Here is a 144179-nt window from a genome sequence, read left to right as displayed (position 1 = left end):
TCCTATGGAATATTCCAGGGTTTTCCCCCTAACGCCTACAGCAACGGAACTGTGCAGGACAGCTGGTTACCATGGAGATTCCAACTCCGCCACTGTATGCTGACTAATGTGTAAACTCTGATGGGTCAGAACAGCACCTGACCGCTGCCGTCGTCCTCCCCCAGCACGGGTCCCTCAGGGCGTATCTAGAGCAGAAGCGGACAGTTTAGAGGGATCCACGCTGCAGTCATTGGCGTGGAAATCTACACATTTTTTTCTCATCTGATCATAAGAACATAAGAGCATATGATGACGTGAACAGGCCATTCGGCCCAGCCAAGCTCGCCATTTCTTAAGGTCGTATCCCGCTCTTCAGAATTCAGTTTTCAGCACAGGTGAGGGGGAACTCTGCAGCCAATGGAATCCTGGCACTGTAAGCTGCAGGCAGGAAGTGCTGGTATTCACAGGAAGTGCAGGGGCTGGAGGAGTGCAACTGGGCCTGGTTTAACATTTACTGGCTCTGGCCACCGGCTCCTCTGGTTTCCTCATCACATAGTCCGGAGCAGCGCAGTGAGAGTCATGTGCTGCACTGTGGCCCCAGGTGTGCCTCCCTCCGGCTCTCTTTAGCCGGAATCCTGCCAGACAACTGCACATTTCTCTGGTCCGTTGATGAAACGTCAACCTTTAAACAGAGCGCGTTATGGAACTGGTCTCTTAACTCTCCCCGATAAGGCACTTAATACTTGAGCCTTCAGCAACTTATATGCTTTGAAGGACAGCTTTAACAGACACTGGTGTGCTAAAGACTCGTGTACACACAAACTGGCAGGGTTTTGACTCAGACATTTTTAGCTGTTATTCCTGTAGTGGTGGATGTCTCATGCCTGTTTACCCGCCCAGCTGTTCACAGATTACCTGGAGATTAGACTCATCACATTCTAATCAAATATGCCATCCTGGCAAGAACAAACACCAGTGCAGACATGGCCACGCCTTTACCATGTCACCGTGCCCAAATAACAAACCCAGTGTCACTGCAGGTTCAGAGTGTCTGAGATAAGGGACTCATTGTGAGTGCACATTATTCAGTGCGTCTCAGTCCTGCTTGGAAGGTGTCCAGTGGAAGTGTAGCACCTGCCTGCCTCTCGCCATTCCCAGCACTCTACCCACGACCCCCGGCAAAGCAGCGTGTCACCAAGTGGCTTTTGGCACTTCGGACATAGTGATGTGCTGGCCGATACGATATGAGCGAGCAGATTTAAGTCTGAGTGGCATTACAGCAAGGCGTGCCGCCTGCCTGTGCCGTGTGCTGCTTTGGAGTGGACATAGTTCTGTGGTTCATTTGGGAAATAAACAACTGATGATGAATCTTTACAAGGAGATCTGCATGAGGCAGCGTTCCTTTATGTTTTCCAGATGCAGGGCCACTCGATCGAAAAACTGAGATTACGCTTAATGAAATAATAAAGTCTCTATAGCACAAGATTATCTGGATGGCTCCACTCTTAAGCCTGTGAGCTCATGGCAAACTGAAATCCATATAAGGACCGATACGGCCACTCAGAAGTCACCGGGAGATGGATTGTGCAGGCCCCATTGGGTACAGAGCAGAGCTGTGCTCTTATTTCGGGGCTGTGACGGAGAGAGGTTACTGTGTGGGTTGCCTGCTGTGTGGATTCTGTCCTCTGAGGATCCTAATGAATTTGACTAACCACGAGATTCATCATGTATATTTTAACAGTCTCCAGCAGTCGAGGCTAGGCAGATACAGTAACAGTCCAACGCTGTTTTTCTGGGTCACACAACCTGAGATTTTGGTGGGACTGTCCTTTTTTTAACCTTTGCCATTTGCCCGTTGGTTCACTAATGTACCCAGCAGTGTTTTAAAGTTAAGCAGCCCCACAGCAGATGCCGCTACTCCTATACTGCAGTTGTTTTCATTGTAATATTTGTCCACTTTATTTTACCTGGTTACACTTAACAAATATGTTAGCTAGTGAGAGACATGAAAGACAATCCGTGCTGTCCTGTATCAGCTATTCCTCTTTTGTAGACTGGACTCGGGGTGTTTGTGTGTATGCATGTGTACACATGTGAAATGACCTTCTACAAGAAATGCTTAGCACAGCAAGTCTGGCTGCCTTTGGCCTCCCTTTCCCGCACCTTATGCCATTTCTGTGACAGCCCCGCGTTGCCAGGGTTTCCATCGACAATGGCAGGAAGCATCAGGACAGGGCCTCCTTCCTGAGAGGGGAGGGGCAGTATTGCTCGGTGGCCCCTCCCTCCTAGAGGTGGCTCTTACTTATGGTGTGAGCCATTAATCTGACTCAACCCATCAGTGTGTGTGGCAACACCCAAGGGGGGAGGAGTTACCCTCCCTTTTCTGTTATTGGACACTGTAATGGAAAGAGGAACTGCTTATATTTTTAATGAATAAAAATGTTTGTCTCGGTTTCACTTGTCCTTGGTAATGGGTTTTATTTTGTCACAAGGCATGATAAACTGCTTTGTGGCCATACCAAAATAGAGAGAAATAAAGTTTCTATGAGAACGACTTCAAATTGATTGCGTGTCAAATGAGAATCCAATATAGGTCTCGGGCTGAACATTAATCTTGTGCCAGATTGCGTGAGAGCAGATCTGGGACTGTTTTTTGGCTGTCAGGTGACGTAGAACAGAGGAGGGAAAGTACTCATGGACGAAGGTCAGAACTTCCTGGGGAAAACTCCAGAGAGAGCAAGCGATAGAGAGAGAGAGAGAGGTGACAATTCAGACTGATGTTCACTCTTCAGTCATTGGGAGACCTACAGAAGAATAAAGACCAGTGGAGTTTGTTTCATAAACATTGTGCTGCACCTGGTGATGACACTCCTCTCCTGTACAGAGCCTTTTCGTTAAGCGGTGAGTCTTACTTTACATTACAGTTGCTTAGCAGACACTGTTATCCAGAGCATAGCTTACTACATGTTGTCCATTTATACATGTATTGTGGTCGTTCAGGTGAAGTACCATGTCCAGGGGTACAATGGCAGTGCCCCACTTGGGGGAAGTGAACCAGCAACTTTTGGGTTGTAAGCCATGTTCCTTACCGCTACACCACACTGCTGCTAAAAGAAAGTGTTATTTTAATTAATTTTTGCTGTGTGATAGATGTTGGATTTTATTCCTTCCACCCTGTGCACGCTGCACGTGAATGTCCTGTGACAAATTGGCTGCATTAGTTAAACCCCGGTCTACAGGGTGTGGAGGGACAGCAGTTTGCGAACTGTCTGTGTGTACACGCCTACCCTGAGCACCCTCGCAGTATACCGATGACTTTACAGGATGTGAAGTAACCATGTGATTGAGTTGCGCGCCTGGAATACAGAGAATGGCTGTGAGAGGCCGGACAGGGTGTGGCTGTTTCCAGGAGGACTGCTGCCCAGCCAGGGAGATATCAACAGTCACCTGACTCATTACTGCCCTCTTTCCAGTGGAATATCACCACACAATGCGCCACGCATAGGGGGGGCTGGATTTCATCAAGTGTCCGTACAGCACCAGACAGCGGTCTTGGATAATGCTGCTCCCTCATGCTAACTGACTGGCGGATGTGAGACACTGCTTCAGAATGTGATTTCAGTGTGGGGAGACATCAGGTCTTGTCTCACTCTCACTGGCACCAGCTGCCTAAGTTTGTGATTACTGCTGTTGTGCATCTGTTTTTCCCGTGACCATCTTCGGTCTCTGACCTGGTATGTGTATGTGAGTCCATGTGTGTGAGTGTATTTTAGTTTGAGTTCTGTGCCTTTCGTCCACAGTGATACAGAGGAAGAGATGGGACATTACTTAGCACTACACCTGGCTTCACTTGGCATACATAATATAGCTTCACAGTTACCGTTTAAAACAAAGCAAGGCAAATCCAAGAGCCGAGAATGTCTGAACTTGTTAAGTCCAAGACCACTATGCTTTTAATTTTGGTCAACCAGTCAGAATCTTCCTGGACTGACAGAACCTTTCAGCATATTTCAGATCTGTACCACATGTACAGTACCAGGGGAGCAGTATAGGGAGATCTTCAGTGCTGCTGTGAGAGGTGAGACATGAGCTTTACTTTCCCCATGATTGTCTCACTCTGTGCTGCACCTAAATGACTTGTGCACATGTCTAATGGAGATGCTTGATGAGCAGTCTTCATAAAGATGGAGGGAGGGTCAGTCAGAGCATTTTTCAGGCTCCTGTTTTCCTGCTGCCCCCCGCGCTCCACCTCGCTGCCCTGGTCTAATGGAGTGATGGATGGTATTGGCCCCTAGGGATGGTGCAGTCCTATTGAGCCCCAGACTAGTTCCATTCATAAAGAGGCTACAGCAGTGTGATGGTATTGATCTGTCCTTTCACAGTGTGTGAGAGTGTGTGTGTGTGTGTGTGTGTGTGTGTGTGTGTGTGTGGGTGTGTGGGGGGGGGGGGGGGCTTCCCAGTGACCGGGGCCCTGTTAAAGGGATGCGTTCAATACCTTTGGCTCACACACTCTCTGTTCACCTTTCAGATTCTGGCTCTGCTCCGTCTATGGGAGTACAGCCAGCCTCTGTATGGTCAGTCCAGGCAGGCAGTACTGCTGAGGTTGCACCACTGTATCGGCTGCTCCCCATTTCAGCCCTTTTCATTCCCTGTTGGCTTAATTGGCCTAAATTGACTGGATATTTTTAGCATCTAGCCAACAGCTTAATGTATTTTTTTTTCTTGGTCACGTTCTAAATTGTGACCCCTCTGAATGTCAACAGATCCCTTGTGGAAATTCTATGAATGTGAGAGAGTATGATCCTGTCAGTTAAGAAACTGAGAGGAGGAGAGGGGGGAGGGGGTTCCCACACACGCTAGTATTAATACTTCGTCTAGTGTTTCAGGACTTTGCACGTGTTGGGAGTTCTCAGTATGCCTACAAGGGGTGTCAGCCAGTGTCTTTGGGCGTGCACATTGGCCGCTGGTCTGAGATCTGTGTGCGTGTCCACAGGAGGAGCCAGTCAGTCTGCTTGGGGAGAGTGAGCATACGGCTGTGGAAGGAGTCCAGCAATGGCAGCCAATAAGAGCAAGAACCAGAGCTCCCTGGCCCTGCACAAGGTCATCATGGTGGGCAGTGGCGGCGTGGGCAAGTCGGCGCTCACCCTGCAGTTCATGTACGACGAGGTGAGGCTCTCTGTCCCTCTCGGCCCCACTCGTCCCCTCTTCAGAATCAGAGGCACAAAACACTTCAATGTACAGTTACACAGTGGAACAATCTGACTGCCAGTGCTGGGAAATGCAACTAAAGGGAAATCCTGATTCTGGAAATAAGCCAGACGTAACTCCCCTGTAGTTGCTCAGCTCAGCTGACTCGTGTCAGTGTTCCCTGGTTTTGAGTGCAGGATAAAATAAACACGAATACGAATGTTTAGGTCCTCTGGGAACTGGTGTACAACATCATCATCTCCCCTGTGGTTCTGCAGTATTTTCACACTTGTTCAGAGGTGATGGCCATTTAAAAATCTATCCAGAATACTCTGGTACCTGCTTTTGGACACAAAGCTTGATAGAGCCACGCTAACCAGTAACGCTCTATGTGGCTGGAGTGTGGGAAAATGTTTCATGCTTTTCTTGGTGTCTTGCATATTCCCTCAGTTTGTGGAGGACTATGAGCCCACGAAGGCAGACAGCTACAGGAAGAAGGTGGTTCTGGATGGGGAGGAGGTCCAGATCGACATCCTGGACACGGCTGGACAGGAGGATTACGCTGCTATCCGGGACAATTACTTCCGCTCCGGAGAGGGCTTCCTGCTGGTGTTCTCCATCACTGAGCATGAGTCCTTCACCGCCACGGCCGAGTTCAGGTCTGTCCCACACCATACCGCACCAACACGCTCCTGTGCTGAGCTAATCCTCACTCCACACTGACAGATAGGTCAGGTCAGGACTCTACTGTTGAGAGGGCTGCACAGTGTAGTGTTACTGCTCCAAAGAAACCACTGAGATCCACAAATCTGTGACAATGTGTGAAAGTCACATATCAGATGCAGGAATATATTCATTTTGTTAGTCTGTACTTACTTGCCACTTTCCTGGATTTAGCAGTCAGACAGAGAAGGCATGCTGATTTTGCCCCAGCTCTGCCAACATTATGTAAAACATCTACTAGTATTAATTAATGTTAATTAACAGAGATATGACTCTATACAATGGGCAGTATTAACGGTAATATGAATATGAATGTGGGTGATTGGAAGCATTAATTATAAATGATGAAAGGAGACATGATTGGCAGTAACCTCTATTCCCCAGTCTTACTGCTGTGTGCGTGTCTCTTTGTGTCAGGGAGCAGATTCTACGTGTGAAGGCAGAGGAGGATAAGATCCCCCTGCTGTTGGTGGGGAACAAGTCAGACCTGGAGGAGCGCAGGCAGGTGATGGTGGACGAGGCCCGGGGCAAAGCTGAGGAGTGGGGGGTGCAGTACGTGGAGACCTCCGCCAAAACGAGAGCCAACGTGGACAAGGTACGCTCCAACGCTGAGTGCTGTTTCACGCTACCTGCTTACCCACTGACCTTTTATCAGTGAAGACCCTTAGTTTCAGCCTCCTCATCTCTATTATAACCAATGTAATGTTCATTGAACATGGTGCAATAGTTTATACAGTAGAGTGTAAAGACACTATAATTAATTCACCTGAGAGTACCTCAAAGCTACAGTTGATTTTAAATAATTATCCCTTGAAAAATCAGTTAAAGACCATGTCCTGCTATGCCTGAAATGTTTTAAAAGCATGAAAGAGGGGAAATTAGGTGGAAACCATTTGCCATGGAAAAAGGGGGAAACCATCTTATTCACACCAAATTGCCTATTGATTCCTCCATGCCATTCACATCAGCCTTGTTTAAAGGAGGCTCTGCGCAGATCCACAAATGTTTACATCTTATCGATGTGCTAATCTAACCATCTGCGCTTGTCCAAATGGTGTAAAGATCAGTACACCAGCTCTGAATTGTTTACACGCAATCTTTCCAATGCAGTCTCACCTAAAATCACCTAAAATGTCTGTGCATTAGTGGTGAAATTTTACATGTAATTTACATAATGTATGTATGAACATTTTAAAACAGCAAGAGGTGATATATTTATGCCTTCACTGTAGGTGATCTGACTTATCTTACATGCCGGCATTGAAAGGAACGTGATCATTATGCATTGCTAGAAAGACAGGAAGTGATGTTGGTACCAACAGTCTTTCATCTTTTTATTCAGGTGTTCTTTGACCTGATGCGTGAGGTGCGAGCAAAAAAGATGTCAGAAAACAAGGACAGAAACGGCAAGAAGAGCGGCAAGGGCAAGAAGAGCTTCAAAGAGCGTTGCTGTTTACTCTGATCCACACGGGACCTCTCGGCACCAAACCACGATCGCCACTCGAAATCACAGCTCAGAACAACAAAAAATCTGTTTTTGACAGAATCTGATCATGGTGGGTTCGTTATTATCTGAACCATTGTTTCTTTTTTTTGCCTAGAAATACAAAAATATAATCAAATCCATTTTTGCCCCCACCACCCACAGAGCCCACCATGATGTGGCTCACTGAAACTAGTGAGTGAGGATCATGGGAGTTTTTCTTTGCAACATTCAGCTGGCAAATTGTTTCCAACACTAAGCTTTGTTCTGTTATGTAGCTACCGCTTTTGGTTTTCTAAGGTTGTAGGAGCAATGGTAGGATCCACGTAAGCAGTTGTTTTAGAATGGTGCGTGCGCACGTTAGACAAAGTACCCCAGCAGTAGACACAGGAACGTGTGAAGCTCGATGTCCTACCTGTATGAAGCACATGCAATTCTCCTGTAGGTCGTTCGATAACTTAGTTATTGCGGGAACTGTTTGAGTAAACTGCCATTGACCTAAAATATTCTTCTGCTTTGGAGGTCATCACAGCAGGATCCAGGTGGAACTGAGAACTTCTGGTTCTGTTTTTTTTTTTTTTTATCGTCGTTTATGTAAGGCTGTTCGAGAACCTGCACTGTGGAACTACGCTATTGCAGCCCAATAACAAAGCTGGTGCTACTTTTAGACTGTGTAACCACATAACGTCATTGGCAGTATGTACTGCTACAAATATTAGCAGATTAATATAGCTGCTTACCCTGTGTTCAGTTTAGCCAGAACAGCAAAAATGTTTCCCTCAGTGTCTGGAAAAAGTGGAGATAGTTTAAACACTAGCACTGGGGGCAGTCTTATTCTGAAGTCTATAGTAAGCAATACCCATAGTGAAATTCCTAGCAAGCAGCTATTTCACAATTCAAGCAAGCTCATTTTAGCTGGATAATCTCAGGACCAGTCACAAATACTGTTAGCAACCAAAACACAAGTTCTAGTTCCACCTGGTTCTGGTTACAATAGTGTAAAAGGGGCTAAGAGACCCCCAACCCCCCCCCCCCCCCCCCCATCATCAACTGAAGAAGAAAAGAACTGCAACAAAGCAGCCACCTACATCACAGAAGTGAAGTCATTTGATTGGTGGAGGCTTACTGAGGAGCGGTTTAGTGGATATAGACTTGAGTTGACTCCTCCCCTTAGTGCCCCAAAGAAGGCGTGGTCAGGCAGTGCAGCATCACAAAGGGACCGGCAGCTGCCATTGCATACTCTTCACCCTTACGCATGTGCGCACTCTGAGACGTAGACAATCACACCCTCGACCATACACACCATGCTGCAATACTGACTGTGGTCAAATCCCCCTCTCATGGTCATGCAGCATAACCCTTTGTTCTCTCACATGTGTAGCACAGCATTTAGATTTGCAGTAGTTTAAGAAAAAAATACTTGTTTAGAAGTGCACTACATTGCCAACATGGTCCAACAGAAAGTAACAGCATTCCTCATTAGTAACCATCTTTGCATACTGAATATCTTGCCTTGTGGGAAGTGGTGCCAAACTTTTAGGGTGACAAATTGCATTAGAAAACTTTTTCACCACGTCACTTTTATATCTGAATGTTTTTTTTTCTTTTAATTCATTGCCTTGGGAAAGTGACCGATTTATGGTTTAATTTCCTCATTTCTGTCTGTGAAACCGTTTGGTGAGGGACTTGATTCCTTTGCAGTAAGGATTCACTGCTCTGCCCCACAAAAATGCAGTGTTTTCAGCGTTGCCTTGATCATCCTACTCTCGAGACAAAACTATGTCTTTTAAAGCTGAATCACTGTTTGTATGAATAATTCTTCTGTTCACTGGCTGTTTTGTAACATAATGTCAGAATATGTTGCCAAATAAATGCTTCTTCTTTGTAACCTGCCTATACTTTTTACAACAGAATCACCACTAATGTGCAATTTAAAGAGCACATGCCATACTAACTTGAGGCTTAGAAATGCTTGCAGGGATTTAGAACACAAAGAGTAAATGCTCTGTAGTGCATAACTATATTCTAGTAAGATGTTGTATTCACAGAGGTGCAATAATCTGGTGAGGCAGTTGCCATGGTTTTTGCCAAGATGCATTCTAAATACTACTCCACGACTCTGACTAGTTGTTGAGGGCAGGTTACCTTTCCCCCTCACATAAAATTTGATGTAAAATGGAATAATAATCTGCAGGGCACACTGATCTACTGTTACTGCATAGATCTTGGGAAAGCACCTAAAGAATTTTTCCTCACATTGACAGCATTACAACACTGGATCCAACTCTAGAATTAATTATTTATATTTCAACACAGAGTGCAACTCATAAAATGTCAGCATCTGACACTGTCAGGGAATAAAGAGAACTGGCTGTTGCGGCTGATGACTAACTGCGTTAGTGGGAAGGTTAAAAAAAACATATTAGATAACAATCAAGGATATGTAAAATAACGTGTGAAGTCTTAATCCTGGGTTAAACCTATTTGATTTCAGCTCTTTCACTACAGTCTGAAAACAGTCAACCTTCCGTTTGGATTCAACAGACAGAAAAGGAGAAAAAAAGGCCTTCAGATTTATGCACAGTGGACTTCATGCTTACTGTGTTCACTACTGCCCTCTGCAGGATATACGCCAAGTTGCACAGTGTATGGTATCCTCTTCACAATATCGTTGGACTCATGTAAATGATTATTCCTTTGTTAGCACACTGTAAAAGAGATATTGTAACTGAGCCAAAGCAGAAAAACACCACTCACTGAAGTCACAGGGTATAACTAGAACATACTCAATGATGAAACAGCAATTCACCGTAAGGTGCATTTCTAAAAGACATTTTACTAGAAGAAATCCTACATCATACAAAATGCAGCTGCAGCCACACTACTCCACATTCCAAACTCGCGATCAATGTACATACAAAATATAAATCAGTGCTGTGTCCTCTAAAGCAGTCTTTACATCTAGATTACACTTAAATATACAGAGTGAGACAGGGTGCATTTACCAAAAAAAAAAAGAATAATAAATTAGAGAGCTACAGCAAATTGCACTTACATGGTGAAGTTCTACATCCAGAGCTTAAACTGTGCTACTCTTCACTAGGAGAATCTGCAAGTCAGAATACAGAGATTTTAAAAAAACAGGAGTGGTTATCTCAATACACTGACCAGTCAGGTCGTGGTCAAGCACTAGACCTACAGATTTTGATACGTCTTTTCTTTAAATGATGAGGAATATGTTCTTACCAGGCAATTCAGTTTATATATTTTATACAACCAATAAAAAAACTACATACCTCAGGGTAATGACATTAAGTTTTCAGAATGACTGAAAATCAATACACAAAGTACATTATGTAGACCTGACATCAGATAGACACCAGTGTGAAGGTTTCTCCAGTTACATGGTAGACAATGGCTAGCAGTGGCAGCAGGTAGGAGCTTGAGGAAAAGTTCAACGAGCTTGCTAACTGACGGGCACCTCTGAATCACAGGTAGGAACAGTAACGTACAGAAGGACGGCTGTCCACATCGCCGGCTCCACCTCACAGCACAGAGTCGTTCACAGAACTGCTGATTTGGGATCACACCCCTCCATCCTCGGAAAAGAATGCCATATGTCCAGAAGAGTCTGCATTCTGAACAGTCCGTTTGATGGATTTACAAAGATGTGAGGTGACTGGGAACAACTTAGCATCTGATATAATTGTGAGATGGCCTAGTGTTACTGACCTTTCTAAAAAAAAACAAAACAACCGACATCACAACCAACCCATAAAATTCCCAGTCTCAGTTGATTCGAAAAACCTGCATTTCGAAATGGTCAGGCTTGACAATAACCCACACAAATCTATCACCTCAGCTGTCACTCAAGAGCAAGAGGGAAAAAGACCATTCAGGGTCTTCAAGCTCCTTCATGGCCTGGCCAATCATTAGATCAGTTATTCGTCCCCCCCCCCCCCCCAACCACCCAACCCAGACAGTGGTGTGACCCCCTCTTCATTAAAGGAATGGACTGCTCCAAGTGACCGTCTTTGCAAGTCAAGTCTCTCGTACGGCACACACCCACAAAGTGTTCAAGACTATATGGTGACCACGACATACAGTGAGATACTCCATTCATTAGTCAATTTATCTAACAGTGTAAAACTAAGCACAATCTTCTGCTACACAATTATACGAAACACTAAATAAGGCAGATTGTAACTAAATAGCAACAACGCAGATATATATGATTCGGATTGGAAATGTTCACAGCTCAATGTACCCAAACAAGTCTTACACATCATCAGTGTTTTCCTGGTCATTTATGTCTTGGTCCAGTAAAGGGAGAGTGACACAGTAACATGAGTATATAATACTAAATGTTGATGCTTCATCAATGCCTTAAAAACCACATGTCAATCATAGAGGAGGGTGCAACAGAAACAACCAGAAAAAACAACCAGAATAAAATGTCAGTAGAACATTGCTGCATCAGTCCTATAAATTCCAGTGATCTAATCCAGTAATCCAGTAATCCAGTGGTATGAGGTACAGTAGCTCTTTTCACAGTGGTTTCAGGCAGGCTCAGGTTAAAAGGGGCTGTTGTGAAGGGGAAGGGGGGCGGGGTTAGGTAGGGTAGCTGCTTTTGAGGATTGCAGATAGATAGCTTCCCCAGTCACTGAGCCTAGATCAGTTTTAGCATCTTGCTCGGAATGGTCGGGGATGGGATCAGGGCAGGGTTATCTGATGCTGGGTCAGTGCTTTTGAGGAATCATCTACCTGGAGCCTTGCGGACTGCAGCGGAATGCCCGTGGAATGTGGCAGTGTGCAGCTGAAGGGAGCCTCTTCACAGGGGAGGGCTGAGCCTCAGCCTGCTGGAATGTAGTGAAAGGTGGAGACGGGGAATCTCCTGAGAGCGCTACCAGTGGCATCCCGGATTGTGTGCAACGGGCCAGTGACCCCTGCCGCCCTCTCAGAGCTCGGTGGTCAGCAGGTGCTTGGCCCTGGAGCTGTCCTCCTTGGCTGGGGGGGTCACAGTGCTGGGGGAATCACAGGAGTGGAGGTTACTCTGTAGTGTAGTCGTGAGATCTCAGCATCGGCCTTACACTGCTGACTCCCCTCTACCTCACAAAGCTTTCAGAAAGAACAGCAATAAGTGCTGTTGCGTCAGACAAAATTAGTACTAAAATTGTGTTAAATTGAGCCTTATCAATGAATCGTCTCAGACCAACCTTATAAACAATTTTACTTCATGTGTAGTTTAATGTTCAATTCAGCACTACTCCTTTAATATAATTTGATTAACCCGAATGAATTGCATGTGTTGTACTATTTTGCACTATTTTCAGAACCAATTCAAATTCTGAAAGGGGACCAATCCTCAAGCCTCTAAAGATAAATTCTCTAGACATTAAAATGATAAAATAATCTTGTCGTTATACCTCCATTATGGCAGCTATAGAGCTTGTACACCTAGCTAGCCAATAACATCTGTCAGTTACTAAGATGCGACTGAGTGAGGTATATGTATTCTAGGTAACGCAATATGCTTCCTAACAACAAAAACTTTGCTGTTTATTCCCAGTAAGGTGGCATGTCCCATTCCATCCATGTCTTGACCACTGCTGCCTGTTTTGGTTGCCTTCACCTGAGACCCTCCTCTCCGTGCTGCTCAGTGGGAGATATGCCAATCGGCATTATAACATAGCTGAGGGGACAGTCGACTATAGCCAGAGAGAGAACATGTAGAACGGGGATGAACAGATCTCCGAGTCTCTAAAAATGAGATTCACTAACAGAGGGATCAGGCTTGTAACACATATTTAAGGGCTAACCTTTAACTCGCAGGGGTGACCTTGAACAAAAACCCGCTGCTGCAGAAAGACGTGGCATGGACCCCGCTCAGTGGGGCGCTACACTGTGATTAGGTGGGAGAAAGGAAGGGGACACCGGGGATATGAGCTGTTACCTGGTCGCAATCACAGTGTGAGTGTGAGAGAGCTGTGAGTGGCTGGCATGAGCGCCCCCTTCGGCCTGCAGAAGGGGTGGCTTTGCCGTACAGTCATGGTCTAGAAGGCCGTTGGTAAAGACGCTGGCCTGCTCAGACGGAAGAGAGGGGGTACAGGTCAGTGGCTATGAAGTGGGATGGAGTATTACAGAGGAAGGCAAAGACAGAACGCTCTAACCGCCAACCAACGACTCGACTCACCGCGGTTGCTGGGACAATCCATCGTGGAGCAATCACAGGCTTGGGCTGCACCTGTGAAAAAGGCAGCATGAACATTCAGAAGCGTATCTCAGGACCCCAGTGACAGAAATATTGCACTGCCCTTCATGTGCTTCTGCTAAGGAGCTTCTGCCCTATGCGTGGTGTGACAAAGTAACACTGCTTGGAAAGGCAATTGAGGTGTTCGGACAGACTGCAGAGGACCTAAACTTACTACTGGGGTGGGGTCTGTGAAGTCTATCAGATTATCGGTGAGAGACGCGATCAGGGGCTCCAGGTCGTCCGGTTTTGCCTGCATTATGAGAAGCAGTGTTATTTAATAAAAGCATGTGCCACCATGGAAAAGCACACATTATCTGCGCCTGTCCTGCTAAAACCGTGGCGTTACCTTGGCAGACAGGGCCTCACTGGCAGGCTCAGCCGGCATCATGGAGAGAGAGGAGAGGAGGTCTTCTGCCTTCATTTCATCACTGAGGAGAGAGAGCGGCTACAAGTCATTACATGCTCACATTTACACAGAACAGCAGCACAAGAGCTGGCCCAGTCAAAGGGAGACAGCCATGACTGCAAAACAGGACAATTACCATCCATCGTTTGCCAACAGTCACGCTTGAGAAAGTTTCTCCATTCAACAATTCTTTTCTTTTCTACAATTCCAATCTTTTCTAAATATCTGTCGTGACCCCCATGTCATTCATAGCACTGAGTGGGCAGACATTTCATGACTGGGGCACTGTATGAAATCTCTCCGAAAGTGATCCCAATGACACCAATCATCATTCAAGGTCATTTTTATAGCTACCATTTATATCAATCACTTTCATACTATCACTGTGTAACCAGCTTCATTCATCTCAACTTGAGTGATGTACATATTTTCATCCTGACTGCTACAGTTCCTTCTCAGTGTGATGTGGGCTTCGTCAGAATCATTTTCTTTTGAAAGCTTCCTCACACCATCCACAGTCTAAGGAAGAAAACTGCACAAGCAATACCGTTAAAAGCAGACTCCTCCCAGGATCTATTGGTCTGCAGCTCACTAAAAAGACACCAAAAGGCCAAATAGACAAGGGCCTGTCACTCCCCCACTCGCGGTTCACGCAGTTAAACCGACGACAATTTCCTGTGTCACAGGCTTTGCTCTGTGGGTTTTACTATGTCTGTTCTGGACAGCACCCCCACGGGTCGTCAGCGGCGCCTGGTTTTAAAGTTTCGGCATGATGGCAGTCACATCTGGCACCCGCAACAAAGCGTCATGGCCCCATAACGCTGTTACACACCGGACAGGTGGTGGTGCTGCAGGGTGCTGCCCAGGTCAGACCCCTCCTCCCGTGCAATGACGCCACCTGATTGGATAGCTCGGCCGGTGGACACAGTGGTTCAGAGGGAAATGACAGAGCTGAGGAAATGAAAGCTCTCACTTTCCTGCATGTGGTATAAAACTCTGCTCTGAGTGCAGGGACCTTCAGGAGAAAGCCGGAATAATTAAGGCTCACAGCCGCCAATCAATCAGACGGAAATTGCAGGGTTAAAAAAAGGGGGAGACTCCTCAGGTGTTTTCCCACAGAACTGCAGGGCTGCGGTCCTGGCGAGGCCTTTGATGTCAGAGAATGACGGCACCAAAACGGGCTTTATGGGACCAATAAACGCTTTTCACCTTGACTTTGAATGGAGGGGTGTCCGATGGGCATTGGGGAGGCCTGTTAGCACACAACTGTGAGACGTCCTGATCCGGACAGCACATACATGGCACATTCTAGGGTGCACTAACCCCCCGCCCCACTACAGTCCTGGCCTGACCTGTTGCGCCAATGGTCAATGCCGATGCCTTCTTCTGGTTTTGGAACCAATTTCATTATCTGTGTAAGGTGTTATGTATCATAATAGAAATAGGGGCAGCCCTATTTGTTTACAGTATTAAAGCCCCCCGCCCAACAACTAGCAAAGCGTAGTACGTGTTAGAAGAACTGACTTTACATTGTCTGCTTAACAGCTTATAAATACAGAAGAGTGGACCATCACTAAGGCTCCTATGGGTCCAGTGATCCTGTCTATGTTAGAAGCTTTCAACAAGCTATAAAGAATAACACAAAGTCATAACTCTGTTAAGGTCAAGTCTTAACTGGTGCCTCTGACTCATGCCAACTCCTGGCAGCACAGGCTCCATGTGGAAATGTTGCTGTTAAACAACTTCCTGTTCACTCTGAGCCAAATTCCACTCCAGGGCACACAGAGCAGGAACCCAGCTCACTTACCAACCCACAACTACCTCTTTATAACGCTCCAGATTCAAGCATGGAGCAGTCAGAGACTGGACGATAGAGAATCCGCCATCAAAAAGGCCACTTGTGTGTCAGTTGTTATCACTGTCTATTTGCAGGAGGGAGGTGCCCCCTACTGACCACAGCGGAAACGTGCCGCTTGAAGGGCAGGTGAGGACACCGACTCCAGCAGCAACATGTGAATGTGTGTGCCACGTTTTCCTCCATCCTCAGAGTGAATACAAAGACACGTTTCATTCCTTTTAAGGTGAAAGACAATGCTGGATGGATAATTCTGAGTATCATATTATTTCACTTGACACGCATAACCAGGGTGTATCTCAGAAGATTTTGAAGCCTGACACGCTGTAATCAGTTTTTCACAAGAGCGTAACTGGGCTGCAGTTTGCTGGCAGAACAGCATCACCTTAACCCTTAAGTCTTCATTCCAGTGCTGTAGCTACTATTTCACAATGCACAATTAGCAATGTTATTACTGTAGATGCAGTGAAAAGAGGAGTATTGAGGAAAAACCTGACGACCCACATTTTCACTTATATTCAACGCCCTTTTCACATCATCACATATATACCTGTGATGGATTTCATTCCGCTCCTGATCTGTACAGAGCAGCTGAAAATGAGATAGCCCATCCAGTTTTTTTGGTTTAATTAACTAGCCCTAAAAACAAAAAACCTTATTCTCCATCCCTCTGAAGAGCCATCAATATTTCCCCTCATATTTCTAATCCTTTCAATCTCAAAGCTTCACTCTGGTCACCTTCTGCACTAAATTCTGCTCAAGTGAGACTAACGTGTTATTTATTGTCTGAATGCAAAATGTGTTTTTTAGGGCTTATGGGTTACCAGGCAGAAACAGGTCATGTGACATATACATGGCTGCAGTTCAACACCACCACCAGATGGCAGCAAAGAGCCATGTGCCTTGGATCTACAATGCACAGCTGCTTTGTCTCCGGCCATAGAAAGGACACACAAGAGCTCACACTCTCCTCCAGCATAGCCACACACTCTACAGTGTAACTTGGCTTGCCACACCTGTTTGAAAGACACCGTTAGTATCAAAAACTCTCCGTTACAAAGCTACGGAAGCCATCCCACGCAGTCTGGTGGCTAACAATGGAAGGGACAGGTGGCCCCTTTAATCTGGGCGTGCCCCAGTTTCTTGCCTTAGACGCAGGCCCGGGGGGATTACAGTCCCAGCGCCTCCTTCAGTGGCTCTTCACTCCTTCCCATAATCCACTCAGCGCCAGAAACACACACGCTGTTCCCTTCCTGCCGCTCTGAGACTCACCTGAGCCCGACGCAGGGCAGCAGGCCCGGTTTCAGCAGGTCCCGGGAGTCCTGGCGCTCCGTCCACCCGCTCACACACAGAGAGGAGCTGCTGCCCAGCCAGCCGCCGCGCGCCTTGTTCCTGTCGTGGTGGGGGACGACGCACACACACCCACAGGATCAGGCACCTTAGACTGGCATGGGCTTACACACACTGTTCACTGATATGAGTGACTCACAGCATCCTCTGGTGTGCCCAACAGCATGGTTAACACACACCACATACCAATGTGCTCAAACAGCATGCAGTGATGACTAGCATCATTGCATGAACAAATGATTCTTGTCATACAGCCCTGTAGAGAAGCTTTTTCCACTAGATTACAAATGCACAAATTGTGTGCACCTGTACCTCTACAAACGTACATATCTATGTTAGAATGTGTTGAACAACATACATTGATTACCATCAGAAAAAAAAAACCACCAGCTTCAGACTGATTGACACACCCCTCTATAGCAGACAGACAGACACAGACACACACAAAGGGTTCCTTGAGTATCTCATCTTTGTGAGTGGAATGGGCGGTGCCTGGGAGTGTGGTGGCTATTCATAGATGATGTCATGAAGGCCCTGCTGAATATTCATAAAGCTAATCAGCTTTGCAAAGGGATACTCTGATTGGCCAGGGACTGGCTGTGCAGTGCTGGAAAGCCTGTTAGATTCAGGGTTTGGTTAAAAGACTCCACTGTTCTGGGTGGTGAACTGTACCTGGATGCTGCTTCCTGGAGGTTACAGTTCTTCTCCCCTGCCACTATGTGCTCCTCCTTTGTGCCCTAAACACGGACACAAAGAGAGGATGGACATTACGTCCTTTATTAGCCTGCTGAGCAACTTCATCCTGGCTTGACTTGCAATGATGACAATTTACACCTTTCCTGGTCCAGTGTCTAGTACTAAAACAAGTAAATCGCATACTGCCTTAAATTATACCTGGGGTTTATAAGGTTGAGAAAAGCAGAGATAACCTCTCACGCTGTATTAGTTGACAGACATTAAAAATGCTTAGTCATAATGCGCTTCATTCCTCATTCATCCCCTGGCTGAATTGCATTAAGTTGATAATTATTATGATGTATTTGCTTGGCAGGCGCTCTCACCGAGCACGACTTGCATTGTGTACGCTTTCACATATTATCCCCTTCCACAGGGGAATATTTACCAAATCCAATCAGGTTAAGTACCGACCTACACTGATGGCATCTGACCTGAGAGCTGAGAGCTGCAACCTTCTGTCCAACAGCCCTGTTCTTTACACCTGTTGTTTCTGGCTGACTAAAACAAAGCCGGTGCCATGAAACGCTGTACCTTGAGGGCAGCCTCTGCCTGGGCCTTAAGGATGTTACTCTTGAGGTCCTCCGGGGGGCGCAGTGGAGTAAGCACAGGGCTGCCACTCACACTGCCCAGACACTTCTCTGTCAGCTTCACCACGTCCTCCTAAGGGGATCAATGCCGCTTCCTGTCAGTCACTTCCTGTATTCCCTAGCAATAGGGCAGCGTCCAAACTACAATCTTGCCTTAACTCAGGGGTGTCCAAACCTCTCCTGGAGGGCCACTTGCCCTGCATGTTTTAGATCTCTCCCTCCCAAATGATCAACTCATTATGAACCCCTGAAGCTGCTGAATAACAAACTGATCATTTGAATCAGCTGTGTTGGAGCAGGGAGAGATCTAAAACATGCAGGACAAGTGGCCCTCCAGGAGAGGTTTGGACACCCCTGCCTTAACTGGTCACAGAAACACCATTTTTCTATATACTTGCACTCCCAGACTAGTGCAATTACAGTTCAATAGAAGCTACTTTACAACAGCGATAGAACAGACAATAGATAAAACTGAACATTTGCTACACATGCTAAGCTTTTTACATGACGGAGGTTGTGCTTTTAGAAATGGTGTACTGTAGCTTTAACAGAAGCACCACTCCTTTTGTTTACATGCTTTTGTGTGGCCATAGTAACCTACTGTCTGCAGCTCCCTAATCTGCTTAAAAAGCCCCATAAGCTGCAGGGCAGAGAGCTCCTGACAGCTCTGACCAGGCCAGCACAGGTAACACATACTGCCACAAAAAATAACCATGGGCTTCAATATGGCTACCTGTAAATTCACCTCAGGGCGCGACAAACAACAACATGCAAAGCAATAATAATTTTCCTGCTTAATGCTGAAGAGGTGAAAGAGTGCTGTGACTGGAATTGGGACACGGTGGTTACGCCCCCTCCAGATGCCGTGTGTGCACGCTGCGGGGCAGGCCGACTGGCGGCGCCGACCTGGTTGTTCATGTTGAGGTTGATGTTGGGTCTGGAAGGGGCAGAGACCGGCACGCTCTCCAGCTCCAGCTGTTTCAGCCTCGCCGCCACCTCTGCAGCAGAGGGAGGGAGAGGGAGAGAGAGAGAGAGAGGGAGAGGGAGAGGGAGAGGGAGAGGGAGAGGGAGAGGGAGAGGGAGAGGGAGAGGGAGAGGGAGAGGGAGAGGGAGAGGGAGAGGGAGAGGGAGAGGGAGAGGGAGAGGGAGAGGGAGAGGGAGAGAGAGAGAGAGAGAGAGAGAGAGAGAGAGAGAGAGAGAGAGAGATGCACGGGTTACGCGCTCACCAAACACACAAGAGCCACCTCAACTCTGGAGAAAATGCACGCTTATTACAAAATGCATTTATATGCGACTACAATATGAGGGGAAAAAAAAAAAAAAAAAAACTTCATGAGATTCGGGGGAAGTGACAAAAGCATTTATACTGATATACTGTGTGCAGTCGAGAAACAGTTCGAAATAAATGGCGAAAGGCTTAAAAATGAATGATTTCATGATGTTCTGTTGAATATGGAGTACAATGTTGGGATTTTCCAGTGTGTGGTGTGTTCTCTTGGCTCACCAGTCAGAGACACACTCTCCTCCACGGTGGCACCGAAGACAGAGGGAACTGCGGTAGGGCCTACTTCCTCCGGCAGGCCCGCCGTTGCCATGGGAACTGGCACTCTGATGACCTCATCGATGCACGTCTCCAACAGGTCCTTAGTGTCCAGCAAATCTGTCACGAGGGGTAGGCTATGGAGCAGAGGGGAGCATGTTAACACCCCACGACTTCCCTCAGGAAAAAAAAACACCTTCATTTAGGAAAGGAATGGCTAATTACTTACCAGCAGTCTGGTGAACTGTGGCCAGCTCAGCTGAGAATGAACAATCCTTGACTGACTTGACTTGAACCAAACAGTACATTGTTCTTTCTCTCAATATGGCACTAATTATAGACCCCTGCCAACAACGGAGGCCTGACTAAATGAAACAGTTCATTTAAATAACAGAGGTGTCCTGGAAAAATCTTGCCTGGAAAGAGTTTCCTTTTTGAATGGGACCCATGTAAATGTTAAGGTTGAATATTCAAAAGATCAGAGATGGATTATAAACTATCAAGATGACATGTTGTAAAGAAAAATGGGGTGAACTAAAATAACGAAACCAGTCACATAGTTTTACAAGGGCACCCCAGTCCCCCAAGATGTTTCTCTTAGATCTCTGGATCCCAGTCCTGGTGCTGTCTATTGCAGTTTTACTAGAGCAATTGCTGTGATTAAAGTGATAAATGAATGGAGATGTTGATTTGACATAGACTGACAGCTATCTACAGTAAATCTGAGTAAATCTGTAGTCACAGGCGCTTTAAAAACATACCCTCAATGGTAATTATTCTACTTTTTTACATGTTTCTTAAACCCGAGGCTTCATTTAAGCCTAATTTGGTGTTCAAATAAATTGATTAAAGCCCTCTAGCAATTAATTGAAATATTGAACCCAACAAATTAACCTTAAATCAAACACTTACCTGTATTTCCAATGTCTTTCAAAAATAACCAAGCAAGTTGAAAAAGTACCTTAACTTTCACAAATCCCGAACAACCTAAAGCATATATACAGTGAACTCCAAAAGTATTTGGACAGTGATATTTTTTGATTTGAAATGAAACTGTGACTATGGGGATAAAATGCAGACAGTTGGCTTTAATTTGAGGGTATTCACAGCCATATCATATGAAGAAATTACATCACATTTTGTACATATTCCTCCCATTTAGGGTACCTCCGCATTTTAGCGTAGTTTTATATATAAAACCCCTTCAGGCAGAAAATGGTCAGAGATGTCAAATCTAGAGAAATCCTAACTTCTGCATCCAACCTTATTACTGAAATTCAGTTAAAGTGAATGCGACGTGACCAATACTGGGAAACGCTGCCCTAAACCGCCCCGGTGCTGGTCTCCAGGCACACACTCCGCATAGAAAGGAACTCGTACTGCTCTGAATGGGACAGGGCAGTAAAACACTTTCAGACTACAGCACACTGTGTGCTCCACTCTCTGCCATTCAGCCAAAGCGCATCTTCCTCCATCTTCTGTGTACACCACAGGCTAACACCAGCACACTCTCACTGCACTTAGGAATTCACAAAGTTTTAAAGCCACCCTCCAGTCAATCTCCAGAAGCACAGACTCAAATGAAACGAAAGACGACACTCAAGCTTTTATCTCTACGATGAGCGAAGTGCTCTCTGAATCATCTTCCATAAACACAAAGAATGTTAAGGAGCTAAACAGAAAATGGCACGATGTGATCATTTCATCTTAAGAGAAAGGAATATGCAGATTCAACAGGAGAAACACTGCCGTTCCCAAAGCACCACTAAAAAAAAAAGCACTGTTCAAGACTAAAAGTAAAGAGACCTCCAAGCACTCTTCCCTTCTTGAATAGGTTGGGACGTAAATGAACACACACACACACACACACACACACACACACACACACACACACACAATACAAGGTCAGCTCTGATCCTGTTATAGTCACAAAGACTACTAAGCATATACGTTGTAAAATAAGGGATGTCACCATTATCCTTAGATCAGAAGCACTCCCCCAACACACTGAAGCTTCCTTGAAAGAGACCCCAAAATAACTAAGTCTGGCTGTCCCCTAATCCTGACTTCTGTCCATATCTCCATACTCAATGTGTACAGATTAGCACATCTACCTCCTCACACAGTTGAGCTTTCCTGGATCAGTGAACCAGGCCAATGCGTCTGTGTGTGTGTGTGAGAACCACAGCCAGGCTCCTCTGGGCCATCCCTCTGCAGAGGATCATTACCTTATCACCACCTCCAGGAGGCGCTGATTAACACCCAAAAGCCGAGAGCCTTTTGGCATATCTGATGCGACGTGGGATTGCTGCAGACATGATTAGGCCATCATTACTGGGAGCTGGTGTGTGAGAGGGCCACATTCCTCACATGGCTGAGGCGAGATTACAGCCCATAAGAGGCTTAAATACAACTGGTTTCAGTTTTAATAGAAAAACCCGCTACACGGTAAATGCAGAGTGCTGTAAAGGCAAACACAGAGCCGCTGGTCTGTTTTCCCTAATGACTGGGAAAGCACGTCCTGTCCTTCTGTAAAAACAATCATATCTTCAGGTAAGTGGAGTAATGCTTTCTTTTTATTGCAAATGATCGTCTAAAATTTGAAATATGAAATACAGATAACCTTTGGTCAAATGTGTAATCTCGTTTGTAAACAATGTGTTAATCGATTAAATCGGAAGAACAGCATATGGTCCAGGTGAATCAAAGCATAAAACAAAGTAACATTAATCAATCCACTAGGTGTTTATGAGAGTACTAATTAAGGAGATAGTTTAAGATTCTCTCTTGTGGTGTGGACACACCCTATTGGACAGAGCCACATTGAAATGAAAGGAAATACATTTAATGTACCCAAAAAAAAGGAATCACAGAATGCGGTTCAATTTTGAAATTATATGATGATGATAGAGGGCAACACAACATAAAACTGAAGTAAATAAAAATCCATGGTAAAGGCCCTTAAAAGCCAGGTGCAGGGAGACCGTAGGGAGGAGTGCTGTGAAGCTGGGATATCCTCGGCTGTGTACAGGAGCTCTCTGGGTTTCTTCAGCGAGGTCTCGGACAGGGAGCTGCTGCCCCCCTCTCCTCCTGGCATCTCTCAGTGGACTCCTCCCCTCTAATGCTGCCCCTCCCCTCCCCCCCGGCCGATACGGCAGCTCCTCCAGCACGCTCCGGCTCAGGCGGTTTCACCTGGCTGCCATCACAGAGAACGCATTGTCTCTCTCTCTCACGGCACTGTCCGTGTGTTGAGAGGGATGGAGTTGGAGGGGCTGTTGAGGGGGGGGGTTAAGGGCAGCATCCAGTCTGGTGGAGGAGTGGAGGGGCAGTGGGGCGTGTGTTAGGGTCAGCGATGGTATGGGGGATGGAGGCCTGAACACAGGAAGAGGGGTGGGGGGGGGGGGGTGACATTAACACTAGATGGAAGGAATGCAGGACTGTTAGAGGAGAGTTGGACAGAGGAAAAGAAAGACTGATAAGACAAGAGAGGGAGAAAGGAAGCTGTAGGAGGAAGGAGGCAGTGAGGAAGGCACAGCCCGGAGGAAGGGAATATGGGGGCAAATTAAATGGTAAATGGTAAATGGACTGCATTTATATAGCGCTTTTCTACTCATTTGAGTACTCAAAGCACTTTACAGTTATATGCCTCACATCTACCTACCAGTGGCAGAGGCTGCTATACAGGCTTACCAACTGGCCACTGGGAGCTGTTGGGGGTTCAGTGTCTTGCTCAAGGACACTTCGACACTCTGCCAGGATGAGCCAGATTCGAACCAGGGATCTTCCAATCCCCAGTCGACTGCGCCTGAGCCACTGTCGCCGCACTGTTACCGCACCTCTCTGGGCTGAGTGATCCAGGCAGTGGAGTACACTGCCGCTTCTAGACTTTAGATACACATCTTCACCTTACTCTTAAGGACTGATCGTTTTTCAGTAGACAAACACAGGAGGACTTAAATCGCATTGTGCTGTATGCAATTTGTTGATACATGCGTCAACACAGCCATGCAGATATTGAAGACATCTTTAAAGTTCACATGGCTTTAAGTATTAAACTTAGACATTGTATAGACAGTGAATGTTTGAGCACACGCCGTCTGTAATCCTTAACAGTATGGTATTCAATGTAACAATAATGGCTTGAAGAGTAATACAATGCTGTTTCTGTGTTCTGGCTGGTGGTGATGACTGAACTGAATGAAGTAAGCCTATCTATTCATGATTTCATCTCAACAGACCTCACTACGTGACACCGACAAGCTCAATAACTACATGTAAGCAGTGAACCTTTCTTCGGTAATAAAGCACGTCTGCAAATACGTATCCATCCAGGGCAAGTGAGGTAGGAACGCTGTGCCAACACTGACGCAATGCTTATTTGGAAAACATGCTGGCATTTTCAGCACAGCTAACGGAAATCTTTATCATGACGTGGAGAGCAGCCGAATTGTTTAAAAGGGATGCATTCCTCACTTGAGAGAGACTTGAAGAATCTGAATGCATTTGGGGGAAAAAAAACAAGGTCAAGAGGAGCAGGAACAGATGGCGCCACAGATGCCAGGCTACACCGCAGGACAGGCTGAAAGACGCAGGACACTTTTTAAGCATGTACAGCAAAGGATGTGAATGAGAGCTACATGGCTGAACGAGCACACAGCCATGTGAACGTTAACATGTGACGGGAGGGAGAGGAGTGTGTGTAATCAGCACGGACAGCAGAGAGCACGGAGGCTGGTGTAGAGCGGTGGAGTAGAGCAGGGGGCGGCCACCCAAGATCAACAGGAGGTTAGTGAAGGCCCACATTCCTGACTCAGAGTTACTCCCTCATGTGTACAGAACACTCATTATCACAGGCTGCTAAAGCAGTCTTAGAAGATGGGTGGTGTTGAGGGGAAGCTAAAGAGGGTATAGTAGACAGCATGGTTGGAGGAGAGGAGGAGAGGGAAAGTATCAAACACCCTCCAGACCCTCGGATCCAGTTACCTCTCTCAGCTATAGCTCCAGCAATGCTCACTGGTAACACTGACCCAGTCCAGCACAAAAGCGCCAATTTTATTCCATAAACATCCACAAAACCATGGCCACTGTCCTGAAGCACCCAAATCCTGCAGATTTCCTAGCTCTCTCACACTCAGAACTGGGAAGGGAAGACAATTTTCTTCAAAAAAAGATAACGATCAGCAAAGTCTGGTGTTTAAGCACCTTCCAAGAAATCACAGTCTGCAGATACTGCCTACCTCTAAGACTATGGTATGTGTGAGTGGATCTGGCTTCCCCTTCTGTTGTAGGTTTTTAAGGAAGTACTGTTCTGAGCTCCAGTTCTGATTCATTTACCCTATGATAAACACATCATCCCTTTATAATCCTATCACTGAAAGGCAGTGTTTAGTTATGTATAGGAAAAACACTGCATGAGTCAACACTTTAATGATTAATACTTCTTCACATGTTCCTCATCTATAGGAATGCATAGATGTCAACTCAGTGACTCAAGGCTCGACTCGGTTCAAACACACTGTGTACTTCCATCTAACCGCCACTGCAGTAAATCAGATTACATCATGCTGGTAGCTAGCTGCTGAAAACAACAAGGTCTTGAAATTAGTTCACTTAGACCATCAAATGTGATCCTTTGAAAGGCTTTCAATTCAACACCGCCAACACAGCACTTAACAAATCTCTTCCCTGCACACTGCCTGAGCTGCGTTTGCCTGGAATTAAGTAAACTTTCATTAAATCATAATTAACAGCTGACTGACAAAAAGTGTTCTGTGGCGGTTGGGCACCATTAAATATGCACAAGTACGCATTAAGCTTTTATAGAGCTGCAATTTACAGCTTCTCAGCTTCAATCATATCTTCGTTTGAGTTTTCAAACCTAGAAATGAGAGTGCTTTATACCATCTATATTTAACCATTTCTGGACATTTTTTTTCTTTGAAACCAAACACGGAGACACCACTAAGCCCTTTCATCTACCTGGGGATAACAGGTCAGGTGACCTGCCTAATACAGCCTTCAGCTGGCTGGTGTCTTCTCAGCGTTCGATCTTAAAAGGGACGGCCCCTAAGAGTCAGACTGGAAAAGGGTTACAGCGGCCAGACAGGAAATGCCAGGCTGACTGATTCAAAGGTTAACTGTGGCAGGTAATTAGTCAATCATGGAGGAGGTGGAGAGGACTGTGGGGCACACCAAGCCAGAAGAGGAAAGAAGAGGCCAGGCCCTTATACCCCAATACCCTCACAACAAAGATGAGGCCACTCCCACCACTGATTCTGATTGGCTTTGGAAAGAAAAATCAATGTAGAGAGCCGTTGAAGAAGCTGATTTACCCAGCTGCCAGAAAGAGCCCTTCAGTCACAGACCCAGCCCCCGAAACTGATTGGTCAAAGCAGCCTGAAGAAAAGGAGCGAGTTATCCGCTCTCTGGTGGGTACATACATACCTCGCCTCAAGATAAAGCTGTTCCGTTTCAGTACATCAAGCTAGAATAAACAATGTGGATTTAAAAAAAATGAAGGCACAGAGAGATTTCATTATGAACAGATGTGAATGAGGCAAAGCTCTCTAAACCAAGACGGGCCTCATGTTGGGAACCTTAAGAGACTTTCCTGTAAATTACATTTGAGAAAAACAGACAAAACTTCTAAATGAACCTCCCAATAGGAGTTATTCCGAAAATAATTACCGATAAGAATACTCAAACACACAATAAGAGTGACACACAGCACATAGCCTGTCCTCAGAATCACCATTGCTACATTATGGCTGGGGATGGTAGACAGGGAAGGCTGTGGAGAACTGGAGTGTGCTTGGATACACCAGAAGTTACTTACTGGCATGTCAGGGTCACCACAAGTTAAGCGGCAGCTGTCTGCTTGCCGTCAGACAGCCACAACAAACACGTCTGCAACCAGTTATACTCAGCCCTCATAATATTTTTATGCCGCGCTGTTCCTTCCTACCCACAAAAATCACCGTGCCCATCCCTTTTTCTCTGCGTCACCTGACACAGAGCAGTGCACTTTTTGACACAGGTACCGTTTCACTGAGACAGGCATCGTCCAAGTGACAGCAGGATAGGAGATTACTCAGGCCTAATGTTCTTATTGTATTAAAAGCATGTGGCCGCTCACCTTCTCTTGTCTGATTGGCTGGCTCCGGGGCTCCTGGGTAGGGTTTCGATTTCAAGCGGGCAGGGGGCAGTGGGCGGGGTGGTGATCACAGGAAGGCCAGACCAAGGGGTGTGGGCCTGGAGGAGGGAAACAGGAAGAGGAAGATGGACGGGGGAACTATTTAAGCTGATGCACACTCAATGCATATGCAGCCGACACCACAGTGCCAATGCTGTCACAACGGCAGTTACACTTAGGTCTGATCCAGGTAAACTGGAGAGATCTGTGAAGATCTACTCCTGTATGTGTCTCCTGTGCATATATCTGTACTAATCTTGACAGGTAGGCCCTGGGGAATGGAGACGGTGCACAGACAGCTGCTGTCTTGATTAATGTGAATTGACTGGCTCTCACTCCCAATCTGAGCGAGGCTCCAGGACGAGTGACACTGTACCTGGGTGTCTTTGCTCTGATTCATCCCGTTGTTCTGAGCACTTGGAAGAAAAAAAGGGGGGGAAAGAGCATTAATGTCCAGCTCACAGGCTTATGGGAAGGGCTGCTCAGAATGTGACCTTTTAACATGTGTTTATAGAAGGGGTGTCCTAGAGGAGCCCAACATACCACCACAAACGTCATAATGAAGGTTCTGTCAGTGGAAGACTAACTAAATTCTGGGAGAAGCATGGGTCATCTGTTGATCATTTTTGTCTTTCTTGACCATTTTTGTCTCTATCTCCAAACAATAATTACCTTCACCCACTGTCACATTGATGGTACAAAATGCCTCTTCATTCATCACTGTACATTATAAAATCAATCCCATCTAACAAGGTCTATCAACCTGCTTGAAAAAATGACATCACTTCCTTTACTTAAACTGATTTTACCTTTACATTTACATTTCCCATGAAATTAATTTGAGTCTCATGCTCCAAGAAAATCTCAGTAAGTATGAAAATGAACCCCAGGGAAAGTATTTAGGCTGGACACACCAAGCACACAGCATATTAGGGGCCCTTGCAAGGATGATTCATGAATGCTTGGTAGGTTCAAGTAAACACTAAACCTGGGGTTCACAGGATAAACCCAAGACAGCTTTCAACTGCTTCTGCAACAAGTGTGATGCTCAGTGGCACTTAGCTGCACTGTACAAGTGGACATGATGGGCACTAAAGTTAAGTTAAAGAGTTAAGCTCACAGGCAGAGCTGTAATCCTTGCCTGGCAGCTCCCATTACTCACATGTCTCTGCATATCTTTACTGTCAAAGCAAATGCCATTCTTTACATGTGCATACTCACGCGCGCACACACGCACACACACACACACGCGCTGGTGGCCTTTCCACCAGCTTTATCAGGAGGCACAGGAAGAGTCCAGGGCTTACTAACGTGTGAGGAATGAGCTGTTGACCTCGCGCGCTGAGGCCCTGCTCGGTATAGGCTGTGCGAGGCTCAGACACACGGAGATGAGGCGGTGACGATGAGCAGGCCTGGGAGGGGGGTGAGGGCGGCAGAGCACGGGCCAGCCGTGTAGGAGAGCCTGCTCTCTGATGTAAGCTGCCAGTACTGCAGAGTGGATGACTCACCCACCCGAGGGGTATGGGCACAACTGCATGTGAGGGTGTGCGTATGTGCGTGTGTGTGTGTGTGTGTGTGTGTGTGTGTGTGTGTGTGTGTGTGTGTGTGTGTGTGTGTGTGTGTGTGTGTGCGTGCGCATATCGCTGGAGGAAAGGGGGGGGGGGCGTTCTCACCAACAGCACATGAGACAAAGGGACATTCTGTTCGTCACAACACATGTGGGGCTGATTGGCTCTGTGACACTGAGGAATACTTACTCTTGGTTTTTGCTGACAGCTGTGGGGATTAGAAAGGAATGCAAGATTACTGATTCCGCATTCATCTCATAAATATTTAATACACTATGTATAAGACATGAATTATGGTTTTTGCAATTATCCTCAAGACTGCATTAAAATTCATTTGACGTATTGCGATTCCAATCTCAACAATAGATACGCGCACATTTACATATGAATGCACTATTCCTTGACTACTGTTTATACACATATTTGAAAAAATGTACATCATCTGCACACCTTGTTCACAGTCTCTCTCCAAAGCCCTGTACACTTAACATAAATACACGTCTCAGACAGAGGTCTACGGTTGCAGTGACACATTTCTGCCTCTGAGGGGCGCTTTGAGGTGCACTCACCCCTGTTCTGCATGGTCCTCCTGGAGTAGCGTCGGCTGGGCCTCCTCTCAAAAGAGGCTGACCTCCGGGCCTTGTTAGCCTTCGTGGTCTGGTACTCAGTCTTTCCACTGTGGGACCAGAAGCAGATTCACATTTACATTTTTGTCATTTTAAACGGTTCTCTTATCCAGAGCTACTGACAACTTGTGAGCCCGTTTATATTAACATTTTTGACATCCAGCAGGCTCTCTTACCCCGAGTGACATATTAAGATGTGAGGACTGACACATTCAAATTTTTTGACACGTTGTTCAGATTCAAAGCCAGGGGTGTCAGCGAATTCAGTGACTTCCTGAAGGGCCACTTCCAGACTGATTTAGTTCAAACTACTCTTAATTTCTCAGCCCAATCATTTACTCAGACACACTTTACACTTTTGTACATGACAAGTCACATCTAAATGAATACTACATATCATAAGATATGTTTTGCTGTAGTGTACATCAAATAATATATTGGGTAAATGTATCCAGCTAATTTAGTAAAGGCACAAAATTAACCAGAAAAAATGGTTGTATAAATAATGACAATTTTGCCCTCATGAAATTGAGCTGGACATCACAGGTTGCTTCCACTATGCATGAAATGGCCAATATGGACCCAGACATATTCTGCAATAATAATTTTTTCACTTTACAGTGAAGGGTAGGACTCATCTCAACCACCACTAATGTGTAGCACCCATGTGGGTGATGCACCAGCAGCCATTTTGTACCAGGATGTTCACCAAGGTGCTACTCTTTGCGAGAAGATCTTTTTTGCCATGAGATTTAACAAGTCAAGTTTAACTTCTCATCCAAAGGACGACATCTCCTACACCACAACGTCCATATCACTGCACTGGGGCACTGGTTCCCTGTTTGGGCCACTACCTTCTGGCCCAACAACACCACTTCCAGTAGAAACTTGACTTTACCTCAGGTCACCTGTGCAAGTACTAATCAAATCCATTCTTATTTAGCTTCAGCCATAAGGCAGGAGAGAGTTGCATTGTGGTATGGCTGCCATCATCTCCAAACAGGCTGCATGACTTCACAGCTCTACAACGGTATCCAAAATGTCAATGGAGTTTCTCTATTTTAGCATGATCTTACATTACACCAATTACTTCACAGAATTACTCATCAATATCTCAAATCAGCGTGCAAAAATATATTCCGTTCACACAACTTAATGTGGCTGTTTATACAGCTGAGACAGACAGAGGTCCTCCACTTTTGCCGGTATTATGGTACTCCTTGTAGCTATGTTTAGTATTACCTGTTTCTAATGACCTTCTAACGCCTTTGAAGGTTTTCATTAGCAAGGAAGCAGGTACCTTTTCAGAAACACAACCTTGAACTTACATCTTCTACATGATGACACTGAGGAACCACTGGGGAAATAATAGTAAGAGGAAATGTCCCTGCACAGTGTCAGAGTGGACAGGCCGGCAGCTCCTGATAAGACTCCATTCCACAGTGGAGACACACACAGCAGACGTGGGCCGGTGCGGAGGTCACCGTTTTTCCACCGGCCACTGCGGTCACCACGTCATTCTGTCCAGCGACCCGTTCTGTTCTGACAAACCGCCTTCCCCCATGAACCGTGCCCCCCGCAAAAATGAGAGCTCTGAGGGGCCCCCCCTCCTGAGCTCCAGGGGTTGTGTGGACACAGAATTGACCCCTAGTGAACCCCCGGCCTCAGCCCCATTCAATGACAACACCCTACAAAAGTAAACAAGATGGTAGGAGAGCCAGAGAGGGCTGAGATAGCACTGCTAGGTCACTGCCAGGGCACTGCGGGAGGCCAGTATATCAGCTCTGTTTGGGACAGAGGACAGGGAATGAGGCAAGAAGACATTCCAAAAATACCTCCTCTCTTTCAGGGCAAATACTTACAGTGCATTCAGGAATGTACGACAGGAAATTATACGATAAACCCCTGTCTATACATGCAAAATTGATTTTTTTAGATGATGACATTGGACGATATTTCTGGGTTCTGCATATTTTCCACAATTATGAATGTCAAGGTTGATCTTCATGTTGTTCATGTCATTTATACATTTTGGCTTTATTGTTTAAAATACTATTTAATAATTATTTAATTACAAATCTCTCCTAAATCAGTCCTATGGTCTCAGTTTATGGTCATACAGTACTAACACTGAGCGAACACCAGTTTTTTACGCTATTACTGATATTATTACTGGATCTATTGCTGAGGGGACCATGAACCTGCTGCTGAGAAATGTCTTCTTGAAGGTCTTCTTGACTGCTGACCACTGCCCACCGAGATTGATATGAAGCAGCCTTAACTTAAACACAGCCTTAACTCATCAAGCCATAATGCAGACAGGTGAACTTACCAGAGTTATGGCATGACAGACTGCTGCCAGGCTACAGTCTGCGCTGAGGACCCACCTGTATCTGAAACGGGAGCCCATGCGGATGAAGCCGGAGCGGGTCGAGCCCTTCTGGACCGGGCCGCGCAGGCGGAAGAAAGCGTGGTGCTCCACCGCACACTTCCACAGGTGCTTGCAGGCCTTGGGGTGGTCCATACGGAACACGAATGTGTGCTCCTGCTCCTTCCCCTGCAAGACAATGGAGGCGGCCTTAGCTGAGGTGGACACAACCTCTACCCACAATGCACCTGGAGGAAACCGGTGCGACAGATGCAGAGGGAACACAAAGCGGGAGTATTCTGAAGAGAGGGACATTCTGTTCCTTCTGTTTATTGTTGGACCCCAACCTCTAAAATCTAAAACGACCAACACTTATGGCACCATCTACCTCAGCCGTTTTCCCCCCAGCTGGTTTCCGGGCTCATGGTGAACGCTCTTATCCCTCTTTTACAGAATTACTCCCATGAAGCAGGAGTGGAGATTGCGCTGCAGTTTCTGGTTTCTCATTAATCTAATTTCCATCAGCTCTCACTGAGGCAATAACATTCCTTCCTGTGCTCTAATCAGCTACGCGGCTTTGTGACTTCCATGGCATTACTCAAGTCTTTCAGGGGTTTAGCCCTCTGATCACATTGTTATTTCATTACATCTGGATATGAAATGACGTGGGCACCATGAAAAAGACTGTAAGGTGGCTCAAGATGTCTCCAGACGAAAACAGTGGAAAAGGAATGTGTTTGCGACAAGTGCAGTCTTGTGTTCTTGTTTACAGTAAGACTGGCTGTTCCCAGTACTACAGTTCTTTCTCAAAACCACCTGAGACACACACACACCCAGGCATGTCCTCACAACCCAAGTATGTGACCTCACAGACTCTCCTATCATGAAACACATTCCACATTTAACTAATCACCTGGCAAATGGGTTCAATGTATCCACAATTTATTCAATTTTATAAAAATGTGCGGTCAGTTCCAAAATATCCAAGCTATCTTCAAGAGAAGCCATGGCACAGACAGCTAATTCATTGAGAGAATTTTAAAGTTTACTTAACTTTTAATATTAAAAAGAAACAAGAAACCATCTACAGGACTTTTGGCTGTATTTACGCTGGCTATTTTAATGGTATCATTATCTTACAGCTGTCTCCGTTTGAAGACCTGGTCAGGGTTAGACCAACCCCTACTCCTATGGTCAACATGGAGAGATTGTGAAAAGTCTTTTGCATACACTTTTGACCCCTGGCAAACCGGACAATCCAAAGCTGTATAATCAGGGAGCTGGCTGCATTTCTTTAGCAGACATACTCATCTCATATCCAAGCATTTACATCAAGCCTAATGTTGTAAACCTCCATATCCCTTTTATTTAAAAAACCCACAAAAAAGGTTCTCATGATCTTTAAGCCATAAATCAGAACAGTCCGGCAAAAACAATCATGATTATACAATTAAAACACACTTTCTTTGCAACTTTGATCCACAGAGTGACAACTTTACAGGCAGCGGCGGCGCCACCACCCTACTCCCTCTACCTCCCTAGTAATGGCCAGCTCTCTTAGCACGTTAACAGCTCCCCTGCTTTATAGAGTGCTAAGTGCTACACATGCCAGGGATGCCTGCAGGAGGGAATGCAGAGACGTGTTTTATTAACTCTGCCTGGAGAGGGGCCAGCAGAATGAACTAGCCAGGAGCCTCAAACCCAGTGCATGCGCTCACATAGGCACACACACGCACACCACCGCTAATGATCAGCTTCCTGGGATGCAAATTACTGCCGTGCTGAATGTTTTCAGGAGCAACGTCCATTGTTGTTGTAGTTATGGGAACACCACACCTTTGTACTCAGTGACCTAGTGTGGACTTGGTGAATCCGTGCAATGAATCTGCATTTGTGAAATAGACATCGCTGGCTGATACTTCGACTTGTAAGCAGAGCGTGTCACTATAAACTAGACACGTTTCACATTGCCTCTCAGTACACCTCAACACAGATGAGCATGAACAACAAGCCACATTGTGACCTAATTGAAGGAGAGGGGCTGGACATTTGGACATGTCGATGCCCTGAGTAATTGGCCCGGGGTGGCAGGAGAGCACACTTTATGCTTTAAGACTGAAATTGCAGGGCAGAGAAGCATTACAGGATGAAACACTGAATGGGAAAAGGAAACATGGAGTAAAAACTGCCACAATTCTGCATGGCAACATCACAACAGAGCATTACAGAGCATGGTACAGAGGCATTGAACACAGCAACATGTTGTGAAGTATGAGAGAAGTATGGCAAGGTCAGGGGAAAAGCAAATACTTCTATAAAGCCTAACCCGCTCCCAGCTCCCATCTGCAACACTGATCTCTGATCAGTGATCAGTTAAAGAGTGCTTTGCAGGACATGCCAGGAACTGATCAGGAACCAGCTGCTGCAGAAAGTAGTATGTCTGAAATGCAAATGCCTGCTTTAGTCCTCAGTGGGACAGACCTGTGGAGTGTTTCCTGCTGGAATGAGACTGTGCGTGAGAGGGAGGCGACAGGGTCAAGCACACAGCATTACCTCTTCTGTCTCCTGCATTACCTGTTCATCATCCTCCACCACTACCAGGGTCAGCTTGTTCTTCTTGAAGTCCAGTCGGGTGATCTTGGGCCTGAGGAGGAAGAGTGAACACACACACACACACAAACACACACACACACACACACACAAAGGTACATGGACAAAGGGGGAGAAAAATATACCTGATTTTTACTTTGTCATACCTCTACACCACCACTATATGACTCATAATTACAAATTCTGAAATTATTCACCTATGTAGACAGCTATTCCATCACTGAGGTTTTCAACCCTGTTCCAAAAGTGAAGAGCTCCAAAAGGCTACAATGTCTGCATGTTTTTGCCTTACCGTGACTTTATTTTTAAATTTTTTTCTCCTTTATCCAGCCAAATTTTGGATTTGCCAGCTGGATGTGTTATCACCTCGCCGTGACAACCACTGTACTCATGCAGGAGTGCCAAGGTGCAGTGAATGCAGTCCTCCCACACACTCACACACCTAACAGTGACTATATTTCACACTGCAAGCTGCCCAATGCGCTAAAGTGAGCCAAGTGCCAAATGAAGGACGGGTTTTGGTTTTGCTGCTGTCATCCAAGCAACCTGCAGAGTCCTGATTCCTTAATACACAGAGGCACGCTGATGCAAACTGCAACTGATAGAGAACTTTGGCCATGGCGAAATGAGAGAGCGATGAAAACAGCAGGAGGGTCCCTTCCACAGGAAGTGCACACAACAGACAAAGCCCCTCACCAGAAGAAGAGGCCGATCTTGGTCTCCCCCTCAAATACCAGCACTCCTGTGGGGGTCAGGCCCAAACTGTACTCGTTCCCATCTCGAGCCTGTGCGGGGAGAAACAGCCCACACTGAACACCCAGCCAACACATACACACATTGCACTGCTGAGGATCAATTATATCGATCTATGCACCATGGTGAGACATGTTTGTTTAATGACCATTAGACATTCAAGCACTACATTACTGAGTACTGGCTTTAATCGATACCCCATACTATGGAGCATCCATTTTTTTACTCCTGTTCTACAGCCAACTTTGGGAATGCACATTCGAAAGCTCCCGTTATAATGAGGAAGAGAGAGACTTGGTCACGTTTATGGATTTTCATTGGATCTCACCAGCCTGACCGAAGCGGGTTCTTGTTCTGATGGGAGTGCAAAACACATCCTAGATATACAATACACTACTGAACAGACTTGCTCCAAACTCCACATTGCAATTCTTCCATTTATTAAGCATCAGGCCCACACACACTCACACCAGAATTACTTATGAAAGGTGGCTCAACTGATCCACAAATTTATATGAAATTTTATCATGGCAGACAATAGCAAGACCCTGTCTCTCACACTGCCCCCACTCTCACCTTAACCTTGTGCATGTCCACCCCGTACATCTCCAGCCACTTGGCCTTGTTCAGGTAGTTTATTTCAGCCTGTGCTGGCATCTGACCCCTGAGGAGACACACAAAACACAATGTTCTCACAATGCAAGTGTAACGTTGTGGAAGCATTAGTGACAGGTGACATTCTGAGAATGTTTGGCAGGCCTGGCGCCTGGAGGAAATACAGAGGGGTGCAGTTGCAATCCATGGGGGGGGCACAAAAGTCATCTCTCAAAAAAACGTAATAAATACTATGTGGACATCAGGATATAAGGAGACAACTGGGGGTGCACTGAGGTCCGTCTGGGGGGTGCACCCCTAAACGCCCCCATAGTGCCGGGCCTGATGTTTGGAATTAGCTGTGCTGAGGTGAGAGCAATCCAGGACTGGACGTAGAGAGGGAAGCTTGTTAAAAGATGAAGAGGTGCAGCTGAGTCTCACAGCAATCTCCCTCTGCAGGAGCGCACCAGGCCTCCTAGTGCAAAGCCAAATGAGAACCCAGTTGAAAAAGATTTATTGGCTTTATACTCCTCTCACTGAGCTGGTTAAAGGTCACCTGATTCAATAGTACAGGGCTGACAGCTGACAAAAGAGGAGTCTTCACAACTCTCCTTTTTATGTCTGAAAGGATCGTTTTTAACAACTTGCACATTTATAAGCCATCCGTCTACCCGGTCCCTGCAGAGGTGGAGTTTACTGAGGGGCTGAAACAGACTACATACGTTTAAAATTTCAAACTGAGACAGGACACCTGTGAGATAAACCCCTGGTCACTTGCCGACTCCACTGGTGTCACAGTCTGGCTTTGGTTTATGCTCTAACTGGGGTGAAAGGTTGACCTGCATACAATCTAAGTTGGCCAGGTATCGTTTGGAGCACCCTCTTGCACGTGTTAGACCTTAGCTTCTGACATTGACTGATGCTTCACTTGACTTCAAGGCCCTACTTTCATGTATTAATATTAGCCTTTTTTTAAATGCTGTAAAATACATCAAGGGAGGACACTCAAAAGGTGGATGTTCTATTGGTTCTGCCCTGAGCACTGATCCAGTATCAGTATCTACTTTTTACACAAACAGTTAGAATTGGGATGAATGTTTGAAAGGTGACCCTAAATCAGCTGTTGGGGACAGAGGGTTGCGTGCATGAAGTTCCCAGACTTTTAAGAATCGCATCTTCACCTGCACTCCTTCCATTTGTTGTAGACAGCTGCCTCCATTTCCTCCGTCTGATCGGGGATAAACCGAAACTCTGATACCAGGTCCAGAGCATGCTCTGCAGGATCGCAGTCACCCAGCTCAGCTGAAACACACAGATGGGCGTGGAGTAAGTCAGCACCAAACGTCCAATGCATTTTCCCAGACACCCAAAATGGTTCAATGTTGAGGACTTTGATGTTCCCAATAAAAGAGCAAAGGTGACATAAGGAACATTTAGGAATCCCCTCAGTGAGTTATGGAGATTCTTGTCTGGTGACCCTTGATCTATCTTTTTTGGTCTGGTCTCTTACAAAGGTCTGGTCTCTTACTACCTTATCTGATCAAAAAAATACAATTAACACGCTAAATCAACGATTCCAACAGGACTGCCATATTCAAATGTCAACCAATATACACATACAGAAAAATGTGGATTAATTTGTCAATTTGTTTACATTTTCATTACAATAACATGAATATCTCCACTCAACAATCCCACACCAACGCCAAAATGTTGTGTAGGGTCCATTTAATAAAACAAACAGGTAAGGAGCAGGATTCATAACCAAAAGGTTGCTGGTTTGATTCCCCACTGGGGTACTGCTATTGCACCCTTGGGCAATGTACTTAATCCAGACTTCCCTCAGTAAATATCCAGCTATATGTAAGTCGCTCTGGATAAGATCACCTGCTAAATGCCAATAATATAATGTAATTTATTGAATTGGAAGACAAATCTATTTCAATAGTGAAGCAGAGGCAGGAAGTCAAACCCTTCCTTTGGTAAAGCAGAGGTAAAAAGTTTCATGTTTATCTTTGGGAAAAGAAAAGCTGCTTTTATTTATCTGCCATGTGGTCCAGTCTGCGTTTTCGGCGAGGGTAAGATGATACTGTGAGCTGGGCCGAGACTGTGGCGAGGAGATGTCAGAGGGTGTCGGTGACTAAGCAGATAAGGCTCACCTCTGGGTCAACAGATCAAATCCTGCCCCGGGGATTATCTAGCCCCCGTCAATCTGCTGGAGGGCTCTACTGAGCGTGCTCCGCTCACTGTCCGCGTCACACACTGTTTCCTGTACTCCCTTTAGACCCCAGCCTAGAGCTGTTCGGAATCACAATAAGGACTGCTGTTCTATCCATTAACCTGACTCTGAAAGTAAAAAAACTGGAGAACCTGAGACCTAAATATGAGCCTACCACATACATGTTTACCTTTAAAATAAATACATGCAAACAGTATGGATGTAACGCTCTCATTCCGAAGAGAAAGTTCTGCCCACTGAAAGCAGTGGTTTGCTGTGAGAGACGGACTGTGTCAGGCCTGCTTCTTGTGGATGATTTAAACAGCGACTCAGAGGGAGGGAGGCAGGGCTGGATTAGGGAGCCTGCCCTGAGGTCTGGGCTCTAATGAGCTGGCATGCACACCAAAGAGAAGCGGAGGATTCTGGGAAATCCTACTCCCTTCTCCATTCAGAATGCGCTGGAAGAGGAGACTGGGCTTTTGTGCAGCCTGCATACGTGAGCTCGTCCTCACAGAGGACACACATTAAGCCTGTCATGACAAGTACTGCAGCATGATGGCACTGGCTGAGGTCATCATTTGCTTACGACATCAGGACTAGTTTCAGTCTGTGTTTGGGGCATTTTGCATTATTTCTCATACTTGTGCCCAAATAAGCCAGGACCCGAAGACATGGGGGCTACTTAGCTGCTGTGCTGGTTGCTACGGATGCTCTCCCCCCCCCCCCATACCCCCCCGCCCCCGAAGTTCCTGACAGCCCAAAATGAGGACAGGGAAATTCAATTCTTCACAGTCTAGGGGATTACTGGGCCCTGGGTGACCCTTTGACAATTCAAAGGGATTATTTACCCTTTTACTGTGTGTGTGTGTGTGTGTGTTTGTGTGTGTGTGTGTGTTTTGGGGGGGGACAGGACTTACCCTGCAACGAGAAGGCTGCCAGTTCCACTGCTGTGTCAAATGGGCATTCCAACCTGTATTAAAGAGAGAGAGACGGCAGTAATTCATGCTGCACTTTAGAGCAGCAGCAACGCTACGCTTCCTCCTGGCCAGCCTGAATCGATTAGTCCACTGACAGAGAGAAATAAGCTGGGAATTATGGGAAATGGGGAGTCTTTACACTCTGGTCTGTGCTTGATAGCTGAGCTCAAAGGCTCTGTGAGAGTATTGCATTCTGTGTAAGTACGATGATAAAGGATGAGGAAACACACTCTGAAAACACAGCTTACAAATTGATGTTGCTTGTATGGAAATGTGATCAAGTCAAATTAGTAAATTCAGTACTTAGGTCATTAGTTATTTACTTAGCAAACAACCCTTAATTAGGGTGATATACAATGCTTATGTTTTTTTTCCAAATTGTCCTTTTAAATGTCTGAATAGTCAATAGTATAAGTGATGTTAAATGCCGCTCTGAGGTAACAACCTATAACCTGATTAAAAGCCCCTATTCTCACACCACTATGATACAGTGCCATCTGGAGGATTGGAGGTACTACTGCATCTCTCTGTGTTTGAGTAAAACATGGTTTCCTGTCCTGCAGTGCACAAGGACAGCTGGAGGACTGGGAAGGTTTCAGTGTATACTTCTGTCATTTGTGCCCGTGCCACGCAACCCTTCCTAGCTGCCCCCAGATTTGCAGATGCTGGTCAACACAGGATTTCACCACCTGAAACAGCATATGCCTCTACCTCCGCACACCACATCCCTCTGATGCCACACCCCTCTGATTGGATTACTTTCCCACGCTAATCCCTAAGCATGGGAAAATTGATAGTAATATTTTTAAAACCTACTTAGGGATGCAAACAAATAATTCCATCCCAGACTTATTAAGTATGGTTAAGCTGCTTAAAAGGACCCTCTTAATTCCATACCTTTGACAATGGAAACTATGGAAACTTCAACCTCTCATATATATATATATATATATATATATAAAAAACAGCAACAGTGTTTTCAGAACTACTAAGTACAGTAAAATATAAACTGCGGTAGAGGACTATAAAGGGTTACTTACTTTCCACTGAGAATATCCTGCTTTAGCTGTAACACGAAAAGATATCTGGAAGGGGAATAAACATTAATTAGTATACATGTCATTGGTATAAACTGTTCATATATGATGCAGGCTGAGAATGTCTCAATTCAATCCAACGCTTCTATCCATTTAATAAGACTACTCCCCGTTTGTTCAACAACAGAAAGAGAATCATAGAGTAGAGCAGTGTGAAAACAGCGAAGGCAAGGTTCTTTCTGCAAGCACATGGCACTCACCTGGTCAGTTCCTCATGCAGATTGTTGGGCTCAGATGAATAGAACTTGACCCTCATGTGGAGGCAGTAGGGGGGGCCAACTGCAGAGAAATATTGAGGAGGATTACTGACCAAGCAGTGGTTCAAGGCATGTAACCAGATGTCTGCAAGTTCCATTCTTAATTGAGCACTGCCATTGTGCCCTTGAGAGAGGTACTTAAACTGAAACTGCATCAAGCCGAACAGACATGGCGTGAAGAAATATCAGCCTGAAGAAGTGTCTCTGGCAGGCAAATAAAGCAAGAAAGTAGCATATGATGTAGGCTGAAAGAGAGCAATGTGTATAGTACAGTTCATCAACCCTCTGGTAGTGTATCAGTCAACCGTAAGGCTGCATCACACACACTGCACACCAGTTAAAAAAACACAATGACAAATGTATACTCTGGCATTCCCCTCAAATACATCAGTAGTGTTTAACCAACAAATGATACAACTGCAAGAAATTAAGAAAAAAAAAACTGACTCAAAGCACTTACTTTTGACTTGCTTTTTGATGCTCTTTGTAATGTCCAGCCAATGCTGCAATCAAAGATTGAGACCAAAATAGAATGTGTTAAAAATACAAAAATGTAACGTTTAAAATTTATATGTAAGGTCCACACAATGACATACATAGCCAAGCAGAGCTTTATGCACTTTGTCTGATCATTTATCAAGACTTTCTGTAACTTCCACAGGGACAATAATTAAATATGGACAGTTAATGTTAAGCCAATTCACCTGACCAAAGAAAACATTTCAGGGAACCTACTGAACCTGTTCTCTGGAAAAAGACCAATCCCAGACTGTGTTCAATCAATGTACATATCAATCTGGATCAATAGCACTCCATGTTCACTCAACACACATATCAAACTGAATCAATACCATACCATGTTCACACAAAATACACACCAAATTGGGTCAATATCGCATTGTGTTCATTCAGCAGACACATTAAACACAGGTTTTTCATCAGTTTTAAGCTACCTGAAGGAAAAAGGTGGAAAGCATTTGACAATTAAACTCAAAAGAAAAGAAAACATCTGGGTGACCACAGTAAGAACACAACATATATGTGGTCTTTGTGAGGCCGACTGATAGATGCTCATAACATACAAACCTTTTTCTGGGGAAAAAACAAAATTCCCGGGTACTCTATAAAGGCACACTGCATTTGTTCTGACTCCAAAAACACAGAACATTACAACTATATGTTGTACACATAACTAAATTCATGGGAAAAAATAAATAGATTTCAGTTGAAGAATCTCTGCTGTCAATACTGTACACTGAGGAAATGACCAAAGCAAAGTGCAAACCAAGTCTCCATCTCGAGTACACACCAGAAAGTTCTTTTCTCTCCATGCTTGGCCGGGAGGCCAGGGTTGGTGAGGCATGAACAATATGGGGGGGGGGGGGGGGGGAGGGGTGCTGCTGCTCCGATAGAGGAGCCTGAATGTTTCAGCTGCAGCCTGTTTTCTCTCCTCTCCCCCACATTCCTCTCTCTGGCCCTCCCTCACTCTTCACCCCATTACATTCGCAGGAGCTTAGCTACAGCGGTGAGAGAGGGCTGCTGCCGGGGCAGGAGCCCTCAGCCCAAACGGGGGCCGGCTCACTCAGCATCACCTGGAGCGGTCGCCTCTGGGGCGCGTTGCCCGGGCGAGAAGCTGTACGTCTGAGGCGCTGACGGCAGATGAAGTTCTGCTTTTAGTCAAGTCATGTTCATATAATATGCAGCTCTGGTCTTCATCTCCCATCAGGACTGTGGCTGTGCATGTGTGCCTGCTGAACTTCCCACCCCCTGGTGAACCAGCCTTTCTGACAGAGTGATCCTGAAGAGGTAGCTCACCACCCTCCTTTGTGGGAACCACCACAGCTGGGAATCTGCTGGCAAATTTCCCCCAACACGCAAGGCCAGATTGGAACCAGGGGCCTCCAGTTGGGTACACATACCGTACCAAAAGGTTTCATTTTTATCTTATTTTTCAAAGTTAATTCTGATGGTCAGCTCTGTGTACAACCTTGCTGATACAGTTCCAATACGCTATCAAAAAGAACATGACGTCAGTAAGCATATGCTGGTATACAGAAGCTATATGCTGGTTTAAACAGACAAGCACACAGAAAGCCTAACAATCCTACTCCCACTCTGAATGATGGTTTAAAGGGCGATTACAGAGTGCTGCTCCTGGTTTTGATGTTCCTCCGGATGTTCTAGCTACTCCCAACCTTGTGAGAGAACGTCCAATCAATCATACCTTAAGTCGCACTGATAAAGATGCTCACCAGCGTGGGATGAGGATACTAGGAATTCACTTGATCTCCCTCCACAACACGACCTCAGCAGAACCAGCTTGGGGAGACCCAATCATAGAGCAAGAGAAAGACCGACACGCAATCCCCATTTTGCTGTTGTAGTAGGCACACAGGATGCGCCACTCATTAGGTCTTACCGGCACTTGCGCAGAGTCCATGAACCTCAGTCCGAAGTAGTCCTTCTCTATGATGTCCAGGTGATACATGATCTGGTCAAAGAGCTCCTCCCCTTTGGCTTTTTTCTGTTTGAGGCACAGGAGAGATGTGCATCAGCTGCAGATACCCCATGGAAGACCCACCTGTATACACGTGCATCAGATGGAGGATAGGTCGTTGCATTGTGGGTTTCAGGATGTTGTACAGATTATTTTCTAAAGGTCTGAACCCTGTGAGGATGCTTACATTAATGACATTAATTGCATACAACAGCCTGTGGCTTGAAGACTGTAGATATAGCTCCAGCCATAGGTTTCAGCCATGCCTGGAAGCCGGGCTTCTCTCCATCTCTCAAAAGCCTGATGCTAATACAGTAAGTTATGACTGTGGAGATTACAAACAAATGAGATGTGTTTTCAGGAATTCACCTATATATGAACTGGCTTCTACTAGACCACCACAGCTTTCCAGACACTGAAGGGAACCAAAAAAAAAAAAAAAAAAAAATCAAAGACAAAAGTTTCCGGTCTGTCTTTGGGTCTCTCTGTCTTTCATAGGTACACCATAAGTGATAGGGAATTCACAGGGAGTCACACCAACACAGAAACACAGTCCACTAAAAAGGTCTCCCTAAACTGGGATGGGCATTGGCTGAGCATTCAAATGCAAAACTCCAGTCCAAATCACCCCCTGCAAAGACGTCTTCATTCACTTGTATTTCCAGACAGGGAAATTAATACAAATGACTTTACCGAAAGTCCATCAACTGATTTTCATGAATATTGATGACATTAAGAGTAATAACAAAAGATTCAATTATAAATTCAACATTAGAGGGGTCTTCAACAAAACCTGTATTAGTTCATGAGAGAGTCTGACATTTTAGGGAAAGGACAACACTTCTGTCATTGCTATTCTCACGTCAGTACAGTATTGTATTCACCAAAATGCAGATACACATTTCAGGAAGCTAAAAAAAAACAAAACCAAAGCTGCAAAACTGCTTTGGCAAAGTTGTTTTTCCGTTTGCATAAAAACCCAGTCTGTTCGGACTGGATATGAGCTTACAGAGATGCGCTAGTACTGTATATGAAATGCATGTAATTACACACGAGAGGACAGTAGGAATGATTAATCTTGTTTCTATCAGAACCCTCTTGAAGTCATGTCTTTTTCTTAATGCTTTTTCCTTCAAACCCACTTGCTACTGATTGGTTTCCAATGTTATATTGATGGGAAAACATGATATGAAAATATCAGAGTTGCCAGTTATGGCTTTGTTTTTACATTTAGGCATGGATTTTCAAAATTAACAGTGTTGTGAAGTAACCCTACATAAAGTAAACTAACAGTGGTCAGCAGGCGTGTCACAACTGCTGAAAAAAAAATGCCTGCTTGTCCACTCAACTCAAAATCAACAATGCACACCTTAGAATAAGGTCATCTTTGAAGGCAGAACTGTGATGACATCTCCAGCAGAATCAGTGACCTAAGCTATCACCACCCAGCAATATGTTCTTGCTAAGATTAGACTGCTGAGGCTACCACTGTCCTGCTGGCTCCATTACTGATTACACTTCCTCAGATTATTCTGGACAATCCAAAGATGGATAAGACAATAAACACACCAATGAACACAGTGGTGAATCAGGTTTGTTTAAATGTATATTACAGCATTGTTTTTATATTCCCAATGCTTAACACATACATGTATATTGGAACACAATAAAAGACAGACCAGAGACCAGTAATTAGTACAAGGCGAGGCTGATGAAAAACTAAGAAGGGAACAGGTCAGATAACAGCTTGCAACACCATCATCACCACACTGTGCGTACCCAGCAAAGCTGGTGCATGCTTAAGAAAATCGCATGAAATAATTTTGAGAACCAATTTTCATGCTACTCTACGCAAAGCAAAATAATCAACAACAAAAAAAAACAAAACGCTGCTCAAACCTCCCTCTCTTGCTTGAGCTACTTTGATTTGAAGCAGACCTTTTTAGAACTAACAACCAAAGCAAATTCTTTTGAGGGTAGCCAAAAGCTCCAAACACACACCCCCTCTCCGCTTCCAAGTGCACTGTACCATCCTGCGTGTGTCTCGGACAAGACCAGCCTCTTACACAACACGCCAACTTTGAGACAGCAGGAAGGACAGCTCCGAGGGTCACCATGGTGACCGAGAGTAGGCCTCAGCAACTCATTCACGTGATTCCTAACACGGCTTGACTTCATTCCGGAGGGCTGCTCTGCCTCGTCGAATATGAGTGTGCACTGGCCTATCAAACAAAGGAATTAACCCCTTCCACCCAAACACATGACAAAGCACACAACAGTTAGGATTACAACCAGATGGGCTGCATGGCTTTGACTGATTGCAAATGTGCATTAGGTGGTTTACAAAGAAAAAAAAACTTCAGTGCAAGTCAACTGTCTAAAAGAGCCACGAAATGACAATGTAAACTGTAAAAAATTGAACACATGGGCCCATTGGCCGCTTTTTGCTGATAATTTTGTACTTCTGTAGTTCATACTATAGTTCAACTGGCTCAGTAACTTTAGATGGCATTGCATCATTGTGTTGGCACCAGCGTTTCCTTTTTTGTAATTCCATATTTTTTTTGTATTCAAGACAGGACTCTTTCTACGGAGGCCTGCGTATCAGCTGGGCCGTTTTCTAGAAAACAAAAGAAGCACGCACACAATGTGTTGCCGACAGTGATATATTGCCTTTGAGAGGCTTTTCATAGAGCAGATGTCAACGTGTTGCCATTTCAAGCTGGGGCATACGTGCCATTAGCATTCCCCTGCAGGACGCCACCACAGAAATATGGAAATAAATGTGGAAACGGAGATTTGCCAAAGTTCACAGGCTGCATGGAACAACAGCCATCTTGGCATTGGTGCACTGGACACATACTACTGCTTTACCACCTGCTGCTAAGACTGGATACCAGTAGCAAGTACAATTTTGCCAAGATTTTGCATTGCAGAGTGCTGAAGGAAATCTTAAAACACTTACCATGCTCCAAGTAAATCATCTTATTTTAGAATACTGTGCATCTACGAGGTATTTTAAGACTCCAAATTATTTTTGCAATAGCTGCATTTACATCTTACGAGTTATATCTTGTTTTCCCCCCTCTGTTCGTGGCAAAGTTTATACTCTGGTGATAAAACTTTTATTCTGAGACGAGTGACCATTAATCAGTCAATGCAACAAAAACACGGCTTCTAAATGACTCCCGTTGTTCCGTGACTGAATTCACACTCACTATCTGCTTCTGTGTGGAAATAAAGCCACGGAAAGCACCAACTCTGAGCAATACGTCATCCCTCTCCACAAGGCAAGGGCTGTAGCGAGGAGCACCATTACCATACCAAAACTGCGACAAACAGAAACATTTATTTTGCGGGGCGAGGACGTGGGGAGAGAGGGGGCGGGCACTGCCCCTCGGCAGCCCCGGAGCGCACGCCGCCGGCCGCTCACGCAGGCCTCTCCAGTTGGCACGGCACAGAGGGGCGTCCGGCTGGGCTGCGAGAATGCACACAAAGGGCCCATTGTGCGCTCCAGTGAACCCCAGCCCTTGGACCCGCATTGTTCACCAGGGGTTTCCAGCCCGGCGGGCCAGCTATCTGCCTTCAGAGCAGTTACATTCCTTCGGCCGCTCCCTGTCTGAAAGTCGTGAGGAGGGGGGGCGAGTAGGAGGTGGGGGGTGAGCAGGAGTGAGGTACAACCCTCGCTGCTCCTGCTGAATGCTAATGTCTCCTTCATATGGACTGGACTGTCCTTGAGTATCAGAGTGTGGGAGCCTGCTTGTGCACAAGGATTCAAGTACCTGCCCCCACAAAGATCTGATTAAAGATCAGCTTACCCACCTGTGATCTTAACCATTACGCCTTTTGTGTAAAAGGTAGACGCTGATCAAAGATCAGTGGTTGGGGACAGAATCTTTCTACACTTTTTGCAGAGCATGTCACAAGTGCAGCCCTTCTGTGGTGACTGGGATTTGAGATCAGCATTTTTCTCACAAGTGAAAGCAGGGGCTGTTTTGTAACATAGCTTTCCAGTCAACACTTGGAACCATGTTGTATGCTTGCTCTGTTCTGGGTAAATGGAGGCTGAGAAGGGAGATGGGAACATTTTCTCTTTCCAACTACAAAAGGACAAGTGGCGTCATAAATTATCAGGAACACAGGGTCTAGCAGACCACATTTACATACTTGAGACTTCTGAACATGAACTATGAAAAAATTCTTCTCTACATGTCATTCACACGTAAATCTTAGCATTAAACTCACATTTGCAATCACGTATTTGGAACAGATACAAACTGGAAGGATACAAACTGTTATGCCCAAAACACACTGATCTTACCCCATGATGAGAACTCCGCTTAGAGCTTAGCGATAATTTTTACCGCGATCCCCATGAAATGAGTTGAAAAAGTCGTGACATCCACTTGGAAAGAAACTGCCCTCCTATGACACCAACAACCCACTATCTAGTTAAAACAAAGCTGTAGGACTGAGGTATGGCTATGGAACAGTCTATTTGGTGGGGCCACAGAAAGTTGAGCTAGAGCTATCAGTGTCATTCATGAGCACCACATATAAACTTTAATCGAAGAAGCGAGCAATTTCGCATATCTAACGATAAATTTGTCCTACCACTTTGATGTTATCAAAGAGAGTTCGCTCAGTCCACCCTGAAATGTTCTGGGAACTATTTGTCAACACACCTTTATCTTGACTTAGCTGGGAGTTCAGCCTGTCCCAAGCGTCAGGGCTTCTCATTTGTGAACTGATCAGACAGAATTTCTAAATAAACGTCCCTTTTACATGAGAACATCCTGTGCCACCCATAAATTCATGTTGATAAGGATCTTAAAACCCTTGAAATTCTGTTACAGTGAAACAAATGTGCACATTGCTTGCATGCAGAGATTGTGCACTTGCTCTAGGATAAACCTGAACCAGCAAATGCCTTAATGGCATATACTGTATATACATTAAAAACAACAACAACAAAAACTCATTTCACTAAAGACTAAATCAGCTCTCGCCAGCTGCCATGGGGCAAGGCAGGTAGGAGGAATTCCACCCTAACATCATACCTGTGGATCATATCCGCTACTTCTAATACATTAGAGACATCTTCAGTTCAACACATAAAACTAATTAAAATGTTGGTTTAGCACCTTCACAAGACAGTGTGTGAATTATAATTATTTATGTGATCAACGTGAGTAAGTGGAGTTTTACTGCACCTCTTTCACATGTTTTCAGTTGTCTTTGCTTGTTAACTAACTAACATTATGCTAGTTATCTACTATGTTAGCTGTTACAGCCCCTCACCTGTTGCTGAAAAGGAGAGTGTTATCAGGCACTCTGTCTCTCAAATGCAATTGCTATAGTTGGCCTTCTGCCACATCAGGGGATGTTTGAGGTGCGATGGAGAAAAAGTTAGCAAAAATATATGTCTCTTCTTGTAAGTCTTGGCAGAGATTGTGACACGCTCCCTGGCTGTTCAGCAAACATGACGAATGCAGAGGTGGGTAATTCATTAAGTGTGTGGGTGTGTGTGTGCATGTAAAAACATTCTTTTGGAGCAGAGTAGAGGGCTGAGTTAAATAATTTCCTTTTTATTCACAATCTATTAGGTTCCGGGGGATTTTTTTGTTGTTGTTGCTAATTTCCTGTACTGAAACATTGCTTTTGTTGGGGCTTTTCGGTTGTTTGTCAAGATAACATTCAAATGCTCCATTTCAAAAATCATAAATTTGTTCCACTTCAGCCTACTGGTCAGTGTGCAAACTCTTCAACAACCTCAGATAATTACTAATACTTTTTAAACTACAAACAAAACATTTACTTTTAAAATAAGCTGGCTTTTTACACAATCTTCAACCAATTCTGTTACTGAAATGAAGCTGAAGACCAGCAAACAAGCTGGAATAGTCTGCAAGGCAACAGAAATCTATCTATTGAGTTTCCACACCAACAAGCCATTTTCACTGGGTTGACTAAAAAAAAGAAAAGAAAAAAAAAAAGATGGTTGCATTCCATTAAAGTCAATGGTGTTTCCCACACTGCCCCTACCACTGCCACGTGGCTCTTCCTTACTACACTCCTACGCTGCACGCTCCCACCCAGGTTTGGGTTGATGATTTCTAAGCTGCTAAATTTAGAGATAGGCCATTAGCTTCATGAATGCAACACTGACCCACCCCCAAACTTACTCACTTTTACATGATTTTGATATGAACACACTATGCAAAAATTACATTACATGCAATGATAACAAATAATAGTTATCATTAACACACAAAACAGGCAAACTAAGGTTTAGGAACAGTGTTACAACCTGTACCAATGAGCTGCCAAAGTGTGAGAGAAAGCCGCTTGTAACCTAGGCGCTGCTGTGGAGGGTGTCCACATCAAAGGGCTCTGCAGCCTGTACTGTCACATGTATCCCCAGAACAGCAACACAGAGCCTTCCTGGCCCTGTAACGCCAAACTGTACGGATGCACACAACATTTATACTTTTATCAGTGAAGAAACATGAAGCATTATGGGACTTTGTGAAAATGGATTATTCACATTCAGCCTGTTTTTACATTGTGACAATTCTTGTTTTGGTGAGCCAAATATGATGTTTAATGCCCTAGATAGTTGCCAGCTTGCTACATATTATTTGAAACCAGCTAGTTAGCCAGTTATAGATAAACTGCTATCTATAACTTTGCCAGCTTCCTTGCTAACAATGCTAGACTCAACAATGCTACACATACACTGTGCATGTGATCTTTGTTCATACACTTAGCAATGCTAGTTTACAGACAGAAACCGCATATTGAGTAAAGTAAAAGCTGATGCACAGTCAAAATAGCTTTTAAAATGGATAAAACATGCTAATGCATGTTTTATTGCATGTCTCAATTACAGACTTGTTCTGCCATATGATTTCCCTTTTTATCTTCCAGTTTTTAATGTTTTGTATATTATCTGATTTTCCCAACATCTCGGGCTTTCAGCAGGTGCGATGGCTGTGTAACATCGATGCTCCAGCGGGAACTGGCCCAGTGTCACAGGCTGATGAAGGGAACGCATTAACATGAGCCTAGACTGAGTCATCCACTATTGGCTCCATTCACAGGTCATGTGATCAGGTGTGCTGCTGAAGGATCATGGTATTACCACTGATCAGCACGGAGCGACAACGCGGCACGAACCTCTCATCTGCCTTGGTCAACACCGCCCTTTTCTTTTGTTGACCGAGGCTAGGGAATTGAGGAAGGCCCACGCTGTTATTCATTAAACAGACGGAACGTACCGGCCTCCTCCTCCGCTAACAAAAACAACAGGGATGGCTCTGTGACCCAGCAACCTCCTGATAAAACCATGCTCAAGACAATGAGTGTGATGTCTCATTAATTACAGGTTGTGTAACTGCTCTGACATAACCTCTGACATGATAACCATTTTAGTGGTGTCCTGGCAGGGGAAAAAAAAATCATCTGACACTTTCCCCTCTCCCTTTTAGCACTGCCAACCAGCTAGGTGTGATACTGACCTTGCTTCGTGGTTTCAACTCTACGAGACAGAAATCCATTCAGATACCTCCATGGCCAGCCCATGAAGCCTTCCTAAAAACTGCATTAGCTACGGAATGTAGCATGGAGAAGATAGGCCAATTACAGCTACTGCAAACACAATGCAGCCAAACCCTTGGTTTGGCCGACATATCGTGCGGCATACCCAGCTCCACTTCAGCACACCCAAACGGCTTGGCTCACGGAGTTACCGAGCATCTGCTCTCTCTGACCTCTTGGACAGAGACGAGGGATCGTATGGTGAACGTATAGACCATAGCAGCAGGGTGACCACTGCACGTTAGCGAGCCTTACCGGTAGGTCCACGCTGACATCGGTGCCGTCCAGCAGGGACACCCGGCAGGTGATGATGGACTTGGCGTCGCCGGCAGCAGGGATGTGTGTGGAGGCTCTCTGGGCTTCCCGGAGGCGGGCCTTCTCCGAGTGCTTGCGCATGGACCGGCGGCCCAGCGTCCGCCGAAGGAAACTCAGCATGGCTGCGGCCTAGCGAGGCCTACCTGCACGAGAGCACGGCAGCACTTCAGGGCACGCTGAGGCTTTAGCCTGCAGCTGACCACCAAACACACAGGCCAACAGTCAACCTGGCCTCAGCTTTACACAGAAGCTAACTAAATATAACACCAGCCAATACATTGAAAACACATTTTCAAAACACCTGGTAAAACCAGTACCTTGTACATGGTGTATCACAAACACATACTTGACACCTGTTCCCTTCATCCCCTTGTTTTTTGTTTAAACTGTCCAGTAATTGTTAGAGGTCCAAAATAACAAAGTTGGCGCTTATTTATGAAGACTAACCTCTAAATAAATATATTTGAAGACTTGTTCATGACAATTACATTTTACTAGCTACTGTTCAAGTGTACGGAACAAAGTTGAAGATTATAACTCATAGACTGAATCTGTGTTATTAGTGTTAAATAGGTCATAAGGCACCCTTAGTTAGGACACTGCCCACTGCCATTCTCCTGCTACAGCTGATCTAGGATTAGTATACTCAACTCTAATCCTAACCTCAACCACTATGTGAAAAAACACAGACTGACCCAGGATCAGTAATGGGGGCCAGACTATCAACACCCAACACTGACGAAAACTCTCGTAGGCTGGATGTGGCCTTAGTAGACTATACGGTGGAGATCCAGTTAAACCAAGACTGAAACTCTTGCAGGCCCCGCAGAGTGAAAAATAGTAACACCAACTCGTATAACCGCAACTGGGCACAATGATGTTCGCTCTAAACGTTCCTAGGCAAAGTCATCTTCAGCAGGTGTTACTGCGCATAACATCTCGCTAGAAATCGTGCGGAGCAAAACAATTTTTAAGTCTTATCTGTTTTCATGATGGGGTTAGCAATATGTTATCCAAATCCACATGATACCATCGTGAGTAGGAAAAGGGAATTTTTACAATGTAATAATCACCATCGTTATCATTTACAAAAATGCTAACTTAAATGTCATAAAATCCCCGTCAGTTGATATAAATCTTTTTGTCCAAATGTTGCTACAAAACGCACCAATGGTATGGTATATTGATTCGGGCTGTTGTTGGGCCACTAAACACAGTTAACTATGCGTGCATTACTTCGTTTTTATCCGTTTTAGACCAATTTATGACATTTTCCTACCTCTTCTATTCACACAATGTTGCTCTGTTTGAGACGTTAACAATTTGTTACTGGTCATTTATTCATAACCCACATTTCTGGCGGGGTAATTAACCCTAACTACCCTAAAGTTAATACATTGTTTCTTACTCAATACGTTTTTTTTTCCAATTTATTTTAGCCATTTGCCAACCAAAGAAAAAATAAACTAAGCAACCTTCCATCAAAAGTGAAACATTACATTGTTTTCAAAAATGTCCCTACAACAAAGGCGCTCGTTAACGTCTTCATCGCACATGACGGCAACAGGTTTACCTCTTTCGTGATGCTGAAGCAACAGATGAAAGTACTCCGACATACACCGAGCGGGGCTGTCGGCTGCGATCGCCACTTGTAGATCCCAACTCCCGAGACAAAGCCGTCCTCAAAAGGGGGAACAACCGACTACCCGATACTTCATGCACGCAACCGTGTATAAACAACATTTAGGAAACAAGCAGGTGAAACATGTCCCCCGTTTCGATCTGTCCAATACGAAAATCGGTCCAGGCGAATAGGGGGAATCTTGGAGGCTTCAAAGGAGACAGAATTCCTTGCAGGAAATGACGTTTCCATTAACTCTCAACACAAACTGGATTTGCATTTAAAGGGACACCGTCCAAGGCGCTGTTTCCCTATCCGCTAATCTTCCGCCAGGAATGTGCCTTATCACGAACAACTGTGTGGTCTTATCGAAGAAAAATACTGGCCACTCAGTGTCATGTTTTAAAATAACTGCTTGACTTTCACATCCTTTTTAAAGAAGTTAGTTTATGTGTGGTTACTAATTGATCAGACATTTGTTATTTAATTAGAATAAAATTACAAGCTAAATATCACCAACATGGAAGCGACGTGTTAATACGCTACCTTAATAACCATTTATACCACGTTAGTCTTACACTGAAATGCATCTTTTGCACAGGCCAAGCAAACGAGACCGAAGAAAGTAGGCCTGTATTAGATCTTATTTCGGTGCCATCGGGGAGGTCGATTTTTTGGTGAGTGCATCTCTAGATGGACGATTTACTTGACAGCGTTTATCTTGTCCGGATGGATGTCACCGTGATATGGAAAAGTCTTACATCAACGTCTATATTGAATTTCTCCGAAAATAACAAGCACTTAAAAAAACAGACATACATTTTATTACAGTTAAACGAACTATTCGAGTTGGAATGGTTAAGGCGTGCGTTTTTAAGAGATCAAGGAAGTCAAAATCGAATGAAACCGTTACATTCCAGTCGTCACCTGAGTTGATTTCAAGAATATAAACCATCCCAATTGTACCAAGGATCTTTTCTGCTTAGCTTAAAGGGTTTGTGACAGGTGACGAGTTTCTATCTTATCAACCGATCCTGGATCTGAATTCAAATGTAACACTAAGTAATTGGGGTTAGAATTGGAATGCGCAAGCTGATCTTAGACATGTTGTCAAGACCTTAAAGTACCCAAAGGGCTGCGATGACACCGATAACTGCAATGCAAGCTGCAGACTTCTGATGAAGGCCCCAGACAAACTACATCTTCTTACTTGCCATGTAACCCAAACAAGTTTAAAACCCCAAGACTACCTGAGAACCACACAATCTAGTGAGATGGTGAACTGAGGCATGCCATTTTTACCGTTTACTAGTTTAATGCATAGCTCACAGTTACCTTAAACAACTTGTTATTCTGTCATTTGTCACTTTTTAACACCGGGTGGTGCACTATTGCCCAACAACAAAACTCCACTGGACAACAGCACCACCCCCTGGTCATTCCAGTGCTGCACACCAGGGGTGACTTCTGAGGGAAAATGACTGCTGAGCACTTGTGCTGATGCTGTGGAAAGGTGAAGTCTGTAATCAGACTGGCTGATGAATGATGTCTCTGGACTTCACTTCCTGCCTGCACATCTGCAAAACTTTGTGTGACATGTTGCCAGTTGAAGCAGGCAGCTCTTGTCCTGGCAGGCCTCATATGCTTTAAGGATTTTAAGCTGTTTAAACCCTTAATCACACATTTGAATCCATGCTCATGCTCATCTGACCCCAGTGAGCATGTGCCAATGGTAGTTAGTGTTGCTTTTCGTACACAATGTGAAATCTTCGCTTATTGGTCAAGACACTCCATATGAAATGTATGGGCCAATCACAATCAAATCACTGCTGCATGCAGAGGACCTTTGTTTAACTAGCTACCTGTAATAGAGGCGGTAACTGTCATGTGTTACCATTGTCTGTTTTAGCAATCTGTGTTTATTGTGGTGGGCAAGAGCATTTTAAATGGGATAAAATAAGTCAAAGACTGACACTGGTGATAATGTGTCAAAGGACAATCTGCTGTACTTAAAGGAATAGGGTGGCGTACCCATGCCTGTTGAACACTAACAGTCAGCCTCAGATATCATGGGTGTGTGGAGAGACCAAATTCCATGGACCTGTTTGATTAATCGAGTCATGGGATTTTGAACGTAACCTCGTCCATCTGCACTGAAATACAGACGAAGTGCAAAGACAGCAATACCATTAACAGAGTGAAAGGAACCCCCCTCGAATCAAAACAGTGCCTGAATACACGAGGCCAGGCGCAAACACCTGCAGAGGTTTTGCTGAATTTCAGGGGTGTGCAGCGTTCTGTCACTCCGAGGAAGTGCGCCTCGAGGCCTTTGAGCTGGGAGTCCAGAGGATCACACACTAAGAAGGTGAGGCAGAAGTGACAAGGGCCCAGTGCCACATCAACTAGGTTCATTTTAATGGTCAAGTAAGAGTCTATTGTACAGCAATTTACAAATATTTTCTGGTGCTTTTTTTTTTTTTTTTTTTAAATATTCACCGCAACCCATTTTTACTTTGCATGGTTCACCCAGACAGAAAAAAAGCTGTCTGCCTCTAAAAACAGAAATCACACTCACTTAAAAAGACCGCTGAATGAAAACCTTGACATACCATATTTGTTCACAGATATTAGGGAAAAAAATGTTACAACAAAAAGTATAGGAAGAAATCATTTAAACCGACAAATTAGCGTACTTCAATCTTTAAGCAGAAAAAAGACTTTACAGAACATTGGCACTACACTGACATAATATTGCTCTTATTTACAATAAAAACACATTTTAGGTCATTCCACAGTGCATGACAAGTCCCAACCTAGAAGCAAATCTTAGATTTGGACTGAGGTCTGTGAAATGACCCTTTCAACCTGCACTGACACACTCGCACAGAACTGTGTGTACTGTATATTTATATATCTATGGAAGTGTTACAAACTATTGTTCTTTTTACAAGTGGTATGAAAAAATATTGTTCCTCGAAAGCCAACAGTCGAGATTCTCTAACCCCCTTTGCGCTTCTAATATCTGAAAGATTGATACATTCATTTTTTTTGTACAGTATGACACTAAATAACATTTGTATATCTTTCTATAGTCTGTTAATAATATACAGCTTCCCAACAATGGTTTAATTATGAGCAGCCACTTATATAGTCTAGCTATTTATATCAATTGTGCAGATCGAAGAAAGTACTTTTGAGCAACTCATTCTATTTAACATACCATGGAGAGAAAGGACCACATTCATGATCATTCAAACAAAATACTTAATTCTGTAAAAAAGCTAAAATTTTGATCAAGGACAGGCCTGTACTTGCATGTCTCAGCATTGCATACTCTGATCATATTCTTGAACGTGTACTTTAAGCAGCTTATGTAAACACAAGTGATCTTTCAGCAGACAAGCATTCATTAATCAATGATTAATGTGGTTAAGCGAATTCAAAGCGCTGTCTGCATCCTCTTGCGAAAGAGGATCTTCGTAAGTTAGGCCAAGATATTTCAAAAGCAATATCAAGTCTCAGCACACATATTTTGACAAAGCCAGCTTTTAAAAATATCTAAACAGATCTTAAATGTAGATACACTATCTTATCAGATCTATACAACTTAACATTGATTACTGATATGAACAGTAATATTCACAATAGTATTTTTCCTGTGTCAAATCAAAATGTCAAGATCTTGCACTGCACTCAATGTGTCATTTACACACATCTTACCAGCACATTCTCCATTTATCATTAAAACATGTGGAAGCACCAAACAGAAGTCCCATAACTGGTAATTACTGTCAGAATGTTTGATCAAATCACACAAGATAAACCAGTGTCAATATGTGCAAGGATTGAACAAGAAATGTTGTATTCATAAATTCAATTTAAAATTCACATTTAATTCTCTCAAAAATCCCCACAATGTTTTCTGTTTTAGAGGCAATTTCAATAAAAGCTAAGCGGCTTGGGAAATAATAATAATAATAATAACAAAAACATCAAACTACAGACTGCAGTGAGGGTCAGGAATAGTTCAGAATTTTTTTTAAACAACTCCCTCTTTTTATTTGTATCACTGAAGTGTTTTGGTAGTAGGGTACCCCTTTTCTTGTACTGAAGAAAAAAATTCTATGAAATAGATCAGTCCTAGTAGGACCACCAGCTCAGCAAACTGAATTAAACAGATTTTAGGTTCAAATGCAATTCCTTAATTTGTCCCTGTTCTGCAGCAACCCTGCAAAATATGACTCTCCTTGTTACTCTATGCTCTCCCCCTCTCCTAATCATAGCCCCTCATCGATGTGCTCCAACGGATTATGACTGACCCACACAAAAAAAGCGTTCGATAAAGAATGAACACGTTCAAATAAAAAAAAAAAAGAAAGAAAGAAAGAAAGAAAGAAAGAAATGGTCACAAGAGGACCGCTGGCTTTGATTGGCAAAACAAAAGGTGAGATGTGTTGCTCTTTTTTGGCGTTTCTTCTCTTCCAGTTTTCAGAGGCATGCGTTTCTTTCACACTGCTCTTTTGCCCCTGTCCATGTGTGCCTGGAACAATGGAGAGCACTTTATACCAGCAGAGGTCTTTTGAAATGCTGTCCAATTTTTTTTTAAGTTGCTGCATTTTCTGTATCAAAGGGAAAAATGCATTTCAAATGCATTTCCCAGACCTTTTTTTTTCCCCAGTTTATTTTTCCTATAAAAATAACATTTAAACTCACACATGATTTTCCTTTTTATTTTAAAGATTTTTAATATACAACATTGTATTTACACGCTCTAGTTTATTTACACAAAATTAACAAGTGGCACTATGAAGTTTAAATTTCTTTCCCTATAGGTGTCTTTATTTAACAAATAGTAATGATAAATAAAATTTGAACATCACGTTATTTTTTTTTTCCCCCAGGACGACTTGTCAAGTAGCACGAAAGGCTACAGTGTCAGCTGCAAAGTGCTGTCCATTCCCAAGAAGCAAGTGTTTCTTTTACAAAAATACAACCTTCGAAACCCAACCCAAACCCAGCAATATCCCATAGCAAATCTATAGCTTATGCTATTACAACACTTGGTTAATTCAGACAAAGCTTGTTGCTGAACATTCAAGAGGATGAACAACTGTTGGTCCTGCAACCCCAGTCCTTTTATGTGTACCATTTTTTAAATAGAGTGAGTGAGGTGCCCCTGAAAAATGAAAAAGGAAAAAAAAAAAAAGAAAATGAAAAAGTACTGGCTGGGTAGCAATTTCTTCAGAGAAATACGCACTTACGATGTCTCTGTGGGGGACCATTAGGTAACGCTTCAAACGGACCTGGAGGGCAGCTAAAACACTGGACAGTGAGGTCAACGTGAGGCTTGGTTCAGCTGCAAGGGAAATGCACTGCCACAGAGGAGCGGGCCAGCGGCTGCCTGCTGCACATGCAGCTCGTGAGACTGGTACCGACTCACGGCAGTGCCAGTGTGATGTGGCTCCTCAGGGGCGGAGGGGGCGCGTCAGGGTGTTCGGTTGCGTACCGCCCCCGGAGGTAACCAATTTAAAGCCCCCTGCTTCGGCAGGCCAACGGCAGGCAGGTAGGAGCGTCGATTTAACCCTGCCAAAAGGCTCACGGTGACGCCGTAAGGACCGGACGAGAAGGGGACTCGCACGGCTGCTGCGTTACATAAACAAGATCCACACACAATGCTGTTTAGAGCAGAAGGCAAAGCTGAAATACAGTGTGTGCACTGAGATGGGTACTGTACAGTATACTGGGGGGGAGGGGTTTGAGGATGCAGCCAGGGCTTCACTGCTCCAATGAGCCAGCTGGCTCTGCAGGCTATGTGGGGAGGCGGAATTTATCTACAACAAACTTGGGGACATCTAATGTGGGTATTTTTTTTTTTTAGACTGCACATGGTGACCACACAAGGACCATGTGCTCTATAGCACCACCTACAGAGCCAAACTGACTTTGCAGGGTATGTGATAATCTAGAAATTGCCCCAACCCTCCCCCAAATAGAAACAAGGTAACGTACAAAAAAACCTCTCTTAAAAACCTAATGGTAACAACAACAAAGTTTATCTACTGAAAGTACAAATTCTACCTCTGTCAAGCCTAGTGGTGTATCGACATTGAGATGAACCTGATGTGAACGTCAACTGTACTGCAGAATGCTCGGTCAACTGTACCGAAATCCCAACCATCACCTCCAACAAAAACTGAGTACCTTTAAAAACCATCTCTGATTTACACACTTAAAATGATGAAGAAAAAAACAATCACTTCTTGGAAATACTAATTTTGCCATCTTGTGTTCATCATTCTTTAAAAAAAAAAAAAGAACAAACCCGCAAAAAATAATTTAAATCAGTTAAGTTCATAAGTTAGGTTTCCTTATGTACCAGGACTGTACCTCAGAAGCAGGAGCTTCACACCTCTCAAACATACAAGGGTTTGGAGTAGAGAAATGTCTTGCTCTTGTGTGGGAGAGCAGTGAAAGTTTTGTAACTACAGAGACACAAGGATGGAAAGCATACCAGGTTTTCCATCTGATTTCTCTGTTTCCACCTAATTTGAACAGGAGAAATCTTTAAAACTGTCAATGACCAGAGCTGTCACCTAACGCACACCAAGAGAGATGATGTGGAGAAGAACCACACGCGACAGAAAGTGCTCTGTAGTACCTGTTTTCCATGGAAATGTCTTTCAAACGAAAGAAAACGGGATCTTCAATTAGATCACTTTTAAGAAAAGGAGGAAAGAACAGGATCAACAGGACCTTACCAAGCAAATAACACTACCTTACAGTTTCTGGTTGTACAGCCATTCCTAGATCACAGACACAGAATCCATAGTCATTATTCAGGGAACAGGGTATAGCATTAAACTAAAACATAATAAATATCCTTTAAAAAGAGAGCTACTGTTTATTGAGATGGATTGTGGAGGTGAAGAGGCATGTCCTTCTACTGGAATTCTGTCATTTTTCAGGCTAGGTGATTTTTGGGGGGTGGGGGCAACTACACATAATCAGAAATGCTTATTTTGAAGGTCTGCCCTTCATAGATATGGCACTACAGCAATCTCCATGTTTTTTTTTTTTAATTTCTCATTACCCTGAACGCATGTTGTCCCTACAAGTTCCTATTTATTCACCACTGATGGATTTTTTTTGTCTGTTTTTTTGAATGAATCTTCTAGTATTTTTTTTTTTTTGTCAACATAAAGTGCAACAGTGCTGAGTTTTCTCCAATGTTCGAAGCTCTCCCAGTTTCCGCTCGATGTCCTTTTGATAAGTGGCGGACAGCCTCTGCTGGGAAAAGAAGAAGAAGAAGAAAAAAAAAAAAAAGCCGTGATGGTACTTGACGCGGCCGTGTGAAGTCCGGCCTGCGGCCTGAGACTCCCTGCTCGGCAGAGTCAGTCGTCCTCTTGCTTTCATTCATACAGTGTGGACTTCAGGGGCTTGACCAGTCCCTCCTCGTACACCTTCAGGATCGCTTCACAGACGAACCTGTACTGGCTCTGGAAAACGGAACCACATGGAAAACGGCGAGGCGTGAGCGCTTAATTGAGAGACACCTGTGAATTAGGATGCAGGGGGGCGGCCAGGCATGAATAAACGATCAGGACCCGCCGCAGTAATGCGGTGGTTGTGTATGCTGTAACATGGTGGAAAACGAATGCTGGAGGCTTTCGTTTCAGCTAAATTTACACTGGATCTTATCCTTGCATATTAAAAGCAACTAAGAACGGCATGATGTCAACTTTTGGTAGCCTAAATCTGAGGCAAAATAGTATCAATACAGAGATACTTGAAATCTACATAATGAAAACGATGAACTTTTTGCAGCACGATGGAAAGAACAAAAGCTTCATTTTACATGCTCAATGTACAAACAGAGCAAAGATGAGCACATAACAAAAGCTCTTCTCTGAGGAAGCGCTGTAGGTGGAATTTTACACCCACCCACATCGGAAATGGAATTTTTTTTTCTTCATTTTTGTCACAGCACAAGGAGCATCACTTAAATTGATATTTTACAAAACAAATCAACAAATAAGCAAATAAAAAAAGAGTAACAGATTTTACAATAACCCTTCAGAATTATCTGGACAAGCTGCAAAATCCTACTCAGGGTTTGTATTACAATGATGTCAGCCTGAAATCTAGATTCACTTCACAAGCGATTCTGGGAAAAAACAAAGGTCATTGATGATATAGGCCTGGCAAAACAAGCCCAAATTGGTGGAGGAGGAGGGTGGAGGAGGATGAGGAGGAGGAAGAGTACTCACAGGAGTCTGAATCATCATGGCCCTCTGGTCTCTCATCGTCCTCACGATGTCTAATGGGTACACGGGCTGATTGCATTCAATCAAACACATCGCTGTTTCCATGGTGATGAGAACTCCAGTCCGGCCAATCCCGGCGCTAGGAGACACAGGGGGGAGAGAGAGGACGCAGGCTGTGATTCCGCTGATCGCCCGAGCCCTGCTCGGAATACAAGAGTCCTTGTGCCCGCCGCAGCCAGGGGTGGGGGGGGGGGTCGGCAAACAGAACAGGAGGGGGGCCATTCACGAGGCTTATCATGAAAGAGCGCAGGAAAATAACATGGGTGGCAACAACAATGCAACTCATCATTTCAGCACTTCACCCCGGAGCTGCTGGCAGCCTTAGATCTGGAAAAAAAACCTGCCTTCCTCCCTGCTTCTCTCTGCTATGTGTGCACAAGTTGTGTGTTTTTTTTTTTTTTTTTAAAGAAACCCGATATCGAAGAACGCCGGTGCTTCGATAAATCTTGGCACAGCGCAGTCGAACGCTGCAGCTAGATAAAGTCTGATCTTAAACAGCTTGGGCGTTTACGGCAGGTCATCTCAGGTCACGTCTGACTCATGGGCAAGCAGTTTTATGTTCTTTAAAAAAAAAAAAAAAAAAAAGAAAAAGACTTTACATCACAACTTGCATAAACACTCGTTAAACAAACAGGATATACACAGGCCTCACCAGCCGTGCGTTTTTTTTTTCCCCCAGCCTCGACCTTAAAGAGCCTTTCCGACACGCAAAACCTTAAAGAGCAACGGCACGCAAGCATTCAACCGTGCAACTCAATCACACATCTCCAATGGTGTTTCCCTTGCAACAGCGACCAAAGATAGCGCTTTCCCCTCTGTAATAATGAACCAGCGCAGACTGCGGTGGCACTTCGCTGTAGCCTAAAAACCCCAGCGGTTAGACTGTGAACCCAAATCCCAGAGATGTTTCCTCTCTTTAAATAGCAGACACTCCCTTCCTTCAGCGCCGGCCAAGTATGTAGTGGCCATTATATATTTATGCACAATAGATGGATGTGTTTAGAGTGTGTCCAATCCTGCCCATCCTTGGCAAAGTTTAGGCTATTAAATGCAATTCTGTACATCTTGTCAATCGGACATGTTGTTTAGACTGGGGAAAGACACGATTTTGTATAAAAAGGGTTAATGAATAACTGTGAAGGGAGTTTTTTTTTTTTAAAACACAATACCCCCATCCAGATCTACACAGATTGTGGAATAACAATTAACCTAGCTCGCACAATTTCCAAACGTTAAGCCTCGCTCATGGCCCTGCTAAGCCCTGAAAAAGACAGTGGAAAATGTTGGCAGGCCATTAAGCCCCATTTCCTGTGAGTTCCAGGCTTGATAGTGGAAAAGGGGTTACACAGTGGATAGCGGTAGATTGTAAGCGGTAGATGGAGACAGAAGATAGCAATCAGTAATGACCATGCTGTATGTGCTAAAGGAGTAGTTTCAGTAACGTGGAACAGCATATTTCAGAAAAACAGACATTAATAATGATATAAATTAATATATTCCATTGAAGCTGCCACATGAAACTTTTCAGTCACCTGGAGACAGACTGGAACCCAAGATGCAGAGAGATGCACATTAAATTAAAATCAATTATATACGGGGTATCCAGAAGTACATCTTCCTACAGAAGGCACACTTGCACACCTCCACAGACCCCCACAAGAAAAAAGCCCGCCCAGGCCTACCTGCAGTGGACCACCACCGGCTCATCCTTGCCAGCCCTCTTGCTGCGCACCAGGCTGACAAAGTCCAGGAAGTCTGTGGAGTCGTCAGGCACGCCATGGTCTGGCCAGGCCAGGTACTGGATCTGGGTTAGCTGCCGACTCTCGCTGCTCTGTGGAGACAACCCACCGAGAGTCAGTGCGCGTTGCCATGGAAACACACACCAAGCACCACAGTCATAGTTACACTCGTAAATTGGCAGCTATAGTGTCCTATGCTATTGTACAAGAGAATCACCATGACAACCCTGAACTCAACCACGGCAACACACACAGTCAGGCCCCTGCTCCACATTAACAGTCTCTATGGCAACTTGGTCAGCCCACTGCTCCAAAGTAGTTCAGTCAATTGTCATGGTAGCACAGTCAGTGCATGCACACCGTAAAAGAATGTCATAAAGATGGCACATATAGTCCACACACTTCACCATGGTGACACTTAGCACAGCCAGATTATGTGTGTACACCCTGTCAGTAAAAATGATTTATATATCAAAATGAAATCCAATGAAAAAATGAAATCACCTCCAGGTTGGTGAGTGTCATGTCTCTGACCAGGAATGCAGAGTTCCCTTCTTCAGACAGACAGGTAACCTGGAAGTTGCCATAGGTGGCACTGCCAGAGGGGTTCGGCCAGTACTGATGACATTTTACCTGGGTGACAGACAATACACAAATTAGCCACTGATCAAAGAATGCACATTTTTAAAGAGAATCCAGTCCTTCAGCAGCAGAGGGCAATTCCATTGAATAATTTGGTCTTCACTATACAACTGAATGGCAAAAATGAAAGCAAGAATGGGCTTTACAAAATGTTCCTGCTACAGAGCTTTAAAGAACTCCTCTTACAACAGCATCTGACACTGCTACATTTACATTTATTTATTTGGCAGACACTTTTATCCAAAACGTCTTACAAGTGAGGTAGAACACAACACAAGGAAAAAACCATGAGGAGTCACCAATATTAGAAGCGCTGCATGACCAGGCTCAATAGTTGGCAAGACAAGGTACAAGCTAGCTGGTAGAGATAACAAGTGCGTTAAACCATTAGATTATTTATTTTTTTGTGGGCTTGGGGTGAACAGGGTGTGGCAAAGGCGTGACATACCCGGCCTCTCTCCACTTGGGTGGTGAGCATGACCACCATGGAGGAGCCCTGCTCCCAGGTCATCTGCCAGAAGTCAGGGCATGTGTTGGGCAGGGGCCCTTGGCAGGCGATGTAGCGGTTAATGAGACTGGAAGCTGGGATTTCCATCTAAGGAGCAGAAAACTAAGTAAGAAACATGCCGGTGTGTGTGTGTGTGTGTGTATGCAGTTGGGTGTTTGTATGTGTGTGTGCTTGTTTTCATCTTGAACTCCAGCAGCTAATGCTATAGGTCCCTGTGCAGGGAGTAGTGCTGAATATTTTATGAAAATAAGGAAAGAAAAAGAAAAAAAAAACCTGCTCACATTGATGTAATTTGCATTGATGTAGTCGTCCGCGCCCTTCAGAATAACCCGTGTTGCATCATCTATGTGCAGATAAGAAGAGATGGTGAGTTCACACCTCAGAACACTTTGCAATGGTACGACACGCATCTGAAAGCCAGCCGGCGGGGGGTATACTCACAAGGTGAGATGTCTCTGTATCGGTTTTTGGAAATGTTCTGAGGTAATTTGGCACATGACATAGTCATTCCAGGCCTTTTCCGATATAATTGCTAAAAAAAAAAAAGAGACAACAATATTATTTTTGTTTACTTGCAAACTAGCTCCTCTAAACATGAATTCCATTGCTCATCTGCCCCCACCCACACATCACACATTTCTGAGGCTTATTTTTAAGGTGAGCAGATTTGGGAAATTTTAGCTTGTAATCAAATTTATTTCCTAGGGGCATAAAACCAGATGCAGAGTGACAGTTTTACTCTCTTCTACACTGGGTGATGGATCTATTTACACAGCACACATTACATTGTTAATAATTAACCAATATGTTCATTCAGATAAGTTTACTTACTAGACACATAACCCTGCCAAAGGAATTGACAGAAAGGCTATGCTAAACATTGTAAAAGCTTATGAAACAAAGTCTCCAGAATTAGTTATAATTATAAAACTTAATTACTGAGCTATACTGAGCTAACTTCTGTCAATGCAATAACATTTTTTCCAAATTAAACAAGTGCATTTCAAAAGAACATTTAAATCCCTATGAAACTGAAACAAATTCTTTCATTTGTGGGGTATTATAAACTGAACTGAGTCGATGATGAAATCCTGAATAAAGAAAGGACGGTGCATTTGTAAGTGCTTGCATCTTTGCATTTAATGTGCATTACTTAATTACCCCATTTTTGCATATCCACCCTACCTTTGGTCCCTAGGCAGTTATGTGAGGAGTTACTGTACTGCATAATTTACTAATTTAATTTAGCACTGCTATAATTTAATCCCAGAACACCTTTATTAGATATAATTAGGGAGTCTGACTTTTCTGCAAACATATAAACTGCACATGTATAGTTTGGGTGAGGCCTTGTCAGCTCTTTTTTTTTTTTGTACCTTCTCTAAACCACAGCCTCTCTCTCACTAATAACATATCGGGGGAAGCAAACAGGAAACTGTTGAGGCTGTTTAAAACATAACAGGAAGTAATTGGACTTCAGTGAGCTATGACCTTATCCTTGCAAATGTGTAACGCGGAGGGCGCATTTCTGACTAGCGCACTGCATGGCCGACAGTCAGCTGATGAAATGGAAAGATATTTTAAATCATACCATTTAGAATGAAACAAACAGAATTTTTTTTTCCCTTGTAAAACTGAGACAATCACGCCCTCTTTTGTCTGCGGTATGAACAGGGCTTCAGTGGTGGAAGGGGCTGCACAGCCTTGTCTGAGTGCACCGAGAGCTCTGGTGATCTATGATGCTCAGAGGAGAGGGAGGGGAGCTCACGTCGAACTGGGCCAGCACAGCGCCGCTGCTGAGGCCCTCCTTTAGCTGCTGCATGGACTCCCTCCAGGCGTTCTCATCCAGCTGGGACGGGTCCAGGGGAGACTTCTCAGGGATGTACTGGAAGTCCGGCTCCGTCTCCAGCTTCTCCTCCACCACGTCATAGATGGCTGCAGATTGCAAAGAACAAAAGGGACGCTGGCTTCCTCAGACGGCGCGGGTCATCCCACAGCAGGAGAGGCAGAAGCACACACACGAACAGGGAGACTGTCTGCTTTTTTCCCCCACATGTATCAGTTTAGCGCAGGTTAGTGAGCAGATCCACTGATGTTTAAACGATGTGAATACGCTAATCTGATCATGCATGTACACTATCAGCCCGTGCAGATGACAAAAAGCTCCCCCACACGATCAGATCAGAACTGTCTGCCCGTTTACAAGCATCAGCTCAGAGCAGGAACTGCACGTCTACTGACTTCTGTGTTATCTGGATGGGCTCACACTGCACACGTGATCAGATTAGTGCATACAGATGACATGAATGTTACTTCCGATTCCTGTGAACAAGCAGCCTTCCTTCAGGCAAAAAACATTACAGACCAAGATACACACACACACACACACACACACACAAACACACAAACACACAAACACACACACACAAGCACATGCAAACACACACACACACACAAGCACATGCAAACACACACACACACACAAGCACATGCAAACACACACACACACAAGCACATGCAAACACACACACACACACACACACACACACACACACACACACACACACACACACACACACACTCGCAAACACACACGCGTGCACACACACAAACAAACACAACCACAGAACATGGCCGTCAGCGACACTGCTTAGGGGCTGTAGCTGTGAAAGGTGATCTCTGGGCCTTTAACGAAAGAGCGCAAGCATGAAATTCACATTTCTTCTAACCCGTTTGCAACTTGTCAGCTCACTGTAGCGAGGGCCAATTCGGTGAGTCGTACATTAAAACGATTGTAGCACACGGGTGAACGCAAGCTGCCCGTGCCCACTCCCACCCTCCCCACACATGTCCCCTTCGCCCTCCCCAGGAATGTCCCCTTCGCCCTCCCCAGGAATGTCCCCTTCGCCCTCCCCAGGAACGTTCCCTCACCGTTGGGTCGGACGAGCAGGATGAGCTCTCCGGAGTGGCTCTCGCAGCTGGCCTTGATGAACATGACCACCTGGTCGTGGGTGTGCTCCGAGATGTCCCGGCCGTTGATCAGCACGACCTGGTCGCCCTCGTTCAGGCGGGGCACGCACAGGTCAGCCTGGGGGCAGAGGCAGCGGGCGGAGCATGAGAGCCATTGACACTTCAGCAAAGCAGTCATATCTTTAATGTTAGCGCATTGTACTCAACACTGCATCACAGAAGCAATAACTGAAAATAAATAATCAGTGAAATAATTTAGCAAACTGATTACTCAAAGTAAAAGAAACAACTGCTTGAAGTCATTTAGCTTAAATATCACAAACTCTTGTGTGCCATAATTGACATTGATGCACACACACGCACACACACACGCGCACACACACGCGCACACACACGCGCACACACACACACACACACACACAGACACACACACAGACACACACACACACACACAGACACACACACACAGACACAGGCACAGACACAGACACACAAAAACAAAGACTATAATCTGTCAGTGTAACACAAAAACAAGTTCAAGACCCCTGCAGAAATCAGTCGTGTTTGCAGACTTCCTGCGGACCCAGGGTCAGTGATCTGAGAACATCCACATCGCATAACACACTGAGCGAAGATCAAAGATTAGTGAGGATCGCTAGAGCAGGAGGATGCTTTGCTCTCTGTGGGACAAGCTGTTCCAGGGCACTCAGACAAAATTTGTTGGGGGGGGGGGGGGGTGTTAGGGATCTTCAGTGAACCTAAAACATACCGACGTTCCAGGAGCCACCCGAGACACGATCACAGGCATCTTCTGATCTGAGCCGCCCTGAAGACAAGAGGGGGGGGGATGTTAACAGCTTTAAAAGCCCCCACCATCACACGTCACCGTGAGAAGAAGAGATGAAAACTGAAACCCCACCTTGACATTAAAGCCAAATCGTCCGTTTTCATCGGGCCTCATTTTGATCAAGACGAGATTGTCGTGAGGAACGACTCCATTCAGCTGCGGAGGGGTGAACGGAAACGCATTTAATACAAAGACTACGAGGAAGCTATTGCCACAAAACACATGCTTTTGATACCAAAATGAACAAAGTACTTAAAGCAACCTGAAAAGCTATTCCATTAGGCACACTTCAGTCTGGTGCTTGTGCATTTTGTTAAAATAATGAATATGAAAACCACTGCTACATTGCTGTGAGGTGACCCAAACCATTATGGAGAAGCAATAACTGCAAAATGCTGAAAAATGAAGTGTGCGTCAGTCTGCTAGAGCAGAATATTCTGCTGCTATATAAAGGGACTTTTGGCACTGTTTGGTTCCGAGGAAGATGTGATGCAAGTGCCGTATGGGGATAGCCTGTGCGGTGTGTGGAGAGCCTCACCATGGACTTGTCCGTGGCGGCCGGGACGTCGTACATCTCGTTGATGTGGTTGTCCAGCTCCTGCTGAGAATGGGACTGGATGATCTGGCTGTAGACGGTCTTCCGGGACTGCTTGGGCGGCAACGCAGGGGGCTGGCCGTCAATGGTGGCCTCCGGCGACCTAAGCAGAAACACACAAACCCAGGGTCAGCACCACGCCTGAGGAGAGCAGCAGTTCCGGAAGGTTCCGTGTGAACCTGTAACTCACGAAGGACGCTGAGAAAATGGGACATTTTGGAAGCTGGACACATTGATAGGTTACGGGTTACACAAATTCCATTTTTAAATTAAGTAACCTGAAAAAAAGGAACACCTGCAGTCCTAAACATGTGAAGAGGCAGATACGCCAAGCTGGGCTTTGGAACTGAAAGGTTATAAGCCTGACTCCCAGCAGGGACCCTGTCATTGCACCCTTCAGCAAGACACTTCAGCTTCAAGTGCTTCAGTGACTCTCCAGCAGCACAAATGGATAATCTGTAGAAATGTACCCTACGCAAGTCTTCCTGGATTAGGGTCTCTGCAAGAGGAGAACATAAATGAATAATGAAATAAAATCCTCCGAGTCACATCCGAGTCAGACCATTTATGTGGGTGCGACTCCCCCGAGTGGAGCGGGGGGAAAAGCAGGCGTTCCCGCCCGGCGCGCCGCGTTTTGATTTCATGTTTTGGTGGGAGCTGCCTCTCCGCGCTCCCGCCGGACGGTTGCACGCGGTGTCCGCCCGCTGCTCGTCAGCCCCTGCCCCGCGGGGCTCCGCCACACTCTGCAGTCACTCCGCATCGCCGTTGTTTGGCCTCATCGTCCGCCTGCCGAGTGTCGCGGCGCGGGAGTGCCGACGGAGGTTAGCTCTGGTGACAAGTTCCACCAAAACAAACTCGACCCGCTACCGTGAGCCGGGCTATGAGCCTGAGACTCCGCGGCAGCAAGGAAGCATTCAGTGGGGACACAGAGAGAGAGAAACACAGAAACAGAGAAGCATGGGGATACAGAGAGATGGTGGTATGGACAGAGGCACAGGGAGACATACCGGACAAAACAGAGAACACAGACATAAATACAGGGCAGTACAGAGAGAAGCACAGAGACATACAGGGAGAAAAGAAGCACAGGGATACATGTAACTGTAGTACAAAGAGAAGCACAGAGATTTATAAGGGGACAATACAACCTTGTTTCATGTTCGGTAAACCCGCAGAAATGAAATAAAAACCCTGCTTCTCTTTCATCGTGCAGTGATTGTAATTATTTTACCCTATGGCATAAAAGTCTGGTTCAAAAATCTACCCATCCTGCTCAAATCCCAAATTCTTCGTTTGATTAAAAATGCTGGAAAAAAAATCACAGGCATGAAAAGCCTACTTTCTATGCAGGAGCCTTCCCAACAGTCTGTTGTTAAACTACCCTAGAAAATGATCTCATATGTTTTAAACTGAGAATGGCAGCTTCTGCCAGGAGGAAGGCATCAGAATCCCTAAATGCAGACTGAAGAGCTACAAGCACATGTTCGCTCCTACATCAATCAAATTGCTCAAAGCTAATGCAAGAGCCACACCAAAGTTATAATGAAATGTACTGAGAATGTGAAAAAAAGATTTAACATCTTTTGTTTATACTTAGCACATCACTGACGTGTGCACTTCGATTTTAGCCCTTTTACACCTCTTAAGCTAAACCCACACCTTTGTACACTGTACACTTATACAGTATATTGTGGTTTGTCTACTTATTGTTTGTCGTGCATGTCCAATGTTTAATGATATCTACACATCAGCACTTGACTCGACTGTCCACTATAAAGTTCACCCTGGGGGCAATAAAGTCTCTCATTGTATCTTGCATACGGAGTTAAATACAGACATGTGAGGCACCGGGACACAGATGCAGATATACAGTGACTGAGGGAACGCCAGCCCAGAACACTGAACGATTTTCCTCTATTGCTTCAGCCAGACCCCAGAGCTGTCCTTCTCTGTGGGAAGCAACTTCTACACACAGAATGTGCAACGGCGGCTGTATAATACCAGCAGGATTGTGTGGGCCTCGACACCTTGCTCGTGTCAGAATTTAGACATTTCCCTTGTGTGACAACTCAATCCACAGGAGAACCGGACTGATGCATCCATGCATGTGGGAGGGACTCAGGAGAGCACGCTCTCGCTCTCCCTCCCTCCTTCCCTCTCTTCAGGGCTATGCGAGTACAGTGCAGAAACCGCTTCTCTTTCAGGAACCGCCGGTCAAGAGGAATCTGCTGCTTATAATTATCAAAACCATCATGGAATCCCATACAAAATGCGCACCTCATGGGAATGACTCACTTTAAAATACGCATTTCACGTTGGACAGGCGATTCCCGCGAGACGAGCGCACTATGCCACCGTGGTGCCTCGCTCTTAAGACGTCTGCACGGAGTGAGCAGCTGTTTGTCATCTGCTGGATTCGTGACACGGAGATGAGCGATTGGTCTGACAGGGTGGGGGGGAAGTGAGTGTGCGCCGGGTTCTTGTCTCATGGTGCAGGCTTGACTCAGAAACCCCTGGGATGGAGAGGGGGATCCAATCCCATCATCCCCCACGCACACACGCGCTTGCTGCTGTCAGGACGGAGACAGTCACTGTGATGTATTCTGCATGAACCGTGAACACACAACTAGGTCCTCTGTGAATAAGCACATGGCACCGCCCGAGCAGGCAGTGATTCTCTGGATCTGCGGAGTGTACCAATGAGCTCACGCATCAGCTGCAATCTCTTGTTTGCCACTATGGCATCCATCGCAGTCTGGGCACGACTCTGTCGTTTCACTGTTCTGATGTTCTGAGCTACCAAAGCTGCGAAGCATGCCCCTGTCCCCGTTAGATTCAATTCTCTTCACGAGCTCCAGAAAGCAGTCTCTTCCACTGCTAAACCAGTCCTCTGTTTGGGTTACAAACTCTCCAGCCTTCTCACAGTGTCAAATCATTAGCCTGTGTCCCAGACTTTGTCTCTCTATGTTAAACCATTGCTCTGTACTACTCTCCATGTTAAATCATTCTTCCTGGCTCAACTCTGAACCTGGTCTCTCAGCAATAAATCATTACTCCGAATTTCATTCAGAACCTGGTCCCACAGTAATAAATCATTACTGCGAGCTCTGTTCAGAACTTAGTGTCTCAGTGTTAAATCATTACCAGGGTTCCCCTCATCACTGTGTAGGGTGGGCTGACATTCCTGGACAACAGACCTCCTCGTCTGGCCAACAGGATAGAAAATATGCATCTTTAATGAGTCACATAAGCTGTGCTAATGCTCCTCATCACACTGGACAGTACAGTCTAAATGTGCTCTGCATGCTCCCCACAGAATGTGCTAGTTGCCTTGAGTGTGTAGAGTGCTGGTCCGGGATAAACTTCCCCTGTATGAATCCATAACTTGACCATTATAAGGTATAAGACAAAACAGATCCCGGACCAGCGAGGCTCACTGAATTTCTTGAACATGAGTCACATCATCATGAATGCTGTGATGCTAAAATAAAACTCAATCCAAATCATCAGTCCAATGAACATCATTATAAAAACCTACTGAACATAACTAATGGTGATACATGGAGAGTAAAACAAAAGCAAACACTATTGAATTGCTAGCGAATTTCAATAGACAGGTCATGTGGGGACGTCTTAATAGCAAAATTTAACAGTTAACAAAAAATGTATGAAATGCACTTATTCTGAGCTCTGCTCAGAACTTGGTCTGTCAGAGTTAAATCAGTGCACACACACACACACACACACTCTTTCATTCTCTCTCAGCTGTTCCACTCCCCACACAGAGTCAGGAGGCAGCCGCTGTCACATAATCAATATAACCAGCTGGAGCCCAGACCCAACACACATAAACACATAAGGCCCGGCCCCCTAGAAAATTCAAACCCAACAACACTGCATTTAATTCCCTCAACTTCAAATGCATGCACCTCACAGCCCCTGCACACATCAAGAGGGAAGAGGGGAGAGTTGTTTTCTTGTTGTGAGATAAAGAATTTAATGGCGCATCCCACTGTAGCATATTAGCATAACAAGCTGTGAGCATTAACCATTGTGCCCACAGCCCAGACTCCAGCTCTTTATGTTTGCCCAGCCAAGTTCGAGCCTCATTATGAATGCTTAGATGACAGCCATGAAAGCAGCCTGTTTTGTAGTCTGGAGGCAGAGCTTGATGCTACAGCCCGAGGGCCATTTACATAATAAAAACAAACGGTTCGAAAACATTGATAAAATAAACATCAGCGTTAAGGGGGGGGGAAGAAACCTTAAATGTTGTGTGCATGGCAGTGCACCGATATTAGACATCGGCAAGAATGTACCGTAGCCCCCTCAGACAGGGGGAAAACATTAGCGACGCGCTATCGGTTATGCAGTTCACTCTGTTTTTAGTGCATTCTCCAGCCTCACACTAGGGTTGAATTTATCGGACTTAATTATAAACAGGAAATTCTTTGGGCTGCTTAAGTCGGGGGGCAAAAGGGAGGGGTCCCATTGAACCAGAACGGTGTCCTGCATGACCATGTAACAGTCGGACTCATTAGGGCATTGCAACACTCAGCCATGCAAATTCAAGCAAGAGACTACTTAAGAGTGGAGATAATTGGGCTTAAGTATACGCCAGTCCAATTCAATGGGAGGACAAAAAGATTCAACATGTTTTCATGACCATTAAAACTGATGAATGTGCTTCTTTTAATGAGCACTGTACACACGTTTTACAGGGTTTTATTTGAAGGGTTTAATTTGAGACTGTTATACAGCCTTTGAGGTTTTGCAGGGTGGGAGTCTACTCCCCTTTATGACTTGCGGTTGAAGGAAAAAAAAAGTCTTTCAATTTAAAATGCAAAAATACAGAATAAGGAAAATTGCTCCATTGCACAGTCAACACACAACAGACAGACTTGGGAAAACCTTTTTTCCAAACGCAAACAACGCAAGTCTGCCTTCTGTCTGAGAGCTCGGCGTACTGGAGAGCTCCGCCCGAAGCCATGTAACCGCAGCTCAAAGATGGCCACCCCAACGGATCGCAATTCGAGCTGGAGAAAGAAAATGGGCGCGTCAGGCGACCCTCCTCAAAGGGCAGCAGGACCTGCAGGGCACAGTGCGCCTGCTCTTTACACTCCCACGCACGCATTCCCAGCACAGCCCTGCTGTGTGAGGACCACCTGACACACCCCGGGACTCGGCCGTAAACATGGCCGACTTCTGCTGGCTTCTGCTCCTTTCTGTCAGTGGGCAGAAAGGAACATGGCGGCCTGCTGGCTTGGATAGCCCATGTTGTAAGCGAGGGGAAAAAAAAGCCGCTCAGCCAACATAACGGGGCCGAAAGGATACGGAAACCCAAGAGACACAACACGGGTAGCAACACGTCTCTGAGACTGAGAGATGCCTCACAGCCTGAGTATTGTTGCTAAGCTGAACAAATGTTTTCACATCGCAGCAGTACCATGTGCCTGGCAGACACACTTATCCACTGTGACTGATACAGCTTACGTTTTCATAGTATCAATTTATACAGCTGGATATTTACTGAAGTGGCTGAGGTTAAGTGCCTTGCTCAAAGGGTGCAACAGCAGAACTCATACCTGGGAATCAACGCTGGAACCTCCTTGTTTCAAGCCTGTGTCTTTAAACCCCACACTCTCTTGCCCTAACATTTGACCTGTCACCTCAGGTCTCACGGGATTAATTAATGTGTCTCTTGTGTACACAATGTACAGTTACAGCAGCAGTAGAGCACTACAGGTACTTACCAGCCCTGATAACCAATGCAGGATCAGCTCAACGCTGATGCGAGTTAAAACTCACCCAAACTCACCCAGGGTCAGTGCCTCAGAGCAGAGCCTGTCCCTGTATGAGAACAGGAGTCAGAGAGAGAGGCATACTTACGGGGAGGAGTCCAGGCTGATGCTGTTGGCCTGGGTGGAGGAGGCCGATTTGTGGTTGGCGAAGGCCTGCCCAGGTGACGTGTGGATCACATGGTCCACAAGGTGTCCTACGGAAGACGGTCGCAGGCGGGTCCCCTCTTGTGCAAACATGGAGTTCCTGCTAAGGTTGGGGGCGTGGAAGGGGGGCGAAAGGAGAGTAGGGTGGGTGGGTATGGTGGGATTAGAGGCGGCTTTTCTGTCAACACTTGTATCATTCACTGAGAGTATGGCTATGGGTGGCCTGCTGGGGCATCTTAGCTGGGGAGTGTGACCTATGAACACCTACATGTGTGTATTTGTGTATGTGTGCGCGCGCGCGTCTGAGGTCCCTCACTACACCGTATTCGTCAATGGCAGCTGGGGCTGCCTGCGCTCGGCTCACTGCGGCTGCCTTCCTGACCTGGTTTCTCTCCCCCTCCCTCTGAGCTGCAGGGCGCACTGCTGCTGCTGCTGTCTCTCCTCATCTTGTCCCACTCCTCTGAGTGTCCCCCCCCCCGGGGTCAGGGGCACGACTCTGCCTGTGCTCCCCGTGCCCTCTGGCTGCCCCCGGCCCGCCTCCTGCCTCTCCCCTCTCCACCTCCCGCACACACGCGGCCTCTCGGTGGGACTCGGTCGCACCTTCTGCCCCCCCTCTCTCTGTACTCACTGGTTGGGGGTGCCGGGCGGGGAGCGCGTGGGCAGACTCTGGGTCTCCAGGCGCTCGTCCGACAGGGAATTCCTGCTCACGGTTTCCCAGTCCATCCCGCTCATCAGCTTCCGGGCCAGGGGCTTGCTGGGAGACCTGCAGGGACAGCCAGGGTCAGTCTGTCACATGAGGTGCGCATGGACCCCACCTGAGTAAAGTGGCAGCAAGTGGAAAGCGATGGCAGGGCAGCTGAGACACAAGGATGGCTGACTGCTGACCTCTTGCAGCAGGAGCTCACCTGTCCCGCCAGTGACAATCGGTGAGGGACCCTTCAAGGACCCCTCGAAGGAAGGATCAGCCCGGCACAACACATGAACTGATGTTACAGCTGAGCCTTTGGATTTTAAAATGATGTGTGGCTGCAGTTTACGGAAAGAGACCACTACTGGTCTCTTGTTGCTTGATGAGGATGGTCTGATCGCTCAGTTGCCTTGTGAGCATTTATAGACTGTGTAAATGGACTTTGTCACCATCTTGATACTGAGCAGAGACAGAACAGCCATTGCATGCTGCTGGTCTCAAACTAAAGTGAAGAACTCTGCCTCTGAGCTGATCTTGGTCGTGAACACAGCGCACACTCTGACCACCACAGGTCCTCCTCCAGGTTCACATTCTGACAAACCCATGTAAATATTGTCTCAGGTCGTTAAGAGGCAGCCAAAACGTTAATCATTCTACGGAGATCAGAAGCGACGGGCACAGCCCTGGTTAAGCCCTCCGTGTTCCATTTTTCCAAATCGAGGATGCAGGAGAAGGTCTTATAAATCATTAAAATAATAAAGTGCTACACAAGTTAGAAATAGCACAACAAGGGGACGCTCACCCCAGCAGAACCTTCCACGCAGAGATGTTTCCATGAGAACCGGGCCTTCGACGGCAGCCCTTTTAACTGTGACTGACTGCGCGCAGTTGCGCCTATACGATCCAGGTCCTTCTGCAAATCACGCAAAGGTCAACACACCGGGCATCCTGAGCATAAACATCGCTGTGCCGAACAGTCATGATACACTGGCATGTAAAAACACTTCAAAGCCCCATGGGACACGAGGGAAAAAAGCTCAAATATCTTCCACCATCTGAAACGGAAGCCATTAAAAATTAAAGACAGTAAAAACAGAACTGCTGTGCTGGAGAGGCGCACCGGCTCCAATCATATAATTAGATGTGGTTTACACCCAAAGTTCAGTTCAAACCGTCACCGCTGTCTGCTTGCAGCGCAAAGTGTCTGCTCCCAGTCCTAACCAGCCTTTGTTCAGTGGAGAGTTACTCATCTCGGGCGAACGCAAATGAAAACCACCGCGGACTGACGTTTATGCCGCGCCGAACGCCTCTCTGCCACACAGCTCAAAGGTTAGGATTATGGACAGGACCTCAGGACCTGAGCCGGAGTCTCTCTCCTGCTGTTCACTGCAGCACACCACAGACTGACAACTGGCAGCACTTACGGCACCCTCCCAGCCCCCTGCAAGTGCACATGAAGAAACACTGAAAAAAAAAAACACCCCCGTAAACTCCCCTCCCCCAAACTTCCACCACAACAGCGTTCTGCTCTGCTGTCCACGGACAAGAACTTTCCCTAACCTGACCACACATGAACGCACATTTCAACTGCATGAGCCCCTGTCCCGTTGCTCGAAGCGAAAGAAAGGTAGATAGGAGAGGCAGCCACACTGGCATCCCGTGCAGAGCCTGTACCCTCACCCACCTGCTCAAACCATTCTCCGCACGACCGCAAACGCGTTTCGACAGGGCAAAGCCGATGCAGGGGCCTACGGAGCCGCTCTCCTGAACAGGTTCTGAAGGCACGGTGCTGCAAGACAGCGTTGCTTTCAGGCAGTGTGTTTTTTTTTTTTTGGTGAGCTCTGTGTTCCTCTGAAGGGGAGAGGGGAAGGCGTGTTCTAACACCACTGTGAGCCTGGAGGGGCACTCCCTCTGGTGTCTCTGCACTTGCTTCCTGCGCAGGTTGGGTGGCTTTCTCAGAAAGGCCTGACCACAGCACACTACTCCATCTCTGTGTGACAGAGTGTGTGCGCGCGTGTGTGCGCGTGTGCCTTTTCCTCCACCGCTCCAACGCAGGCCTCCTGATTGGCCACCACGCCCGCGCCCGTTGTAACAGCCGCATTAGAAGGGTTATCTTTGATACTACTGAGAGAGTTTCCCCCTCCTTTCCTGCTTCTCTGTCTTTTCACCATCTCCAACCCTTGCACTGCATCAACACCAAAACTTTTTTTACATAAGAAAATCCACAGCCATTCTTTTCTTGTACAAACAGCACAAACAGTTAGAATCATATCCCATCATGCATTACCTTGCGAACACCCTGTCTTTGATCCCCTTCTCCTTGCCATACTGCACGGACTGCACTTCTGTTCTTCCACTGCAAGAGACAATGAGGCACGTGAAACAGGTGTCAAGAACTTTCACTTCAGCACACTCCACTCAGTGACAATTCAGCAACATCCCTGGCAAAAAGGTTTACTCCAGTAACTGCTAATGGCAAAGCAAATCAGGCAAACAAACAAAAAAAAACAAAAGAATGTGAACTTACAAAATTTCATATTAATTTGGACATTTTGGATGCAAAGGATACGCTTGCATTTCTCTGAGTTTTGCATTATAAACTATGCTATTCATGCAGCAACATTCTGATCCACTCTCCAGAAGTCCAGTTGTGCCTCAGCATGTGGGAGTGCCACTTGCTTTTCAAACAGAACTACTTTTGGAGAGCTTGACCCCCCTGTGCCACAGCTTGCAGGCAAATACTGCTGGTCTAACTGCTCTCCAGAAATCAATTCTCATGTACAGTGAGACTCGTTTTACAATATAAATACTTATGTTACTGGGAACTGTTTATTCACGCTATGCTGGCTATCTACAGAAATGTATACAACAGCAGCAACATTTACGAGGCTGTATACTAAAACACAACCATATCTCAAGTTCTCAAAAACAGCTCCCTAAAAATAAACAGGATACACATCATATTAAGATAACATGTAAACAAAGTAATAAACATAATAAAAATATAGCCATATCTTTCTAAAATAAACATACTGAGAAACAGTGAAGCAAAAACAGAGCAAGACAAAGAAATCGTTTCTCTCTTGGACTGTAGAGCTGAGCAGGAGCACCTCTCAGTTAGGGCACAGGATGACAGCTGGGGTGTGTCTCTCGCCCCGAACGCAGCACGCTCAATTCGAAACTAGTTAAATATTTCACCATATATTACCACAGCTACACAAAGCACGTGCTAATTATTCAACCATTTCACTCTACTGTCCAGCCTCTGACATCCAAGAGCTGGATCTGTGACTCCTCACTGATGAGAGGGCACCATGCGCACAGCGAGGGTCAAAGCACGTCAGCTCCCCCCCCCCCCCACCCCCACCCCACACACACACACACACACACACACACACACACACACACACACACACACACACATTACACACTTCTCTCTTTCAGACTCATTAAAAGTCTTCCCCTTTAAAACATTCCAATCCAGTAATGGTGAGCTTGTGTAGGAGTGCTGTGTTAAAATCGATGCACTCGCATGGCGGTGCGTCGTGGGCATTGTCTCTTCATGTTATGTAATTCAGCTCACAGAGCGGCTGTGATTTACTGCCTGAGTTTTATCATTTCAGCCTCAACTGCCTCACTGCTGGTAATGGGAAGTTCGTTTCAGAACTCTCATGGAGTCCTCTGAGAGGAGTTAGATATCTGTGATTAACAGGGGAGAGCGCAAAGTTTCTATTCAGTCTGATCACCACAAAAAAAAATGCTAGCCAATCAAATCATGTAAATATAAGCGTTAGAACTTAAGTCTGCCTGTATGAACTATGCGCCGTTTTCAAATCCTGACACATTTTGGAAGTAAATCGTTTTAAATTATTGAGCACTTCCTACCCCAACGTATCCTCCCTGTTACAAGGACACTGATAAAAATGGCATCTGTTTTTGGAGTTTGTTAAATAATGCACAGGCCATTTTTCAAAAATGCACATACATATGAACTACTGACTGTTCTGACCAAGGACTATGGCAGTTTAACCACTACGCCTGATAATAAATGGGGGCAGAACCGTTCAGCTGCAGGGTTATATTTACCACCGCACAGCGAGTTCACTCTTGTTCACTTCGCAAAGAACAGCACATCTACTGATTCATTCACATTCACAATCAAAAGCAAAGAAGAAAAATGGTACATTTGGGATTATGAATATTGGGGGGATGGAGATGGGGTACTTTTCTTTTTTTGAACCAAAAAATCATGATGTTTCTCATGGCAACATCTGCCAACCACCACCACACTCACCAGTAGCGGAACTTGGAGCCCAAGGTGAAATAATGTGCAAAGAAGTTCTTCTGTGGGGGCAGGGGCCGGTCCAGGCGGAAGAAGGTGTGGTGCTCCACACAGGCCTTCCACAGATTCTTGCAGGCCCTGTAGTTGACCATGTTGAATCCAAGCAGCGTCTCTCGAGTCTCATTCTGGAACAACAGAGAGGAGAGAAGGAAAGAAAAAGATGGAAGAGGGAGATGGAGAGACAGAGGGAGAGGGAGACGGAAGGAGGGACAGAGAGAGATGGAGATGGAAAGAGGGACAGAGAGAGAGGGAGACGGAAAGAGGGACAGAGAGAGGGAGACGGAAAGAGGGACAGAGAGAAGGAGACGGAAAGAGGAACAGAGGAAGAGGGAGAGACAGAAAGAGAGGGAAGCAGAAAGAAGGACAGAGGGAGAGGGAAAAAGAAAAAGAGACAGAAAGAGAGGGAGACAGACAGAAAGAAATGACGTCAGGTGACATTGAGATACTGGCCGGCTGACAGTATCAGGCCAGGTGAATCAGGCTGATGCTGAGCGCGTGTGGGATTACCACATGGGGTGATGTACAGCTCATAAGCGACAGAGCGGGATTATAACAAGTGACCAGAGCTGCTTAATCTGCAACTGTATCACTTCCAGGAATGAATAACACTCCTGAAAGGTGTCAGGGTCTCTTCTGCCACGGTCAGCTGAGGCGAGTGCAATTTGGCAGCGAGTCAATGAAAGCTGATACATGAATGGACTGCTGAAACTGTGAAACCAATATTTTTCATAAAGCTCTTGTCTGTTAATGATTCAGTGAGAATGTTTCTGTTGTGGTTGTTGTTGTTTGTTGTCAGCTACACTTCCCTTGAATTCCAATGAAACTGTAAAGCTCTGATGAGGAATATCAACAGTAAAGCTTACATGATCCAAAAAAAAAAAAAAAAAAAGACTGTAGACCAGAATCTTGAACCTTGAGTCTCCTGAGGGAATCTAACAGTTAAACTGTGATAATAGATGCCTGATGTTATAAAAAGCCTAACTTCCCCAATGTGCCAGACTAGACAGGGAAACGGCGGTTTTTAGCTGTGGCTATGACCCACCTTCAAGTGACTGTGTGATGGAACTTACCCAGCAGGCCTGGGTTACAGCAAACTGAGCCATTTGGGTCTAAATTATGAATCATGACACCATTGAATCTTGCTTTTAGCACAACTGCTTTAAAAGTCCCCCATACATTATTAAACCCAGTGTTTTTGTGTCTTTGGCATGGGGAGAGAGTGGCCCTTGTTTCTCTGCAAATTTAAGGCCCGTGGTGTTTCAGATTTCGTTTCAGATAGCACATGGGCGGGCTCACACAAAACACACTATCTATCTTCCATAATTGATAACAAGTGAAGAGCTCTCCTAGAGTACTGTAAGCAGGGCAGCAGTTAATATTGTGCAGAATTTTAACCTAAACAAAAAAATCAAGCAAGTTATTTCCACTCAGTGCAGAGTACTGAAACATGCTTTACATTGCTATAGATATTTTTTATTTGGACACACAGACTTTGGTGCAAGACATGTTGGTGAAGTTGCTCCAGCAATGCAAAACACGCCGTGAGACCAGTATAGATGTTACAGCCGCTTCGGAGCTTCGGTCTGAAACTGTGATACATAGTAACCGAAGCTTGTGTTTACTTGCCATGCCCTGCACATGTGTTACAGAGACAGGGTGACAGTAAGAATGACAGTGCACTCTGGCAACCATAATTCTTTAAGAACCATTGATACCTACCAATTCTCTTCGGAGTTGGATAAAAAACTGTTTACATTTAAAAGATATTTTTACAATCTTCAACCTGGAAAAGAAGAAAAAGAAGGGACTCGTCACAATCACAACCTTCGTCTCAAAAGCAAATGACACCAGCGCTGCTAACGACAGACCATCTCAGTATCCCCTGACCCATTTTGCTTCTGCTTCCCCAAAGCCTGACTCAGAGATATTCTAAATATACTCTTTACTCTGACAAACAGACATGGACTTGATGACTAATGCCAGTTTCAGCAGAGCGTGGCTTATTAATCAGAGCATTTCAGTCATAAATGGGACTGAGAAAGAATGTTCATAATGCACGGAGGAATGCTGACATTCCAGCCACTGGCCGCATTAGTTTTGGATAGTAAATTTGCTTCAACCGAAGAGACAGATAATGAAAAAACAGATGAACATGGTCAATGATCATAAACACTTCATGGCGTGCTAATTCTGTAGCGTTCAAGGGGCCCAAGTTTAGCCTCTCTGGTAAGCCTCTGCAGCAAAATACAAAAACACGAGGCATATGACGACAACCATCAGGGCGTGTGCTGTCCGGTAGTGGGGGTGGGTGGGGGGAGAGGGGTATCACTGAACCAACTAGGAATCGGGTGTCTTTGTCATGTCACTTCAACAGATTTAGCCCACGGCTGGGCAACAGATCGAAGGAGCTCTCAGAGCAGTCTAAAAATGTTTTGGCTTGAGACCGGGTAAACGGTATCACTGTAGCTCTAAACACCTCCTGGGCAGAAACTTTAACTATTACAGGTCAGCATGAGCTCAGAAGGTGTTCAAAAAAAAAAAAAGCTGCAGAGTCATTAAGGCAGGTTTGCGTGGTTTGGGTGCTTTGTACCCATAACAGCACCTGCATTTAGAAGGACAGGGATAGCTGTGGGGCTGGAAAAGCGTTTAATAAAAAAGCCTGTATTTACATTTCAGAGTGCTGTTTCTGAATGGCAATTTCCAGCGGGATGGCTTCAACGGGGGTCACAGCGCTGACAGCTAATGATCTCCAGAGCACGAGGCACGCCACCGCATTAACATTAAGCTCTCGTGCCGGAGTGAATGTCCCGGGCTCATGCTCCTTATTCACGTCTGGCTGAGTCCCAGCCGTCACACACACACACTCGCTGGGCTAATGCCGTGTGGGTTAACCTGAAGCCGCACATTTGAGTGCGCCCGCGACACAAGCACCTTTCAAGGCTGTTGGTTCATGAAAGCTGCCATCGGATTTTTCTGACTCAATGAGGGCTTAATTAAAGGAGGAATCGAAACTGGAAGCTCACTCACCATGGAAAGCAGTTGATTCGTACCCTGTTCTTATAAATGACAATCCCTGCTGACATCACCCCAATTAAAATCTCAGTGTTACTTTGATCCTGAAACAAAGAGAGGAAAAAAGACAATCAATCAATGGGAATTGCGAGGATTAAGAGTTTAACCACCCTGACACGGAATAAGGCCTTTCAGTCTCTTGGGGTTTGACATGGTACCTCTATCACTGCCTACAGCTTCACTAGAGTTTAAAAGGTACCAGCAGTGTTTCTTGGAACAATAATCAATAACTTTACAATCATTTATGCTTACATAAATATATATTTATGTTTGCATATCACTTCACAAATTAATGTTTACCAGAACATTTGCACAAAAATAAGTCAATAAACACCCATACGCAAGGAAAATGCTTTTGATGGAAGCTTTTTGGTTATACTCAGCTGACAAAAAGTTATTATGATTATGACGGACACTTTTAATCACTCCACAAAAGGGACTGTGTTTGGATTACATGTTGTCTTTATGCAGTTGAATACTGTGGTGTTGGACTGCACTTGCTTTTTTGCTGTTTGTTCTAATTTTTTTCTAATGTTTTTCAAAAAATTTCTAATAACCTCAAAACAAATTTTTTTCATAAGTACACACAACAAGAATATAAGCCCTTACAGTTTTTTTTTTTTTTTTTAACTATTGGTTATGTCCTAACATGCTGCCCCTATATTTGTTCTCTGGAGAGATGCCTTGCAGAGTGGCCAGTGATCTGGGACAGCGTGCTTCAGGAGCTCTGTCTGTTTCAGGGTGCTCGACTGGCACTACCAATGTCTCAGGCTGGTGGCGCATTAAGGCAACAGCTGAAAACCTCTCTGGCAGAGATGACAGATAGGAAAGTCCAAAGTAATAATGTAAAAGGAATGAAACCATCTCTACGGGTGTTTTTTTTTTTTTTTTTGCTCTGACCAGTGTGTGACCTGCAGTGCAGTAACAACACCACTGCCAGTCGGGGAAGACTTTGACCGGTTCACAATCCAGCGCACACATAGCCACGGCTCCAATTTTAATTCTAAAGCAGCACCGGTCTGTGACAAAGGCGCCACCTGATAATCAGCCAGAAAAAATATCTTTCTGCATCCTCTAATACGGGATTTGATGAAGACCTTTTGACACAAGGGAGCTGTGCCATTAATGTTTCTTAACACAAAGTCAGCTTTGCATGTCAGAGTTCCCCTTCTGTTGTACCTCAAGCTAACAATTCAGCTGTAAACGCAACAGCAGGCTTAAAAGCTTTAAAAGGTTCCAGGGGTTAGGCCTTCTGAGCATGTATGCATTAATATGACAAGCATGTTGCTGGATTTTCTTCAAGGTAACCTCCCCCTCACCATTATCCTCTGCAATCTGTGCCGCTGTCCGAGACCTTTTCCAAAGCCGCCCGGCTAATGCCCCGCTTTCCCCACATTTCCGCTCAGGAAAACTCACGTTATTTTTTTTTACACACAGTTCAATATCGCTAGTTTACTTTGACGAGGGGACTCTGAAAAATTCACAACCACGGGCTACATTAAACATACATGGTTAGCACGGTGCTTTTAAGACATGGGCCTGTGGACTGGGTTGACACGACAGAGCTGCCTCTACCGTGCACGACAGACTAGGCAGTGATTCCGTCAATCAGGCGTTATTGTCTCTGCTCACAGACAGATATTCTTCGGCTGTGCGCAGAGTGGGAACGGGGCGGGCTTGGCGCACACTCACCCTTGCATAGTGCAATTCAACTCCGTAGAGCTCCAACGTGCGCGCCGCGTTCAGGTAATTGAACTCCGCCTGGGCAGGAGACAGTCCGCTGTGCAGGGAGAGAGGAGAGGTTTCATGAGCAGGAGTATCTGCGCGCGGGAGGAGGGGGGGGCTGGGTTTGGGTCCACTCGTTCCCTCAGTGCTGTGCTGCCGGGGCCTCAAGACAATGCACAGCTTGTTCTGACAGGAGCGTCACTGCGAGAGGGCGCACCGGAACACTGCCTGCTGCACCGCCACACGCAACCGCGTCTGTCTGTGTGAGGGCGTGCGTGTACGCGCTTTTGCTGGGCTGGGTGAGTGCATATATATATATATATATATATATGTGTGTGTGTGTGTGTGTCAGACACAGTGTGTGCACTGCATGCCTGTGTTTCTGATGCACTGTGTGTATATGCGTGTGTGGGTGTGCACGCAAGCAATCATGTATGTGTGCCAGTTTGAATGTGTGACACATGATGCCTGCTGTGTCTGCCTGTGAGCATTTGTGTGGCAGAGGGACAATGTGAATGCATGTCAATGCATGTGTGTGGTGTGTGTCTGTGTGTGTGTTTGAAATGAGCCCCTTCAGTCTGAATGCATCTCATTCTCCCTTTCTTCCAGATCAACACCTGCCTGAACTTCACTCTATGAACCTAATCTAATAGCTGCATGCGTTTGACTGCACACATGGAACGAGTTCACATGTTGTCCCTCCGATCAAGTCGGGTCAAAGGCAGTCGCTGAGACCGGATCCTTACTTGTGCTGCTGATGGTGCTTAGCGATCTCTTTCTCAAAGTCTTGGGGCGGGTTGGGGATGAAACAGTACTCAGCGAGGTAGCCAGGCAAGTGCTCTAAATGGTTGTAGTCTCCCAGCTCGGCTGCAAAACAAAGCAGGCAGTGTACATGAGAGACAATGCACAACAGACCCCCTTCCTCTCTCTAAAGGCTCAGGCATGTGGATTTCCCATTTGTTCCTACTCTGGTCAAACCTTTGTATAGCGCCAGAAAAAAAAAAAACAGGCTTTTTCTGACTGAGTGGCCAAACATCTGCCCTTTCCTGCAATGTTTCGGAGGATATGAGGGAGACGTGTCCTCTTCAATTGAATACAAAAATAAAACCTGAACTATGATTAAAAAGAAACAATACTCATAAAGAGGCAGCAGTTGGAAACTGGTTAAGTGCCTTTCAAACACTGACTCATGAGGGTATGTGCTGAATGGAATCAATTAATAAAGCCCTTGGCCATTGGGTCCATCAAGTTATTGACAAAGCGGCATGTGGATTAAACCAACACAAATAATCTTGTGGTTAAAAAGCCAATGCTCACAGGAGATGTTGCATTGTAAATTATTCAGCATGCAACACATTCAACAGAAGAATCTTAAAATGAAGAGTGTAGGACACTGATGCGCCTCTATCCAAAGCTCCACCGTCTTTCTGAATACATTTTTTTAAAAATCCCAGTAGCTACTCTGTATTCAATAACCTGCTCTGGAAATAATACTAGAAAAAAATCCCTGCAATTCAATTCAAAAAATGTACAAACAGCCACAGAAAAAAAGACGTTAATCCTCATAATTGTGACAGACTGTCAAAAAAATGTGAAAACCTTAAAATGATTGCAGTTGTGAGTATGAGAAGGTCAGGACCAATTTCTTCCTGACCTATATACCACCCAAATTGCACATTTAAAGCCCTCTAAGAATTTAAGCACTCTATTAAGGACACGACAAATGTGCTTTGCCTCCAATCTGTTTGTAGTTATTGCAGGCCCTCCCTCAGTGAGGGTATTGGGGTCAATATGGAAACAAAGGATAGCAACTCCCACAATAAATTCATCAACACAAATCACTCGGAGACAGCAGGGGGTGGGAATGTTCTAATTATAATACCATTGTGTTTCTAAATGACCATCAGCGCAAGTTTTAGAGGAATGGAGAATGCATTAAAATCACTTGCTTTATTGAGTGAAAAAAAACAAACCACATAAGATATTCTGAACGCATAAGTGTTATGCAACTGAGCCAACCGAAAAGCAACTAACCGTGAAAGGAGTCGGAGACCACGCTGAACCGAGGCTTGCGTGGACGCAGTGATAGCATAATGCAAAACGAGTGGGCGGCAGTAGCGCCAACAGAATTGCTTCTTTTAACGGGTTCAAATGTGTTAAAATGACCTTAGAGAAATTTGTATACACAACATTATAGAGGAAATGATACTCCTACTGAACAGCAGAGACCATTCTAACGGACTGAGTGTGAAATGCTTTTTCGTTTGTCATAGTTGGCCGAAACCGAGTATGAATAAGTAAATGTAACAGCCGAGAGGCCTAGAGCGTACGGTTGAATGTACTTACACTGAACGGCGAACGAAGCAAGTAGAGCGGCAGTGTTGTGGGGGCAAGGCAGCCTGTGTAGGCAAATCAAACACATCATTGATCGAGCGCAGGCTCATGGGCATACATGTGAAAATCATTACACAGCTCTCAAGGCACAACAGTAAAGGGGTCAGACCACTGTGGCTACAACAGAACCGCACTCACCTTCCACTGAGAATGTCCTGTTTGATCTGCAGAAAATACTGGTACCTGCAAGAGAGAGAGAGGGAGTTTGGATGGTGGCAACACTGCCCATGTCTTGAGCTGTGGGTTCTGACGACAGATACAACATAAGTAGGCAGGGCCAAAGACATGATGAAACAATCTTATACGTGATACAGCGCTCTGAGACAACTGCAAGCACAGGACATGAGGAGGCGATTCTCAGCCACTTCCGCAGATAAAGAAGAGAATTACTGGTTACCCTGCTTCTGGGTAAATAATAAGCATGTCCTAGTAATCCTTTTTCTTTTGAGTTTCATCAACTCGACATTGTCCCCTGTATTACTGACAGTGGGGAAAGAGGCTCATCTTCCATGGGCCCTACTGTATCAGCCCCCTAATTCAAAAACAGGATTTTCACCCAAAAAAAAAAAATCACTGTAAATCTGCATTTGGCTTTCAAAAAGGCTCACAACGCTTAACATCAGCAGTCCAGTTGCACTCTCAGCCACAGATGTCAGACAGTTTAAGCAGAGGCCCTCTTTTTTTTGGGGGGCGGGAGGGGGGGTTTCAAGGTTTCAGCCTAATCTGACACAGGCCGAAGGCGGGACGATATTAGCAACGGGCACGCTGGCTTCCCCTTCCTCCGCGCAGATCTGGCCACCGAGCGATGAGCTCATTCGAGACGGTTTCAGCCTCACAGGCCTTCCTGAGTCTAGGGAACTGGAGGTGACTTGAGTGGCTGGCCGATAAAAATAGCACAAGCGGCAACTGCCATTTTCAGCAAATCTACAACCCCCCCCCAACCAATGCTGTTGAGAATGTGGGACACATCCAATACTGGCTCTGTGGCCAGCCTGCATTTCTGCATTGCATACTTGCACTGACGGACCAAACAAATTCATAGACTCATAAATAAAGACGTACAATCGAGCCCTGAGTAATGGGCGAAGGGGAAGGAGGAGGGTGTTGGACGCTCGGCGCACTGCTGTGATTGATATGACTGACTAAACAAATAGCCTGCGAGAATCACTTTGACCCGCTCCCGATTTACGTGGGATTTTTCTTTTGTGGTGAGCTTAACCAGCTGTTCTGTGGTCTGTTGCAAACTCAGCCCTAATAACCATGTCGCCCCTCATCATCCAAAACAAAGGGCAGTGACGCTATCCCTGTGTATCACAGCCTCACGCTGCCTGCAGGATCAGTATTACGCAGAATATCAGCGGGACCTTTCTTCGAGGAGGCAGAGTCTTAGTGGTTGCGCCCGAGAACACCCACCTTTCAGGTGCCTTAACGGACAGACTGACGTTTCAGACCGTTATGAGTTAGTGCTTGACGCTGAAAAATTAATTCTAGTAAAAGCTTTGTCTCAGACATTAAGAGAATACCTACTAAGCTGAATAAGGAGTCATTCGTTGCATGGTACGTGCAGCAAACAGTTTCCCTGGGTTTAAATTCACTTAGGGTAAACGCAGGACTCCACAGCCCTGGTCCTTGTGGGCTGAAGGGTGTTTGGTTTTGATTCTACCTGAGACGACTTCAAATCAAACAAAATCAAGAAATGTAGATTAAAAACAGAATTAAAGAAATTCTACCCGCATTCCTTTTTTAAATCGTTGAGCTCAGGTCTTTAGGATACAGAGACCAATGTAACATTCTTGACAGCGGCTTTCAAGACGTATATAGCCCTGGAATCTTTCAATCTTTACACGCTGTTAATGCAAAGAAGCCCCTAAACCTGTGGTCTGAAAAATAAAGCAGCTTACATTATGATTCTCACTTAACACATCTATTTTGAGCTTGAAATTCTTTGGAAAAATTCTGGAAAAGTATAAGCTAATCAATTCCACAGAATGTGCCAAGACCACACTATGCAAATACTAAGACAAAGGGCCTTGCAAGGCAGATAAGTAAATGATAAAGAATGACAAAACACTTAATTTGGACTCTTATTGTCTTACACAGTTACTGTTGATGAACGCTAACATGCTCACTGCCAAGAGCCTGTGCTTACCTTGTGTAATCTTCCTGAAGTTTATTTGGGTCGCTTACAAAAAATTTGACTCTGAAGTTCAAACTGTGAGGAGAACCCCCTGAAATGACAAAAATAAGCAGATTAACATTCTCCAAAAGAAACAAATATAAATAAAATATTTACATAAAATATAAATTTTACCTACTTTTTAATTGTTTCCTAATGGGCTTGTTTGGATCCAGCCACCTCTGTAAAATATTGATGAGCAAAAACTCAATGACACAGTACAGCTCCAAAGACAACCTAATGCGACTGAATAATTCAATGCGCTGTATTTTTGCAAGAACAATTACGTCAGATCGGTAATTCAGTACAAAGTCACTAAAGAGAGCGGTTTCTGAAAAACGAGACTTTTGTGTCAATCCATTCGAATTCAAACACAGAAAAACATCTGAATAATTGAACGATTTACTGCAAGTTGCCACACTGCCTAATCACAAGACCCCGTTACGTTACCCCCCCCCCCCCCAAGGGGCTTACGGGTACATTTTTTGGTTTTTCCTTAAATGACTCACTCTGTCCTCAGCTTTCACTTCCTATGGTTTGAATCCTGAATAATCTTCTTATCTCACTTTACATGGACACATGCTTGTGGTTCCTCCATGAATCCAAATTCCAAAGTTTCTTTTTTTTGGCACAAACGTCACTGAGCGCGCTGACAACTCACCGGACTATCGGAGGAATCCTCGGCCAGCTGCAGCCCAAAGTAGTCCCTCTCGGTCAGCTCCAGGTGTTTGAAGACTACATCCAGCAGGACCTGTCCTTGATCGTGCTTCTGCAGACATACAGGAAACAGAGAGAGAGAGTGAGTGAGAGAGCGAGAGAGAAAGAGGGGAATATTTTACCCATAAGCCCTGGTTACATCACCGCATCCCGTCTATGCCAATGGCTTCCACCGCTGTCCTCCTTTCTAGAATCACATCTTTATTAGATAAAAATGGGGGGGGGGGGGGGGGGGGGGAGATTTATCTGGTTTAAATCAGTGGGATTTCAGATGCAGGGCCTTGCTGCAGTAGGTGGCAGATGCAAGGATGCTGAGCAATGGCTTTCGGTAATTTGCCCCGTGAGAACCACGGGAGTAGAGCGTTTCCCTGTTGTGTAAGGCCTTCGACGGAGAGAGAGAGAGATGGGAAGAGCATCCTGCTGACGCACAGTGTGTGTGTCATGAACGATGGCTTAATCTCTGTGGTTGGAAGGGGCCTCACGCTCCCCGGCGAGAACAAATCCATCCTGACAATGTATGGCAAACACAGCTCCGACACATCAGAAGCACGCAGGCTCAATGGCATCTCCACAACAGACAGCCTGCTGCTGCCGAGTGTGACCGGTCCGGGTTAGGAGCGCCTGCTACGGGTCAAAACCTGGTGCAGGTTTGCACAGGGTGGGACTGAAGAATCAAGACTGAGCAGAATGTAAGAATGCTAAATACATACATACATACATATACACACACACACACACACACACACACACACACACACACACAGAGGGAGGGGGGAGAGAGAGAGAGAGAGAGAGAAAAGGAGAGAGAGAGAGAGAGAGAGAGAGAGAGGGGGAGGGGGGAGAGAGAGAGAGAGAGAGAGAAAAGGAGACAGAGAGAGAGAGAGGGAGAGAAAAGGAGAGAGAGAGAGAGAGAGAGATCATTAAGTTAATTAGGTTTAGTTTGATCAAATAACTGACTGGCAACAAGGCAAGACAACCAAGGAAGCCCTCCATGGACACCATATCATTGCTGCCTTAGAATGACCTTAAGTCTGTCTTAATACTGGTACTGACTGCACTGGCATCACCTCCTCCTGCAGTCAGAATGCAAGTAACCCTGGCCCTATTTTAACTGACCAGCCACCCTGACTCTCTGTGATGCCACGCGCCATTATTTTTTCCTGTGTCCATGGCGACGGGTTCACAGGTTCCCCCGCGGGCGGCACACACATTGACGGATGTGACAAAGGACAGGTAGGAGCTGCAGGGATTCCTCCCTGGCAGAGATCTCAGCGGAGCGCCACGCCGGGCGGGGCCAGCGCTGTGGAATCACCGCACTGTGAAATCTCCCATTCATGCATGCTAATGCATGTGTGCCGTTTCATAAACTCATCCTTCAGCTGGAGGAGACCGGAGGGGGTGGGGGTGTGTGTGTGTGGGGGGGGGGGGGGGGGAGTGGCGGTAAAGGCTCTGGGCTGACCAAGTTTATGATCCTCAGAGGGGCACAACGCCGCTGCACTTAAAGGAAGGTCAATGTGAAGTGGGTGGAACCCAGGCCTTAATATATGCACGGCACAACTTGTGTGAGATGTAACATGATCAGTGCATGACCCTCCAAGTGTGTGCCTCCATCATAAAGCTGTGTTGAATATGAAACCATAACCGCGTGCGTTTGTGTGCTCGAGTGTGCGTGAGTGTTTGTGTGTGTGTGTGTGTGTGTGTGTGTGTGTGAGAGAGTGAGAGACAAAAGCAAATGCAAATCCATTTAAAATCTCGACCGAAGCCTGAGACAGCCAGGATAAAATGTTAAATAAACACCATGCATTTTACATGTATCCATGCTTTGAAAACACAAAAGAGTATACATCCATGACAAAAAATGTCTGAAATTAGAAAATAAAAGTGTTTACATGCTGGAACTTTGCTGATTAAAAGTTCTGGAGGAAAGAATTCCTGCAGACCAAGGCTTCTAACTGCATTTCCTTTTCTGTTATTAGAACGGCCACAAGTCAGTGCGCGGCAGCCCGTGCCAGCGTTATTTGCAGTGCTGGCTGCCGGGAGCGGTTTGCCAAACTGGAAGTTGGGGCACTGCGGAGCTTTTTATAACAAGCTCCCACATCCAGCTGTCTCTGGCTTTTATAAAAGCGTCAGGGCGATGTGCAAATGCAGGCTTTCAGGACCGCGGGCCATGCATTATTCACAGGCGAGCCGGAGAGGGGGAACACATTATACACATACAGGCTCATTTCGGCCCTCCCAGCCCACAGGAGCCGGCCAGTGTCCACCGAGGGGCAGGTGACAGGACGGGACAGGACAGGAGGACAGGCCCGCGGGAACGCCTGCCCTACCATGCACACCCCCAAACCCTAAGGAGCCAGGGACGTGCTCCTTAAATTTCACGGGAATTGGGGGGAAAAGACCCCGTCAGCGAAACAGCAAAAAAGGTGAGCAGCTGTGGCGGAACGGAGGCACTCGGCTCTCAGTAAAGCCTGACTGATTGACGACTGGCTTGGGTGACACCGACGGCGTCAGCTCTGGCCAGCATCGATCGCCACCCTCACCAGCATGCGCACACTGAATTACTTCCACGGCTGTGTCACTGGCAGAAGGGGATAAATAATGCAGCAGACATGAATAAAAACTGAACACCTCATGTATGTATGAAAAAATAAAAAGTCTGCGTGGAGTCAGCTCGATAAATAAGACCGCCCTCGAACGGGAAGGCGGTCCCGCGTTGAACGGGGAGGAGCGGAGAGTTCTCAACCTGTCAATCCCAAACGATCCCAGATCAGTTACCAACTGATGAGTACTTCACGTGATGCGCACTGCGCTGACTGCGGATCAGTTGGGACTGAAGGCGCAGGGAGTGGTTTGGAATGCAGCCCCAGTGGGGACACAAGTCTTGACGCTTTGGTTTGGAGGAGGCTGGTTTTGGCTGAAGGAGCCAGAAGCGGACGCTCTCCATGCTGAAGGAATGCGGAGTGCCTGATGGAGGTATGAGGGAAATGTCAGAGGACATGAAGCAGCGTGTCCTGGAGGTGGGGGGGGGTGGGGGGCTGCGTCAGAGGGGGCGAGTGTATCAACAATCCCCTGAGGGAGGGGACTCCCAAGGCTGGGCCAGAAGAGCGCACACAACCACACACACAGTCACATTCACACTTACAATCACACACACACACACACACACATACACACACACACACACATACACACATACACACATACACACACAAGACACATTCACACTTACAATCACACACACACACACACACACACACACACACACACACACATACACACATACACACACAAGACACATTCACACTTACAATCACACACACAACCACACACACACACACACACACACACACTCACTTACTTACTTACTACCACCATAACACATTTGGGCACACTTCTTTCTGATCTCAATTTATTAAAAGACCAACATCTCACACATATTCTGAAATCCAGTCATTACCGTGATTGTTTTGGGGAAACGACTCCTGTAAAGTGCCTTGCTCCAGATAACAGCAGCACTGTCCCGCCCGGGATTCACACCGGCAGCCCTCCATCCTCAACTCCACTCCTGACACAGCTGGCCTATTTAATGCTCCCCGTGACTCTCCACAAGGCACAGCTACGGGCTGAGGGGTCCTGAAGAGGAGCTCTGTTCAACAGCATCAGAGAGTCCAGGCCCGAACACAGGCTCATCTAAACCAGACCCCAGCCGGGTCAGGCAGGGGTATTTATATTGTGTCTGCTGGGGTGGGGGTAATTAGAGCACCCCCACCCCAGGAGGGGCAGAGGGGCCTGGCGCTGATCGAGCGCCTGCCCCCATCGGCCGAACGCGCCCTGGCCTTGATGTGCAGCAGGGTGTTGAGCGAATTCCCCGACGGGCCCGGGGGCGCAGCTGCGGAGACCCGCACCGCTCGCCACCGTATTGTGTGTTCGGCTGACCAAATCCCCTCTCTGATCAAAATATTTACAGTGACCTTCCCCTAGCACCACCGAGCTGACAAACACAGGCTGAGATCTGCCTTTTCCCACTGCCCCCGCCAGTTCATTCACTCCGTACCTCCACACTAAAACGCATCTATCATATCATGAGCATTGCTTTTTTTATCTTTCGCTGGGCCCATGCTCATTACAGAGGCATTCTTACAGTATATAGGTCACTGCACAGCTTGGCTCGGGACGTTATGAAACCCTCCCAAAAAATTAGATCAATTGGACTTTGTTATGTGAAGGTAGCTTTCCAGGAAATGCTCATAAATCAGTGCTTGATGTGAAGGGGAAATCTAAGGAGGCTGCCCACTGTCTGCCTTCGATACGTTGACCGGTTCGTACCGCACTTGCCCCGTCACACTTGGCTATATGTACCCCGAGTCAGAATCCTATTATAGCCCCGCAGCAGTTGCAACAGAAGGCGATTACCCCACGGAGTATTTTAGATTTATTACAAAGTTATTTTCATCCGTTTCGCAGCATTTGTTAAACCGTTTAGAAATTAATCTCAGCACTATATGTGTCGCCCGAATTTTCAATGCTGCTCATTTAAAGCAATTGCTGTCTGTTCACAGCATAAATGAAGAAAAAAAAAAATTAGATTTCCACTCTTTTCACCAAAATATTTTTATAGCTGTGGCATACAGGCACTTTGGCTAAAGTTGGGGGAACTGAGAGTGGGGTTTTGGGAATGGTCAATTAGTTTTGCCAGAAGTGTGACAAATAATCATGTGGATACACTGTGTGGTGTTCCCCGCTGAAATGGCAAAGTGAACAGAGCAGCCAGGCTGGGACAGGGCTCTTACTTACAACAAGAATTTAACTGATGTGAGGGGGCTGTTCCCCACCCTCAGCCGTTTCAGCTGAACTACCAAGTTATTACACCTACACACTAGGTTTGTGGCCCTGATTGCAATAATGACAAACTAGCTTGAGAAATCCAAAACAACCAACCTCTATGACTGCAGTGAGGTGCGTATGGCAAGATACTGTTAGCATGGAACATGTGATGCTACACCGCACCTTTGCGTGGAAAGCCAGTGACATATTCCAACTTTCTGCGGCGATGTCATGATTAACGGCTCTTGATAAGTACCTAGAGCTGCTCGGTGTGCACGCTCTAAGACGCCCAGTGCGAGTACATACTTGAGCTCTTTGGTAGCCCCAGGAGACTCTTTTAAAACTGGAATGCCAAGCATTTAACCGTGAATAGACCACAGCACCTCCGAGCTCCCTGGCTGTAAATGACAGGGACGCTGCAGTCTAAAATTAACCCCCCCGATTCTGAAAACAGCTTTAAAGTGCTCCTCCTTTCTGACCAAGGGCTGACATCTAGCCAGCCGTTTCCGGTGTGACAGATTAGGATCATGTGATAAGAGAGGTAGCTTCATCTTGTTTATGAGCAGGGGTAAGACTGGTGGGTGGGGGGGGGGGGGGGGGGCGTGGGTGTTGGGTGTCAGAGCTAGGCCCCAATCTAAGACTTAAAAGCCCAAAACGTTCTCCTTTCCCCTTATTTCCCTGGGTTTGTTCCCACAAAACAAAACCCAGGGACAGCATTTGGCTGCACGCAACAAGCACTTATAAATTAGCCATGCAGTCAATCACAAACCGCCTTGGTGTGTGCGTGGCAAGCCCAGCTGCAAACTTTCCCCGAGGTTCGTTTTCAAATAGCTCTCCTTACTTAGACTTTTCTGGGGAAACTTCAGAATTCGAGCTTCAATCAGTGTTTCCCCGAGCGCTTCACAGACGTGACGTGGTGCGGAACCATGGCTGAACCGGAGAGCACCGCACTCATTTAACTGGGAAAATTAGTAGTATTTGGAATTTGGACTCATCTTTGTGACCGTGAGGCACGCACACGAAAACTGTAATTTCCCCACCCCTGTGAAACGAACAGCGGCGATGCAATTTATATTCAAATGAGTGTTGTGGTTGGCTGTGAAGTTTTTTTTTCTTTACAAGTCTTCATCATTCTGAAATACAACTGGCTGGGAAGAAAAAAATGCATCTGTAGTTTCCAGAAGCTTTACAACCATCAGTGTTACTTTCAATCTGCAATATTTTAAACTCAAAAGATGACACAGCCTGCTGTCTTTCAGGTTATATTTTTAAGTGTGTATACACATATAAGCTGTCTGAAAAGCTGAAAGGAGTCTGAGTACAGTCTTTTTTTTATTCTTATGAGTTATGTAAGGAAAGGCTAAAGTTACTGCTACCCTTAATAGTATTGTTTAACAAAGTAAAGAGAAAAGCCATTTAAATACCAGACAATGAGTTCTTACTAACTAAATACTCTGTTTTTAAACAGTTTACAAGTAATGATGCGCTGAGAGAGACCATTAAAAACCAAATGTAACAGTGGTGCTGCACCAGGAACGCCATGCAGTCACAGAGATTATAATGATAATGTTTAGTAACACTCAACAATTTGTGTTATTTCATAGTTTCGACGTCTTCACTATTCTTCTAACATGTAGAAAATAGTAAAAATAAAGAAAAACCCTCCAATGAGTAGGTGTGTCCAATCTTTTGAATGATACTGTACATGTTGACGATAATAACAAATGAGAGTAAATCCAATTTTGGCCAAATCCAATTTTGCTTGATTTCCAACATATGATTGGAATTATCAGCTTTGGAGGACTGAAATGACACCTTTTAAACCCACACAGCCCTGACTGGACTTGCTCTGTGGGCACACCTTTGAATGGCCTTCAGCAGGAACGGGGCGTGGTTTGCGGTACTTACGTTAACTTTGAAGGTTTGAACAGTGTTGTCCAGTAGAAGTACATTACAGACCACCTCTGTGTGCTGCCTGTCTCGTGCCAGCTCCGATGCTCGGACATTGTAGGATCTGCCAGCAGGCAACCGGAAGCGTGCGGTCATTACTGTCCACACAAAGTCTGCAAATCACAGAGAAACCGAGGGGGGGTTAATACAATTACACAACATCTCAGCAGACGTTACATTCCCATTCCTCCCCTCTTACTGAAACCTTTGCTTCCTTCACATGCAAATTCCAACCAATGACAGACTGTCAACAAGGCCGTGTCTTCCAATGGGAACCCTTATACTTAATCTGACGAGAACGGTTATGAAATACATTCTTCTGCGAAGGATGAAAAAAAACATTCACAAAAATCCATCGGGTAGGGTTTACTGTAGATTTACTATCTGGGCATTACTGATGAGATGCTATCAACTTTACATCAGATCGACTCTTGGACATTTTCTCTTTTTTTTCCCTTAAAAACACACTGATGTTTCGCAGACGAAAGCAAACACTGGAAAACTCATTTGCTAAGCATAAAATGAACAACAAATAAACATCTAAAATAAAAAAGTAGTTTCAGCCAGTTTCGATGCCAAAATTCAATGCCGTCTACACTCTCACACACTTCAGTGCATAACATCCACTTTTGTCTGCATCTTTTCATGTCTCAGCCACAGCTCACACAATATAGCCAATGAGCAGAGCAGTGTTTGCCCCCCCGCCTCCACCCCCCACCCCCCACCCCCTGACCCCCCATCCCTCACCAGGCCCCTCCTTTGGATGCATTAGTGAAATGACACGGGTCATGCCCTATTCATTTAAAGGTGGTGAATCTATACAAATGGTTTTCATGCATCTCAGTACCGTCTGTTATGGTAAATCACTAGGAGAGGGGGTTGCCATTACTGATGACAAACTGCACTCCTAACCGAGTGCAAAAAGCCCCTTTGCCTCACCGTAAGCAGAGTCTCGCTCCAAGCGAGGGAAAAGAAAAGAAACAGAGAATTACACTACCTTCAACTCACATGCATATGGCCACCTTTTCAGAATGCTTAAGAAAAAAATTCTGTACCCCATTCACCCCTAAAAAAACTCCATGCCCATCCTTTGTAAGCCTGACATTCTGGCTATAGTATAGAGTATGTTGCTCTGTGTCAAGCCTGGTCTTGAACTTTCCAAATGTCTCTGCTCCCATTAAATTAACTACCTGCTTACAAATAAAAAAAATCATGATTAAACTGGATTTTTTAATACCCTATGTGTTAAAGAACTAAAGAACTATGAACTAAAGAACTAAGAGATCTGAAATTGAAATAAACCCAGCTCACACCAGACACTAGTTCCCCTAAAACAGCAGTAGTTTTCCACTACTCAGTTAGGGGTGAATGGGGTACAGAATTTTTTGGCTAGACCTAGTCAAGAAAGCATGAAAACTTTTTTTTTTAGCTCAGTGTGAATGGAACTGGACAAATGCCAGCATTGCCACACATTGCACCCTGACACATAAGATCACATTTAAACAAGTAAGCATTTGTCATTCATTCAGTCATTCATGCATGTGTTCATTCATTCATTCATTCACAATTGCAATTCACCTTTCATCTAAACATTTCACAGAAAGTAGTCAGTAAGAACTGAAACCCATGACTGAAGCAGGCAAAACATTTATGACACACTGATCACACCAATACAAGATACTCAGAATGGTAATTTCACAATGAAGTGTCTGGGGTTTTTTATTGACTTCACCTTACTGTAAAAGTCAAATTACATGAAATTATAAGGTTTTTTTGTTTTTTTTAATTTAGTCTCATGTACATAGCTTTTCAAAAGCTAAATTATTCTCATGTATTCTAAAGCTAAAACTGTTTCATTCAAGCAGTAAAGCAAGATACAAAAAACAAAACAGGATACTGGCCTTAACAAACTGACAGCTGGACAATATCATGCCATTTGTCTGGTTTATTACTCTATTTTAAAGAGTACCAAAGAGGTATTTGGTGTAATTCTTACAGCATTGGTCAGGGGACTCAATGAGGAATGTCAGCATTGCAATGCTGGTATTATGGCAGCATTTCTAATGTGAAAGCGGGTATACTGTCTGTCATCCACTTTACTTCCCCCTAGTAAAAAATGTAAAAACCTCTATCAGATCCCCCTGACCTGGGTCTTCTTGTTTGTGTGACTAGGGAGATTAAGAACCTTATTTAGAAGGCACAAGAAAGACAGTGTGGTGATCGACTGCAAAATGCTAGCACATGGCAAAGACACGGCACCTGTGCCAAAGTTGTCATTTTCCTCCTATCTTTTCTTAGCACTTGTGCTGACTCTGGGTGTCACAGGGGAGTGACCATTTGTTTAAGGGTGTGAATTGAGGAAAACGGAGAGCAGCAGTATCTAAATGGCCTAAAAATCCAGAAGGTAAAGGGTACTTTTAACACACACGCAAGCGCAAGCGTCTGCGCAAGCTGCATACTTGACATTGGGTGTTTGTGAATGTGGATATAATTACGTTATACAAACAGGCCACTGTAGGGAACGCATCCACATAGATAATTACTGGTAAAATAATTCCCACACGTTTGATCTACAGCTGGTTTGCATTGCTTTGTATGTCAGTAAATTTCAAATAAATACCCAACAACACGGAAAGATCAGTAATCTGTTGTGTCAAAACATGTCAAAACTGAATGAGGGAACAAGCCGTCGGCTATCACATGACACATGCTTGCGGCAAGCCCCGAGATCTGCTGACTGCAGAGAGTAATATTTTGGTAATATTTTTAGTCTTTACTACTCAGGCTAATGGCCCAAACCAGTTAACTGGTGGCTAGTTGTCTGGACCACCAGTTAGCTAGGTACTTAAGTGGTCAGAGACCCATTCGGGTGGTGGCGGGACAGCTGCTTCAGCTAAACCACGCCATGTTCTGCAAGCATTGCAGACATTTTTTTGCTGTTGTTTGCAGCTGCTTTAACACAATGGCCTTATTGTGATGCTCAACGTGCATAAGCCTATGAAATGTATTCATCATAGCCTCATCATTTTGATTTTCGCTAATGTTAACAGAAGAACGACAGCACAGAAATCGAAAAAACTTCTGCACGCTGTCGTCTTTAAAATGTCATTAAATTAGCAATTCTACAAGTTAAAGCAGCTACTGAAATAAGATCTGTAAAGACTACAGTGTGAGGAAGTTTAGTCATTTCTGTGTAGGCAGCATTTAATCTATCACAGCCCTGAGCAGTTTTGTAAGATGTATAGATGTTTCATTGAAAAAACATCAATAAACAGCAACAAATAGCATATTGTAATAAAAATATAGGCTTTTGTATTTACTAGTTATTGGCATTTTCAGAGAAGAGAGGTTAGCTGTATTCTTGGAAGGGTATATGGGGTACAAGTAATGCACCTGAAAGTAGCTCAAGCAAGCTAGCTAGCTAGCTGGCTTCTCATAGGGAACCACAGAACATGTATAAGGGTGAAATACTTTGGTGAAACAGGGATGGTACTGTATTGTCAACAGTACACCCTTTGTTTCTTCATAAATCGTGGCTTTTGCACACAACACGCACACATTTTTAAATACAGACACACCCTGCTTTGAACCATATTAACCACCATCACCATATTAATTGTTAATTTGAAGTTCCTGACTGTCTTGTTACTGTGCATACTAATACCAATACCAACACATGATTACATTTAACTATTAAAGACTTCCAAGTTAAAGCCTGTCAAATAATTTACCAGAATGGAGCTAAGTGATTCTGCAGTGAATTTGTCAAAGTTTACACTGCAGGTGAGGCCTGTGCATGCATTCCTTTTGATTTTTAACTTTCACTGTGGATGTAATTTAGTTGTTGGTTGAGTAGAAGTGGCAGGATAGTCCATAACAGAGGTGAAATACCATATTGAATAATTTAAGTTATAATTACAATTAAAATAATTACAACTTCAATAACCATAATCAGTAATATCATGTTACATGAGTCGGTGTACATGCAGAGCTATGTTCAGCCTCGGTGTTCCTGATAAACTGACATCTGTGCCTCCCAACTATTTTTATGACAGTAACTCTCAGCGTATGTGAGTAACCTGCCACATGTGATGTCACTTTGGCAGGCCAGGGAGCCCGTAAACACAGGCCCAAGATCAGCCTTGCGGTTAAGGAGCTTATGGTTAAGGTAAGGATTAGCTACACAGGGAAATCCGATCCTAGTCCTGAGCAGAGGGGCTCTCTGTCCAGTTTACAAAGGGTACCTTTGGTCAGACACATGCAAAACAGTTAAAAGAATCCTGAACAATAATAGTTTATTACAGAAATACATACAATAATGAAGGAATTACAAAATTTAGAGTGGTTGGCAATCAATAAGGCAGTACAAAATTACAATGAGCAGGAGAACCCTGAATATCTTCTCCAACTTTCCTCTTTTCATCTTATAAATTCATTTCTCTGTTTTTCTGGTAATATTTTGTACAGTCACTGTAATGTCTTAAACTCTTTCATGAGGATTTATCAATCCACTGTGGAGGCTGCTTACTCAACTTATTTTTCCTTAATTCTGTAATGAACTCACGTAGCACATCGAAGATAATTTCTGTGAATCCGACCCACTTCACACCCACAGTTCTGCCATTCGCACAAGCTGCACCCAGTCTATGTTACTTAAATTCCCTTGCTTATTAAATCATCTAAAATTAAAATTCAACTTGCAAAATGTTGTTTTCACCATATGCAGCCCCCCATTTAATACACCCACGCTGTTTGGAGGTGTGCAACATTTAAAGATACACAGATGCCTCAAACACTGGCACCTGTGAGAGTCGCGAGAATAATATTTGCAGGAAGGCTACCAAGTGCTAGTCCCCATGGTTCTGGTCACTGGAAGTAGGACAGAATGCTGGGCAGATGGGCTGGGGAAGCCGATGTTGCCCTTTTAGCGATTAAAAGTGCACGGAAATAAGAAAAGAAAGAAATAATTCTTCTCCAAAAAATGCTAAAGTATTACAACAGAGAAAAACTGAGGATTGTTCCATTATACAAAGGTGATGAATGACAAAACAATTCCCATGCATAAAACATGCCACTTGTTCTTCAGACATCACAGTGTGGACATTTCTGTTCTCTAATGTCACCTCAGACACTTCTCCTTGCACGCCCTGTTACGCCTACCCTCCCCCTCTGTAATCCACCCACCTGTAATAACGGAAGGCACTCTGTCAATAGTTTTCTGAGACTCATTTATTTAAATGATCTCAAATTCCAAATTCTACTATGAAGTACAATGGTTTGATTCCAAATACCACATCCAGTGCATTTTAATGAATGAGTAGCCATATAAATTAATAATCCTCAATTTGAATTAAAGTTGTAATTTCAGTGGCACTCAGCTGAGTGTACACCTCTGCCACTCTCAATGGTTAGAATATCTGCCCTAACCACTACATTCCTGTCCTATGAGCATCATTCCAACAAGTTTCATCCAAAATCATCCAGAATACTTTTTCAGTTACCTGTTCACAGTCAGACAGATATGAACACAGGCATAATCACATAACCTCAGCTCCATGCACTAGAAGTAAGTGTAACTGAACTCTAAGAATGAATCATGAAGATGTCATACTTAAATGCATGTCAAACGTTTAATCATATCCGTGATGGATATGGAAACGTTTATTACATGTTGTAAGATGTACCTGAGTGTATACTCTAGTCCTGCTCATGACACCACTCCCTTCAATCTCAATGAGCTCAAAATCTGAGAAAAGGTTCATCACTTGTAGGCTATGAACTACCAGCAGAGCAATTCTGAGAGTGAGTCAACCAGTTAGCCTTCACTGATAAGAGAAAACACTGTCATATCTTAGGTTTCTTTCGCCAGGAACCAGAGAAAGGGGTCAGGGTAGAGAGCAAAGATGTTGGTGGTGAGGAAGTGAAGGTTGAGGCAGGTTGCTCCACAATCTTGGTTGGAATCTGATTCTCAACAAGAGCTCAACATGAATCATTTAACAGGTGTGGTTGAAAACTAGCAAACATATGGATCACCTATATTCAGAACAGTAAAACCCTCTTGAAACAAACGCTTCACTCAATTTAATTCAGTGTTGTTAATGGGGTACACCACACAGCCTACTTGTTTTTGGAAAAATAATTTTTCATCAACCCAATATCCTGACACCATTACATATTTGCTCAGCTGACCTCCTTATTGAGAACGACTTACATACATTTACACAGCTGGATATTTTAGAAGTTCAAGTTAGGTACCTTGCTCCCCCAGCAGTGCTCCAACTTGGAATCAATCTGGCAACCCCATCTAAAACTGTAAGCGGCTCCGGTAACTCCCCATACACCAAATTATTATTTATTTAGTATATACTATAACAGTAATGTCTTCTTCCTTGTTTGATTTGGAAAAAATATCCCCTTAAAAGGAGAGGGACACAGTTCTCCCTGTGAAATAATCCTTAGGGTGAACACCATAGTAGGAATGGCCTTCTAAACACTACGCACATGAACAAGTCCACAGAAAACTAACACGGCCCCCAGAGAGTCCTCTGGAAACCTGATTACAATATTACTTCCCCCTCGTCGGCAGTGCATGCGAACACAGAAGCGCCCAAGCATGTCACACAGGAGATGACTTCAAGGCCAGGTGTTTCAGACGTTCTCCTGAACCTAACGTAACTGTGAATGCAGGTAGGCAGCCTTCACATACTCTTCTGAGAGCTTTCACTACCTGAACACTGTGAAATACACTCAGGCATCTTCTCATGTGAATCCCTCCACATGCATCTCCAACTGTGGAAATAACACAAGTTTCTGTAAACCCAAAGGAATTCCCCAAGTATGTGCAAAGAGCACAAACCAAAATGTTGAATATGTGCAACAGTTGGTCAATTACAGGTGTGTGCAGCAGACTGAACACTCCTCTTATGCTTCAAGCTTGCTTTAAATGTCATAAAATAAGAATATATACACATACAATTATATATATATATATATATATATATATATATATATATATATATATATATATACACATATATGTATATATATATATAAATATGTATATATACATACATGTGTGTGTGTGTGTAAATTAATGGTTGTGTAAGGAACTACTGTTACAAAAGCTCTGTACTGTCAGTTCTCCAGTAAACTCAAAAACAACTGTCCCATCTAATTTACAGCATAAGCCAATGAAGAGAAGTACTAAGAATGCTTGAGTTACATTGGAAAAGAACAGCGACCAGAGATCTGATGGTATTTCCATTCAAGTCACAACAAAGTCTCCGCGAGACGAGTCAAAGAAACAAACTTAAAGAGGCTCATTTGAGTACACCGGAGAGATCACACGCTCTGACGACTTATCAAAAATCAGAGAGACGTAAAAAAAAACACCTGAGTGTACCTTCCATATGTAGGTCAACACAGAATGAGAACATGCGTGGGAAGGGGGGGGAAGGGGGAGAATTGGAAAGTGTTTGAACTCTGACCGCCCTTCCACAGCCAGACACCACCCATTGTAGAAGGGTACTGGTATAATAAAATGCACCCTGCGCTCGCAGTGCTTTTGTCTCTGACAATGCAGCTCTGTGAATGTCACCGCAATGACGGGATGACATCACAGAGGGCCACAGCCGGCCCGCGGAACGCTCCCACCTTTTGGCCAGGCGAAGCTTCCCGCAGAAAGCAGCGGGATCCGGCTGCCCTCACGCTGCTCCTCATCTCGCCTCTCGGCTCCGGCTCGACCGGCGTGCCCCTTTCGGCCGGCACGAAAACGCAAACAAGCAAACAGGAACGGCACCGTAGATCATAGTGAATCAATTTAGCCAAGAATGTGATGGTAATTGTGAATTACGATGATGTAGCCTGTTTGATTGTGAATATATTTTTTCCCACTCTGCACTTGTATCTAGACAACTTACAGGGTAGCAGTACCGTTTTTTATGTAGTATCTCTAATTTTTTCAGGGATGCCACTGCAGTACTCAATTGTGGAGTACTTGTACTTTCATACACACTTATTCACCCAGGAAATTTTACTACATATGTTCAATTCCTGGTAATAACAGCGACTTCATGCTAATTATTTTAACGATCACATGCATGCTTAATCAGGGCGGGTCACTGAGAAATGTTTAAAGCACACATTTCCCTGTTCCCACAGTATCACCGCAACACTGTGCCTGTCCATTCCATCTATTAAATCACGTCTGCCTCCCATTCGGACACAGACCGACACTGCTGTGCTGCCTTTGACACAGCTGTACCGATGCAGTGTAGCAGGCAGTGTGAACCGTGCCACATGGGCAAAGAGGAAAACATCTGCAGTGTAGCCATTTCTGGGGGAATGTTTGCTTTTGCTCCAATTCTGTGAATGCATACAGAGGCTAATTAGCACACTGTGCGCTATTTCAGGGACCTGCCGGCCCAAAAAAGGAAGCATTACAGTAACGCTCTACACTGTAAATGGAGGAAAGATCTGTGAGCTGCACGTGATCGATTTCTTCTTTGTTTTGTAGGCGTTATTTATCCATGTGTCCCCGCTTACACTTCACTTAACCAATCAAACACGCAGTTATTTTAGTAGGCCTTTTTCTGCAGACACCACATAAAGCGCTCCTTGGGTAGATTGCTGGGTAATGTTCAGAGATCCAGTGATAGGACACCCCCATCTCAATGAGAGAGACAACTCAAACAACCTCAGGCTAAAACAAAGGCGGCACAAGTGAATCCTCCCAGGTCGGACTCCAGTACAGTACCCCAACAGTCCAGGCTCAGCTCTGGGGTCGCACGTTCTGACGCCCCAACGGAATCACGAGACTCAGTGGCTCTGGTTCCCTTTCACTCTGCAGCCACCGCTACTTTTGTCTTTTTGTATCAGGGTCTCTTTCTGCCCACAGCTCCGCCTGTCACTTCACCCCACGGAGCATTATGCAAATGCATTCACCGACTATTCCAAGAGACCCGTCCGATTTAAATAGAACATTCTCTAAAATAAAACACAATGAATAAAATTAAAAGACATGATCAATACCTTTTTGCATTTTATACTTGGGACAACTAAAACTGATGCTTTCTGGGTCTTGTTCGGTCTGTGAATTTGACTGCTGTGTCAGTCACATATAATATTTTTTTCAAAAGCAGAGCCTTGAGTTGGGTTTGATTTTCTTTCTTTCTTTTTTTTTTTGCTTTATTTACTTAAAGGCTTGCTCACTGGACCTTACAGGAACATGACTAACTTACATCCGAGTGGTCGGTGGGCCCAGGGGCAAGACCAAGCCGTTCAGAAACTGGCATTTCACACTAGAGTTCTTTTCCAGGAACATCAGTTTAATGTATTCTGGGCACACAAACAGTGTGCAAAGGTCAACACGGAAAGGCAGTCAAAACGTCCTTGTGCACACACCGTACCGTACCTAGCCACCGTGACCTTTACGGAGAGATTTCCTGGGGTTGTGCTGCCAAACAAACATACACTTGTTTTTCTTTTTTCCCTCCTTGGTAATTCAAACAACTTTTCCCCCCATTTCTGGTAGCTTTCAGTTCTGCTGGTCAACTATTTTCTTACTTGCATGTTTGCATAGCAGAAAAGAAATCTGCATTGCTATAGTAAGCACCAGCCACATTTCCTACAATCTCTGTTCTCTCTGCAGGTCATGCAGTTAACATACAATGTCACTAAAAACTCCACCGTAATTAGGCGAAACAATTCATTCGACCATCAGAAGCATTCAGCCATTCTGACTAATGGCTCTGGGTCCACTCAATGCAATCTATCACTCACTTCCACCTCAGGAAGGGGCTACTACTCTGCCCCACATTCAAAGGATGTCCTGATGGTCTTTCCTGGTCTTTCCAAGTAATCGAACAGTTTGATCTGCAGCTGAGCAAACAGCCATCAGGTCACAGTGCAGAGCCCATCCACCCAGGGAAGGGCTCTCACGACCCCCTCAATGGGGTCACTTACCAACAACAGGCCAGTACAGAAAAACCCATAGGCTACTTCTATTTTTACCTTGCCTCTTCCACTCTCCCAAGAACACACGCACACCATTCTCTCCCACACACTCACACACTCACACTCACATACTCACACACACTCACACACTCACACACTCACACACTCACACACTCACACACTCACACACTCACACACTCACACACACAGCCCTGTTACAACCAGCTGGTTGTGTCTGCTGCTTTGTGTTTGGTGCTCTGGGCGTCTCGGCCCGTCTGGAGAGCCCCGGTCTCAGCTGACTGCTTCAGTGGAGGGCCACAATAGCGCTGATAAGTCAGGAAGATGTGGGGTGGTGCGGGCCGGGATGGGGAAGCGGAGAGGAGGGCTGTGTCACCCTTCCTCTCTGTGCTGTCAGCATTCCAAGCCAGAGGGACGGACGGGGTGAGGTGACAGGAGGGAGGAGAGGAGAGGGAGAGAGAGGATGGAGGAAAAGTGAGAGAGAAGAGAAATGAGAGGGGGGAAAGGAGAGCTAGAACCGAGATGAGAGAGAAAGCGAGAGAGAGCCCAAGCTGCAGCACCCAAAGCCCATGGGCCTTATGAGACTGGAGCCAGAGACACAGACTCCCTGTTCCCCTCCCCCACCCCAAGCTCAGTCCCTCTTCCAATTATGTAATCCTAATGTTGCTCCTTCACTTCCCCTCATATATGCACAACAGCAAGCTCTAATTCCCCAGCAGCATAAAAGGACAATATTAAATGCTTGAGCTTACACAGGACTGTTCTTCTTTTACAGAAAATTACACAACTACACTGAACCGTAATAACAGCCACAGCTATACGCCCATTGTACAGGCAAGGGCAGACTGTTGCCATTTGAACTGAAACAATATACTTAATCATCTTGTTTAAAAAATAATAATAAATCCACGTTCAGGGCTAATAATTGTGCAGCAATATGAATAGCCCCACATCATTCCAACAAGTTAGCTGAGAGACACCATAGCCTTTTGAGTTAGATATGAAAGCTGGTTATGTAACCTCATGAATACTCAAGAATTAAGAAAATAAACATCTCCTTTCCCCGCACAGGTTCAAGAGAAGCCCAAATGTACCTTTCATTAAAAGCCGCACATTCCAGAGCTGTTTCTGCTTTAGGTAGCAGGTTTGAGGGTTGGGTCCCTCCCTGTGCCGATCCTGCCATGAACCCTCTTTCGCCAGAACCCCTGCCCCCCCTTGACTCTGTGCATTCCTGTCCTGGCAGCTGTCCTGTCAGGGACCAGGTGTGAGCTGGAATCACCTGACCACAGCGAGCCCAGAACCCACAGCTACTCAACAGGCAGCGTGTGAGCTCACCCCGGGCGGGCCACCTCCACACCGACCCACCTGTGCGTGCTCCGCTGCAGCACACACGCGCCCTACCGCCACTGATCACAGGCTACCGCTCACTTCGCGTAACAGCCGGGCCCCTTCATCCTCCCCTTCGAATGGAAACGAACAGTCAAACAAAAGCTGAGACAAACAACATCTGAAATAACTTCTTGATTTTCTTTTTCCATTCCAGACTTGTTAGTCAGCTTGTAGACTGGAAATGAGAGGAAACGTGTTATTTTTACCACATTCAGCACCCAGACCATGGCAGAAAATACACACCGCAGCTGCTCGCATAAATTATAAAGCAATTGTCTAGCACAACATTCACCCATCAAAAAAAAAAAAAAAAAAACAGGCTACTCCTATTTAAATGTTACATTGTGACCTAAATGGGTTGAAGCCAAAGGGCTCATCATTGGCTGTACAGCATGAGGCGGAGGGAGAGGTCCGTCTACAGAATTTTAACCCAGGCAATACTGTGAAACCTGAGAACAAGCATGGAGTGCGTGGATGTGTGATAGGCAAGAGCCCCATGCCTTTTTATCCATTATCATATTAAAAGGACCTAGGATGAAGTCACAGAACTAAAGCCACTCAGGCAACACTACTGTTTAGCATGCTGTAAGTCATGATGAGTAAAAATTGAGGCAAGTGGCCCTACTCTCATTGACTAAAGGAGAAGTCTTAAGCCAGTGGTCCTCTGCTCTGACCTGAAAACCTTCCCAGTACATAGAGCTGGCTTTTCCAGCCAAAAGGAAGAGCCCCATTGCCTGCTTTTCCCCATGAGCAGGGGTAAAGATCTTTACTACATCCTCATGCAAGTTTAACTGCAGCAGTAATAACATGTTAGCCCTTCAATTATTCAGTTTTATTCTGCAAGACTTTTTCCCCCCTGTATCGATGTAGCCTTTATCTCCGAAAGTGAAAACCTCCATACTAAAATATGACCAAGACTTCAATATAACATGAGGTGCTAAATAAGACACAGAGATGGGGCGAGATTTCCACTCAGAGCGATGCCACCTCACGCCGTTCGCAAGGGCACAATGAGGGCCATTTAGAGTGCGCCTCCTCGTCAGAGAGAGCGAGCGGACAGACGATTCCAACCAACTGCTGGCCACACGGCCACCCAGTCACTGTCATTTGTGTGTCTCAAAGTGACTAACTCCTTAGGGGGGCTCCCCAAAAACCCTCCAGAAGCAGCTTCCGCACATCGGCCGGGCTGTTTGTGTTCCGTCAGTGGAAATAACAGCACTGGCTGATGAGGTGATAAGGGCAGCCCGGGTTACAGACACCAGGACCTTTCATCAACAGCGTGGGCGGAGAACTTAATACAGTATTTGAAAGTCAAGAGACTCGGTAATCCGTAATGATAGACTAAAACCAGGCACTTGTTCTCAGTAAATGAACGGCCTGGAAAAGTTAGGCAACAAGCGCAATCACATTCACAAAGCGCACCTCGTGCACTGAAAGACGTGGCAAAGAACCACACAAGAATTTCCCAAATCCTGGTGCTGGGGACTCACTATGTATGGTTTTCATTACTCTTGAGCTCAATCACACCTCTTAGGTAGCTGTTGAACACCATTTTGAAGGAGATGTAACTGCTTGCAACAAATGGCAGACAGAGCAGTAGAACTTCAGCACAGTGCAGCTTTCATTGTGATAATTCACAGCCATTGAGCCAGGATAGTGAGCACTAGGGGTTTTACACCTTTCTCACGCCTTTCATTTGATTACATTCTCTGATTACACCGCTCCCTGAACTGTACAGGACAATCAGGTCCAGTGCTCATGAAAAATAGGACAGCAGGACAACAGACAAGAGAACCTCCTACAATAGGAAAACCATTCCCAGTGTCGTTTTATAGCCAACAGACCAGATTACAAATGCAGGTAAACAGGCGGGAGACCTACACTGGATCGCTGAACCCCTGTATTTCAATTTGTGCCATCAATTTCATTCCTTATTTTTAAACTTCTAAATATATGTATACTCTTAAACAAGACCTTTATTCCCTTTTAGACTTCTATCTCCCTATTAAGTTGACCATGGATACTAGTATGGGTACATCTCTTCCTTTTTCATTGTTGAACTAGCTAGCTAGCTGCCAGTGTCTTAGCCAGCTAATCTAGACTACCATGCCAGTGTCTACCATGTGAATGGACATGGGCCTATAGACAATATAATCACTGCTTACTTTGAATGTCTGAAATGCAGCAAATGGATAGTTTCTGTTCTAAGCCCAGCAATCAAGGTTTGTAAAAATAGCAGTTATTTCAGGAAATGATTGAAGTTTAACACTCACTTGATTAACTGTGGACTCTTTGCAGATGCAGCCAATATGGAGTCTAATGCCATGCAACACTTGCAGTAACTCTTGCAGATTCATTGTCTCACAGCCATATCAGTGCTTTGTAAGGCGAAAACAAGTTGTTAAGTAGTTGTCAGCGAGAGATTCACCAATCCTGTATTTGGGCTGAGTCCCATTCCAAGTGAATAGGCAGAGAGTAAGTTAACGGAGCCCACACCTCCTTCAGTGTCACAAAAGTACAGACTTGCTGGCAGAAATGAAACGTATTATTTGGGAGCCCAGTGCTGTCATCATTCCAGAACCTTAGTTCATGAAAAACAACACAATAAAGTGAGAAATCACACACAGAAGCAGTTGCATCTAGAAACCATGTCAAAATCATAATGGCAGTAATTCTGATGCAATATATGTTGCTATGTGCTTAGCTTCATTTATTTTGCTCATCAGACATTTTATTAATAAGGATGTGACATGATAGTTGGCAGAGAAAAAAAAAACTATTCACAAATATGAAATGGGGAATTAATGGTGTTTTGGAACAAGCTACTCATCCAAAGAAACAAATCTGAAACTGAGCTTTATCTCTACACACTGCAAAAATTCCCCCTGCAGTAATCCTGCCCACTATTTACAAGCACAGACTGAGAAACTGGTGAACCGCATAAAGGTAGGTGTGACAAAAATCACTAAATCATTACTTTAACACAATATTCACAATCCAGATTATCTTCAGATTTTAGACAAATTGAAATGTTACGCTGTTTATGACTGAAGTCGGTGGGCTGGTAATAAAATTGTAAAACTTTAATGTGTAAAAGACTACAGTGACTATGTACTATTTTGACTCTTGACAACTGCTTTCTAACAAGATAAAAACTGTTGATGAAAGCTGTTGAGATTCAGATTAGTCTGATTCTTAAATTCCAGCCCAAATCATTTGCCACAATTTCTACCCACAGTGTAGATACCCAGCTTGATGGAACCACCATTTAAATCTGGTTGCAAATAGGGAATTTTTCTGGTATGCTGCAGTAGAAAGAAACTCTCGTAAACTCTGAGATCTCACACAAACGCATCCTACTGCGTATCAGACGAAAGGAGTCTTGAGATAGCAAACTAACACGAAGTGCCTGTGCAAACATAATTGGCCGAAGGGAGCAATTGAGTGCAACTGAAACTTCCTCATTCTCAACCTGAACATGTGACTTGCCGCCATTTTGAGGGGAGGCGTTTAGGTCAACCGAGATGCAACCTTGGCGCTGGCTCTCCTGTAGTACATTTTGGGACTACTACATTTTGGTATGCTACTTAGTATAGTTTTGTTAATGTGTGTAGGAACGGGAAACACACCTCTAGAGGCCAGAAAGTTTTGAAATTAAATGGCCCAGTTGGCCAGCGCCAGATTTTCTAGTTCAGGGCTTGACTTAAGAGCTATAATTAACAAGTGATCAAATACTCCATATGAATTTGTTTACCAAACACTTCAACAGGTAATTACATTTGTAACTTCTGACAACTTTAATGGCATATGACAAGAAAAATAAGAGGACAAACGATGAAAATTTGATTCACACAAGCATTTTTAATTCGGACTTGGGAAGTCAACCATGGGAAACGTAGCTGAAAGTCTACTAGTCAAGAAACCCTGGCTTTGTTGTGTGCCTGGTTCTTTTGGGTTTAAATGAGGGAAACACCAGTGAACAGAAAAGATAGTTTATTTTGCAGGAATCCCCAAAGACTCCGGTCCCTGAAGAAAAGAAGGCAGTGGCTGAGGAGGAGAGTCCTGCAGCTCGCTGTGAATGTAAATGACAGGCGTGTTGCAGAGCGGTTGGGGAGACAGACACCGCGCTCCCCCCAATGTAGAGCTCTTCATCTCTCCCTCCCTGCCCCACCCCCACCCCGAACCCCCAACCCCCACCTCTCCCCCTCCCTCTGTTCCTGTTTCAAGTTTCAGCTTCCAAGATATGAGGCTGTTTGACCTTTCAGCCGCGGTAACTGGGACCTCTGTTCCTAGAGCAAGCCTGAGCCACCTGCCAATGCAAATGACACATTCCAACACCCGGCCACGCTGGCCGCACCCCCCCCACCCCCCCCAGCCCGACTGCCAGTCTGGGCAAATCTCCAGTCTCCCCAAGACTGCTGCAGGAGGAGGCATCCTCTATCACACACAGCCAACAGAAACGTGGAAAAAAAGAAACAGAAAAAAGGCTGCTGAGCACAGAGAAACTTCTCTAGGCTTCGGTTTTACTCTCTTACCTCAAACACCTCCACAACTTTCTGCGAGTGCAAACTCCAGCGAGGGGGACTTCAGTGTCACTCAAGTGCAAAGAACTACAAGCAACAAGCCGATCGTACGCCAGCGCTGAAAGACACGGCAGCTAGGTAACCACAAAAATGCACCAGCCAGTGTTATTGTTTCTACAAAAAATAATGTACCCTCCTCTTTCACCCCCAAAGTGAAAACATTCGAATAACACCCCTAGCCAGATGCCACAGCAAAAGTGTGGTAATGTTGCTATGTTGTTTTTCTGCTGCTGGGGGAATCAAAATGTCCCTCATTCTTGCTCCAAACTTAGACCGAGCATGGTCTGTAATGCGCTGCGGTGCTGTTATTGCCGTAGCGCTGTCAGGAACATATCCGCTATTCTCACCAGGTCCCGTGGCACGCAAAAACACACTGGCTGCTAAGGCACTGTAGCGCTGCTGTTTTGCCGCCGGAGGATCAACATGTCCCCTCTTCCTCAGCCCGGGCTCGAGACGCGCTGCTACGCGGGCCCACATAAACAGCGCAGTGTGCCTCCGAGCGAGGGGGGGGAGGGGGCGAGGGCGTCGCCCGCTCTCCGGCTCAGGTGAGCACACTCACGCTCAAACTATGTACACAGTGCCTGTAACCGGATCCCCGTCGGCCCACTCTGACGCAGCCTGCCGTTTTCACAGCCCACGGCTACATTTGGCACCGTCGCCACAAATACGACGGCTGGGGGAAGGCGAGGTTTTCCCCATATCCCTCTTCAAAACAGGTCTAGTGTGGGCCAGAGGGGGTGGGTTGAAGACTTGGGGAGGTTACAAAAAAGTCTGCTAAAAGGTAAATTGTGTGACAAATGTCAAAGATGAGTGCAAAGCATGCTAATAGATTAAGACTTATTTTTAAAGATGCCATAAATATGGCATCTTTATGACAGAAACAGATTTAATTTTCCAGTTTTGGTACTCAGGGTTCATTAAAATACAGAGTGGACAAATTCTGAATTACATTGTGAAGTGCTAATGTTTGTTTCCTGTCATACAGAAGGCGAAGAGAAGCGATGAATGGTGAGAAATTCCATTCAACTGACCGGCTCCTTTGGGTTTAGGACTGAGGAGCCACAGTTGGCCATTTATGCAGCTGAGCACGTCATTAACAGCTCTTGTTAAAAGTGTTGGCTAAAAGGTAACTGTAAATGAAGTAAGAGGAGTTAATCTCTTCCAGAACTACCTCTGCCTCAATAACAACCATAGGGGGACATGTTACGACAGGCGCAGCCAATTCAAAGCAATAGTGACATACCAGTGATGTCAAGAGGTTATACATGCTTCAATCATTACACTGCATCCCTGAACATAGGATACAGTCTTTATGCTGGGTGGCTGTATAGCACTGCTGTTCCATCTCCACATCTCATTCTGAAAAGTCCCTGGTTTACTGTTAAAGCACAAGATACAAAGTCATGGCACAGCCGCACAGGGTCAAACAAGGTGCATATTACAGTCCTTGAACTCAATCAAATTGCCGGCTGCTTAACCTGCATCCTGCTGGCTAATTCCTTCATCTTATATACCGCCTGAATCCTCCACACAAGCCAGAGAACATATAATATACCATGCATTAGTCATATTGTTTGAGTCAGCTCAGCAGCTATGGGAAAGTCCTTTCAAGACCTGCACATATGGGAGTTTCACACTGCTCCAATTACGTGGTATACAATGCAGTCATGCAGGAACTTACAGCTGGGAGTATGACTCCAGCTGCTAGGCAACCATGGCCATATCTGCATCCCTGCATCTTTCCTTGAAGGCTCCAATTGGTGCACATGAAACCACAGCCTTTTGTTATACCAAATGCTTTGGAAAACGTAACATCTAACAACAACGGTGTCTCATTTGGACACAACTATCTCATGATGGCTTTGAATCTACACTTCAATCAGCCATCACAAAGCCTGTTCATGTATTTTTCCCAAGTCAGGATCATTATTAGTTTCAGTAAATATAGTCTATTGGGCAAATCTACTCTGGGTCTGCACGTGTAGTGGTTGGAGTACTTGCTTTTTGTCATGGGGGGGGAGGGGGGTCATAGGTTTGAATTCACCATGGGATGTTAGCTGTTGTACCTTTGAGCATGATTTTCTACTTCAATTGCTTTGGTATATCATCTGAATGAACAAATGGGCCACAACAAACTGAAAAAATAAAACTGTGTGCTTTGAAAACAGCCCTGGATAAGGAGTGTCTTCTACACAAAGGAATAATAAAAAAAATGAATGAACTCAATGCTACTCACTGGTCTAATCCCATGACTACCAAATAATTCGCAAGATCATTTCACCGTGTCACATTGTGGTCTATAAACCCCTCAAAAAAAAGAAACCCATTGTACAGACACAGGCTTGATCCACATTTCCTGTTTAAAAGAAATGTCAATGAATTTCTATTAACCGATTATGAAGAGGGACGCTCAAAGGCCCTTCCACACAATTACATACTCAGGTGTCATCATGCATACCTCCCCATGTAAGTCACGTATTACCCATCTGATATAGTAATCACAGCAGATCATGCAAATCTTTTAATGTACTTACTTGTTTATCTTTATCCACAGCAGCCTCAGTTTGTGTCCCATGAACGGTTATGACAGCACTGGGGCATAATCTTTTAATCCAACCTGGCCTGAGCTGATGTGACACGCAGCACTGGATTAGACCCGTACCACACTGCCAGTCACGTCACTGGGGGGACTTTCTAGAGAACGAGCCGTTCCACGCAAAACCGCACAAAAGAAGCTCGCCCCTCTCTTCCTCTTCCACACAAGCAGACCTAATGCAGACAATTAGAGCTGCTTCACACACCTTGGGCAAGCCTCCAATCAAACGCTGGATAAGTGCATCCTGTCCCCCCAGCCTCTCACCATTCCCCATCTCGACTCCAGAAGCTGTTGCTAAGCCAACTGTTGTGGTAGTGATTTTCAACAGCCGTTCAATTCCCCCCCTACCGGCGCAGTCATCTTGAGGCAAGATGACGTTTAAAACAAAAAGAGACCAGCAGAGCCGAGTGATTGAGGATGCTGGCTCTCTGAATCGCCCAGTTTGTGTTACGCTGACAGCCTCCCAAACATGCACACACATAAATGTAATAACACAGGGTATTACCATTGACAGAATTCCTGCCTGCCATTCTCATTCTTCACCCTCTTGCTCCTTTCATTCTTAAAACCTCCAGCGCAATAAGCGGCAGCTTCATTCATATTTTTCCACACTGCACACGCACCCACCCCCCCTGCCCCACCCCCCCCCAGCTCCGGCGAGGGACATGCAGAGCCCAGGCGATTCCTTTGGCTTCTGCTTGTACATATATGCCATTCGCCGCTTTTCCCCTCTGCACCACGCCAATGGTTTCATCTGATCCAGCTCCCTTGCTCCCCCTCTCTCCTCTCTCTCTCCTCTCTCTCTCTCTTTCAGTCACTGCAGGAAAAAGCCAGAGCGCCGAACAATGTCTGCCCTGGTCTCTGGGAAACCTGGGCTGCTCTAACGGAAAGGGAGTGAGATTGTAATCGGGTCCATCTCTTCATTTATTTTTGACATACGCTGTGCTAGGGGTAGGTGTGTGTGTGTGTGTGTGTGTGTGTGTTGGAGGTGGTGGGTGGGGGGGAGTGGGGAGCGTGCGCGTGTGTGATTAAGAATGGCTGGCTGTTGCACACCCTCCCTCCGCACAGCTTGGAGGCAGGAGAGAATGGCATGACATCACAGGGTAAGATGCGATTCTTAGAAGCCCACTCCATCCTTAGATCCACGCCGATGCAGAACACAACACCCTCCCATTTCATCGAATCCATTGTGTAAGTGTCACTGGAATTACCCAGCACGGACATGCAAGTCCTTGCGTGACTATGAATACATCTGTTTCAGAAGTAAAGAAATTAGCCTGACTTCTTACCACAATAGACATTAGACCAACGCAGCAGTAGAAATATTTCAACTGACAGGCACATGATGGTGGGGATGGAGGCTACTGAAAGGAATGCCTTCTCTCATATCTCCCACCTGACGCCTGTTAGCAGTGGTCACACTGCGAGCATTTTGCAAATGCACACTGTAACACTCTTCATCAAGCCCACGTGCTTGCTTCCCACCCTGCTACTACCATCTCTCTTATGCATGTCTCCAGCCTGAAACCATCCACACAACATCCACACCTTAAACACAGGCAACAAATGCAACAAGATTACCTGCAGTGCCCTGTATATTTCAACAAAACATCTGCCCAAACCATTGAAAAAGGCAAGTCAAACTCAGCTGAAGCGGGGGAGGGGACTGTAAAACCCCATATACTTTTATCAAACATTCTTTTCAGGCAAACACATTACCACAGAACTGTTTACATACAAATAGCATTTTTTGTTCTGTTTCCCCTTAATAGGAATGTTGAATAAAACACAGGCTAATGCTCGTCACAATAAGATTTACTTTTACCATAACAAAAAATAAATTATAAAAATGAGGTTTCATTGCCTTAAAGCACCACAGAACCGCTGTAAAAATAAGTGCTGACATTTGTCCAAAGACTTATTTTCATCAGGCATTCACAAATTATTAAAGTAGGAGTATATATATATACATATATATATAAGAGGAGTATAAAATCTTCCAATTGACGCAGACTCTTCCATAGTGCATGATGGTACAAAATAGCCATTGACTGTGGGTGTGTACTGTACTGGAGGATGGCAACTGTCAGAACAGAACTACAGAAGTGAATTATTTTTTCCAGATATATTGCTGAAGTTGTATTTTTGGCCTTACATTCAGGTCAATGCTGTGCAGCAACCTTGAGCTGCAAGCCTTGTATGAAAGATGCTATGTAAATGCATAGTGTGAGAAAATTTTTGAGAGTAGGGTTATTCTTCTAGCCATATTCAGAATTTTGGTTGATTTTGCAAGTCACAACTTGAATGACAAAAAAATATAGTATGTTACGGACTAAAGAATTACTGACTAAAGAACACAGCGTGCCCAAAAAACCCAGTGTCATTTTTTTCTCAGATAGACAGGCAAAAAAGGAATGGCCCCTAAGGGGATTCCAATGATGTAGGCCGAGTAAACTGATATTTCATGTAATTGTGGTAATCTGCACTTTAGAAAGTGATCCATTTGGGTGTTTGGTTAATTTTCTGAGTTAATAGTGCAGGAGTTTGAATTGATTTGACCACTGACTTTGTGTTACTTCTTTGAAAATGAAAACAGCAGATATGTTATGAAAGAGGGTCACATTTGTCGATGTAAGTAATTGAGTGAGTATACTAAATGGGGAGTGTGTCAAAGGTCACATCAATATTTTGCCGCTAGGGCTGTGGAATATGGGACTTGGTTGCCTGTTTGACCCTGCTGCATGAAATAACATTATCAAGGGTGATGCCTGGGCCTAAATCAGCCATGTAAGTTTCGCAGGAAAGTGTAAACACCCCCCTTCATCCTTTCCCAGCCTGATTTAAATGATGATGAAATGAGATTAATTATTGAATTAGTTATTTTGTGTTATTTATTGGAACATTGGTAATTGCAATTTCATAAGCCAAGAGGCCTTCAGCTCCTTCCTGAAATTCTTGTTGGGAGCCATTGGATTGCAGAGTCACCACCATTAAAGCAGCAGATGCTGTGACAGGAGGAAGCGTTATCGGCCCATTTTCAGTGCCTTTGGAACCGATGCTGCTAAAATGGGAGAATGCCTACAACAGCACACGGATGTGCTAGACAACCTCTTTTCGCCACATGTGTAATTAACCCATCTGACAATCAATTTTCACTTTGTCATCATCAAAAGGGAACCCGGAATGATTCCCGAACTCCAAACCCACAAGTACTCAAAAATATATTCAGAAATAATGCCAACACCCCAAAAACCACATGAAATAAAACTTGCTGAAATCTAATGTTGGCGCAATAACAAGCTGGGCGAGACAGCCATACTTTGAATGCAGACCCAACTGTCAGCCTGCTAAGAAGACATTTCACAGCCATTTTTATATTTCATGAAAGATCAGCTATTTTCACAGAAGTACAGTCACAGTCTCTCCAACAATACCTTTGCCTAAAAGCAAAAAAAAAAAAGGATTGTTACTGTGTGGCAAGAACAATCACTCTGCACTTTGTAAAACACATCCAAGACTGAGTCAGAAGGAAGAAACGCATGTGGAAATACACTGGGCTACATCAAAGAGGATACACCTGTGGTGATACAACACCCCCCCACCTTTAAGTGGCACGTGTCTACAGAAGGGTGTGCCAGAGAGGGACTTTGCTCAGTGGGCAGTCACACTTACACGCCATTGATTATTCAGAGGCAGTTTCCTCACCGATGAGCACATCTCCGTTTCCTAACTCACACCTGGCTGTCACACCGTAACTGCGTGAGCAGATGTGTGTATGTGCGTGGGTGTGTGTGCGTGCATGTCAGAGTATCTGTCAACATTCGGATGAATATTGCGGTGTTCCTAATTAATCACTGGATGGAATGGAATCTAAATTTACACCCTACCACTAAATCATCTGAAATTACAAGCCCGAGATGAGTAGGCTTGTTGCCTTGACAGCGGAAAGCTAGTTGTATTCAAGACATAACAACCACAACATTCCAGCTGGGATTTTGATTTGTAAGCAACAGGTAGTCAAAGTTTGGACACCATTTGGACTTGCTGGATTCATAAAGGCCCTAATGCAGCTCTACAACTAGAGTGTTTTTGACATTAAATATATTTTTCTTTGTTCTTAAGGCCTTACGGAATGCACATTTTAGCAGTAAATAAATAACCAACTGGCATAAAAGCAGAACTGGAATATAGCATTTCTAATCACAGCCACCAAAATCAGCCAAAAGACAACCTCACACTTTACACATCAATTAGAATGAAAGCATCAACTGTAATATGGGTACAGCCTTAAAAACTCCAAACAGATACAGTGTATTTGAGTTCCTTTACAGGTAGCAGAAAATACCGTTTTATGACATGTTGTCATCTAACCATGGGGCAGTTTTCAAATTGCTTGCATGATTGGGGTGTGGGGTTAAGCATTTTGTGCATTTTGCCAGACTAACATCGGTAGTCTGTAACATCCAGAGTGTATTTATAGCTTTTCGTATTGCAGTGAAATTACAGCTTTAACAGTAGCCATAATATTTTATTTATACATTTTTTTCTATATTTTCTTTCATATTGTTTGCTAGCTGTTTGTTAACGCCGTTAATGCAGGAGCCTATGCATTGTGTAATAATTGAGCCACTCTGAGAGTACTACTCTTAAAGGTGTATAGTACATAAAAATACTTCTGACAGCAATTAAAAGGAATGTTAAATGAGGAAGCAGAATGTAAAAGTGGAAAAAGCAATGTCTAAATTAACAATTTATGATTATTTAGATGTTCAAAGGCTATTAACCAAGCAGATTCATCAATAAAAGACTGTACATGTGAGTATCTGTCAGTAATGAATGAATGTTTGACACAACTCTGTATGTTCTGAAAGACATGTGCCAACGCAGGTGACAGTATTTGGATGCAGTGGACACATACAGCATACAGCAGCATGCACTTCTTGTCATTGTACTGAATTTAAACACATTATTTAAACTTAATATCATAATGTGCGTATTAATATTTACACTTAATTTTATAACATTTTATCGATTTGTGCATTTACAGTTCACAGTACACCACTGAATATATGTGAATCAATGTAATGTATACTAGAACATTCAATGTCAGGCAACTGTTTTCAGAGACCATTTCAGTGAATGAACCTCTGAACCATCAAAGGGTCTGGGTCAGCCCCTACCGTCTATTTTCCCCAACACATTAACTAAATTTGCATGTGGAACAGACAGTGAGTGGCATTAATGACTGCAATAATGGAGGAAAATTCCCTCAGCAACATAATCTGAGTTTTACAGTGGTGCTCGTGTGAATAATGGAAAAAAAAACTGCTCCCGACTTCTTAATCACACACGCATTAAGGTCCATTGAAGTTTCTTTAATTCTTGAATGGCCTCAAACCTGCAGCAATGCAAAACTCTCTGACACTAACTTGCGTTTGTGTTGTATCTGGGATTTTATGATTTGAAAGAATATAGATTTTTCGGATTAGCCTTCAACTGTGTATGATGCATCAGTGACACCATGTGAAAACCCAGACATTCGCCAAAATACCTGGAATGCAAGATCGCAAGGCTACGATGAAACAGCATGTACACACAGCTGTGTTTTGCCATCTGAGATTTATTTCATAAAATACCAGCAATACATTCCTCTGGTACTGCATTATACTGGCCTCACAGGCTGTCATCTGTGCTAGAGCACAACAGCACTAATATCCCTGAATGCAGCTTTTGGCACATACACTGTTCCATAAAGACTACAGTCACAGATTTAAGACAGGCGCACACACACACACACACTCAGTGGTCAGTCAATGTGCTCCAATGATACAGTCGGTCAGGGTCTGTTGAAAATGTTTGATAAATAGTCTGACCAACAACTGATGCCAATTCTACGTATTGAATCACGAACAACTGCCATCAATGGTGGGCAACTAGAGACTAAAACACTCAGGCTCTGAAGCCAATAGTCTCCAGCACTTCAATGCAGGAGGGGAATAACCCTGGCCTGAACATGCACGAAACTCAAATGGCACATATGCCATCCCAACTGGCAACACCCCCATCGTACATTGAAGGGGAGACAAAAAACCTGGATAACCCACAGAACAGCTTGCAGTGTCATGTACCTGCGAGCGGGGGCCGACCCCTGCGCACTCAGACTCACCACGCTCTGCCTGCCACACCGAGCATCCCCGCCACGACTCCAGCGGGTGTGGCCTCTCCCATTCACCCAGGCACCTGCTCCCCCTCTTGCTCCCCCAGGGCACACTGGGCCTGGCTCAGGTGCTGCTCACCGCACAGCCACACTTCCCCCAAAGCACAGCCACTAAGCCAGCTGACTCCCACACCAGGCACACTGACCTTTCTAACCCTTAAATCTTGAAAAGGGGAATCACTCCATTCAGTTCCCCATACTAAGAGACACTTCTGCAGGAACCAAGGCAGAAAAGAGTACTTTACTTTTGGGAGCTGAGCCCACAATGAGGAAATGGGAGGCTTTATATCAAGTTTTTCAGTTTTGTTTTTAGGCCCTGGCAAGGTCTCAACGAGGTCCACCTCACCTACAGGTAAGACCCACCAACAGAAACTCAGCCACAAGCTCTGCGGGACCCTGTACCCCAGGAGTACTCATCACCGTCACCCCACATCGATACAAATCGTCCGAGCCAAGCGACTCAGTGCACCTCAACTAGAGGAAATGTCTTGGGAGAAATTCGGGGGAATACTGGGTCATGTCAACTCGACATGAGCTGACTGCAAAAATACAATGTGGTCTTGTGAAACCCCACACACAAAAAAAGCAAAACCCATCACGTTCGTCTGTAAATTATGGAATAAATGAAGTTGAACGACATTCCAGATCATGCATAGGCCGTCTAAGGCAATTGAACAAGTGCAACAAACCTGATGTTGATACCACCATGACCGGCGAACGACATTCCTTATTTCCTCAAGAGACTACAATAAATGCATGGGTGACGAGAATATTTTTTCCACAAAGATTCTTTGCAATTCTGAACGAGCAAAATTACGACAGCTGACCAGCTAACGAAAAAAAAAACAAATGCAACCAGTTCAAAGCCTAGCTAATTAGCTGCCTACACCTTGCCACCGTTAACTTAAAAACAGTAAGTTAAGTGATTACCTAGCTAGCTGTCTAGATGTCACGACAAACACGTACCCCGAGAGATGCAGCTAGCTACCTACCCTACTTAAACTGTACTGCCCCAATTAGCTAGCTAGCACTGCTGCGTAACAACCCATCTTCATTTTTTGGTTCCAGGGCAGGTAACGATAATGTCAACAATCTGTTTCCAGTCCGCTTATTAATAAGGAACAAAATCAAGCGATGCACTAACTTAACTAGATACCTCGTAGCAAAATGCTAGCTAAGAGTTAAAACACGTAAACTATCTATAGATACCTAACTAAGCAGCTGTCCCCCTAAGTAGCTAACGAATCAATTGAGTGGCTACAGAATTGGCTAACGTTATGCACTTAGCTTAGCTAGCTGACGTTAACGACCTCTATTACCAAGATAGCTACTAGCCATCTAGTTGGCAAAGCACCAAACACTTTTCATTCCACGAGTAGCAATCCACTTAGTATCACTCAATATCTCTAGAATTACATGGCTAAATAAATATATCTAGACAACAGACATTGGAGGCGAAAGAAAGATCACATATACATACCTAACGTTAGTTAGTTAACATTAGATAGCTTAGTGTTAATAGCATGGCTAGCCAACTACAACACACAACTCCAACCACTGGTAAGTTACCAAACTAGCAAACGTTAGGTTTAGCGGGCCATCTGCCTAGTACCTTGCCACCTACCCTAATTAACGAGCTACATTAACTAGCCATCAACCCCTGAACAAGCTGAAAACTAGCTGACGTTAGTCCAGTAGCTAACTAGCAAGCTAAACACCACAGACCCCCTCTTGAAAATGCAAAACAGGAGCGAAGTAACATATAATAATTATAATATTGTTGCTTACCTTCATAAACAGCTCCAGGAGGGTCCAGTAATTGGGGAATAAATTTCAGTAAGGTAAGGGAAAACAAAAAAGGAGCAGGAGAACACAAAATCCCAGTTCAATTCACCCGCTGCAGCCCCACCGAAACCTCATCATTATCATCCCTGAGCCTGCACATACATTCACTGCGGGGCCTCCTGCCTCCTCAACACGGCGAACAATAATCCACACAGGCGAGAGAAAGCACCAGCTAAAGGGTGCCCCCGGTCATCCTAAACCAGGCGAACAATATTCACGATCCCTTACAATTGTTAATACCGGAGTGAAAAACGGCTGGGAAAAAAATGAAAACCAAAAGTGAAGCCTTTCCTTGTGTCTGTAGTCACGGTGCGCTCGCACACAGAGGCTTGCTTAGTTTCTTAGTTGTTACCCCTCCAGTTGGTTCGCTGCTGCAGCAGCAGGAGCAACAGCATAGCAACGTAACATGGCGCAACCTCCGCAACGCCGCCAGCGCACGGGGGCGGAGCCACCGGGCCGGGAGGCGTGGTTTAGCCTCTGAAGTAATATCGCGGGAGTGCGCCGTGCTGGTGTGGTAAAGGTTTATAGACACGAGTGAACTATGAGTTGGCAACACTTTGATATTTCTGTATGTGTGCAGAAAGCAGACTATAAATTAATATTTAGTCTGGATTACATTTCAATTGGATCCAATTCTGTTCAGAACTAGCAACATAATTATTAAACTAATTCGCGTTAATATGGAATGTGTCTTAAGCAGGGACATGTAGGCTACAGGTCTCTGTAACCTATTTGGTTTAAGTATGCTCAAAACTCACAACAAGCTGTCACGGAATGAAACGATAAATCTAGCAATGTCACAAGGGTGTGTGCTGTCATTTGACCAGGCCTGAATATGAAGGTACACAACAAACCAGTTTTCCGTCCTTGGAAACAGCCTTTCCTCTGAGTTGGCTGTTAAATACCAAAATTTTATCTTGATCTTTATAAACATATTTCGTATCTCATGTTTCAGTGCATTGCAGGCATTCAGTTGGTGTAATGGAGAAATTCATATAGGGAAAAAACGTGACAAATTAAGGCAGAATAGTGTAGGCTAAGATATGATGGTAGATATTGTGCCTAGAAAAAACAATTATAAGTTAATATGCAAAAGGTCAAATCAGATTTTACAGAAAAAAAGTTGCAGAGATTTAAATTCCAGGCAAAAGTAAAATAGGTCATCACTAAACCACTAGTTTGAAGGTCTTTACTGATATCACAGCAATGAACTGTTTGTCTGCTCACACAATGTTAAGATGTAAACCTATATGAGCTAATCCTTACACATTTGACAAGTTCCAAAAGTCATGGTCGGAGTTGTTCATATAGGCCTGCCGAGAACCGCTGAAAGGGCATATACCGACATCTTGTGGAAGAATTTCATTACTGTACTCGTACAGAAACCTCGGCCATGAGAATCATTTTGAATTTATTTTGTCTATTGTGTCTTTCGGATGAGCGTTGTAGCAACGTATTTGTTCCCATTAACAGTTTACGTGCCTCTGTCAGAGAAAGCAGGTGTAGCCTACATTCCAATAAATATTAATTGTGGGAGCCTGCAGGATTTGTAAGGTCATACGTATACACAAATTGCCTCATTTTACACTTTTGCAACTATTATTCCACCTTTAAAACTTAAAGAAAACGACAACACACTAAGTAGCTCATCATTAAAAATTTCAGACTATTATGAAAATAATCTAGAATTGCATTTGCAACCAAGTCGTTTTGATATGTGTCTGATGCAGAAAAAGAACAATAACAACCATTCACTGAGTCTTTAAAATTTGGATGTTTATACGCGTAACTTTCACCAAAAAAGTTTGATGTTTCGTAGAAATGCAAACTTTCCGAGCAAAAAGAGGACACTGCTCAAATGCCACAAAATGTATCGATTTGGTACTGTGGGGTGATTCAAACACAAGTACCATGTTTTGTGCGTCTTTTGAAAGAGAGGATAACATGAAGTAGCCTAATCGACGGTACAGTATCTTTCTGAATGAATATCAGACAAATTAAACAAGCCAGAAGGGGAACAAACCGCAGCAAGTCAGGAGAAATTCATCAAACACATTCTAAACAGATTCTATAGCCAAACAATCATTTAACTTTACAGAGGAGTTTATATTTGTAAATATGAAACACCCGACTCATCCCCACCCAGTTCGTGATTATCCGGTGTAGAGTCGCGGATCTCTGTCCGTCTTGCATTTTGCAGCTGCAAGCCGTTAACACCCCGCCCGGACGCGGCTCTACAGCTTTCCCATGCCACCGGTGGTTAGTGGTTCGGTTGCGTCGTTGTCCTTGTTGAAACATGAAAATAAAATGAGCAAACTCGCCTTATGATTTCAGTTATAATGATACATTTGGTACGGAAACTATCAAACATCACACATTTTAATGAGACGCTGCTCACGCACACGAAGCGCATTCAGCAATAATGCAACCAACAAAACGATTACAAAACATACCTTGGAACTGCAATGACATCATACAGAAATTGTGGCAATTGCAATGATTATTTACTCCACGAGGGGCCAGTGTTACATCATCTTTGGACACATTGGCTCCTTTGTAGCTTTGCAGATCAAGCGTGCTATTAGTTTTAGAAAGGTTTTCTGAGTATAAAACTCCATGATATTGTTAGAATCGAAAGGCTAAATATTGGTTTTAAATCCGTGTTTCTATCTTTATTAGGCAGGCCAGGATCTTTAACCTTTCTGTTAAACAGATACCACAAAATTAAAGACAATGGCAATCTCAAAAGTGGACAATTGACAATGAAATAGTCAACTGTTTGGAATGTGATGATTGAAATGAGCTCAGTTATTGAGAAAGTACCAACTGGAAAGACAAAGACGCTTATTACGACACTTTTAAACAACTGCATAATTAAACAGGTATGCCGGGAACAGGTGAGGGCTCTCCCTCACAGAATGTCCAAGGAGTAAAATTACATGAGTTGTAAAATGCTGTGGAGAGGGACATCAGCAAAGAAAATAAAAACATGTATATCAAAGAATGAATGTCATATAAAACTGGGACAGAGTATTTATCAACCATGTTTTACTGTGGCCCTGGAGCCAGTGACTGTACTGAGACTGACTTGGGGGACTTTGCTGTTCAGTGATGATACCACACAACTCCTTGGGAGACAGCATGGCAGAGATAAGCATGTGCCACTGATCCAGCCAGCAGTCACTACACACTAACTCCGTTGGATTTCTGCCCTTTTTTAATTACTAAGTTATTTTCTGAACTGCCCAAGGGGCCAAAGACTCAGATGTGATTAAAACTAAATATAAATGTTTCTATTCTATGTTTGGTTAAATTAAACTGCAAGCTGGAGCCGATATGTCAGTCGGAAGGAAATTCAATCTGGAGAGCATGGACACTTATCAGATAAAGAACTATAATAATGAAGGGCATCAATTTCTGAGGCTTGATCAAAGTCAGACATACTGTTCTTGCACACACACACACACACACACACACACACACACACACACACACACACACACACACACACACACACACACACGCACACACAAAACATATGTGTGTGCTTGTAACTTCAAAAAAGCCATCAAAAACATACAGTATTTCCAAAATCAACCTGACCTCTCTCCTTTGATGGGCTATTCAAAAATCCTTAGTGTTCTGCTTTTCTGTATAGTTATACTTTACAGCTTTTTAGATTCAAATATTTACTGTGCCAGTTGTATGGGAACATGCAGTACAACAGCAACAGAGCAGACGCTTCATACCTCTGTGTATTGTGAATCTGTCTTACAAATACGCTTTGGCAGGTATGTGTGGCAGGTGAGATATTTGGAATAGATATATTCCGGTTTGTGACAAGGACCTGCAATCATTTGGTGCTGACTATTCTGTAATATAACCCAGTTGTGTTTTAGCTGATCAGATTACCACTTCATGCTTGGCTGTCTGTGGTCTGCTGAGAATGTGCTCGCTTGGCCAAAGTGACCATAAAGTAGTAGTAGTCCACTCAAATACACTGGTCCAGCAAGGCCCACAGTGCTATGGACGTTGTTTCCCATCCCACCATTTACAATTCAAGCTGGCCTGGGCATCTTCCAGCCATGTTGTATTAAAAAGCACCCAATGTGCTTCTGTGAAAAAAATAAAATCCAGGGAAGTGTTCAGTTGAACATATTAAGAATTTTTTTTTTTTCTGAAGAATTTGTTTACATGCTCTGCAAAGGCCACTGACTTGCTGAATGTCAGCTTTGTCACTCAGTGGAAGTATTAATTTTCAAATGCTTATTGGCTTTTTCCAGAAAAACCTGAAATTAAGTGCCAATTAGATTCATAAGGGAAATGTTAGTATGTGTTGTAAACTACTGATACATTTTCAGATCACACCCTTTGGTTCCCATCAAATTTCAATAAGGCATGCCTTTGATATACGTGCTAGATCACACACCAGCTGTTTTCCCCTGTCACAATGTGTCACCTTTATGGTGCTGATGTACTGACGCATTACCTAGGTGGCGGCCTCTAGTAAAAGGTGGTGAAAAGCGCCACAAATATTTTATGAATTCTTATTTATTGCCATTTTTATTAAAGAAAGAACCAAACTATGTACGCATGTTGATCTCTGATCGGAACAACGCTAGGGACTTCAGATTTCCTCCTCTGCTTTCTCCTACCCACAGAAGACGTGAGGCTCCCTGTGGAGGTGTGAAACACTTACTTCGGTCTTAGCAAATGGGCAGGAGGATAGAATGCCACTTGGCACACTTTACTGTGTATCTCCCTCCAGACCCTGCCTTATCAGAGAAAGGGTTATTGGTTCTTGGAAAGTATCTTGGCAGATAGCCGCACCCTGCATTTTGACGTTGACCCTGGAGAGATCTACAGTGGAGGTCAGTCACTGGCTCATTATGTCAGGGGATGTGGAGTTTGGAGTTGAATATGCTTCTTTAACCTTCTCCTCCCAAGTTAGTGCCACTCCTTCTTCCTCTTAAATTTTGTTATTAGAAAGAAAGGTTGAATTTCATTGTGAATCTTTTGTCTGCTTTGCACTATCCTGTTACATATATTTTAAGCAGTTGGACAATTTTACCAAAACTATGGAGGATATCTCAGGCAATCCCCATTGAAATACTTTTTTTTTTTTAACATTGAACCACTGCCTTTTGATGGAGACAGATAAGTCACCCATCTGAATAACAATGTTCTCACTCTTGAGATTGAGCAGCCTGCTTACCTGGCAATAGTACTTACTTGTGTGTGAATGTAACCACCAAAAGTACCATAAGTGTAAACACTTATTTTGTTAGGAATGTTCTAGTTAAATACTACTAGAAAAGAATAAATTATCTGTAATTAACTGTAATGATTATAAAGATGATTACACAAACTGACTATAACACCACCCATTCCACAGGTGCCAGTTCTCAACCACACTCTTCAAAGTAAAGTTTCTCTAATTAATCAGGAAACTTACACATGAAAATAATTTATAAGGCACTCTTTGTGTGCACTGTTTGTACACAGCTGTGTAGCATGGAGGCTCCTGCCCTATAAGAGCAGGGCAGGCTGCATCTGATACCAGGTCCACCTGCTAGACAGGACCAGTAAGATGGTGTAAGCAGGGGAGTTGCTGAGGGAGAGTGAAACCAGTCTCACACAGCAGGGAATAAAAGGCATAGGTAACATTTAACCAGGCCCTAACCAAGTCACTGGGACATTACCAATCCAAGTGAATCATTATCAATTGAGGCAATGCCGCAGTGACTTTCTGGTGAAGCTCTTGTGCCATCTCTCTCATTAGACGTGTCTCAAGAATCAATTGCATTCGGGGGGTGATGTTGGGGGGGAGGGGGGGGGGGGGCGCTTATTGCTGTGCCCTTGGCTCTGGTGTGCTTTATGTGGGTATTGTAGCACATTACCAATTAAACTCAGTCTCAGGAGCAAGACGACTTGGTGGAAGGTTATACAGTCTTGCTCCAAATGAACCATTCTGTCACAAGGTCACAAGGTTTGTGCTGAAGGCAAAATGAGGCTGAGAAAGTGCAATAAAAATCAGGAGACCTGGCCACATCTGATTCTGCTGCCAAATGGTTCTCAGTCTATGAGTAGATTAATGTGGTCCACAGTCTAGGGTTAAACAGTCATGAACAGTGTATGTTCTTTAAAAAAGGTCTGATGCCTTTGTATGCTGGTTGCAGGCAAGAGAGATTACCTTGGAAGGGGCAGGATAATTACTCCTTTCTTGTTTGCTGCTGTAATACAATTTGTTGCCAATACGTGTCCAGTGAAAATGCTGTCAATGGCTATTATTTCCACTGCCAAAGATCAAAGACTTTGTCAATGAACCCCTCTGCACCCCCACCCCTGGAACTGGAAGGACATGTGATTAGCTGGCTCAGCTAAAGTCCTCCTCTGCTTGTGCCGGGAATCACAGAATTTTGTTCAATTCCTTACGGTGATTTTGCCAACATCTTGGAAATTGTCTCTCTCAGTCTGTCTACATGATTGACTTTGTTCCAAATGCTTGATGGCTGTATTTTTGATGGATGTGTTCAGTAGAGCCTTGCGTACATTGTAACTACAAAATCTGCGCCAGCCCCCCCCCCCCCCCCCCCACCCCATATCATCCCTTTTTGTAACCATAGTTATTGCTGTGATTAATGGTGAATCCGAGATCAGGCAGGCTTTTCCTGAATGCAGACTTCACACAGGGTGGTGTGGTTTACAATGAGCGGAACATGTTGCTCATAAATTATTTCCATCGGCCATCCGGTGATTGGTGTGAAGATATGGGGCCCTGGCAATTCAGACTCGCTAAGCAGAGGAGTTCAAGGCAAGTCGAAATCCCCTCGCACTTAGGGTGATGAAATTTTAATCATGTTGGCTGATGGGAGGGAGTAAACGGAATCAAGCAGACTGCATGCACATCCTGCACAGTCTCAAGGAAGGAAAAACACAGAAGCCTGTGAGCATAACTATGGATGTATAGATAGATAGATAGATAGCTAGATAGATAGGCAGAGAGACAGACAGACAGATAGATATATTCACAACACAACTCAGTGGTGTGCATACAAATGTGTTGGAAATCACAAAAGCACAATAATGCCCGAGTACTTCAGATCAACGTTTGGAAAGAATGTACGCGTGTGTGCAGAATGCAGAATGTGTGAGGAATTTAAAAAAAAGAAAGCCTTAATCCACTACGAATAAAAAAGCTCCCACAGAAGTTCACTCTCATCTGGGTTGCCATGGCGACGAGCGCTGGGAGCTCGGAAAGGAACCTGAAGACCCACATAAATGAGATTGTTTCATCCAACTGACCTCAGAACACCTCTAGATTGTAAAATCAGAGTGATGTGGCTCATTCTCTGTTCTCTGCTGCTGACATCAATATGAAGCAGGTTCTGATGAGGTGTCTTATCTATGCGAGTGTTGTTTTTCCATACGCATAGCAGCAGGTGCACTGGCTGTAAACCATTAAAACCTATAAAATTACTGATGATCTGCCAAGCATGTCTGTAGGGGCGTGAGCTCACTCTAAGTGACACAGCATCCCTCACTTCCATTGAGAATTTATAGATGTTAGTGATAGTGCCAATGATGACATCAGCTTTCGGGGGTCACTTTAATCCCCATCTGACAAGCTCCTCACATTAGTCTCCGCACCTGAGCAGGGCTCCCTCAAGAGCTGAAAGAGGAGGGAGAGGGAAGGAGCTAATTGAAGCCAACCGCAATGACATCTCAGAATTGGAATTTGTCTTTGGGGTCAGCGAGCAATCAATGATTACAGAGTTACAGCCGGGGTCATTTATAACACTGAAAAATCCCCGACGCAGGGAGGAGGGGGGCGAGGTTGCGTCACCGTCGTCAATAGACGTCAGAGTCCCAGCAATGAGGGGGAGGCAGACATTAACTCTTCAGCCACGCGTGTGGATACTGTTAGTTCAACTGCTCTCAGTGTGTGAGCCTGCAGTGTCTGTGAGCTCATTATATGTAAAGATGGGTGCTTCCAGACAGACAGCATGAATCTCCTTTTTTGATTCTGTCTGTGCATACACACTGCATGGGTATTTTTGTCTAGGCTAGATCTGCATTGGATCTGCACATATTCACTGATCCATTTATAGTATACGTCAATCAGCTTTCGTGGTGCGCTTTGTGAACAGAATGAGTCCTCATGATGATTGAAAGTACAGTGGTAGATCCAGATGTCATGCAGACATGACCAAAAAGAACATGACCCACATGACTGTGTACGACTGCGCATCTGTCTGTGAGCTGACTGCATAATGAGTCTGTATGCGTTTGGTTGTGTTTGTGCACCGACTGTATGCGATTACATATCAACCTGCATGCTAACTGCACATGCATTTTGGCTAAATCTACCCACTGACATCATGGAAGGATGGACCTGCTTGCATTTTTCCCAAATGACAGTTTGACTTCAGACGGATAGATTGCTTACACAGGAAATCAGAAAGTTTGACTTTCCACATTTCTGGGCTTCAGTAACTGCAGTTGATTCTCAGACCATTCCAGGACAGTAATATATAGCACGTGTTTGCAGTTACATATGTGTGTCTTTCTCTCCTTGCTCTGATGTCCATTCCTGTCTATTTTCCTTTTAAATTATGAATACGCATTTAACATTGCTATGCTTGCTAAACGCATCAATTTGCTCCCCTCCCCGTTTTGTTGTTGCCTGCCATTACAGCATGTCAGAACTAACATTATGAGGGGAAGCCATTTGTTGAGGAGATCGTCAGATCTGTGGGTTCCTCTGAATTTACTGTCAATGGTGTATAACACATGGAAGTAATGCAGAAATGATTACACTATAAATACATGTAATATAACTTGTATATAAATGTTACAGCTATTTAACTGTTACCCACCCTTGATTAAGACAGCTTCTTAAAGGCTAAGGACTGTTACTGGTACGACCAATGCTACTAAGGCTAAGCATCTGTATCTGACACAATAGAAAAGAATGCAGGAAGAAGGATCTAAAATGGTCATTGAACTCGTCCAGCTCTTCAGTGGCTGCCCCTTTTCCAGTGCGAACCCATATTACCAGTCTCAAATATATGTCATAGACATGAGCAAAGGGGGAATGGGGGGAGTTACATGAGACCCAGCCATTTTCAGTTCCATTCAGTGCACACCAATGCTTCAAGTGAAGCTGCTTCAAGGTGAAACATAAAGAATAATCCACAAAGTGTTTGACACAAAATCAATGCAGTTCCTTTCTGGGCCTTAATGAGATTGATGTTTGCTCAGCAGGTAGGGAGAGACAATGTCAAGCAAATCTCATCTGACTCTGCAACCAGTGGCCGGATTGATTCGATCCTATCTACTGTTGAACCTCTGGCTCAGGCGAAGGAAGGAAGCCCTTTAGGAAGCCCTGTTCATGAGCCTTGGTACAAGAGTGTGCCAGGAGCCATTCAACGTTCATGCTTTAAAGACCTTGTTTTTGGGATTGTGCACCTGAACCCTTTATTCTTTTCTTTGTGTTATGCCTGTGTTTGACAACAGAGGGCGCCATGTCCTCTTTTCCCCTTGCCAAAACAGGACCAGGTATACGGCAGGTGTGTTCTACCCATATGTACCTGTTGTCTTCACCAGATGGTTTTAGTTAAATAGACCTGAGGGGCTCTCCTTCTTTGACAGAAGCTAGTCAGCCAATTAGCTCTTTACCCTACCCTACGTAAAACAGTGGCTAGTCAGCCAGTTAGCTCTTTACCCTACATGAATGTCTGCTCAGATCTGATACATATTCTTCAAGAATACATGAGTCATGATGTAACACAAAGTAATAAGTAGAAAACCCCTTTAAAATGTCTTGTACACTAAATTTGATTTACTCGTGAGTAGACAATTTTATTAGAGCATGGTCAATGCTTTTCCTTTACACATTTTTTCTATTTTTCATTTTGTTTTTTTTTTTGTGAAATACTCTTGACATGAAAATATGCTGCTTTCTGTTATAAGAGACCCAAAACCAGACCTGTGGAAACTGTGGTGTAAAGCAGTATAATCAGCCCCAGGGCTGGCTTTAATTATTCTTTGGCTTGGATTTGTTCTGGCTCAAAAAAAAAAAAACTCTTAAGCCATCCAATTCAACTGGCTGTCTCTGGGAAGGTACATAAACCCTTCATCATAGAGCAGCAGCGCCGTCTGCACTCAAAATAAAGGCCAGAGAAATGGCAGCAGCAGACACTTGGGGCTCTGACCTCTGGGCTGTGAGCCAGTGGGTTTCCACACAACTGTTGCCAGTGGCGATACTGAGAGAAGGGCCTCAAGCGAGGCGCTGCACTTTCAGTGGCTGCTCTGAAATCAGGGTCCTTCTTGTTTTAAAAGCGTCTTCAGATGGCAGCGAAAATCCTGGTTTGTTCCGGCTTGGGACAGGGGAGTAGCTGTACCCGGTCTGTCCCCACGTCTATCTGGCCCACAGCCAGGCCACCTTCTGAGTGATCCAGCTTTGCACAGCCCAAGGCATGAAAGGCAACAAAACCAGCAGATTAATTGCCTCAACCCAAATGAGGTGTTGTCACCTGCCTTATCACTTTCTCCAGAACAGCCACAACAGCTGAAAGTGTCAAAGCGTGCTATGGTTGATGCAAGACTGTTACGAGAACATGGGCTAAGGAATTTGAAGAAACAAATCTGCTTTTTCCAAATACCCTCTACTAGACCAATACATGGTAAAAAGACACTAATAAGCTAATAACACCTTTCCACTGAGGGCCAGGATCCATAGATATGGTTACGGACACCACAGGACCAGGAACTATAGCCAGGAACTTAAGCATGAACCCAGGAAACTCTGATGAATTCCATTGTTCTGAAACAAGAAATGTGGCCCCTGACATCCTGCCCAAGTAGAGGCGCAACATGGAAGACTGCTGAAATGGACACACAGTTATATTAGACATATGAATTCTGAGAACACACAACCTATCCTCCAAAGATTCAACATACAGCAGGCTTATGGTTTGTGTCTTCAGTTGCGTTCACTGGATTATATTTTTTGCAGACCCTAATTACCCATCGCATGACCCTAATACCAAAAAATAAATTTAAAAAATCCCTACATAGATACATGTACATGTCAGAGATAGACCTTGGTTATATGAACTAAGACGAGTAGATTACAAGGATCAAATGAAAAAAAGAAAATCTATTTATATCACATGCACAGCTATTTAATGTTGATGGTGAGGACAGAGAGCTAGCAAGCCACTGATTAGCTAAACAAGCAAGCAGCATTGAAACTGAAGTATGTTAAAAAAGGTAACAGTGACCATTGCTTTCTAATGTTGGCTGGACTCTCCACCCCCCCCCCCCCCCGCTCACCCCCACCTCCACCCCCCAAAAGGGGGATCGACCAATGAAGCCGTAGCCAAAGAACCAGCCCAATTTCGTGTTAAATTGTTTAAAGAGAAACACTTCGAAATTTAGGCCCATGTCAGGGACTTTGTGGTGATGGGGCAGGCCCCCCTCCTGGTGTGACAACACAATGTGAACTTATGGAGCTCAGCAGGAGTGACTTTGCCCATTTGCTGGGCTGGTTTCAGATGGTGCCTGGTGCCAAGCATCTTTTGACACCCAATCGCTGTTATTAAAGGATTAAAACCAGGAAGCAGAGCTGGTTACGTACTGAAATATGAATTATTTTGTTTCAGATATGTATCTGAAATTGCAGTCACATATGCTGTACCTTTATTTACATTTATTCATTTAGCAGACGCTTTTATCCAAAGCGACTTACATAGGTTACAGTTCTTTACAATGTTATCCATTTATACAGCTGGATATTTACTGAGGCAATTGTGAGTTAAGTACCTTGCCCAAGGTACAGCAGCAGTGTCCCAGCGGGGATCGAACTGGCAACCTTTCGGTTACGAGTCCAGCTCCTTAACCACTATGCTACACTGCCGCCCCATACTTATATATACTTACTTTATGCAGAATGACCATAAATACAACTTAAACGTTTATCTTTTCATCACATTGTCTTATCCTTTACCATCATATGAGAGCCACTGCAAAGCCATGTTACATGTAGAAAACATCAGGGTTTCAAATCAACGTGTTCTATGGAACCGGTATGTTCTCCTTGTACCTTTTTGGACTAAATGTCCCACATAGTCCTATTGTGAGGGCACTCAAGGCACAGTCTTGTTGTCAAAGCGACACAATGTTCTGGGAAAAGCTCCCTGAGAGCATCTGGAGGGCTGCTGCGTTCCAGCTCCGAAGTGATGGGGAGGATTCCGAGAGAAGCCTGGCTGTTGCTAGGCAACCCCCATACTCCATAATAAAAAAGCAAGGCTTTTAAGTGTGAGCCCATTGCCTCCTGGGCTTCAAGAGCATGTTGTGATCACTGATATGGTTTATTTAATTAAGGTCTTAAACAATGGCTTACAGGGGTTCTAAATTTGAAAAGAGGAAAAACAATGCAAAACACTGCTAATTTTGATTTATGTACATTGTAAAGTATATTTGCACACCAGGGATTTCATTGATTAGAAATAGAAATGATTAAGATGTGTTGTTAATTGTCAGTTGGGTAACCAAATCAATTAATGGCTACATAACCTGATAACAGCCCTGGCCTGGTACATGAAGGATGAGAGAATTTTCCTCATAAAACAAAAGGCATCTAAATTGGTAATTACTATTCTTCTCTCAAATACATACACGGATTTCAATATCTAAGCAGGTTTATATATCTATAAACCCTTCCCCTGTGCCACAGATCAACACGGAGCTGGAATGATATACTTACTTTAACATTTATTTGTTTAAAAATAGCCTTCCTCTCTCATGTTTGGATCCAAGCAATGAGAAATGAAAGCATTACCCACTCAGATTCCCGTTAGGTTTTGGAAGGGACTGTGTGAGTGTGTGTGTGAGTGGTGTAGCACCGAGTGTGTGTGTGTATTGGGTCAGTGTGTGTGTGCTCTGTTTGAATGTGTGTGATGGCACTAAGTGGGTGTAGCCTATACTATAAGTGGACAGCACACAGAATGGATGCAGAGCACATTTTTTTCTAAACTACCACTACTAGAGATGAATAGACAGATGATTATTTGGGGGCAGTTTCTTATGCACACTTTGTCTGGAAAGTGAGTGGTTTCTGGAGTTAAAATGTATTTTTCACGAATATCATGATTCTCTGACCATTGGTTGATAGGTCACATGGTATAGCTGCCATGTAGGTTTTTTTCCCCAAAATATAATTAAGTATAATTATAAAACATTGCACATTTGCTATTCTTTTTTAGTCACTACTTCTGTTTGGAAGCCACTTTTGGTTTTGATGGGCCTGGTTTGCAAAAAATGTACTATGCGTGATCTTTGTATCGCCTTCTATCAAGCTGTTTTGGTAGATGCCTTTGTTGAAAAAATATGACTGCTGTAAACCAATAAAAACTGTGGTGTTTATGACAAATATGTTACATGTCACAAATATGTCACATGGAATTTAGTACACGTTAAATATATGTTCACCATGCATCACAAGACATGACAGTAATACATGATTATACGTGAGGCTGAATGACTTCTTGTGTGAAGATGATGGTGTAATTTTTATGAAAAAATGTGTACATGTTAGTTCTTTATCCAATCCAAGCCTATCACTGCATACAGCATGTACTGGAGTCTTCTGTATTGGTTTGGTCAATGGGGACATATTACATAAAACAGTTATGTATACAGCTTATGGAGAACTGCTGGTTTGAACATCATGGCTTATTTCATTACAAATCTTTGTACTGCTCTCAATGAAGTTTGTTCATTCCAAGTTTCTAGATTATAAAGCTACCCAGGAGGGTCTTTGCTTGTGCTCAGCCCTTGTTAAATGGTTCCTTGCAGCTACATTTATTTTTATTATCATCATTATTATTCCACAAAATGCTCAAGTGAGACAGTACAAACTGAAGCAGTAACAGTACATTGCTCACTGCTGATGTATTGGAGCTGTCGGACAAACAAAAACGTATTGCTTTTTAATCCTTTAGTTTGAATTGTTTGCCACTCAAAGGTTTCAGGCTGCCGGTTCTTGGGAACTTGTCTTCATCCTGGACAGCTGTCTTGGATCAGGTCTTGCCTTGCTTTGCCCAACTTCCTTGCTTTTGTGCTGATTTTTTTTTCAGAGTGCTTCCTGTTCTCCCCCTCTGACTCATTTTGATTAGCAATGGGTCTCTGTGTGCGGAATGCCTATAGGTTTGTGTATTTGTGCATTTTCACTACATTAAACAGGTTGCATTGTATTCATCCACACTTCAGCATCTTTTGGGTTGAACCTTTGATACAAGAAAGGAAGGGAACACATAGACGTAATAACATTTCTGTTTCACACAAAGGGCTTAAACAGAAGTGTTTCTTGAGAAACATTGGCTGAGGCAGGGGGTCAGTATAAGCGCAGGGTCATATTTACAGTAGGTTATGGATATTAGTGCTTTTCACAATTTGGGTGATTAGTCTGAAGTAAACAGTTCCACTTTGTATTAAATAGGGAAACACACCTATGTAATTACAAGGAGTTTATCTTACTGTGTAAGTTCCATGCGAGTGTTACATGGTTACATAGTCATTAATTAGTTTCACTGACCATTCCCCACTGTCCCTGTCCCTTAACCCACATGATAACTCCAAATATCACTTACACCCCTACACTGGTGGGGCAGCGTAGCATAGTGGTTAAGGAGCACGACTCATAACCGAAAAGGTTGCCTGTTCGATTGCCGCTGTACCCTTCGGCAAGGTACGTAACCCACAATTGCCTCAGTAAGTATTCAGCTGTATAAATGGATAAAATTTTAAAAAAAAAACTGTAACTGATGTAAGGCGCTCTGGATAAGAATGTCTGCTAAATGCCAATAATGTAATGTAACACCCCACACCTGAAGCTTTAAATAATTACACGTCTATGCACATAATTTATTCCATTGTATCTGAAGAACTTATCACAGCCCTTTAAATGTAAAGTGTGATCAAAAAGCCCAATAGATCAAGTCACAACATGTCAGTTTTTAATGAGCCCCACGTGACAAGAAGTCAGTGCCTCAGTATCACTTGAATTTTTTACGCTCTTTTGCAGAAACAATAGCCAATGATTTTTCCGTTAATATTTGGCTTGGGTTAAACTACATACGAGGTGCCTTAAACTCGGTAATGTTTTCAAGCAATTATTTCAACATCGCATGCAATCAACATCAAATTGCAAATGTGTCATACATGCAGTACAAATGAGTCTGATGCCGAATTTGACACATATCCCACCTTAACGTTGAACCAGCTAAGCATCAACATGGCGGAATAGTCCATTTCGGCACCCAAAGGGATGCTGTCAAACATTGAATGAAGATCTCATTTAATAATTTGTAATGCAAACAAAGAAAAGAAGTAAAGTATATTTTATTAAAGATATAAATATAAAAATGACCCGAATGAATATCATAAAGAGAGAATGTTTATAATACGCTGTACTAACAAACCGTCCACCCCCACGAGTTAGTTCTATTTATAGTATCAGCTGTTGCAATATAAAGAATTGCTACAGTGTAAATTTCACAGCGGACTGGACTGGCCTTTTATCGTGTGTGAGAAGTCGAATGTGATTTTATTATGACTTATATAAAACTGTTGAACGTAACCTTCTAAGCGAAGAAGGCAAATTATGAGGGGAACGTGTCTGGAAAGTGGGTGGTTTACCAGAGCAGCATCAAATCGTTACTCGGTAAGTTGTATATCCTTTTTAGCATTTTCTGCAATGGAGACATCGCTTTGCCATGACAAGTAGACGATAATATTAAGACCGATTTAATTGGATGTTTTGTGAAGTGTCAGTCAAAAAGAAATAACATCACCTAAACACTGATTTAAAACTTGACGTTCAAACTTCACAAAGTTCATTTGCGACAACTGGAAAACAAACTAGAACGCTTAATTTGATAGAAAGATGGTTAGCTACCTAGCATGCTGTTACACATCCACTCGGTTTTAGAAATATATCGAACTGATGTGAAGCTGCTGACGCTCCTTTAAGACGTGTCATTGTTATTCGGTAAATTATATAATGAAAACAAACCGGTTCAGATTGTTCCAGTCACTTACGTGATATTTCTGATTACTGCACATCGTTAGCTTACTATTCATTTGAGAGCTGGCACTTTTTTGAAAGATATCTGACGTTACCGTTCTTTAAAAATGGTCAGCAGTTTTATTTAGCAAAAAAGGCAAGATAGGAAGTAAAGGAAGTCGCTTAGGGAAGTGTGCATATTTCACAAGTCAGAAATGTCTCAGCCATTTCTAGCGTTATTGCTTCCAAATCAAGTTTTTTTCGCACTAGTTTATCCGAGTAACAAGGCATTTGGGGTGAACGAATCGAAAGTTTTCGAAGACTTCTGTAACGTTAATCAAAGTTTGAAGTTCTCCTGCTTTCAGCATTGTGAACATGTATTTACTTACACACAGTACACAGTTCACTGAATGCGTTTGACAGTCCGTGGCAGACATTATTAGCATAAAGAATATTTATGCTGTGTTTCGGTTACCAGGCTAACAGGCGGCGTTGTGAAAGGGATACTTTATGAGTCAGAGTGAGCAGATGAGATCACCACCCAGCACCCTTTACGTATTCCCACTATTTATAGTATTGTGGAGTGACCAAGGATTGCAAGCATCTCGCAAAGAAAACAGACGCTGAAGGAGCGTGACACTTTTTTGTCCTTTTAAAAGTAAAATGTTAGTATTTTTCTACAGCGGAATAGGATACTACATTATGGCACGTCATAGCCAGGGTCAGGGCCGCATGATATGTGCAGCCTGATGGCTTTTTCCGTCTGTAACAATGTGACCGATTTACTGATGCCACATCGAAGGAAGACGAAGTGCGTTTGGCAAAAAAAAAACTCCCCTCCCTCCTACACTTCTGCAGTTGACACACATTGCAAGAACAGGGAAAATTGTTCACTTGTTCTTATAGTACAGATTTGTGCCTTCAGAAAGCTCGTTGAGTAATGCGCCTGGACAGTGTAATTCTCGCACAAATGAAGCATTGGCATGTTCCACATTGGCCTATTTCCCATGAGAGCTGTGCTCTTGCTTGGATTATTTGGGAGTGCCTAACTTTGACAGTTTTAATATTCTTCACCCGGTTATCTAAACGTTTTTAAATCAGGGTACATTAGTTTAGCCTGAAAGTAATCACATCAGGCACAAACCGACAAAGGGGAATGGTCTCATGTCAGGGTCTGATTTCAGGGCTCAGAGCCATAATGTTTCTGATGAAGAGTGTAAGGCTCCATTAAGATAATGTGGCCCTACCTGCCTTGCTGAACAGCTGAGAAGTGCTTTAAAATGTATTGTATAACCTGAGATGTTTTACAAGTCTTTACAAAGCTCCATCATACTAATGCCTTTCTTTTCACTGGCAAATAAAAGCGCAAATGCTGATCAGATTAGTGGAATAATTTGACATCATTTCTGGATTTGCACCCTTCAGCAGCAGAGAGATGCAGAAAGCCTGGCCCACACTGTACTCCCTGTTAGCCGCTATGCGCACCATCCAGACTGGGCGCGTAGGCTGCCTGTCCTGCCAGTCACAACCCTTCTATCATACAAGCTGTCTGCTCTGGCCGCTGGCCACGCGATCCAGCTCCCCGGCAGACATTCCGGCACGGAGCTGAGAGGTCTGTCTTTGTGTCCCGGCCAGAGAAAGCTCTGACAGTGAGAACTAAACACGCCGGGTCGCCCACGCCTCCTGATTACCAGGGAGGCAGGAATGAGGCCGGCGCGAAGGCCTTCTGTGGCTCCAAAAACCTCGAACCCAGAGAGCCCGGCTGTCGCACCCGGCTTCTCCGGCGGTTGTTCGAGTCGGACGGCGTGCCAGGTAGTGAAGTGGGGAGGCGGAGGTCCCCTCGGGGATGGTTATATCTTTCCTGGTCCTGGCTGTGAAGCCAGCCACGCTGCAGGAGGAAGCGTGCGGCTTCCCTCCATTGTGGGCCTCAGGAAGGGCTGCTGTTTCCCACAGGGCCTGAGCCATTGTGTGACACAGCCCTGTTCTCCATCGCCTGGGTGGTACGTTGACCAAGCAGTCTGAGTCCAGGAAGGCGGTCTGAGTAGGTCAGATGGCTGTCCGCTTGTCCATACTCAGACTTTCTTTCCCATTGTGGCGAGAACAGCGTGTCAAAATAAGGGCAGGATGATTTGAGACAGAGGCCTTTTGGGTGTCCTCTGAGTGTGTGCAGATGTGCCTGTGCACAGCCTTATGAACGTAAATCTTGGTTCATCTTTTCCAAGAGTTTTGTTAGCTTACTGTTTCTGTTGAATTGTACAGCAACTGTGAATATCCGTTCCTCTCTGTAGGTAAAATGATATTGCTGACATTATCAGTAGAAGGAAAGGGAAGCCTTTATCTTTTTTTCAGTGCTACATGTACTGAACCAACTGAACATCCTGAGCCATATCAAAATCTTAGCGTGTTTAGTTGTCTTTGTGGTAACTGCAGATGCTGTTGTGCTGCAGGGCCTCCTCTCGTTATTTTCTCGCCAGTTGCGTTAATGTGCCAGCTGGTTTTGGGCTACTGTAGCGTTGCGCATATTCTCAGTAAAGGCACTCAAAAAAGCACATGGCTCCCAATGAGCTGCAGTTTACGGAGTCCTGTAATTGGGCATTCCTCTCAACACTGAGAGCTCTGCCTCCTCAACATGTCAACTACTCACTTGTTTTCAAGATGGAAGAGCGGTGTGCAGCAGCTTCAGCAACATGCATTGAGGGCTTGCTAGGGAAGCTGTTGTTCAACAGGAAACGGATCCAGCAGAAGCAAGTAAATTTGGATGGAGCGGGCTGGGCTCGCATACCACATGGTGCTGAAGCAAGGCAGGATTATATTTTGCGAAAGCCAGAGAAAAGCCACAGTCACAAAGCAGAGTAATCCATGTGTCTAGACCGCACTTCCTGGCTGCGGATTGGTCTTGCTGAGGGCTTGGGAAAGGCTCAGATCTGTGCTTTTTTCGGGCTTGTCTAAGGAGCGGGGAGTTTCTCACCTCTGAAAAATGCTTCTCTTTTGTAATGGTGGTGTGAATCTCGCTTCGTCACAATCGCGGTTGCAAAATCCTCCTGGTTTGCTGCACAGTGTCATCTCTGCTCCCTCACTGCTTTATTACCCATTGGTTTACTATTGTCAGCCTGTGGAGTAGCAGCCTACAACCGATGATCATGAAATGGGGATCTGTGCATCAATTTGCAGCTGCGAGGTCATTCAGAGAGACCCTGGATCATTAGATTTATCAAGTGCTGGTAGTTGATGACACGTTACAGAATCCGCTCTGCTGCTTTGATATATGCTTCTTGATGGGGTTTCCGTGGGAACAGGGGGGGGGGGCGAAAAACTCCCCTGGCAACAATGTTGGCAGCAGCAGTAATAGCAGTGGCATCGGCAGGCTGACACCCCCCTCCCTCCCCCTCTTTGTTCCAGGTGTAGCTGTCACCATGGCAACCAGCGCAGTTCCCAGCGACAACCTGCCCACATACAAGCTTGTGGTGGTGGGGGATGGAGGTGTGGGGAAGAGCGCGCTCACCATCCAGTTCTTCCAGAAGATCTTTGTGCCTGACTACGACCCCACGATCGAGGACTCCTATCTGAAGCACACGGAGATCGACGGCCAGTGGGCCATCTTGGACGGTGAATACCATGCACTCCAGTGTTCTGGTACACCTGGAGCCCTGAGTGCCGAGCGCCCCTCTCTCCCCCGCTCACAGAAATAGAACCAAACAGGTGGTTTGTCGTGCACAAGATGCACATCGGGCTCTCCGCTTCTATGCGCCTGTCACGCTTCTCCGGTGTTTTCTATCAGAGTTCGAAAAAGCGGTGATTCACCAGACTGGATTTATGACTCATATTCAGGAAATACTGTTGCAGAGTTCACAGAATTAAAAAAAAAAAAAACTAAATCCTCCCACTCAACCGGCACATTCAGTTTTGAAAAACACTTAAAGGGCTCCTGTTCTCTGACAATTTCCCTTCCCTTAGTTATCATTTTACATGTCTAATTTGATCTTGGAATAAATACATCTATTTCATCCTCATTAGCAAATTCTAGGTAGCGTATATCAATATTCCTTATTGTCATTTCCAGATGAATACATAATGTTCTTGCGGTGTCTCTGCAATGTTAGACAATGGCATATCAACAGCAGAGCGCTGTGGTCAAAATTTATTGGCTTAAGAAGTGTTTGTATTATTTGACAAGGATAACAAGGAGAGAAAGTGTCAGATGAAGATGATGATGGTGATACAGGCCCTGTGTTAGGGGTTTAGTCCTCTGTGTGTGCGTGTGTGTGTGTGTATGTGGACTCTTTAACTGGGCCCTTTTGTTTCTGTGTCCTTGCAGTGCTGGACACGGCGGGCCAGGAGGAGTTCAGTGCCATGCGGGAGCAGTACATGCGGACTGGTGACGGGTTCCTCATCGTCTTCTCGGTGACGGACAAGGCCAGCTTCGAGCACGTGGACCGCTTCCACCAGCTCATCCTCAGAGTGAAAGACAGGTGAGAGCTCACCCTGCTGACCCAGTCTGAGGTGTGGATGGAAATGCAGTGTTCAAGGATGTAATGCAAACCTCCTTACTGTTACAGGGACTACATTGGCAATCACTGACTTAGTACTTAATAGAATTACTAGTGGGCTTTCCCTTGGCCTTGGCCTTTTGTATCTTTAGACGTAGGTGTTAGAAAATGTGTATGTGTGCGTGTGTGCACACATTTAAAGAAGGCTTTAACGGCAGGGTTTAGCTGTCCCTTTCATATGTAACATGCCATAGCCACGCCTTGCATGGCAATGTGCCCAATTTTATGCACAGCGGAAAAAATGTGCCTTAGCCCTGTATCTGTTAGCACTGCGTTCCGATAACAGTGTCATGGGGGACCGAGCTGCGTGCCGGAGGACGAGGCACTGAAACCGCTGCGTGTGCTCAGGCTTGAAGAGCTTCCTTCCTTCAGGAAGGGTGGCTCTCCAGCAGATGCCCGTTGCTTCCGCTCTGTGTGACATGTGCATGCACTCCCCCAAATTCCGCACCCCCCATGCAAAAAGAAACGCCGTCACATTTACCTGAAAGTTGCTTATTTTTTGACTCTTAATACGTAATTGGGCTTTGAATTGTCTTATATTGTCGGGAAAGAGTGTTTGAAGCTGAACTTGAGAGGAAGTATCTAGTTTGACATACTCAGTGGCTCATTCGGGCTGATTTATGAATTCTTGGTATGTGCAAACCTGCTTGTTAAGGAGAATATTTTAATTAATCATGGGATATTATAGCAGTGTAGTGTAGTGGTAAGGGACAGGGCTCGTAACCCAAAGGTCGCTGGTTCAATTCTCTGCCAGAGTGCTGCTGTTGTACCCTTGGGCAAGGTACTTAACCCACAATTGCTTCAGTAAATAATCCAGCTGTATAAATGGATAAAAAGTAACCTACTGTGTATGAGTCGCTCTGGATAAGAGTGTCTGCTAAATGACAATAATGCAATGAATGCATTATTTATTTTTTTCCAGGGAATCCTTTCCCATGGTCCTGGTGGCCAACAAAGTGGATCTGGTCCACCTGCGGAAGGTGGCGGGCGAACAGGGCAGGGAGATGGCTGCCAAGCACAATGTGAGTATCTGGTACCACAGCAGACCACTGGCTCGTGTGTGTGTGTGTGTGTGTGTGTGTGTGTGTGTGTGTGTGGTTGGGGAGG

The 144179-nt window shown here is 44.6% G+C and overlaps 4 protein-coding genes across 5 annotated transcripts in view; 2 read left to right on the top strand and 2 right to left on the bottom strand.

Annotated features, from left to right (window-relative positions):
- The window catches only part of ralba (v-ral simian leukemia viral oncogene homolog Ba (ras related)), a 15183-nt gene extending 6780 nt beyond the window's left edge, over positions 1-8403 (top strand). The window contains exons 2-5 of the mRNA XM_036544973.1: positions 4973-5145; positions 5617-5825; positions 6307-6484; positions 7232-8403. Coding sequence (XP_036400866.1) covers positions 5032-5145; positions 5617-5825; positions 6307-6484; positions 7232-7351 — 621 coding nt within the window. The 5' untranslated portion in view covers positions 4973-5031 and the 3' untranslated portion in view covers positions 7352-8403. The remainder of the gene's footprint in view (positions 1-4972; positions 5146-5616; positions 5826-6306; positions 6485-7231) is intronic.
- A 2963-nt stretch (positions 8404-11366) lies between these two features.
- Positions 11367-52616, bottom strand: epb41l5 (erythrocyte membrane protein band 4.1 like 5). The gene is made up of 26 exons (XM_036544969.1): positions 52346-52616; positions 50713-50915; positions 42781-42885; positions 40822-40864; positions 40305-40383; positions 40048-40092; positions 38948-39000; positions 36994-37114; positions 35795-35882; positions 35162-35250; positions 34409-34499; positions 31875-32044; positions 29431-29537; positions 29051-29069; positions 27670-27709; positions 27237-27352; positions 20066-20238; positions 19468-19559; positions 18506-18634; positions 17909-17973; positions 17159-17278; positions 13972-14053; positions 13798-13875; positions 13566-13616; positions 13326-13453; positions 11367-12396 (listed from the first exon to the last, which is right to left on the bottom strand). Exons 2-26 carry the CDS (start codon positions 50890-50892, stop codon positions 12330-12332), a joined length of 2331 nt encoding a protein of 776 aa, XP_036400862.1. The 5' UTR covers positions 50893-50915; positions 52346-52616; the 3' UTR covers positions 11367-12329.
- A 6993-nt stretch (positions 52617-59609) lies between these two features.
- On the bottom strand, positions 59610-114941 carry ptpn4a (protein tyrosine phosphatase non-receptor type 4a). Of its 2 annotated transcripts, none has more exons than XM_036545286.1 (27): positions 114897-114941; positions 95810-95964; positions 89022-89129; positions 88500-88542; positions 88334-88412; positions 86323-86367; positions 86137-86189; positions 84537-84657; positions 83758-83845; positions 82021-82109; positions 80713-80776; positions 78946-79118; positions 76939-77007; positions 74592-74726; positions 73908-74066; positions 67962-68121; positions 67496-67579; positions 67346-67402; positions 66538-66694; positions 65375-65541; positions 64048-64138; positions 63888-63949; positions 63547-63693; positions 62961-63089; positions 62400-62548; positions 60661-60796; positions 59610-59889 (listed from the first exon to the last, which is right to left on the bottom strand). In XM_036545286.1, the coding sequence occupies exons 1-27, from the start codon at positions 114925-114927 to the stop codon at positions 59803-59805; spliced, it is 2838 nt and encodes a 945-aa protein (XP_036401179.1). In that variant the 5' UTR covers positions 114928-114941; the 3' UTR covers positions 59610-59802. The 2 variants fall into 2 exon arrangements, with proteins under 2 accessions (XP_036401179.1, XP_036401180.1); XM_036545287.1 differs by having other exon boundaries at positions 73908-74063.
- Positions 114942-138020: 23079 nt separating this feature from the next.
- The window catches only part of si:ch73-116o1.2 (ras-related protein M-Ras), a 9077-nt gene continuing 2918 nt past the window's right edge, over positions 138021-144179 (top strand). Inside the window, exons 1-4 of the mRNA XM_036545057.1 lie at positions 138021-138183; positions 141925-142131; positions 142841-142994; positions 143995-144094. Of these exons, the coding sequence (XP_036400950.1) occupies positions 141939-142131; positions 142841-142994; positions 143995-144094 (447 nt within the window). The 5' untranslated portion in view covers positions 138021-138183; positions 141925-141938. The remainder of the gene's footprint in view (positions 138184-141924; positions 142132-142840; positions 142995-143994; positions 144095-144179) is intronic.

Source organism: Megalops cyprinoides, chromosome 14 (genome assembly GCF_013368585.1).
Source record: "Megalops cyprinoides isolate fMegCyp1 chromosome 14, fMegCyp1.pri, whole genome shotgun sequence".
NCBI lineage: Eukaryota > Metazoa > Chordata > Actinopteri > Elopiformes > Megalopidae > Megalops > Megalops cyprinoides.
This window is presented reverse-complemented; position numbering and strand designations above follow the sequence as displayed.

What these genes read in the sequence shown, in the direction of transcription:
- epb41l5 (XM_036544969.1), bottom strand. Translation starts at nt 50,892, where the DNA reads ATGCTGAGTTTCCTTCGGCGGACGCTGGGCCGCCGGTCCATGCGCAAG. An exon ending in CTGCATGAGGAACTGACCAG is followed by an intron (nt 40,093 to 40,304) that starts GTGAGTGCCATG and finishes TTCCCCTTCCAG; the next exon opens with ATATCTTTTCGTGTTACAGC. An exon ending in GGATTGTCCCAGCAACCGCG is followed by an intron (nt 13,454 to 13,565) that starts GTGAGTCGAGTC and finishes CCGTCTGAGCAG; the next exon opens with GCCAGCGTCTTTACCAACGG.
- ptpn4a (XM_036545286.1), bottom strand. Translation starts at nt 114,927, where the DNA reads ATGAGAATGGCAGGCAGGAATTCTGTCAATG. An exon ending in TTCAAACCTTCAAAGTTAAC is followed by an intron (nt 89,130 to 95,809) that starts GTAAGTACCGCA and finishes GTATGTCTGCAG; the next exon opens with AAGCACGATCAAGGACAGGT. An exon ending in CGAATCAACTGCTTTCCATG is followed by an intron (nt 80,777 to 82,020) that starts GTGAGTGAGCTT and finishes CTTCTTTTCCAG; the next exon opens with GTTGAAGATTGTAAAAATAT.